At 52.2% G+C, this 130,724-nt stretch overlaps 1 protein-coding gene and 2 long non-coding RNA genes across 10 annotated transcripts; 2 read left to right on the forward strand and 1 right to left on the reverse strand.

Annotated features, from left to right (window-relative positions):
* Positions 1-877: 877 nt before the first annotated feature.
* Positions 878-104,535, reverse strand: Shisal1 (shisa like 1). 8 transcript variants are annotated; one of them, NM_001347543.2, is made up of 6 exons: positions 68,037-68,249; positions 56,820-56,957; positions 41,812-41,907; positions 38,775-38,988; positions 28,121-28,438; positions 878-6,067 (listed from the first exon to the last, which is right to left on the reverse strand). In NM_001347543.2, coding segments are annotated over exons 2-6 (660 nt in total). In that variant the 5' UTR covers positions 56,851-56,957; positions 68,037-68,249; the 3' UTR covers positions 878-6,066. The 8 variants fall into 8 exon arrangements, with proteins under 8 accessions (NP_001334472.1, XP_030104648.1, NP_001361092.1 ...); XM_030248788.1 differs by lacking the exon at positions 68,037-68,249 and adding an exon at positions 65,913-66,002; NM_001374163.1 differs by lacking the exons at positions 56,820-56,957; positions 68,037-68,249 and adding an exon at positions 104,434-104,535.
* On the forward strand, positions 52,491-63,485 carry Gm46527. The gene is made up of 3 exons (XR_001781727.2): positions 52,491-52,692; positions 52,812-52,933; positions 61,515-63,485. It is a non-coding gene; the product is annotated as a predicted gene, 46527 (long non-coding RNA).
* On the forward strand, positions 66,950-85,181 carry Gm33830. The gene is made up of 3 exons (XR_384293.3): positions 66,950-67,138; positions 69,426-69,538; positions 84,858-85,181. It is a non-coding gene; the product is annotated as a predicted gene, 33830 (long non-coding RNA).
* Positions 104,536-130,724: the final 26,189 nt, after the last annotated feature.

A 130,724-nucleotide genomic window follows, 5' to 3' on the forward strand; every position in this document is an offset into this window, starting at 1 on the left:
TCCCTTGGGGACTGGGCTGTCACTCACCTCCTCAGGGAGGCACCAAGCCTGTCCCAGGACTCAAGGACCACAAGGAAAGTCAGTGTGTTTGTAGTGTCCACCATCACCATTTGGCTACCAGGAGACCAGGCCTGGCTGTCTTTCCAAGTTCAAGACCCTCTAGATGCCCCAGGGGATAATAGACCTGTGAAGTTGCTCCTATCCCAAGTCTACACCCAGCCTACTTCCTGCCCACGCCCCATGTCACTCAGCTGCATTCCCGGGGTCTGAGGCTTCCAAGGCCAAGAGTGTCCGGTGTCCTCCATGTGAGGGGCCAAAGGAAAGGACAGTGTTTCTTCAGGAAGCCAATGCTTACTGATGACGGCTGCTCTGTCCCCTCATCTGACACACATGGAGCATGGTGTGTTCACCTGTCGGAAAACTGGCGTGGGTGAATAAGGATGTGTTCCTGTATCAGGCCTGTGCCCTGGCTGACTGAGGCAGAGAAGACTCATTGTTTTCTCCTGAGGAGCTCAGCTGTTCTCAGGAAAGGGCCCAGAACAGGAGGACAGCCACACCCACGCTCCCCCAGCAGTGGTACCCAGGCATCAGGACAGCCACACACAGGCTCCCAAGCCTTATCCAGCTGTCGCCCTCCTCCTCCTCCTCCTGCAACTCCGGCTGCACCCACTCAGGACAAGTTCTGCCTGGCCTTGTTTTCGGCCCTTGACCTTAAACATACCTTGAGTTCTTCACAATGGACCTAGTGACTCCCACCACCCCTCGACTGAGCCCCCAGCCTCTCCCTCCTCGGCCCACAGCGACAAGTTACACTGCCCGGGGTTTCCCAGCGTATGTTTTGAAACATCACAACCAGCTTCAACCGGGGGGAAAACAGTTGACTTGATTAATCCTTTATTAAAACTAAGGACGTCGTTATAAAAACCACTCTATAGAAAGACAAACGCAGCAAGACAGCGCAGTGTCACACACACCGTTATTACATCGGATTAGGAAGGGGCAGAATATTGATACCAGTTTCCTTTTTTTGGGGGGTTTTCCTGGTCGTGGGCTCTGAGAGAAGACGCCCCATGCCTTTTCAACATGATCCTGGCATTTCTAGCATAGAGATACCTTCCTGCTCCATCCTGTCTACCTGCTTTGTCCCACGGACTCAGGGAGGAACAAGTCCTTTGCAGGAAGGCCTCCTGCCTCTCTAGAGTGGCCGGACTCTGACCCTGCAGCTTTGTTGGTTATTGCAACTTGCCCATATGTTCATCTGTGGACATCAGACGGGGACATTTCCCCCTCGCTTGAACACAGACAGTGGGGGTGGGGGGAAATGGGAAGAGACTGAATGTGAGAAACTGAGACACAGGCCTAAAAGTTCTCACTAGTCAGGTAACTAGCTGTAACTTAATGGGAGGCCATGGTGGCCCTGTGACTCTAGCTGCTGGCCCCGTGCTTAATTTACAGTTGATGCTAACTGCAAGGGGACTCTGTATGTTTTAGAGGGCAGGTCTAGTTTGTCAAGGGTAAACGGGTTAGGGCTTTGATGTAAAGATAGGAGTGTTAACCACCCGAATGACTGACTCACGGTTTAAATCAAGCATTTCTAGCACCAACTACCTGGCAGGAGTCTGGACTGGAAACAGGGTGGAGTGGGACAGGCAACGCCACCTCCAAGGTCACTTTTGTGGGAGGGACAGAGAAATGTTCTGTGTTTTTTTTTTTTTTTTTTTGGGGGGTGAGAGTGTTTCTGTTAGGCACAGAGTCAGGTCAGCAGTGGTAGACCACCGGCCTGTCAGGGGACTGCTGCTTGTTTTGTGATACAACACCTGTGTCTGCACAGGAGTAACTTCAGGTGAGCGCCCATGACACAGCAGGGGCAGCTGGAGCTGCTCAGCAAGTGTCTGCTGGGCAGATGAGGATTTGAGCAGCGTGGGGGTGGGACTGTGCTGTTAATCATTCCAACCACAGCCATGAAGTACAGGCACGTTGTTGAGGCTGCGGAAGGGGCAGGAAACCATGGTGGTACTGACACACGGTAGGCATGAAGCTGCATTTTTCTAAGGGTACAGAACACCACCTTTGCCCCAGGACATCATTTCTTCACGGTCCTCTGGTCTGACCAGGCAGACACTGGAACACACATGGTGAGCCGTGTGACTCACCCAAGGCTGCCGCTGTCCCAGCAAAGCTCCCTGGCAGACGGTGTGCCGGCTCCACGCCCTTTACACACACAGGAAATGCTCAGGAGGTTGCACAGGTTGTCACCTGTGCCTGAATCCCTAGGGACTCTCATGTTTACCTCCCAAGAAACTCCTGTTAGTGGGAACTGAGCAGCCAGATGGAAAAATTAAAACAAGCCTCTAAGAAATGTCTGGAAGCCCGAGGATCTTCTCACTGTCTCTTGCAGATCATGTATGTGTGTGTTCACATGAGGGTACGTGTGTACGCATGTGAATGTATTTTTGGACATGTGTGAACATGAGCATGTAGTATTCGTGGGTATGCATGTATACTTGAGTGCTTATATCTGTTCTCAGTATACATATGTATGTTCACAAGTGTTCATTACTGAACATGTGCAAATTACACTCACAGGTGTGCGTATATACGTGCACACATGAACAAGTATAAGTTATGTTCACATGTGTGGGTGCATGTATATGTGTGTGTATACATGTGTGTTTCCTGGGTGTACACGTTTGTGTGTGTGTGTGTGTGTGTGTGTGTGTGTGTGCACATGCACTCGCTTCTATTTGGATTAAGGCCTGTTGCGCATGGTCACAGTCACCGTCAGATGCTTGGCCACTCCCACACGGGATGAGCAAGCCATTTCCTTGGTGAGTACAGCCAACCAGGGAGGAGTTCTGAATGGAGGTTCCAGAGCTCACAGATGACAGGGCGTAACACTGATCACGAGGGACATAGAGTTCCCACTGGGAAAAAGCCAGGCAGACAGGAAGACATTCCATGCCCCTCCATGGGCACACCATGTCTGCAGCTTCTCTGCTTCCTGTGGCTACTTGTTGCTGCCAGCATGTACTGTCTGTAGCCTGAGGCTCATGGGAAGAAGAGGACAGACGCAGCTGGAGGAGACAGCAGTGGGGAAGTTTAGCAGCAACACAGCTCAACAACTGTTCGGGACCTTGTCTCTACTCTGTATCCTTTTAGGACATGCTACTCATTGGCATATCTGTTACCCATAGATACCATGGGCAAGGGACAGATTTTCATCATGGCCACCTGGGGTCCTGCAACCCACCCGGGCGCTCATACCCACATGGACACAGCTCTTGCCTCCAGTAATATCTCCGGAGGCAGCATTGGGTAAAACCTTGACCTCTAACCCCTGTTTGCCAACTGAAGAGAGGAGAATCAGAGAGGATGGGTGGTGGGGGAGCCAGGGTCAACCCAGCTGGGAGGGAGCAGGGTCCCCAGGGCCTGCTAAGTCAAAGGCTATGTTGTCCTCTGGGGATGGGGGTACTCCTGTGTCCTGGACAGTGTCTAGATTCTTAGCCTCAGACACACACATGAGAGATGCATCCCAGCAGATCCCAGGCAGAAACTTCATGGGGACCTTCAGCTATTATCCCCTAAGAGGCCTCTGATGGGGACCTCCACCCCCCCACACACACACCCAGTATCCTGCTGTCTGCATGGCCATGACCCTTCCTGTGTCTGAGGAAGGAGGCTTCACAGAGGAAGTAGCTCTGAGCCCTGTGCAAGCAGCTTCGAGAGTGTTACCCAGAGCCACCCCAAACCAGAAGTCTCCTCAACATCTGGTTGGGCTCCTTCCTCTCAGTACTGGGGAAACTGAGGCAGGAGGGCCTGTGATCACTTTGCTCAGGTGCTATCAGAATCTCTATCTTAATAGCCCCCGAATCCTCTTCCCTACAGAAGCTCTCTCTTGAGGCGTTAAGTGTGACCTGATGCAGCCAGTCCACTGCTAAGAACCCTCCAGGGCAATGGCTGCCCCACACCCTAGGATGTGGGAGAGGATCCACACCCATCTTTAATCAAGATGGATGCAGAGGCTCTCCTGGGTGTGTGCAGAACCCAGCAGTGTGTCTGAGAGAAATGGACTGGGTGCAGAGACAGAGGCCAGCAGGCTCAATAGGCCTCTAGAGCCGTCAGAGTGACAGCTTCCGTGCCTACAAATGGGGCCATCCCTCCCTCATGTGGGTTGAAGAATGAAGAACCTGCCAGAGTGGAAAGAGTTTTATGTCCTAGAACCCAGCACTGTCAGTGGTGACACACTGTGTAGACGCCCTTATGGTGACTGCAGAGAATCACTACGGTAACCACAGAGACCCGCAGGTGGATCCATCCCTTCACCTCTGCTGCTCCTGGCCACCCTGGATTGTTTACTTTTAGGAACCTGGCAGGCAGGAACCTCTAGATTGGCTGCAACTTTCCCAGGTTCACTCCTCTTAGCTAGATCCTGTTTAGACCCCGGCTTAAACATCTCTGACCACCCAAGCCCCACTCGGCCTCCATGATAGACCTTTGTGGTCTTCATGAACACCTCCACGCTGGCCCTTCCTTCCTTGCTGCCTTTGCCTATTGTTCTCCGCAGTGTGGGGAGGGAAGACCACCAACCGTGTGGGGACAGCACTGATCAAGGAAGGATGCAGCTTCAGGAAGAATGGGTCACAGGCTGAGGGCAGGGAGGGACAGTTTGGCCTCCTTCATAGGGGTGAGATGGCCCTGTCTACATTGCCAATGTGACCTCTGGAGATTGACAGGGTCACTTCTGGGGGATGTCCTTCCTTTTGGGTGCCACAGGCAGTGGGTTTTGGGGCAGAGATAACCTCTTTGGGCAGATGTTACAGGCACCCAGGCTTACTTGGAAACCCCCATTGTAAGTGGACAGATTCATAGAACCCTCTGTTCTGGGTTTCCATAGGACCCATCGTTGTGGCTGTGTTTCCTCCGTTCGAGGTGTGGCAGCTCCCACCCACCTCTGGACCTTACCACTGCCTGGCCTGGTGCACAGCAGGCCCATGGCCAGAGTGAGCTCAGGCAAAGACAGTGGAGGACCTGAGCTGGGGAGGTGCTGCACTCACTGTGAAAATGTCAGGCACCTGCTCCAGTGACCACACTGGGGGACCTGGGTTATAGAGCCTGTTACACCCTGGGAATCAAAACTTGGGCTTGGGTTCTTGTCACTCTGGGGCCAAACTATGGAGTTGATCACTTCCTGCCATATAAATGTGGCACCCTTCACCAAGCTGCACTCTTTCCAATGACATTAGCACCCCCACCTCCTAGGGGCTGTGATGGTGCACACAACAACACATCCAACCTAGGCCGCACACAGCCAGTTAAGATGCTTCCTCAATACAGCTGCCATGGGAACAGATTCCACCAGAACCACCTGTCACTGGTACGCTCCAGTCCCCCACTGCTTGCGGCATGGACAGGAAGGTTAGGCACTGTGCCTACCGACTCCACTGGTTCACAGTTGTTGGCCACAGCAAGAGGCCTGAGCCTCAAACGAGGACACGGGCAAGACTCCTCAGCCACACAGCAACTTGTGCTCATCGGAGAACCTGCAGCCAGTGGCAATGGGGCTCAATGACAAGCTAACTGACTGAACATATAGAAACACCCTGATCACACACGTGCGCGCACACACTCAAGTTCAATATTCCGACACGGATAGGCCTAAGGGGGCCGCTATTGGAGGGGATGGAGGCAGGGGAAACGTCAGTGTTTTGGACCATGGTACAACTCATGGCCCCAAATCCCTCTGGCTGGGATCAGCCAGAGCAGCTTAGTGTTGGTCACCTCAATCCACACGGAGTCTCTTCTCAGAAGCCACCAGCCCCAGAGAGAACTATTGCTTGCAGACAGGTGGCTCAGAGCCCCTTTCCTGCACCCTGTCCCCGGACCCTGAGTTTGCTCCTAATCTCAGAAGTTCACGGAAGGGGGTTCTGGGCACAGGTGGTACTTCCTCTTTCGTTACCACGCCGCTGCCCCAGCTCTCCCCGGTGTCTTGGTTGAAGCTGCTCTTGGAGGCTGCACCAGGTGCTCTGGGTCTAGCCTCCTCCATCCTGAGGCACAGCAAAAGGGTTTTCTGGAGAGAGTGGAAGAAAGAAGTACCAAGCGTTAGAGTGAGGAAAAAGCCAAGAACGTATGACATTTGTACTTTGGGCACAAGGAAGTCTGTGACACTGCGGTTGTGTGGGATACTCGAGCTCCTGGCCCATGCAGTAACATATGGAGTATCAGGACTTGTATACAGAAACCCAAATCCCAATTAACTGCGTGCAATCTATCTGGGAAATCCAACAGAGCCAGCAGGCTGCTTATTAAAGCAGGGATTGCAAAGATAAATACATTTCTCACTCTTTGAGCCATCCGATCAACTTATAAGGCCAGTGACATTCATCTCCCACAGCTTGACTATATATCTTGGCTTGAAACAGTTCCAGAGAACACCTGTCATTGAACATAATTTTTAAAATACCCTTTAGCCTTCCAAAGTACTCTGATTTGAGTGAAAATATATCTTTGTGTAATGAGCTAACAATTGTTCAAAATGAATACAGATGCCATTCATATGAATTAAAAAAAAATCCCACTGCACCTCTTGGACCCACACTTTTGGACAGGTCTCCATGGCTTTGGGCCAGATCAAGTCATGGAAAAGAACCCAAGGCTTCCCTGGATAAGAGATGAGCCAGAAGACCAGTGTGTAAGAGCGAGGATGTAAGAGAGGCCTGAAGACTGAGGACTGCGGCCGTGACTGGCTGAGCCAGGCTGCAGGCAGGACAACAGGGGGCACAGACAAACTCATCTATGCCTGCATCACACATCACCATGCTAAGGACAACTACCCAAAGCCAGTGAGCTGGCTCAATGATAAGGGTGTTTGTTCCCATGCCTAATAACCCTCACAGTGAAAGGAAGACTCAACTCTCAAAAGTTATTCTCTGACTCTTACACATGACTGCAGTACACACACACACACACACACTCAGAAAGAGAGACAGAGAGAGAGAGACCCACAAAATAATGAAATGAATGTAATTTTAAAACAACCCAAACAATAGCAACAACAACAAAAAAAACCAGCTACCCGATTGCAGATCCCTGTTTTCCCAGAAACCTTTGCAGGTGAGGGTAACCACACGATGGGGTGACTGGAACAGGGAAGTCAAAGTCTACCCAGTTACAAGAGGGCCAAAGTGATTAACTGTTTCCTTGTCCTGTACTTCCAGGGCCTAGAATGGCAACCAGTATACGTAAGACCCAATAAATATCTGTTAAATGCATGAATAAAGCAAGCGATATAGAAGCCGGGCAAGGGGATCATCTTTCAAGCATGAGGTCAGCAGAAAGATTTGCTTGATATGTTTTTAAATCGCTGTCCCCATGAACCCTTGGATAAATCCCTAGCAGACAGGCACAGGCGTGAGAGGGCACACAGGAGGCTCTCACTCTAGGAGCATGTTTGAAAAAGCCCAGGGGTTCTGACAAGAACACAAGAGAACTAGAATGAAAACAGGGAAGTGGTATAAATAACAGATCGTAGGAGGGGCGAGGTGAGGAGGAGGCGGTTTAGATAAACGAGATCTGACTCATTTAGAGTTGGGGGTCTGAAGGATTCTTCAGAAGAATAAGTCAAATCAGAAGTATGAAGGTGCTGAGGACAAAAGTTTGGGAGATAACAGGAGAGGAAGACTAAGTCAGCCAGTACTGACATTGTTCATTGTGGGGAGAAAAGAAACACCATATCAAGAAATAAATGATTAAGCCCATCACATCCCATTATAATTATGGAGGTAACCATGGCACCCAAACACAGCTTTCCGAGTGATCAGAAGACATTTACACGGAAAATAAAACAAAGAAAACCCAGGCCATATGGGGGAAATTGACAGCCCCCACCAAAGCTATAAACGCAAAAATGTATCATAAACCAGGACGACAGAAATGGGACTGAGTGTGTTTGCTGCAGCAGTAGACATTAATGAGCCGTACGAGCTAGCTAAAAAAGAAAAAGACGCTTAGTGGGGATTGCAGAGACATTTCACTTCAGGCCAAGTGACTCAGAAAGGCCCACACTTCAAGCCACTGGAGCCCACGCTTCAGAATGGTCAGGTGGTTAAGTTCTGCTCAGTGTACTCTACCCCATTTCAGAAGATACACAGTTGCAAACCAGGAGGAGCTGAAGGTCATGGTTGGAACAGCAGACAAAGGTGAAGTTGGGTTTAACTGGGCAGAGCCCTGTTGGATGCTTTCACACACACACACACACACACACACACACACACACACACACACACACACACACACAGAACCCTGACACAAGTGTATAAGTGTTGTTGAAGAAGTGTATACATTTCAAAAACCAGAATTAAAACATTATCTGGTCACAATGCCACCAAATTTGAATAAACAACACAAGTCAGGTCTAAGAGGTGTTAGCGGCTCACACTTATAATCTTAGCTTTCAAAACACACTTTGAGGCCAGCCTGGGCTACACAGCAAGACTCACACAAAGAAACAAACAGACAAGCAACTGGGGTTTAGCTGGTGCAGTGCTTGCCATACAAGCATAAGAACCTGAGTTCAGAGCCCCAGCATCCAAGTAAAAAATACTAGGTGCCACGGCACGATCTTGTAGTCCCAGAACTGAGGAGACAGGAAGGAGGACCCCTCGACTTGCTGCCCATCCAGTCTAGCCAAATGGGTGAGCTCCAGGTTCAGTGAGAGACCCTGTCTCAAAGAGTAAGGTGGAAAGCGATTAGGGAAGACACGTGGTGTTATCCCATAGCCTCCACGTGCATGTGCACACACATGCACACATATAGAGGTGAGAACACACTCCAGAGAAAAACAACAAAACAAAATAAAGTCTACTGCCACAAATGTTATAAACTCTTTAAAATAATTCCTGAGTCAAAAAGTGTGAGAGGGGCTGGAGAATGGGCTCAGCAGTTAAGAGCACTGGCTGTTCTTCCAGAGGTCCTGAGTTCAATTCCCAGCACCCACATGGTGGTTCACAACCATATGTAATGGGATCCAATGCCCTTTTCTAGTGTATCTGAAGACAACTACAGTGTACTCATACATAAAATAAATAAATAAATCTTTTTTAAAAAAATGAGCAAGAGAGTGAAGAATAGAAACTGCAAAACACCAGGCAAGGAAAGCGGGAGTTTCAAAAGTGGTCAAAAGTGAAAATAACATCTCCAAATCTGAGTGGTGCAGCCAAAGCTGCACTGAGAGGTGGTTTCATAGCCTTAGATAAACCCTTCAGAAACACGAAAACACAAGTGGATCACTACACTCAAACAGACAGGACAAAAAGCAAACAAAACCAACAAAACCGAGGAAGTCACAGGAAGCTAGAAAGAGATTTAAAAAACATCAGCCCAAAGATGAAGCTCATAAGCAAATCTAGCTGCTGGTTCTTTGGAGAGCAATGAGCCATGTGAACGGCTAGGGATTCCAACACAGCAGAAGTTGGGAGAGACAAAAGGGAACATGGTAGCTGGCAAAGGAGGACCGCATGCTTTCTGTCCAACTCCAATCTCCAACTAGACTGACGCTCCAGAGACTCCCACGCTGCCAAATCTGTGATCATCAATTACCAACTCCGGCACTGGCCTAGTGGTGTCACCTCAGTGATGCCGCCTGCTTTAGGATGCTCCTGACCTTTCTCCTGATTCTTCCTGGTTTCCGAGGATGCTGCTGCCCAGGTCCCTGATGGCAACCTTCCCAGACATCTTCGTCTCAGACTGTATTTCCAGTCACCTTCAGCCTCAGTGTTTTCTAAGGACTTCAAACATAACCTACATGGTACTGTTCTATTTTGTTTTCTGATGCTGTAATAGACACCATGACCAAGACTGACTTGGAGGGGAAAGAGTTTACCCTAGCTTATGGGTTGTAGTTCCTCACGGAGTGAAGCCAAGGCAGGAACTCAAGGCAGGAGCTTGAGGCAGAAACAATGCTGCTTAGTGGTTGCTCCAGTCTCAACTCCAGCTACCCTCCTTACTCAGCCTATGGCCCCTTGCCTAGGGAAGCTATCGCCCACAGTGGGCTGGGCCCTCCTACACCAATATATAACCAAGAAAATGCTTCACAGACATGGCCACAAGTCAATCCAGTGGAGACAATTCTTCAGCCCACCCTCCCCTCTTCCTGGATGTGTCAAGTCAACAAATCAACAACCCTAGGCTAATGTTCTTTTTCCTGTTTCAGTGACTGTGGGAAGTAAAACATGAAAATGGACCATCTTGAACAAGAAATACTGGGCCTGCTAACACCTGTTTATCTACCTTCCCCAGCTAAAAGTTTAGAGAGAAAAAAATTGCTAGCTGCCAAGCTTGCCTAATGACTCAAAGATGCGACTAAGCCGTGCATAGGCTTTGAAATAACCAGGATGTAGGATGTACAGATAAACCCATGCGCCAGCTTTGTGGGTGACTGGTGGTGACAGGTGCCAGTATACCCCTGATTACTCAGCCAGTGAGGAAAGGGGGGAAGGGCATGGGTGCGGGGCTATAGAAATCGTCCTTTGCTGCCCTAATTTACAAAGTCAAAGCAAACTAACCCTCTTTGCTACTCAATCACTTATTGTGAGTGGGGGTGGGGGGGAGTGACTGCATTCCTGAATAGAAGCAACTTAGATCATGGCAGATTTATCTGTGTCTGTGGTTTGAGGGTACGGCCCATCGTGGCGGAGAAGGGCATGACAGATGGAGCAGCTCTGGGCTGCAGCCCGCAGAAGCAGGAAACTTCCGGCTCAGATCTGGAAGGATCTAGAGATTGACAGCAGACAGGAAGTGGAGGCCAACCAGTTACCCACTTCTTTCATGGAGGCTCTGCCTCTCTAAGGAAACTCTGGAGAGGCTAGTGTTTGAATGGGAGATGAGCAAAGAGGGAGGGGCTTGTCACTGTGGCCACTTGTGTCCCTTCCACAGAGGCATGGGGAGGGGCGATCACCTTTGCCGACCATCTCTGGGCTAGGACATTGGTCTCTTGACTTCAGACCCAGCTGGGGTTGACACTCACCCCTTTGTGTGTGTGATGGTTAACACACGTCGTGAACTTCACAGGCTCTCTAATGACCCAGGAGACAAACCTCTGGCCCTGTCTGTGTGGAAGCTTCTAAATGAGCTAACTGAGGTGGGAAGATCTGCCCTAAACGTGAGTGGCACAATTCTGTGGGTGGGGTCCTAGGTAATTAAAAAGCAAAAGGGAGATGAACGGGAGCTACCCTCTCTCTCGTTTTCCTTACTAGACATGGCCTTAACCAGTCACCTTTCACTCCCACCGCCACACCTTTCTCCCTATGATGGAATAATCCCTCCCACTCTCAAGTGGCATTTGTCAGCTGTCTTGTCACCGCATTGAGCAAACTGACACACAACAGTGCCTCTGGTTGCCATGCCCTCACCTGGAACCCTAACTGCCCTGTAGAGGTCCCTAGCTTGCCCAGGGCCTGTCTCAGGGCCTCCTGGTCTCCATGTCATGTGACCTGTCATTCTCAGTCACGATCGACACAGGATACACATGCCATTTCCCAGCATGCTCTGCCCATCCTCCCGCAATGGTACCTGTTGGCTGCCAAGGTTAAACCATCACTCCTCCTTCCCTTGCTCAGCTCAGATTGCTCTCTGTGGCAGCTGCTGACCTGCGGACAGCCCAGGTCATTTACACCGTGTCTCTCCTTAAGGCAGGCTTGGTGTTGGTTTGGCCACACTGAAACCCCCAGGGCCACGATGTTGCCCAGCATACACAGACCACAGATGAAACTGTGTGAACCAACCAACCAACCAACCAACCAACCAACCAACCAGCCAACCAAGAGGGCCAGACCCAAGAGACAGTGTTCTACTCTCCCCAGCTTTATCAGAAAGCCACCAAGGGGGAAATAAGCAAGACCTTGTCAAAGACAAAGACATCTACAGTAGGCGGTGGGTGCATCAGAGCCCAGACTGCTGGGAGAGGCCTATCTCTTCCCAATCCCTCGCTCACTGGACAGGCCAAGTTCAGAGAGGGCGCACGGGATCACACAGCAGGGACACTCAATTTCCGTGGCAGGTGGAAGGGTCTACACCCATGGGACAGATGCCTGTGCCCTGATCCAGATGTCACTCAGTCCCTCCAGTCACCCACAGGGTGAGAAGAGACCTCACCAGGTCGTCTGTGCAGCAACAGGGGTCACAGCTGAAGGCTGTGCCAGCTCAGAGGCACTGACTCTCACACCTAATCTTGGTCTCCTTCCCAGGGGGTTAACAGTGACCTGCACGGCAGTCACACCATGGAGGTCCCAGGCTCCTCTTGGATCTGTCCCCATGGTCCCCAGGCATTTTGCTTTTACCACGTCCTAAACCAAACTCCTACCTATCCTCTAAAGATCGACCTGCTCTTTCCTCCCTCCACACTGGTTTCTCTAATCCCTGAAGCTCCTCCCCCACCCCGCCCCTTCCTGTCATTCATCCCCACGTACAATCCAGTAGCCAGGCCCACTGAACTCACCTTCAAACGAGTTCAAACACACCAGGGCCATCTTATTCTTCAGTGTCTGGGTACCTCTGCCTCAGGGCCTCTGGTCTCTCTACTTAGATTCTGGCCTGGCCATTGATGCAGGTCTCAATTTTCAACAACCTCAGGCCCCAGTATAGACAGCTAGTGCTCTCTCTCTCTCTCTCTCTCTCTCTCTCTCTCTCTCTTTCTCTCTCTCTCCCCTCCCTCCTCTTTTCCCTCTCCCTCTCCCTCATCTCCCCCTCCTCTGTTTCCCTTAAAAAAAAAAAAAAGACAAACTTCTCAGGGATATCAAATGAACAGGGCATGTCAAGTTTCATTAAGACTAGGCACAACCCCTCATATGAAGGCTGGATGAGGCTATCCAATAGGAGGAAAAGGGTCCCAAGAACAGGCAATAGAGTCAGAGACAGCTCTCTGCTCCCACTGTTAGCGGTCTCACAAGAACACCAAACTGCACAACCATAGCATATATGCAGAGGATCTCAATCAGACCCGTCCAGGCTCCCTGATCAGTCTCTTTGTGCCCCTATGAGCCCTGCTGAGTTGATTCTGTGGGTCGTGTTCTCCTGGTGTCCTCAATCCCTCTGGCTCCTACAATCCTTCCTCCCCCTCTTCTGCAGGATTCCCGGAGCTGTGCCTAATGTTTGGCTATGGGTCTTTGTATCTGCCCACCTCGGTGTCTGGATGAAGCCTCTCAGACGGTCATGCTAGGCTCTGGTCTACGGGTATAGCACAGTATCATTGCACACCTGGCTCTTAAACGTGGGTGCTGAGGATGGAACTCAGGCCCTCAAGTTTGAGTGGCAAGCGCTTTATTGACTGAGGTCAGATAACCCCATCCCCCACCACCCAACTGCATTTTAAATAATATCTTGTACACAATGTAATGTTTGAAGAATTAATAAATTTTGGAAGAACCCATTCTATATTGGCTTCCTCAGTGGGTTGAGTCTTGACGTCTGGGCTGGGATCTTAGGAGACTCTCCTTGCTGGACTCTTCCAGGTTTGTGGCCTCCACTCTGAAAGTCCCTCCAGAAATCCCAGGATACTTTCCACACACTAGATATTCCCTCCCTGCGTACACCTGGGGAACGCTTACACATCCATCAAGAACCCTCATTGGGTGTCCCTTACCCAAGCTCCCTGACTCCCACAGGCCTCAGTAACATGTTACCCCATATCCCACATCACAGTTGAGGAGCCTGGGCCTTACTGACTAACAAGTGGTCCTGGGTTCAGAATTGCTATGTGACTCTGGGCAAGTATGTTACTTAATATCTTAGGGCCACAGGCACCCACTAGCTGCCACTCCAGGCCTGGGGGACTTTTTTACAGCAAGTGGTCACAGTGACATGCCTGGGCCGGCCATTAGCCACAGCAGAGACCATCTGTGTTAAGATGCCTGGCCTTGCCCTAACTTTCTGGAAGGAACGGTTGGCTCTCATAGTGACCACAGCTGGTCATATAGAAGCCAGGATGAAGAGACTATTCCTGACTGGTTGCTGGCTCCTGGCCAGTGGCAGCCATACTCCTTCACTTGGGGCAGATGCCACTGCCGCCCATGTGACTTGTGGATACCTGTCTTAACGGTGTCTTCTGTAGCCTGTTTGAGCTGGTGCTGGAATCATGGGACTAAGTCACAGATCACTGCATCCCTCCAGGACTCTGAGCTGAGACAGAATACAAGAACCCCCAAACAGGATCAGGGAATTCTCTGCTATGTGTGGCAGCATTGAAAATTGGCTCCTGGGAGACCTGACCTGGTCCTCAGCTCAGTGGGGCCTGAGCGGGAAGTTGGTTGGTGCTGGGGAATTGGTGACTGGGGGACATCCAGAAAGCCATAGCAGATCAAGTAAGAGAGACAATAGCTACTACAGACCTTGACTCTAGATGAAGGTCCTTGGACCCCATCCCATGGCCCTGGGATTCTAGAAAATTCTGTGAAAGGCAAGTTAGGGCTGGGCTAGGCCTTCTCAGAGTGCTTTCACCTCTGCTCTCCATCTTCAAGAGCCCACTTTCAAATTTTACTAGGAAAGGACTTGGACTCTGAGGAGACAGGTGATTTGCCCAGGATCAATGTCCAGCCAGTGCTAGGGTTTGCAGTCTGGCCTGTGCCACTAACCATTGAGCAACACTGCCTCCAGTCTACACCTGAGCCAGGCCGGGGTGGGGAGACAGTAGAGGAGGAGTTGTGCAGCTGGCAGGCAGGCAGGCAGGCTAGGCCAGCGTCTGCAGCCTGTTTGAGATGAGATAGAGCACCTGGCAATTTGAATAGTAATGAATGCTTCCAGAATGCCAGGCAAGTCTGGAACAATAACAGCAAAGGAGAGATGAAAGCCTTCTGCCTAACTGCAGGTGAAGTGTGGACACGGCTCCTGGGATGACAATGGCTCATAGCCACTTAGCGCCGGCTGGATGCCGGGCCGGGGCAGGACCGTGACACATTTCCTGGGGTGTTCTCCCAGCAACCCTGTGGTTGGGACAGCATTAAGCACATTTTACAAGGGAGCAAAAGACAGGGATGCTGAGAGAACCATGGGGTGGTGGTGGTGGCAGATGCAGTCCCCTGGCATAGTGGCAGCCTGGGCAGCAGATGTGGTCCCTGCAAGTAGAAGGTATCCAGTAGGAGGCGCTATTCCTGCCATGATGCAAACCGCATTCAGATGCCACTGGCTCTCAATGGAGCTGGATGAGGATGTGAGCAGACTAATCAACACCCACCCTTAAGCTGCAGGAGAGCTGAGCACGCACCCACCCTGAGTAGACAGATGCCTGCCAGGTCTCTAAGCAGGTCCCCTGCCCCCACCCCTGGGAACTGTGCTTCCTTCCGCCTTGCAAGTCAGGGAGCTTGCTGCTGGGATTCTGTTCCAGATCCTAACAAGGGGCGTGGTCTGTCGAACACAACCAGGTTAGTGTTAGGGACAAAAGGTCTCAGAAGCAGTTAAGGGCGCTGGCTGCTCTTGCAGAGGACCAAGATTTGATTCCCAGTGCCTACATGGGAGTTCACAATTGCCTGTAACTCCGAGTCCAGGGCAACTCCCTCTTCTGACCTGAACAGGAAATAGCCATGCAAGTGGTACACAGACTTAGGCTAAGCACCCCAAAGGAAACAGAAACAGATCAGACAGCAGCTGCCCTGGGTAGGGCTGCGGGCCAGTGAGGGTGGGTGCCTCAAGATGTCCCCTCACAGCCCCCTGAAGGAGTAGAAGTGCCAACTTGATATTAGGGTCAGACGTGCCATGGCTCTGGGGTCGCTCAGCTCAGAAGTCCCTAGATTCCAGGGTCCCATGACTCTGGCATCTCTGGGCTCCAGAGTCCCTTGGCTCTGGTTTCCCTCAGCTCTGTCCCTTACTTTAGGAGTCTGTAGTTTGCCTCTGCACCCAGGCTCCCTGCACCTCAGTGTTATGTCCCTTCTTTGTCTTGAGTGAGTCTTGGGTGGTCAACAAGGACTGACTTGGCCACTAGCAGTGTGGACCAGGTCCTGGTTAGCCCCCAGGACAAGCCATCGCCTCCCTGACTAGCTATTGTCACCTGCTTCCACGAGCCTCCTCTCTCAGATCTGCTCAGCAGGGCTTGGCGTGGATACTATGTAAGTTGGGAGAGTCTCTGAAGGACAGACAGGAGAGACTTTAAGAAGCCAGTGGCTGGTGCCACCTTCACTCAAAGGGTCCCAAGTCATTGGCCACAAAGCTCCAGCTCCTGGAGCAAGGAGGCTTCCAGGTCCAAGTTCAAGCAGCAAGAGGTAGGCTAGCCCATTGGTTCCAACACAGGCTCCAGAGGGGAACAGATGTGTGTGTGTGTGTGTGTGTGTGTGTGTGTGTGTGTGTGTGTGTGTGTGTGTGTAAAACAGCTGGACAATAGCAAGTGCTTTAATAAGGGTCACTCAGGGTTACCTAACAGGACACCCAACAGGACAGACAGATCTAGCTGTGTCCTCAGTGCAGAAGAGACAAGCAATGAGGGTGGTATGTAGGAGAGACTCTGGCTTGCATGCATCTGTGCTGGGGACATGGCGGCCTCTTGGGGCCAACTTCTCCTTGGCTGTTTGACCTTGGCTGTGCTCATGACCTTCAGAACCGCAGTAGCATTAAATGGAAGGAGGGACTCCCACCTGAGAGGCCAGTAAGGTGGCATCCCTTTCCTTCCCTTCACTCAGGCTCTGGCTCCCTTTCATGCCCCACTTTGTCTCCCACGGGGTGGCCTCACAAAGGATGATGCTGTCGGCAGAGGGGGTCCAGTCCCTCTGCTTGAGGACGCTGTGCCACTGTGAAGAATTTAGTGTGTGAGATGAAGGTGTGGGTCGGTGGGTGGAGGGCTAGCCTAGCATGCATGGAGGCCCGTGGTCCATGCCCAGAAAGTGGGTATGGGAAGGTAGGAGGATCAGAAGTCCAGGGCCAGCCTGGATACATGAAACTCTATTTCAGAATAAAGACTTTTAACATGATCCCTGTCCTTTCCATCAGAAGGAAGCTGTCTGGAAGCTGATGGGATGTCCTTGTCTTATTGGCTGGGGAGCTGGAGGATGGGCCAGGTGGTTCTTTGGCACAGGGTAGTGGGCAGCACAGCTTGGGAGTGGGGCTACAGGTGGGCTGTGCGCTTTAGAGCTCTCTTATTCTAGTCTTATTCTGCTACCCTTCTCCCTGTCGCCTTTCTCATTCAGCCGTGGGAGGCTCGTGCCTTTTAACACACACATCCTGGCTGTTAATTTTTAATGTTATGCTGGTCAATAATTGATGGAGCCGCTTTAACAGGAAACCCGTGTTCCACATCAGCTGTCTCACAGGGCCGCCCTTCCCTCGAAGGCCTCTGTCTGGAACTGCCCACCTCCTGCCCCACGGGGAATCAAGACTCCTTCATCTCCTGCATCAAAGGTTTCGAACCACTTACCCACTCTTGTCCCATTAGCATCTCCAGCAGCCCCAGAAGGTCAGGAGCCTCAGTGGAAAGGTGGAGCCAAGACACGGAGGCTCACGGCTGCTCACAGTCAAACAGCAAGAAGGGGTAGAGAGTAGAATAGGGTGCCCACTCCTGCCCAGGACTCTGCCCTGGCCCTGTGAACTCTGATGATTCAAGTATGCCCTATTCTCCTGGGCAGGGAGCAGCCCAAGTGGTTAGGGCTCTTACTGCAGTGGACACAGGGAGAGAGGTCCGCGGAAGTATCACCCCATCAAAGAAATGGTCTCAGCAAGGTTCTGAGGGATGAAGAGGAATTTGTTATGGCCCAGGAGCAGTACTAAATGCTGGGATCAGGTCTACTGCGCATCCTCAGCCCTGACCTGCAGCCCAGTCTTCAGCCTATGTCTTGTGAATCGTGTGGAACACATCTACGGCCCCTAGGGTGTCATCCTCGTCCCTTATTAGCCATGGCTGTCTATCCCTCTGGTCCCACTTGCCTCCTTTTAAGCCTGGATGCAGACTGGGATCTGTTTCTGCTTTCTGCAATCTAACCTGTTAGTCACCCAGGCCCAGCCCAGACTCTGTCACGGTTAGCTTTAGCCGTCAACTTCACACAAATGTGGAGTTGTCTGAGAAGGAGGGCTCGCAGCTGAAGAAATGCCCAGATCAGAGCAGCCTGTGCGCATGTACATTGGGCATTTTCTTGACTGCTAATTGTTGTGGGCCCAGCCCACAGTGGTTGGTGGCATCTCTAGGCAGGTAAGCCACTAAGGAACATTCTCTGGTAGCCTCTGCTTCAACCTTCTGCCTCGAGCTCCTGCTTTGGCTTCCCTCTATGGAGCCTGTAAGCCAAATAAACTCTGTCCTCCTCAAGTTGCTTCTGGTCAGTGTTTTATCACAGTGACAAAAAACAAACTAGGACACCTCCCCTACCACCCTCTCACAGGGGTGGGGTATGGAGAGAAGCTCCATCCAGGGTCAAAGCCAAGCACAGCGTGTGAACGTTCACTTCCTGCATGGTACACACGGATATACTAGATCACACGAATCCCATAGCACACCCACGTCCTGGTTCACACTCAATCATAAATCAGAGAACACACACAGACACACAGACACAGAGACACAGAACACACATACATACAGATACACACACATACACAGAGGCACATACACATAGACACACAGACAGAGAAAACACACACACAGACACACAGACATACACAGACACACACAGACATACACAGACACACATACACAGAGACACAGAACACACAGACACACACACAGACATACACAGACACACATACACAGACACAGAACACACATATACACAGACACACACAGATATACACAGACACACATACACAGAGACACAGAACACACAGACACACACACACAGACATACATAGACACACAGACACAGAACATACATGTATAGACACATAGACAGGCACGCGCAGAAAGACAGACAGACACACAGATACAAAACACACACTTATAGACACACACAGACACATAGACACAGAACACACATAGACAGACACACATACACACAAACACACATAGACAGACAGACAGACAGACAGACACACACACACACACACACACACACACACACACACACACACACGCACGCACACACACACCACCCCTTATCCTTGTTCACTACTGCCAAAACAGCCAGAGACAAGCCATCTTTCATGGGTGGTAACCTACCCAGCATCCCTGCTGGGCCTCCGTGCCTGAGGGAGACCCACCTGTCCTTTGGACATCTCATTCCTCTTTTTCACCTGTGGCCTGTCCTGGCAACTTAGGATCCACCCCATCCTTCTCTTCTCTCCTGAGACCCAGAGTGCCCAGTCTTCAGTACACTGGCCTGCCATGCCATACCCGAGTCTCTCTGGCTGTGCTCTCTGCCTGCCCTGCACCCATACCTTTCAGGTCCCATCCACTCCAGAGCAGCCCTTGCAGCCCCCACCTGGCCTGGGCATGGCCACCGTTCCCCTTGGCGCCACCTGCCCACTGTGGTACTTGGTCTCCCCAAACCCCACCCGGAGGCTCCGATTCTCCAGACTAATGGACTCTGGGCTCTAGTCTCCAGGCACCACAAAGAGCTCTGCCCCTCCTCCTGCTGTCAGCTGGGAGACACACTATTGCCATCGACTGACTAATGGCTTTTAGGAAGACAGAGTATTGGTCTATTACATGCGTGTATCGATCGGGACCCATCTGGACTGGTGCTCTGCGAGGCAGCAAAGATGCGAATTCTTGGAAACATAGAAGCGGCACAGTAGAGGCCGGGACACAGTGATTACAAGAGGGAGACTTGGAAGCGTTTCTCTGGCCCAGTGTCAACAAGCCCTCTGTATACCCTCTGACCTCTGACCCCATCCTATGGAATTAGGTGTCTTATAAGGGAGTCGGCTCCCTCACTGTGAGGGCACTGGTCAGAAAATGTCTAGAAAGGCCATTGGGCAGCTCAGGTCAGTAGATCATAGGAGAAGGGGGTTGGGAGGGGCAGTGGAAGCAAGACCTATCCCCCTGTTAAGTAGCAGCCAAGGGTCCCTGGGTTGGAGGAGACTCTTGTCTCCATAAGTCTCCGGTAGAGTATCAGGGGATCACTTGGCTGGGTTAGGGGTGTGTTGAAGAATGGAGGCTGAGGGTCCAGCATAGCTATGCTCTTGCCACCCAGACTCACAACACCTAGCTCCAGCTGCTGAATCTTTCTGAACTCCAGCCAGTGGCAGCATTGGAAGGAAGTAGTTGCCGGGGTACAAAGATCCAGGGACCGAGCATATAGCAGCAAATTCAACCCCAGGTCCCTTCTCTTATGTGGCCGAAGGAGCAAAGACATAAGCTGTCCTCTATCTCTAGCTGGGGTGGGGCATGGGGTGTTGTCCCTTCACAGGCAGGTGTGGGCTTTCTTGGGGTCCTTCTCATGAGTAGGTTGCTGCAGCTCAGAGGGTGATAATAGGGATGCTGCCATGGATGTGGAAGGATGGGGGGCTCATCCCTGGCCTTTACGAAATGCCTCTTTGTCAATGACTCATAGGTCTGGCATCTCTATACACAATGTCTGTGTTAGGACACTCTGATGAAAGTTCCATGCAAGTGTGTGGGCTGGGTAACATTGGTCCCCACACCGGGGCACAGGCCTGTGTGAGGGAGACCGGCTGGGAACCGGATGCCCTGTTGCTATACTCCCAAGCCCCCAGCACACCTGTCTGCACTCTCTCAAAGCTCCTGCTTCCCCCAGGTGGACAAGTAGAGGCTTACTCAAAGACCCAGGAATCCAGACAGAAAGCTGCCCTCTCCGCAGCCTGCTGAGAGGCTCCTGGTCTTTCAGACCTACAGTCTGCTGGGAACTGAGGCTGGAAGAGGTACCTGTGACCTCAATGCTCCGTCAAGGTCACCCTGGAATGGCTTCCCATGTGTCTGCCCATGTGTCTGCCCTTGAAGGAAGGCATTGATTTTTTCCAAGCAAAGCAGGCGGAGGTCAGTGTGGACCTTCTCTGAAACAGCGGTGGCTTTTGAAGGCTCTGAGCTCTGCCTTCTTTGTCCCTTGACTCCTAATGCTCAGTACAGGGCATAGACCCTGTAGGTGGCCTCCAAAAAACACTGGTTGTCTAAGTGATGTCTGTGAAACCCTTGGTGCCACTCCAAGGCTGGGGCTGGGGCTGGGAAGCTGGTAAAGAGAAGCCTATGATGGCCCCACTCGGGACAAAAGACCAGGCAGTACCGAACCAGTGGCCAGTCCTGTTTTCTACTCTCCCCTGTTCCCTGTGTCCTGGGATGGCCTGGAGCTGATGCACTGTCTTTCTAGAACAACAGTCGCCCTATATGCTGCCCATCAGCTGCCTGTCTGGGGGTGACCCCTGCAGACAAGTTATTTTTTTTTTAACATGAACAGAAGAGATGCATTTGTCCCCAGAGAGGTCACAGGCTAAAGGGCAGGTGAGGCTATTTGAGGTGACAACATTCCAGCACTGGAATCCGAATGCCTAGTGACAAGGAAGGAGTCAGCCCGCACTGGGCATCATATCCTCAGGGGCCAACAGAACCCCCCCTACACTGGCCGAATCCCAGCATCCAGAGCGGTCACATACTGCCTGCTTTTGAGGCAAAAACACCCCACTCAGCTCATCATCACCAAATGCAGAAGGGATGCTCTAGGCCAGCCCATCCTGCAGATATCTCCTAGGCAGACAAGATGGACCAGCACGTACATTCCCCATCCCCAAAGCACAGACACAGTCAACACGGGAGCATAACAGGAAATGTGGAGTTTTGAAGGGCTACCCTCTCCCCGTTCATTACAGTATTATTTAATCACCAGCTCACACACTGTGTGTGTGTGTGTGTGTGTGTGTGTGTGTGGCCATTTAACAAGAGGCTCCCAAATTCCCACTATCTTCTTGGCCACTTTTGGCATGGGACAGGGACCCCCATCACATGTGGGACACACATAGGAAACACTGAGTTGCGCCATTCCGGGCAAGCCTTGTTTTTTGTTTTTTGTTTTTTTTCCCAGAAAAGCAACTTGACTGAAAGTTAATTAAAAATGTATTCAGTAAACAGTAAGAGGGGGTGGAGGAGAACCCCAAGGAAGCAAGGTTTGAGACAGATAAATGCTGCTTTATGGAAACAGAGAAAATTATCAACGGTCTTAGAGGCACAGTAAACTAGACGGGAGGCTCACGGAGAGAGGAGACAAAATGGATTAATAATAACACCATGACAATTAAAGAGATGGCACCCCAGAGTTGCATCCTGAGCCCATCTGTAGTGCCACCAGACCCTGCAGCTGTGCTTGGGAAGGTCCCACTGTGATCCCAGGCTCAGGTTTCTTCCTGCCAGGAGTCCACCTGGAGGAAGTAACTCACTTCAGGGAGAGGCCAGAGCCAGTGAGGTGTCAGTGCACCCCGTGTTTCACGGCCTTGCCGCTGCCACTTTTAGTTGTCACAGCAAAAGAAAAAAAGAAAAGTGTGAGCCGTCTTAAATGTCGCTCTGTGGGGGAACCAAGTTAATGCCAGCGCAAGGGAACTTCACAACTGAGTAGATGCTAAAATGATGTTTAGAGACATTAAGGAAATTCGCATGATAATGGCCAATTTACTGTGAATAAAACTGGAATGTAGAATCCCACACAGCCTTTCAGGGAGGGCAAAAAAGCAGGCCCAGGGGACAGCAGGAAACAAAACATCTGCCAGGTGGGGCACGGTGGCCTTCCCCCTCACCTTCAGTTACTAATTAAATAACAGCCATAATAATAGCTCCTGTTCACTGAGAAACTGGCCATACCTGGACCATTTGGAATCCTTGCTAGGAGTCCACGTGGTGATCTCGTTTATACCCATTTCACCTATGAAAACACAGAGATTCCAAGAAGCGAAACAACTGGCCTGAGGTTCTCCATTGGCCCCATGAGGTCGGTGGGTGTGGACCCAGGTACAGTTCTGAGACAGCAGCTTTCAGCCCTGCAAGTTTGCTGGAGTCTGACCAGGAGGTAGGTGTGTGTGTGTGTGTGTGTGTGTGTGTGTGTGTGTGTGTGTGTGCTTGGGGATGAGGGATTAAATTAACTGCAAATAAGCATGCGTGCTGCATGACTGCATTGCCTGGCCCCCTGTGGTGGGGAGGGGCTAGTGGGAAGACAGACAGACCATGGGGCCGTGAGGGGCAGGTGGTTGGCTGGTTGGGTGGACTATCAGGAGGGTGTGCAGATGAGTGGGTAAGTGTGTGGGTAGGTAGGTAGTTGGGTGGGCAGGTAGGTGAGTATTGGGTGAGCAGGTAAGTGGGCTGGCAAGTAGGCAGGCCAATGGCTACTTCTGCTGGGACCTTGAATGCTAGGAACAACCTTGGTGCTGCTATCAGAGAAAGGACAGAGACCTTAAACCTAGCATGTACCAGGACAATCCATCATGTCTCTTCAGCCTTCAAGAAAGGACTGGGATAGCAGGAACCCAGGCCGAGTTCAGATCACTGCTGCCCCAAGCCACAGAGAGCTTTTGTATGAGGTTACTTGGAACCCTAGACTACCTGTTGGTTTAGGGGACTGTTGGAGTCCCTCCAGGAATGGATGAGGCCAGGAAGCCACACTCTCCAGCTGGTGACACACCCAACCTGAGCCAGGTATCTCAGGAATCTCAGGAGGCAGATGTCCCAGTTGGGAAGGGACCTAAATTTCCAGGCCCTGGGTTCAGACATCAGCCACGCTGAATTCTGCTGTCATTCTCCCTGGACCTCGGTTTCTTGGATTGGCCTGAGGGCACTCACTGTGGGGCTGCTGGAGAGAGTCAGCAACCCTGTCCATCGGAGCCATGAAGCTCTGCTGCCTCAGCCTGCTGTGCACTCTGTGTGGTTCATTCACTGAGCTGACCTTCCCTGGGGGGAGGGGGAGCTTCAATACCCTACCCCCCCACCCCCAAGACACAGGCCATCCACTCAGAGTGTGCCTACCACGAGCTAGGTGTTTGTTCTCAGTGCCGGAGCTCTGTAGAGTCCAGCTTTGCAGGGTTCCCTTTCAGGGAGACAGACGGACAGACAGACAACAAACAGGGAAGCAGACATAGTGCCAGGTGGCGATAACACCTCAAAGGGACCAAAAGTGCATGCAGGGAGTTCTGTGTGATGGTGTCAGGGTACAGAGGAGATGGAGGGGAGGGGTAAGGACAGTCTGTCTGGGAGGAGCCTCTGCGCTCAGATCCTTCCTTCCTTCCTTAGGAAGGGAGCTAGCCCCATAGGTTACTTGGATGAAGTGCTTTGTTAGGTTGGGAGCAAGCGGCAGCTGAGGCCCTGGGGCAGCAAGGCTGTGTGAGCAAGTGAAGAAGGTCTTGATTCCATTACCTGGTTTTGGTTCTGTTTTCAAAGGGCCACTCTGCTGCCAGGCACAAAGAACAGGGACAGGAAGACAGGCAAGAACAGGGACAGGAAGACAGGCAGGAGGTTCTTGCCTCAGTGTGGTCAAGATGGAGATGGCCAGACAGCCAAGCATTCTTCCAGTCTGGCTAGAGTCAATCCACCTGCCTTCAAGTGCTGACTGCCGACTTGCAGGCTGACTCAGGGCCGGTTACCAAACTGCTATGTGCCTCAGTTTCCCTGTCTACAGACATAAGTGGCAGAGTGTTGGGTAGGGAACTCAGTAGAAATGGCCGTGCAGATCTTTGGAACACCCTCTCCTGGAGGAAGGGGAGGTAACAGAAAAGTCACAAGACCAGGAGGTGACAGAACAGTGACTGTCTTGTTGCTGGGGAGAGGACAGTCTTCGGTACAGCTGACTGGGAGGTGCCCAGAGGAGTCCAGGAAGCTTTGGGAGCCACCACACATATAGGAGTGGGCTTTTTGTTGCGGCTCCCTGAGCACCCCGGGCTTCAGCTCTGCCACTGGCACGTGGCCCGAGCCTCAGTTTCCCCATCCATGAAGTGAGGACAACTTAACCTTTGGGACCTAGTGATAGATATCAAGCCTAGTGATGCTGGTAAGAGTGTAATGTGTGTGTGCATGCGCGCATGCATATCACCCCCTACATATGTGCCAATGACTACTAAGACAAGGATGGGGTGGCCAACATGACAACTGACCCCTCTCCACCTGTCACAGGACAGGCAGGATGCAGAGGCAGATAAGCTGAGTTTCATGAAGGGCACCAGCAGCTCCCTCCAGATGCCCCTGGGGACCTGGGCTGGAGGTGACCATGCTCAGCCAGATCCTGCACTGCACCTGCGCACTGGCTGACCGGCTGCATCGTCAGAGCATAGCCACTGAGCATCTGCTAGGAGCCAAAGGCAGCCCTGACATGGGCTGAGAGCCTGGTACCACCAGAAACCACGGGCAAACAAGCTGCTGGGACCATCAGCAGGGGACAGGGCCGGAGAGGAAGCCTGGGGAGGGGGCTGGTCTGGGGACAGTGGCCACTGTCATCTGCAGCCAAGGAGGAGGCTGGAGCACTTCTGCCTGAGGAAGGCAGGGCCTGGGGAGGGTAAATAAAGAGAGATTCAAGATGTGGAGGGCACCGAGGCTGCAGGGAACAGAGAAGTCTCAGTCATCTGAACAGAAATGGGGTCTGAGAATCTGAACAAAAGTTCCTCTGTAAACTCAATGAAGGGCATCGAGGCTCCAACTCACCCGGGCTCCACCACCCCCTAACTCAGTTAGAGATACAGAGCTGGCTGAAGCTTCCTAGGCCTGGTGGCTTAATTTGGCACCTGGTTTTGCCTTCAGCCAGACAGTCATATTGCTTAAGAGGGAGATGGATGGAGTAATGAACAGAGAGACTGTTCACAGGACCTGAGGGGCCGAGGCTGTGCCACAGCCCCTGGGGTCTTCAGTATTGATGCAGAAGTAGTAACTTAGGGGCCACTCAGGGCGCTCGTCACTTATCAAGCCCCAGCTGATGGTATAGCTTTCCTGTTTCCCCTATAGCAGGGCAGGGGTACCCTAGAGCCTGGGCAGCCAAGACCTCCCATAGCTGCCTGGATCCTCATCTTGCAGGAGCCTTTGACCTACCCTGCTCAGCTGGTCATGTGACCTTGAGCCTCCCAAAGTGACAACACCCGAGCCTGCCACCATCACTCTCTTGGTGACCTGGCTCTTCTGCTAGAGGTCGTGTGCCCTAGAAGCCAGAGAGTCAGACAGCCAAGATGAAGAGTCAGGATGAAGAGGGGAGAAGCCACAGGCTGAACTCAGAAGACGGCCTCCAAAGTCCTGCATCCTGCCGCTCTAGTCTCCCAGGGGACCCTGGGGTGGCAAAGGAGGAGGTCCCATGTGGCTGCCCAACCCTCTCCCCTTGTTTCTCCTCTGATGAAAAAAAAACCTGAAGCCTCAGGCAAAGTCACAGCATATCCAAGGACAGAAAGTGACTGGAAGGTGGTGTGTGAATGTGGCCAGTGGCTAGAACATTCCCTCCACACGTGGAACTCTGAGCTATGGTTTGAATGGGCAAGCGGGTGGCCTCAGGCACAACTTCCCAAGTCTGAAGAGGAAACCATGAGGACAGGGATGGCTGAGCTCCACAGTATGTGTGCCCCACGCGTCCAGACAGACACCTGCTCTCAGACTCCATAAACTCTAGCTTTTGTACAGTTCCAAGCTTTGGGCACGCCCCTGCCACCTTCTCTACGCCTGTATCCCAGGGGTGCAGCATGGCACCTGGCATACAGTAGGTGCATAATCTGTCCATGTTGGTGAAAACCAGTGTGGGGGAGGGGGAACACTGAGACAGACACAGAGATCCTAGCTGGTAACCCCGGATATCGGGAGCAGAGGTGAGGTCTTAGCACATCTCCTGGCACTGTGGGCCTCCAGACAGGTGCACACTCCAGCTGTGAGTATAGAACACTGATAACCTTCAACGCCCTCCTGGGCAGTAGGCAGGGACCCCAAAGGAAAGGACGGAGGAGGCCCATTGCAACTAAAACCAGGGTGCCCTTAGGCACCCCACCAGACCCTCTTGGCCAGTGGGCTCTGGGTATTCTCTGACACAGACATGCGATGTATACTTTGGGGACCCTCACCATTAGGTACAGTAAACAGACTGCTCACTCTCCAGCTTTCCTTGGGTCTGGGTCTTGCTCTCCACCTGAATGGTGGCTCTCCTCACCCTCACCTCCCACCACAGTAGTCAGCCTAGAGCTCATCTGAGCTCAACCAAGGAAAGACAGACAGTGGCTGTCTCCTGCATGATAGACAGGCAGTTCCTCGTTCGGTAAGTGCATCTGATTAATTATTCACGCCATTCATTATTGAAAAGGTCGATACCTGGGAGATGCTCTGGCAGTGGCTAACAAGCTCGCCAGTGCCTCCCAGGAGAAGCAGCAAAGGTGCACTGTGTGCCTACTATGCGCTGGACGGTCCCAGAATAACCCAAGGACAGTACACCGCCCTGGTTTCTCACAGGGATTGGAAGGTCTAAGGGTGATATAACAAAACTCTGTTATATCAGCATGTGCTGGCCAGTCCCCTGCAGAGCCTAGTGGTCACTGTGCTAGAAGGGTGCAAGTCACCAGCAAGAGGGCTCAAGATGACCTTGCAGGACTCTGGGCTGTGACCACCCCCCAGTGATGTTGTGTTCAGAATCTGAGTACTACAGCTATCACCCAGGCCCCAGGCCCTGACCACCCATGACCCCAAGCCAAAGCCATGCTTATCTCTGTTGTGGGGCTAGCTGACCTCATGAGACACCTGCTCTGAAAGTCCTCAGGCCTGGGCAGCAGTGCTGCCACACCCCACCGCCAACATCCTACCGGAGTAGGGCAGAGATGACAGCTGCTCAGCTGGGACCAGACCCGGCCACCCCCAAAGCCAAGCCTTTGTTATGTCACCTCCCTTGCCACCATCCTTCTCTCTCCTGATGGGACAGCCTGCCTGAGTCACCTCCAGGTATGTAAGACAAAGGAACTAAAGGATAGATTTAGATTCATTTCCTGACCTCAGGCTGAAAGCTCTTCTCCCCATCACCGATAAGCTTTCTTTCCTTTGACCAGACCACAGAAACTTGAAAAGCCATCCAACTTTCCCCTTTTGCCTTGGCCACTAGGAAACTCAAGCGACGACCTGTCTTTTCTGGCTTCTCCTCTAGACACATATGTGCTACCACACGCCATATGTGGCTTTTAAGTCCTCCTTGGCGAACAGGAAGGACAGCAAATAGCCAGGTCACCAGTGGTCGGACCGCAGCAGCAGTGATAAAGAGTACAGTCCACCCAGGCTGCTCTCGCAAACACTTACCAGGCGGATGAGCTCTGGAAGGTCATCAGGGGTGGGCTGTGCGTGTCTCCCCGCAGTGTGTGCACAGCCTGGGGGGCTTGCGGCAGGGTACCAGGGGGAGGCTGCGGCTGTGGGGCCGGCTGTCCTGGCCGAGGGGCTCGAGCAGGGTTCCCCCACCGCCGGGGGTCCTGTTTCATCCACCGTCCCTGGATCCCCCACCGAGTGAGGTAAACCTTGCAAATATCGTAGTTCATGGCGGAATAATAGAGCAGATCCAGGACCAGCAGCGTGAGCACGAAGAAGCCGTAAATCCACACTCCCAGAAGCGCCGTGTAGTTGCTGGGGAAAGAGAAGCTGAGACTGAGCCACACTCCCAGAAGCCCCAGCCCTGTCTACCAGCATCCATCACAAGCTAGCAAACACATACTTCCAGCACTAGGCTCCACTCCTACCTGCCCTGTCCCTTGCATCCCATTGGCCGCTGCCCTGGACCTGCCCTGTGCTCTAGGCTAGACTCTCTGGATCCTTCCCTAACAGGCACTCTGCAAGAGCTCTGACTTTTCTAAACTGACTATTGGGGCCCTACCTCACCCCACCTTTCCTTGTATTTGCCAGGCTCCCTGCTGGCTTTGTGCTTACCGCTACTGCCCCTGGGACACTCCTGTGCCATCCCTCCTGGCCTCACTCCTAAGGGCAGATGCCACAGACCTGTCATGGCTTTGAGGGAACAGAAAACCAAGTCACACCCCACATGCCTCAGAACCCCGTGGCACCCCTGCAGGGGCGCAACACCTTCAGAGCCTCTGCAGAATTCCCTACCCAGTTATCCCTGACTCCCACCTCAGCTCAGTCCCTGCCCTCACTGAAGTCTTTTCCTTCTGACCACAGAGAAATCTTAATCTCTGTAACTTTTTATTTATTATTTATTTTTTTAAACATAAGGCCTTATGTTGCCCAGGCTGGCCTCTAGCTTGCTATGTAAGCCAAAGATAACCTTGAATTTCTGGTTCTCCTGCCTCCACTTCCAGAGCGTTGGGGTGACAAGTGCTTGGTTTGTAAGTGATGGGAATAGAGCTTGGGGCTTTGTGTGTGCTGGGAAATCACCCTACAAGCCACAGCTGCATCCCTGGCCATTCCATCACCCCTCTGCTCCCCGCACAGAGGCTGCAGTCTCCTGGCAGAGGTGGCAAGAGTCCTTAGGATTTAATACTTCAAGCGCTCCCAACCCACAGCAAGCTTGGTTCTTTCTTTACATGTTGCTGGGCACTGAAGCACACAACTGGCCACCCCCTGTCCAGTGCCTACGCACAGACCAAACCCTCTGCCAGGTAGCCTTTCCCATGTCCCCACCTCCTTCCCCTCTGTCCCACTGTTTGGGGTACCCTCATTTGAGACTGCTCCAATCCCCCAACTCTTCATGAAGCCTAGCCTCTCCGTTGGCCTCTATCACTTGGCATATCTGTGCCCCTGATGTTCCCACCCCAGATTGGGGTCTTAGTCCCCTAGGGTGGGCTGCCTCTAGGTTTGACACCACAGCTGGGTTGCTGCCTGGAACTTGCCAGGGCCTGGGCCGTTTCAAGGGACTAGTTTATTAACTGCTCAAGTGACACCCACTTCAGTCTGTTCCCTGCCATGGGCATCTGCTTGAGTGGGCATGGGCCAGCCAGGGTGTTGAGAAGAGGCTGCTGACCAGCCTAGAAGAGGCAGGCAGGAAACCCTCCACTCCAGAAGGCCCTGGAGCTCCCTCCTGCTTATCTGTGCTGGGAATGGAGCTTGGCCTGATCTCCTGGGTCTGCTTCCCTGCGTGGTCTATGGGAAGCCCCGTCCATCTCCAGGTCTTAAGTCTCTCCTCGACTTCCAAGGCTGGCCAGGGCAGAAGCAGAGTCAATAAGCCCACTTCCTCTTTCTATTCAGGAGAATGTGTCTCAGCTGGCCAATTTCTTGGACGGAAGACTTCTCTTGGGAGTCGGGGCAGTGGGAGTTTGCGGAGGAATGGCTCTTGGTAAGGCTCTGCCGTGCTGTGCACACGGAGCTTGACAGCCTCAAGAGAGGTGCTTAGAACTCAGTACCAGTCAGTACTTGGGCTCAGTACCCAGCAAATCCTAAACAGAGAAGTCTCAGCTTCTTTCTGCAACTCCATCTCTTTGCCAACTACTGCCACACAAAGGTGTGAATGACTGACAGCCAAGCACTGAGCCTTTTATTAATGGACACTAGCTTTGCCTGGAAGTGTCAGGGCACAGCAGAGAATTCATGCCAGAGGAAAAAGGCCAAGAGCCCAACTCACTTACAGGCTGAAGTCTCATGGGAGACAGATGTCTAGGTGGGCTCTGGTCCCAGGCACCCATCTCTCCCCAGATTTCTCTCTCTCTTGCAGCCCCCATGTCAGGGCTCTGAGAACCAGGCTGTTCCTGGTGGTTCCCATGGCAGCAGCCTGGGGGCTGAGGAGGCGGGGAGGGAGCAGGGCCGCTCTCTCCAGATGCTGTTTGGCATCCAGAGCAGGAGGGGTGGTGGCCCTGCCTGGAGCTAGAAACACTCCAAAAAGCCAGCGCAGGACAAGGGGCAGCTAAAGGTCCCCTCTGCTCTGCACAGTGCTAAGATGGAAGGAAACAGACCTGTGGTGTCTAAGGTGGAAATTGGGCAGAGAGAGGGACCTCTGAGGGACCAAAGTCTTCTCTAAGATTCCCCAGCCATGACAGCAGTATGGGGATTTGAATTCCTCAGAGCGCCTTGGCCAAGCGCAATATAAGCAGTTCCAAGGGGTACCACATAAGACTTAGAGACCTAGCCCCACGCGGTGATGCACCCCTGCTGAGCCAACTCCCTGCCTCCTGTGCACCAGGCACAGGAAGCCTTCTTGAACTTCATATGGGTCACAATGTCACTGGGTCCCTGAGATCACCCTGTGGCCCATTTTCATTTGCAAGACTCTAGGTAGCCCCATGAGACTGTGGACTCCCCCAAGGCAGTTTGGGATCCACCTTGTCCTTGCATGTCAAACACACCCGTGTGGTACTGTCCCAGTGAGAACCGGGGATTGGCGGGACACAGGTGCTGTGATACCAACCAGCACTGACCGGGTGTTAAAGTTGTGTGACTAGCGCACTAGTGATGAACAGGGACACTTTCAGTTCTGACCCTGTGCCGCACACTCTGGGCTCAGAGTGGCAACCCCACTTCACAGATGAGCCCCATATGGGCAGCCACAGGGTGTCACTCACAGTGACTAAGCCATCCCTATTTCACAGATTTGGAAACTGAGGCTCATCTCCCTAAGACTATGGAAAATGAATTTTTGAAAATGAATTTGGTAGCTAGCCTGGGCTACCACCTGCTTGGCCGGCATCTCCGTTGTCATGCTGACAAGGCCGCTTCCACAGTATGGTCTGTGATTCCCGCTTTGTGAATGAAGTCTGCACAGAGCTGTTCCCATTTCCACCAGTCCAACTCAACTGGCAAGGCAGTACTGCTTCAGCCAGGGTCTCCCTGCTCTAACTGATGGGCTGGACCAATGCTCCCATGACTTCCCGGTAGGGGGATGGGGACTTCCATTCCAGGCCAGGAGTTTGGAGCTAGGTCCCTACAACCTCAGAGTGTGCTAAGTCCTGGGAAATCCCAAGGTCAAATCTAAAACAGACACTAGAGAGGCGTCCCCAGCTTCTCTACTGTCATTCTGGCTCCACCAGGAGGCCAGGACTACAGACCTCTCCATGACAGCTTGCAGCCCCTCAGGCCACACTCTCCAAGGTCTGCCAGCTGTAAGGATTTGAGGTTTTAATTTTTAAAATGCCATTTAAAATATGCAATCTGGAAATTAACTGCACCCAGATGCCGGGCCTTGGCCATGCCTGTGTGGAGGGCGAAGATAAAAGACAGATGCTGCGGTGGAGCTTCTGTGACCAGCCCAGTCTCAGACAGTGGCAGGCGCCATGTGCAGGTCTGCGTGAGTTAGCTTCCTTGAGATTTCCAAAGCGACAATAGAACCTTCCCACTGGAAGACTCGAAATGTGTCTGCAGAGCAGAGAAGCCATTAGCAGACAGCTGCAGCCTGGCCTGGCCTGGGATGGAAATCCCGGGAAGTCATGGGAGCAGTGGTCCAGCCCAGCAGTCAGAGCAGGAAGACCCTGGCTGCTTAAGTCCTGCCCTGCTGGTTGGGTTGGGCTGGTGGAAATGGGAACAGCCCAGTGCAGACCCTGTCAGCCTGACAATGGAGACTCGGGCTCAGCAGGTGAAAGCCACTGGAACCTAAATTCAGCTCTTTAAAATTCACTTTCCATTCGTCTTAGGGAGATGAGCCTCAGTTTCTGTCTTGAAGTAGGAGTGAGTACAAGACTCACTTTAGGGGTGTAATTGTGTGTGAGGCTTTGAAAACTGGCAAGAAGTCCAGAAAAGAGGGGGAGGGGCAGGGACTGCAGTTCAGCTTGTAGAGGTTTTGTTTGTTTGCTTTGTTTTGTTTTTTGTTTGTTTTCTGGTTCATGAAGCCCTAGGTTTTATCCACAGTACTGCATAAAAGATGGTGACACATGCCTCTAATCTCAGCTTTTGGAAGGTAGAGGCAGGACGATTAGGCCTTCAAAGTCATCCTTGGCCACATAGAGAGTTGGTAGCTAGCCTGGGCTACATGGGACTCCGTCACAAACAAAACAGAACAGATGAGAAGAAACCAATGAGGGCAGGCTCGTGTGAAGCACAGAGGAAGCCAGGTGTGGTGGTGCACACCTGTGATCACAGAGGAAGCCAGGTGTGGTGGTGCATACCTGTGATCACAGAGGAAGCCAGGTGTGGTGGTGCACACCTGTGATCACAGAGGAAGCCAGGTGTGGTGGTGCACACCTGTGATCACAGAGGAAGCCAGGTGTGGTGGTGCACACCTGTGATCACAGAGGAAGCCAGGTGTGGTGGTGCACACCTGTGATCCCCAGCACTCGGGAGACTAAGGAACAAGAATCTTGAGTTCATGGCTAGCCTGGGCTACAGAATGAGACCCTGTATCTAAACAATCACAAATAAAAATCACTGAGGACATCCTCAATAGGTCTAGGCACGGACAAGCAGGAAACCATGCCTAAAGTTACACTTCCAGGAAGAGGTCGGCTGGTGCAGTCATAGGTGGCACAGGTCTTGTGTTTAGTAACCTGGGAGGTGGAGCTCACTTGTATAAAAAACAATGTTATTTTCCTTGTCAAGGGATGTTCCAGTGGGGTGAGCTGCTGTCTCTTTGGGCCTAGCTGCTAATAGGCTTAACCAAAGAGCAGGACCACAGGGTCAAGAGGCAGCGTGTTGAACACAGACCCAGTTCGACCTAGTGGTCCGCCCAGATTCAGGCCCAGGAGAGCCAACTGCTCTGTTTTTTCTGGAGACCAATCTCCACACCTGCAGGCCCTCTTTCCTAGCCATCGCCTGGCATCCTGCCTCGGGAGAGAGAGAAAGAAAGAGAGAGACAGAGAGACACACAGAGAGAGCATACAGGTAGGCACAAGAGAGAGACAGAGAGACAGACAGAGTGAGTGAGACAGAGAGAGAGAGAGAGAGAGAGAGAGAGAGCATGCATGCAAGCACAAGAGAGACAGAGAGACAGAGAAACAGAAACAGAGTGAGACAGAGAGAGCATACATGCAAGCACAAGAGAGATAGAGAGACAGAGAAACAGAGATAGAGTGAGACAGAGAGAGAGAGAGCATGCATGCAAGCACAAGAGAGATAGAGAGACAGAGAAACAGAGACAGGGTGAGACAGAGAGACAGAGAGAGAGCATGCATGCAAGCACAAGAGAGATAGAGAGACAGAGAAACAGAGATAGAGTGAGACAGAGAGACAGAGAGAGCATGCATGCAAGCACAAGAGAGACAGAGAGACACAGAGAGACAGAGAGACACACAGAGAAAGCTGATTGCTTTCTCCTGTGGCTCTGAGCAAAGGTTCCCCCCTGACTTGTCAGGGACAAGACCAGTCTAGGAGGGGTGTAGGGTGCCTGGCTGGCCCTCCTTTGGCCCCTGGCTGCCTGCTGGGCTGGAAGCAGGCATCTTGCTGCGGTGGTGGAATTGGCAAAGCAGCCTCCTTTTCGCGTTCAGTGGCTTGCCTTCTTGCCAGGCAGCTGGAATCACCACACAACACTCTGTTCATCCAAAACACACAAATAAATAAGACCAGGTCACCAGCCCACCTCCTGCTGACTCACTGCGGTGGAGGAGGAGGAGCCTCTTGGGGGGCGGGGTGTCACACTGGCTTGAACCATTGGGCGGGGCCTGAGATTCTGGATCTCCAGCCTCAGGAGATGGGGCAACTTCCCTGGCTTCAGACAAGGCCCAGCCTCCTGCCCTGTGGCTGAATGACAGATCAAGGGTGTCTGTGTCCCCAGCCTCAACCCTTGCCAACTTGCTGGGGTCCAGGACAAGGGAACCTCATCCACATGTTTTTGGTCCCTCTCTTCTCCCTCCCAGAGAGTCTGAGGCTGAGTGAGTCAGGGTGGCTGTGACTTTGGTATGGCAAAGGTCCTAAATGGTAGTGAATCCACAAGTTGTCTCCATACGGTGAGTCTACCCTACAGTAACAGTGACTTTCTTTGGCCACATTTCAGGCTGTCATCCCGACTTCTGACTCCCAAAGATTCACCTCTTGTCACCTCTCTATAACTGAGTCCACCTGGAAGCCAACCCCTGCTATAGGTCCCTGGGCCTGGGTTCTCTCCACAAAGCCCCTGAGCCTGGAAACTGGACAGAAGGCTCCCACTGCCCCTCTGTGTGGCTTGATTCCCTCCCAAGCCACATTCTGGCTTTTGTGGACTGATCAGGTCCCCAGGGTCCTCGTCCCAATAGCTTGCTCTATGATACAAATGCCGCTTACAGCTTTCAGGATAGAATTCCTATCCCAACCAATTGGGAGTTCCTGCCTCTGGCTGGGAAGCCCCGCCCCTGGCTGAGAAGCCTTGCCCCTGGCTGGGAGGCCCCGCCCTTGGTTGAGAACCCCCCACACCACCCCACCCCCTGACCTTGTCTAGGAAGCCCTGTCCCACCTGGGAGGCCAGGCCTAACCCAGTCTCATCCATGTCCACTCCTCCTCTGCAAGGAGTCTGCCCAGAGTTACTCATTCCGACTTCACTTCTAGGTCTGGCTGCCTCGGCTCCCTTAGAAGGAGTGCTGGCTTGGTGGTGAGACAGCAGGGCCCAGCTGTATCACCCTACGGAGAGGGAGTATCAGGAAGATGGCTAGACGCTTGCTTACAAAGGAAGATGCCCTAGGTCAGCAGGCCCCACATCTGTCAAGGGACACTGGTGTCAGCGGGGTGGGTGTGGGTTGGTCCTTACATCTGACAGGTAGAGGCTGGAATAGTCCCGCCCAGGCCCAGGTGATCTCACAGTGAAGGAGGACCAGACCCTAACATCAGAGTGCCTTCCTGAGCCTCCCTCTAAGGTCTGCCTCTGCCAGAAGACTCTCCAGAGTTCCTAAGGTGGGGTCTCCAGAGCCCTAGGATGTCTGAGATTCCCCACTGTTCTCCTGTGTCAAACCAGCTAGCTGTGGCTGTGAGTCCCTGTGACCAGCACGGCAGGATAGACAGCACAGAGACTCACAGATGCCTTGTCCCGCCTGGAGTGCTTCCGAAAGCCAAGGATTAAAAACTCAACGAAGCTTCAGAGCATCACCATTCCCACTCCCTCTGGGGGAAGGCCCTGGGTATTGGCAGCCAGCAGCAACAGCCAGGCCCCTGTGCCTGCTTTGTGGGAAACCCTGTGGGAGCAGATTATAGAAACCTGTGGGCTTCTAAGGGAGGCTCCCAGACCCCAGGTGCCAGACCTCGAGGAAGTCTATTTGTGGGGGGCCCAGCCTCTGCCTGGCTTTTCCAGGGCACCTGTAGCACGCTGAGTCTCAACCCCAGTCCTGGCACTACCCTTCCCCCATCATGGAAACAGCCCCTGGTCTCACAAAAGGCTTAGGCCAAATTCCAGGCTTGGTTCCAGCCCCTGCTATGATGGACGGGGCTTGCTGAGCCACTTCACACACAGGATTATTCAGAGGCCCAAGCAGATGGCAGGATATTCAGGGGAAGCTCCGTGCAGCTGAGAAAGGAGCTCTCAGGAGCTGGCCGGGGTGGGAGGAGGAGAGGCTTGGATGATAGTCAGAGAGTCTGCATCTCCTGCCCACCCAAAGGAAAGAGGCACCTTCTCCAGAGGGAACGGAGTCTGGTAGCAAAGTCTCAAACTCCAGAGGCAGACGGAGCTAGAGGCTCAGTTCCTCAGCCCTGTTGCTCCCGGCACTGCCATAATCCTTATCAAGAGCCACTCCATAATATTCCCTTTCAGTCCATTGTTCCTACCATGGGAAATCCTTCAATCCCCAGGGCAAGAGGTGAAGCCTCCCATAATGTAGGGATAATAAGAATGCCTGACTGTTGGCATGTTTTAGAAACACTAGCCTATGCAGTTGGAAAAGGAAAACCAACCAACCAACCAACCAACCAACCAACCAACCAACCAAAAGCAAACAGAACCAAGAACAACAAAAAGCTAGGGAAGCAGGGGCACGTGGATCTCTGTGAGTTCAAGACCAGCCTGGCCTACAGAGAGAGTTCCAGGACAGCCAAGGCTGCTCAGAGAAAACCCCAACTGGAAAAACCAAACCAACCAATAACCGAACAAAAGCCAGAAACTGTGAAAGTAAGGCTGGCATCAGGACTCAGGAGGCTGTGTGCAAGTGCGCAAGTTCAGGGCCACCCTATGAGCTCCTGCCTCACGAGCAAGGAAGGGGGATATGGGGCTATTTCTCCCCAGTGGCATAACTGGAAACAAGAGAGAATCGATCAAAAAGGTGTTACAAAAACTGAGGACAGAATTCATGAATAAAGACTCCTAATTTTTGATCATCCATAGTCAGAAGGGTAAAAGGAAGAGAGGCTATTTCTGAGAGCAGCGTTGAAAAGAGCAAGCTAGAAACAAACGCGGACGTCACCCACGTCTTCCCTACATAGAAAACCAAAAGCATTACAAAAGAAAACCCGAAGGGCTGGGGATAGCTCAGTGGTGGAACACTTGCCTAGAAAATTTGAATCAAATGAATAAACAGGCTGTGTGTGTGTTCTTGGGTGGAAACAGTCAACACCAAAAACTGAAAAAGAAACGATATCACCAAAAGTTGATCCTTATGTGAAGCTAGCTGCAGTAGAGGATACCAGTCAGACTAATTGGTTTTGTTCTGATAGGGCCCGCAGAGCAGGAGGATCACATAAGCAGGTTCTAAAACTCAGGGTCTAAAGAGCCTGGGACAATTAAACCCCAGAAACACGAAGTCAGCCTGGGAGTCAGCAACTCACACAGTGTAACACTAGCGTATGACATGGCCTTCCAGCAAAGGCCAGAGAGCTATGACACTCTACCCTGGGGTTCACGTGTGGCACATTATAGCACAGGGTGAGCGTGAGTGTCACGCCAGTAGACAGAAAGAAGGCAGACAGTTCGGCAGGAACAAGGGGCTTTGTTGGTCTTGGTCTTTGAAGGTGGAATGTTGCTCACAGGCTCCAGTGCTTGGACACTGGCCTCCAGATAGTAGCGCTGTTAGGGAAGGCTCTGTGTAACCATTAGGACAGGGAGCCTTGCTGGAAGAAGTGAGTCACCAGGGGCTGGCCTTGAGTCCTTATAACCTGGACCCCATTCCTCTTCATTCCCTGCTTCCCAGGTACAATGTGGCCAACCAGCTTCCTTCTCTTCCTGACAGACTTTCCCTGCCTGCTGCCTTGTTGACTCTGTCATGATGGACTGTGTTCCCAGGAACCGTGAGCCATATAAGTAAGCCCTTCTCCCTTAGATTTCTCTAGTTAGGGGATCTTATCTGAGCAATGGGAAAAGAAACTAAGACATTCTTTGTATGCAAAAGACAATACAACCCAGTTCTTGTTGGAATATTTACATTAAAATAAGTCTGACCCAAACAACAGATAAGAGACTGGGAAGCCAAATTGGAAACATGAAATAGAAGACAGGAGAATTCTTCAATGCTCTCAGAAGGAAAAGCCTTTCTCAAAAGGTCAAACATTAGATGCCATAAAAAATAAATGGTTATCTTGTGATCACAAGACTGCTGAGCGTGCGTAAAAAGCACTGGAAAATATTTGTATAGTGATTCCTTCATATATAAAGATTTCTTGCTAAAAATAAGAAAAACACCAAAATGTAGTAGGAAAAGAAATTGGCAAAACCACATCAACAGCCAGCACACAAGAAATGCAATGACCCTCCCCGCCCCTGACCCCCAACACAGTAAAGGATGGTCAACTCCGTTCAAATAGAAGTGTGTACCGCTTTGACCCACCATGCCCCTAGCAGTACAGCCTCTGCTTCTGTGCCAGCAAATTCCTCTTGGAGACCTGATCTCGATGCTTTTTCACTACCTCCAAAGGATCCATCTCAGCACTGATGCTATTGCCAATATTATTGAACGAAACAATCCAGACATGACCCCACTCAACCTCTGCAGCAGGCCCCTCCAGGTAGGCACCCTATACCCATTTCTTAGATGGGAACTGTAAAAGCTCAGAGAGCAGTCAGGCCAGGAACCCAGGTTGCCTCAAGTCTTTGCAAAGCTCATTCTAGGATTACCTCCTTGCATGTGCTGTCTGGAGCATGCCCAGGGCAGGGGTGGGCAGTGGTCAGAGCAGTAGGGAGGTGGGTGGGGGGGTTGGTACTCACTTGTGCATGTAGCCCTCGGGGCCGGCCGTGAGGTTTGCCTGCATGACCGCCTGGAACTCCGTCTCGTTGCAGCAGTATTTGAAGACAGTGTTGTTATGGTGACAGCAGAGGACGAAGGTTTTGTTGTCCGAGAGCCGGGGGCAGTGGAAGCCAAAGTGGTAGCGGCCTTTGTGATCCGTGTAAGGCTCACAGACCCGGAAATGTGCGGACAGGACTGGAATACAGAGACACAAGGTTTGCTGGGGTCCCCTTGGCAGCTCACAGGTGCTGAGCAGGAGCGACTGGCAGCTCCAGGGTCCTACAGGCCCCTCCCTCCCCTAGGAATTCTTCAGGGTCCAGAAAGAGCCTCACTTCTGCCCCAAAGCCTCCTGGACCTCTGTGATCCCCAGCTCTTACACAATGGCCCTGATAGCTCAGGATGAATGATCCTTGGGGCTCCTTGAAGCTCACCTGTAGGTGGGTCATCGCCAGCATTTTAGCCTGTAGTGACTAGGGACCTATTCTGTGGTTGGGGGGGGGTCCTCACTAAATCCACATGATCACCCTAGCAGGCTTGTGATATCACTTTGAAGGTGGAGAAACTGAACCTGGGAGGTGTTCAGTTAAGGACCTGCCAGGAGCCAGTCAGTGGTGATGGCACCTGACTTAAAGCCAGCTCCTGCAAGCTCTCTCTCTCTCTCTCTCTCTCTCTGACACAGAGCAGGTTGGTTGTGAGTCAGGCTTTCCTGGGTGTCAGGCCACAAAGGAGCGCATGGCCTGGGTAGGCTCCACCTATATTGAAAGTAGTAACTCCATTATAGAAGCTGGTGTCCTAGACCTGAGCAAGGTCTCCTCTGGGCCACACATACAGTGAGACGGCTGTGCTGGCCGGAGATCCTCTCTCCTCTCTCCCTGGCCCACAGACGGAGGCCCCTATTCAGCCTCCTCTGACGCCGGCAAAGCAGGGATGAGCTGATAGCGAATTCGAACAAAGCAACAATGGAAAAGCAGAGCGGCTGTCTCGGGCTTAATTAGTATCTTCATAAAGGGCTCGCTGTATCTAATTTGTATCACTGAAAAGGGGCTTCTTGGCACAGGCAAATCGCAGGCACAAAGGCCCTGGCTTCTTAGAGCTCCCACAAGAAGCTCTGTCGGCTGAGAGGTTATTAGATTGCAGCCCACACAGCACCACCACAGGGGACCCCAGCAGGCCAGCTGGCGGGGGGGGGGGGGAACAGGGGACGGGAACACCCTGAGAGCTGGTGCTTAGGCTGGTTCCAAAGGCTCTTCCCTGAAGGACAGTTCCTCCTTCTGTGGACACAGTGGGGAGGTAGTGGCTCTCTAGCTTCCAGTGCACCCTTGATCTTGAGAAGAACCTATCCAGGGACACAGAGACCACTTGGTGTGGTGCCCTAGGGAGACGTACCACGGAGTCCCATCTACTCCTATCATACAGAAGAGATAAGGGAGGCTCAGAGTCTTGACCCACCAAGCATGCTAGTCAGAATGGAAGCCCTACATAGCTCAAAGCTCTAGGGTAGGGAACATGGAACATGTTCTATTCTGGTAAACCCATGCCCTGGGGCTTGGGCTGGGGAACCACTGCCGCAAAGCAACTGCACACCTCTGAGAGGCAGAGGACAGCAGTCACGTCCCATGACGCTTGCATGACTTGAAGCCCTACTGTGGCTCTGTGTACTCAGCATGGGCACCTAAGAACGATGGACACACCTCGAGTGCTATCAGAAAGACCAAGCCTGGCTCTGGGACTGGCCTCTTGCCTATGAAACACAGTCAATAGCAGGGGGCCATCAGGCCTTGGCAGAGGCAATTGTGGACATAGGGGTGAGACTGGCAGGTCCTTCCCAGGACCTAATTCACAACCCCATAGCTGTCCCTGGATGCTCTAGCCTTAGTCATGAGCCAGTGACCGGGAGACCCTGCTGCTTCTCCAGGGACAGAGGAGCCCTGAGCTGGGGACCCCTTTTTGGAGAAGGGTTAGAATCCCTGTGGTGGGGCTTCAAGGAGCTCCGAAAACCGGTGGGTGCAGGTTCACTGTCTCCAGCTCTTGGGAGTCCCAGCACTCCAGCACTTAGTGAACCCCAGCTCTGGTGGCCCAGACAGAGTCAGCTCTTTTTTCAGCTGTGTGACCACCACTCACGTGCCTCCTCTGAGTCCCCGTCCCCAGTGGTAATAAGAGATGACTGGGTCCTCACACCCAGAATAATGAGAACCTGGGCCCTCTACCACATGGGGAAGAGCTAGAAAGACACAGCATATAGCAGGGGGCTGCCTTCACATGGGAATGAGCTGGGGAGGTGAGGACCAGGGTCCCCATCACATGGGAAGAACCGGGGAGGTGATGGCCCTAGACTTTTGTCTCAGCATGGTCTTTACTCTGCTCTCCTGGGAGTCCTATTGCAATCTCCCTCCAAACTACATCTCAAGCAAAGGACAAGGGGAGGAAGTCACCAGTTCTGAGCAGTGGCTTGGTCACCGTGTGGGGAAGGGCAGAGAGGAGAGACAGAGCCACACACAACAGACAGAAAGAGACAGAGACATGTTGAGACATATGGAAGAGATATATGAAAAACAGAGGGAGCACATAAGAGAGATGCACAGAGATGGGAAAAATATACAAAGTAGCAGAAAGATACGGAGATGGAGGAGTGAGACAGACAGATAGTGCCACGAGAGCCTTTGTGAAGGGCCAGGCTCTGACTGGGTCCTGGCTGGCCATGCTGGGCTGTCTCTGGTCTTGGCTCAGCTCTAGTTTGGAGGCCTGGAGGATTTGGTTTCTGTGAGTCCAAGCTTGCATGCAGGGTCAGCCCAAGTACCAGGAGCTTGTGGCTGAGAACTAGAGGAGCAAACGTGAACTGCAGGCTCCTGGGAGCCCCACTGCCCCCCCCCCCCCCCCCCGCAGTATCCAAAGGACCTCAGCTCATCTCAGGGCTGGAAAACATCATCTGACCCTTGCCCTGTTGGCGTGCTGCTATCCCGGAAGGGACAACCCCCCCTTCACTCTCCCGCAAGCCCCCGAGCCCCACAGAAGTTTTACCTGCAGGAAACAACAGGGAGAATACTGCGAGCACGTTCCGGGACCGCTGGCCACAACTGGTCATCATCCGGCTGGCATTGACCCGTCCGGCGCTGCCTGTGTAAGACAGAGAGTCTCGGCAACTGTCTCCCCACACTTGCTTTGTTACCCTCAGAGGAGGGACAGCAGACAGGCAGCAGCCAGCAGGAGCTTGCGGAGCTGGGGCGGGAGAATGGAGGATAACAAACACCTCCATCCAATTTCCTCTCTGGAATGAGTGACCTTCCCCCGGCAGCCCCGGCACCTCCTTCGCTTTTCACGGCAAAATGAGACTTAATCAAAGGATGCCGGTGGCTCAGGTGGTGAAATCACCATCCATCCAAAAGTGTCCAGGAGGAGGGGGGTGACAAGTCCTCTACCTCTGCCATTTCAGGGCTAGGGAGCCTGCCTCCCTGCTCTGTCTCTAAGGGTGACTTCCATTTACCTTTCTGCAAGTACACACTGGCCTAGCTACCCTTCTAGGCACCAGGGACAGCAGCCAATGAAATAGAAAGCAAGCAGTGGAGAAGGAAGCCTTTCCTGATGGTGTGTCCCAGAGCAGAAGCCACAACACTTACAGGACCGCACCACAGCAGAGGCTCCACCATGTACCCACAGCCCCATAACCACAGCTTTTTTGTTTACAGCAGCTAAAATAACCCAAGTCTCCACAGACAAGAGGGGATAAACAGACCACATGTATACACACAGTGGAATACTACTCAGCCTTAAAAAGGAAAGCAATGAGCTGGGGATGTAGCTGAGTGGTAGAGTGCTTGGCTGGCATGGGAAAGGTCCTGGGTTCGGTGCTCAGTACTGCATAAGTAACAGAAAGGGGGACTCTGAAACCATCTACCCTATGGAAGAATCTGTCAGCCATCGTGTTTGTGGAAATACGACAGACCCAGAAATATAAACATGAGTGACCTAGCTCACTGTCACTCATGAAAAGTGCCCAGAACAGTCACATCTATAGAAATAGAGACCCAGAACTTGGTGACCACAGCCTACATGATGCATAGGTAGGAGACTTTGTGCCTCTCCCCAGCTTGGCTGTATTATGTCCCCCCTCCCCCCAGGTCCCTGCTACCTTCGGGTCAGACCATAGCCCCTTCTCAGGGTTCCGGTGTCTCCACAGCAAGGACAGTCTGGGACAATGCCCAGGTCCACTTCCCATAAAACAGTTCAGCATGGGAAGGGCCATGGCCAGGCAACAGAGAAGTGCCCCTCTCTCAGCTCTCACAGTTCCAGACCCTAGCTCAGCCTTATACAACGAGCTTGCCCACACAGACACTCTCCACCTGGTCACAGAGGGGACACCTGGTCACCAAGGGAGCACTGTACTCTGCTTCCATCAGCATCAGAGAGCCAGGGTTGGCTGATGGCCATTGGGAGGATCCGGAGGTTGACAACTCGCTCCACGCCAGGCATAGATGTGATGTGACGAGCCCCACTTCTCTTAGTAGCCTGAACCTTGAGGTGTGTGGGCGTGCGTGCGCACGCACATGTGTATGTCCCTCTAGGGACAGGTGCTGATCTTGGGCAGTTTAATTTGTCCAAGGGAGAGGACAAGCTTGACTATCACACAAATGTCACCAAAGCTCACCACTGAGTCCTGATGGTGGCACAGCTACTATAGCCCCAGGGAGGACTCCTCTAGCCCCGGGGAGGACTCCTCTGTACCCTACTTGCCTTTCCATTTCCTCCAGAGCCCTAAGCTGCTTAATTGCTCTGCGCTTGGCCTCCCGCCCCTGGCCCTCCTGGGAGGAAGAACGGAGATTAAGGCTTTTGAGAACATTTAGGAAAGGATTTCCATGTGGAAACCCACAGGGTCAGCTCTGAAAAATGCACTGCGAGGAAAAAGCGCCTCTGAGATGCCCACATCCCTCAGGGCTCCTTACCCTATAGACTCAGGCAGGGAAGGGGAGGCCTCCAGAGGCTGTCTGGGTCTCCAGATGCCCAGCCCCTCCTCCGGGCTTGAGAGGCCCTGTGAGGCGGGGGCTGCCCCACTTCTTTCTCTGTATGGAGAGGGGGGTGAGAGGGCGCTGAATCTAAGAGTTGCTGGGCTTGAGCAAGAAGTATCGGCCTCAGCTCTCTGGTCAGTTTCCAGCCCCTGCAAAGTCCCAGTTTATTGGCTGATGTTGAGGCTGTTGTTCACACTGGCGGGAATCTAGATCCTGCTATCTTGGGCTAACAGAAGGACAGCCCTCTCCAGGAAGTCTGCCCTTATTTCAACTTGCCCTTCAATCCAGACCCATGAGACCCCATCTTTTTCTGACACCAATTACTCCCCTGCTAGGCTTTCCTCCCTCTGCTGACCATTGAGACAGGAGGCAAAATGGACTTAGACCACACTCTCCCTCCCATAGAGAAACAGCATTCTCAGCCTGTGAGGCCTTCTGTAGAGTGCATGCCACTGGCTGCCTCTGAGACTTACACTCGTGTATCCCAGTACTTTGAAGATAGACCAGACCCTGGGTTTGGCACTGAGCACACTGAGGTGGAAGTCACTGTCCAACGGGTGTGGGTGGGAGGTTCCTGGAGTCCAAAGGGCTCATTTCTGGATTCTTCGGCCAGGCCAGAAGGGACCTGGGCTAGGGCCTGACTGCAGGGCCCAAACAGGGGGCTTAGCTTAGGGGTTCCCAGGCCCTGTGAGAGTTCCAGCCCTACAGGATCCCAGCCTCAGATCCTCAGGCATCTCTGGGATAGTGGCATGATGCCATCCTCAGGGCCAGCTGTGTACACGTTAGCCTGTGGCCCATCAGGTCCTGCCCATAGTAAGTGACCCTGTGGCCAGGTCTGACTGTGAGCCAGCCTTCAAAGGTCTCAATGGTTTTTCAGCTCCATGGTTCAACTGAGTGCTCACCCTTCATCTGGGTGTGGCTTCAGAGAACTGACCAGGATTGTCATTCATCCCTGGTCGGGAGAGAGCACCGCAGTTAGATGCCCCGATCTGGGACATGCAGAAAGTGACATCTGCTGGGTTTCACTGCACTGGAGAGGGATAGGGACTGAAAGAGGTCTGTCCTGCTTCTGGGGACTGTGACAAGCCTAGAGGTGGCTGCCTTACGATGGCTGGGTCATCACGGGACATGCTATACTCTACATACAACTATATTACCTTGGCTAATGTCCACACTAACTCAAGACACACAGACCAGTTCATCAGAGAGGAAGCAAAGGCTCAGAGAGATAGTGTGAACTGCTTAATCTCACACAGCCACACAGCCCTGAGACAAGAGGCAAAGAGCATTCTACCTCCAAGCATCAAAACAGCATGGAGCCTGGAGAGGCCCCCTGGGGAGCACAAGGCATAGGCTCATCTGAGATTTCTCCCTGTGTGTTCTGGCACTTTGAAAAAAAAAAAAAGGTCAACTGCCTAAGATGGTAGCTCTGCCACCAACAGTAAGACCTGAGTATTTGAGAGTGACTGAGGTTTGACAGGGTTCAGGACCGTGGTCGGCACGCACTGCCACGGCCCACCCTCTCTGTGGGTCAGCCGGGGACTGCTGCTCTAAGAACTCAGGGTTATTTTTAAACATTGAATTTTGGCGAGGCTGGGAAGGGAGGAAGAAGGGCATATGAAGAGAAACAGACCTTGGTGAGACAGATGAGACCCCATCGCCAAGAATGGATCTGCTTTCCCATCCGCAGGGCTCGGCAGGGCAAGGGCACACTGAGCAAGGGACAGTGGGATCAGAGGGAGATACTGGAGGGCCTCATCAATGGCCTGGACACTCAGCAACTTCAGTGGCTCCCTGTTGCCTGTCATTAGTCCTGGTGCCAGCCTGCAGGGCAGGAGCAGGATATCTTGATGGCCTAGAGGGTCAGGGTCAGACTTACGGGTAGAGTCCTCAAGGCCAGCCACTCTGCCTAGAGCTACTTTCTGACTCTGCCGTCTCTTGTAACCACATCTCTGGTGACTGGGAGAGCCACCTTCTGTCTTAGGTGCCCTAGAGCAAAGATAGAAACTGTGCAAACTCACAGGATTACTGTGCTGCCTCGGGTCTCTTCCTGTAGCATCAAGCCCTCACACGGCCACAGCCACTGTCCTCGCCTTTAGTTCTCTGTATGAGTGCCACCCACCAACACAGCTCCCAGGCTGCCATGGTCCCCATTCCACAGAGCACACCGGACCACTCACCCACTTGAGAAATCAAGGCCTTGCTCCATCCTGGGGCCTTGGCTCCGCCTAACCACCCATACCACCTGCTGCTTAGATTTCTGCCTTCAGGGCCTGTGGCTCCCCTGAACCTTTACAGTTGCTGCCCCCAGCCCCAGGCCACCCTGCAGCCAGGACTAGAGACTCAAAGGCTGGAGCTCACTTGCAGCTTTCCTTCCTGATTCTCACCCCTCCAGGGCCTCCCCAAACGGTGCCCACCGTAAGTGTCCAGATGCTTAGTCTGGGCAGGGGCTGGTGCAGCTCACGTGGTTTGGGTTCTGTCTTGTGGGACCGTGAAAGGTAGCCTGTTTTCTGGTTTGAGCTAGGCTTAAACCCCGGAGACCCAGCAGATTAATCTGCAAGGGACAGAAAGTTCCTTTGCCATGCTCCCAGACATAGGCTCCAACCACGAGGTTCCAGCTCCATCGTTCTGTGGCCATCAGTCACGTAGGCTGTCCAGACTCCACCCCCACAGTTACCTGGCAATAGCCAGGTGTGCTCTTCCCCACAGTTACCTGGCAACAACAAGGTAGCCCAGCCTACTATAAGAGGGGCTGTTTGGCCCCTCCTCTCTCTCTCAACCTCTTGTTCTCTTACTCTCACCTGTCACTCTCCTTCTCCCTTTCCCTTCTCTCTCCAAATGGCCATGGCCGGCCTCTACTTCTCTACTTTCTCTCCCTCTCTCTGTTTTCTACAATAAAACTCTAACACCATGGACTGCCTTCTTTTATCTAGACTTGCCATGCTGGAGCAATGGAATAGGCCTTCCCCTAATGAGCCGCGTCTAATCTCCTGAAGGAAGACATTCCATCATTTCCAGCTGCAAGACCGTACCAAGGACTCTTGCCCATGTGTGTGGAAACTACTCAGCACCTTCCCCCACCCCTCTTTTTTACTTTTGGCCTGGGGCCACTGCCACCCCAGGGCCCCCACCCATTCTCAGCTCTTCCTCGGGGTCCAGTGACGTCCTGTGATGCCCAAGAGCTAGAACCTCGTCCTTGGACTCTGTGAGACCCAAGGATCCCAGACTGCTCCCTCTCCACCCCTGCAGACTGACGCCCGACGTCATGGAGAGAGTGCAGCAGTCCACCGAGTCCACCGGCCCAGTCTCTCTGAGCTCTGGTGGGACACAGGTCATCTCTCTCACCCCTTTTATTTCCCCATGTCTGGCACCTGACACTGTCTTGAGAGTGAAGTGAGGAGTCAGGAGCTTGCTTCTCTGCAGACAGGTGCCACAAGGACAAGTCCCCGGTCAATTCCAGTCCCCAAAGCACACGAAGAAGCCAGGAGCTATGGGGAGGATGGACTGCTCTGCGTACCCTCAGGGAGGTCTAGAGTCTTGCCTGTGTCCTAGCCTGCCATGCCCAGGCACTCTCCTCTGAACCATCTGGGACGTCCCTATCAGATCTGCCTATGTGGCACAGGCCAATGTCATCTTGCCTCTGAAACAGCCATGGTATCCTATGAATATCTGATGAGCTGCCATAGGGACTCAAGAAAACCTGGTAGACAAAGTCCCATGGCCATGGATGAAGGGCCTGGTGGGGACAGGCATTAAAGCAGTCATGAGATGAGCTAGCGTTTGAACTTGGGCCAAACTAATAGCGGTGGTGACATTAGCGTTCATATAAATAATTCCACCAGGCCAAGGCCCTCCAAGGTCTCCCTGCGGATAGCAGTGCTACGGCCAGGCATAAACAAGGGAACAAACAGGGGATCAGAGGTGGCAGCTGACTGGATCCATCTGTGTTAGGACAGTGCTCAGCATCTTCCCCTCTCACCTTGGCTCACCATCCTTGTCTGTGCCAGAGCCTGTGTACACGTGGAGGGACTAACAGACCAGGAGATAAGTGTCAAGCCTGGGTCTGTATGCCAGAAACTGGGGCGTGAGGCTGCAGAGCCAGCTGATAGGATCAGGTCCACATGCATTCAGACACACACATCAAGAAAATGCATATGCCCTCATGACTGCTTGAGATATATATACATATATATATATCCCACTCATGCATGCACCTGTCCACCCACAACCCAGAGGCGTGTGTATGTGTACCCCATGCCCAATAGCCTGCTCACAGTCTTGTGTATATGTGTCACCAGGGGCAGTTGTCACTCAAATTCTCAGCCGTCAGCTTGATGTCGAGGGTGTGAGCTTTGGTTTTTAGGACACCATGTATCTGGGACTTGGGACACGTCACTGAGTGTTTGAAGGCAGATCAAAGAAAAACGGTGCATTCCCTCACAGTGTTAACCAGAGTATGGATGGGAAAGAGCCAGGAGAGGTGACCTACCCAGCTGCCACAGGATACATGATCCGCAGTGGCAGGGGCAGGCCAGCCCCCCATACTCTAGGACAGCTACTGGGTGTCTATCCCTGTTGGTGCCAGCCCAGCTCATCTTGTTCAGATCACTTTGCATCGACTCTTTGTCTTGTGGGGCAGTGAGTGTGGTTCATAGTAGGCATCTTATAAACTCGTGGCAAGCTGGCTAAGGTCATCATCTCCTCCCCTAACCCTAGACAGGGTTTCTCTGTGTAGCCCTGGCTGTCCTGGAACTCACTCTGTAGACCAGGCTAGCGTTGAACTTGCAGAGATTGCCGCCTCTGCCTCTCTGCCTCTCTGCCTCTCTGCCTCTCTGCCTCTCTGCCTCTCTGCCTCTCTGCCTCTCTGCCTCTCTGCCTCTCTGCCTCTCTGCCTCTCTGCCTCTGCCTCTCTGCCTCTCTGCCTCTCTGCCTCTCTGCCTCTCTGCCTCTCTGCCTCTCTGCCTCTGCCTCTGCCTCTCTGCCTCTGCCTCCCAAGTGCTGGGATGAAGGATGTGCACCGCCATCTGGCCCAATCTCCTTCTGTGAGACCCACAATTCAGAGCTCAGAGAGGCCTAGGGATGTGCCAGAGCTGTAGGGTGGTGCATCATAAAAGCTGATCTGAGACTGTTCGGCCCCCACGACAGAGGGACTCACACTGGAGTCGGCGTGTGGTCTCTCTGCACCAGTACGGATACTTTGGCACTGAACTAGCTACGTGAGGTGGTGCATCGTTGCTTCACCGGTCTGTTTCCTGGCGTGTGACTGGACCCATGCCACCCACCTTGAGGACCACCGTGAGGCTAGACAGAAGGGCTCTAGATAGCAGGGCAGTGGATGCATCAGGCACGGCTCTGAGCTCATGGGTGGTATGGCTCCCCGAGGCAAAGATTAGGTCCTGAGAGGTTCCTTGCCCTTTAACAAACGTGTGCTGGTCATGCCGGATGACCCTCCAGCTCTCCCTGCCCGGCTCTGCTCAGCCTCTCCTCAACCCCCCGTTACGTTTCACTCTGCTAGCTGGTGATGAGCTTCTCCCAGGCTGGCAGCCTCAGGCACTCCCGCAGAGTAGGAACCCTACTGACGCTCTGCTTGGACATTGGCAACACTTGAGAAACTTCTACATAGGAAGAAGAGAGGCCAAACAGGCATGGTGAGAATGGCTATCTCCTTCTGCAGAGCCACTTGGCTTGGAGTGATGGACCGGGCATAGGGCCCAGAACCCCAGTGTGTATGAAGCCATCTTCTCCAGGAGCCGCTGTCAGGTGAGGGAGAGGAGAAGGCTCTGAACACTTGGTCTAACTGGGGAAGAATGCAGTGTTACCGCCTCTGGTCTCCCTAGGCCCTCCCTTCCAGAGAAGAGTTTATCCCCATTTAAGGCTCCCCACCGCACAGCCAACCAGGCTCCAGAGGGTACAAGTTCTGAACCCAAGCAGGGCTGCCCCTTCCAGAGGCTCCCCACGTTCCACCCGTCAGCGGTTCTGTGCATGCCGCTTGCTAGATGTTTAAGGCAGGTCCCCACTGACATCCCATTTAATAGGAGAGGCAACTAAGGCCTGAGGAAGTAGGCAGTGTAGCAACAGGTAACTGTGGCTTTCCAGGCCTGCTGAAGGCCCCTGGTGTTCTTCTCTTTTGGGGACCACCATCAGCTCCCCATTGTGCCTCGGGATCCCTCTGCTCCAGGTAAAAGAAGATTCTGAGTGAGATGACCCTTGGTCTTTTCAGTATGGTCAGCCTCTGCCTCAGGCCTCCCAGCAACCAGCTGCTTAGAGGAAGGGAACCAGCATTAGAAACCCCAGGATCTTGGGAAGAGCTGTGACTTGAGGGATGTTCTTTATAGAGATGGGCAGGAGGAAAGGTGGGCACACCCACTGCCTATCGGAGCGTGGTCTGGTTTCTCTCCCAAGACCTCCTCGGTGTCAGGGGCCTTCACCACGGAGAGGAGCTATGGCCCTGAGCCTGTTTCTTCTCATAATGGGGCAGCCAACCCATCCTAAGGGTCTAAGGAGAAGATGAGGCAATGATTGACTCATTCATTCATTCATTCATTCATTCATTCGCTCCTTCACACAGCGTTTCAGAGTAGTCTGGGAACCACAGATCTACAGGGGGGCTAAACAGGAATCTTAATGGCAGAGGGAGGGCCCAGACTGGTCTAGGTAGAAATCCCTAGAAGTTGAGGTCTGGTAGGTAAAGCAGGCCAGAATCAGACCAGAAATGACTGAGTCTGTATGCTAGGGCACACTGCCACCAGTGAGTCCAGTCATACAAAGGTCCTGAGGTAGGTATGATCCACTGCCCCCTGGAGACATGATTTGCTCCCACTGTGTTAGCCTACTGGGTGGGCATAGAGGGACAGAAAGCCCTCCTGGACACTGGGTAGGAAGGGGAACACATGGAACAGTGCACGTGCCTAATGACAGTTGTCATCAGGGTCAGGGCTTCTAAAGGTGGTCAAGAGATTGAAGACGTGGTAAGGTCTGGGTCAGAACTCGATTGCCCCACCCTCACTCCCGCCCCCGCACCATCACCATCTTGGGCTGGTCCACAAAACATCCAACTTACCCCACCTCTGACCTGTGGCTTTCAGCACACACCAGGCCCTGGTCTCTCACCTGGCTCTCTCTTCCCAGCCACTCCTCCCTCCCCACCCCCCACCCCCCACCCCCACCCCCCATTGCTAGGCTCTTGCTACTAAGGCATTGAGGCAGAGAGAGGGTCAGCAGAAGCTCAAAGTCACAAAGCAAGGTGTGGCAGAACTAGGATATAGGCAGGCCACGAGCTATCTGTGCTCCCTTAGGGCTTCTATCCCTGAGCACCCAGGCTCCCACTAATGACCCCCCCCCATCTGTCTTTACCACCTTCTGGAAACTTCCATAAGGTGTCTATTTGCAGAGTTCTGTAAGGCAGGGTCCAGAAACACCTGCATATACTGGCTGCCACCCCCTGCAGCTGCTGCAGTCACCATCAGCCCTAAACCCCATCAAAGGCAAGTGACTGGGTCAGGCCTTGTATAGGCAAAAGAGGCTTCCAGTAGTCCAGCCTGCTACCCCGCCCACCTCGTGTGTGCTGGAAGGACTCCATCTGCTCCCAGAGATGCAGAGGCTAGGAACATGTCACCGGTGACCCCTTACCATACTCTACATAGGCCAGACTCTGGGCTCACTGTCCCACAGGGCCTGATCAGCTTCCAGTGAGTCAGTTCTTAGATGAGAAGCCCAGGGAAACGTCCCAGCTGTGCCGGGGCTCAGCACACATCTGCCCCTGGGTCTTGGCTTCGAGAAGACAGATAGGCATTAGGGTACCATTGTGCGGACACCTCCTGTACCCTCACTATCCTGAGGCATGCAGGAAAAAAAAACATAAGTTCAGCATCAGCAACAAGGACAAATGTCTCCAGAGCCCAGAGATGTCAGGGACTCTAGGCAGTCGGTCAACACTGGTTGACTCCATATTGGCTTGGCCCCTCCCTGTCCTGATTCCATAATGACTGCCATCTCTCACCCTCCAGCCCATTGCCCCGGGTAAAGGCCATGTCCTGCTGGTTCACGGAGCATTCAACCTACCTCCACCTCAGGCCTGTAGCTGTAGCATGCACCAGGTTCTGGTCTCTCACCTAGCTCTCTCTTCCTATCACCTTCCATTCTAGACCCTTGCTATAAGGACATTGAGGCACAGAAAAGGTCAGCACAAGCCCAAAGTCACACAGCAAGGACATGGCCAGGCCTGAGGGGCTTATGTATGTCCTGTCTGCAGGGAGAGCCACGCTTCCCTGCTCTTTGAGATACTTCAGGTTGGGCACAACCCTGGACCCTGCCTGTCTCTCCTCACAACATCTCCCACACCGGATCTGTGTGGCTCAGCCCCCTGCCTGCCCTGGGCTGGCATTCCTACAGCAGCCTGCACTGCAGCTTCTGGGTGGCATTAAGAGCCAGGCCATAAAGGAGGCCAGCTCCCTGCACTCCCGCCCGCTGCCCCTGGAATCCACCCTCCTGAGCCAGGCCGGAGATAAACCTTTTTTATCCATTCTGGCAGGCAGCACACTTGGGTCTGTGTGCCCTTATCTAGCCATAATCCAGATGGACCGTGGCAGCCCAGAGGACTGGGTGCCATGTAGGGCACCCATGTGGCAGCCTTGTGGTAGGGACTGGAAGGTTACATCATCCTTAAGGCTAGGGGTGCTGCACTGATTATCAGTGTACAAGAGGGAGCACAGGGTGTATGTGTGCGTGTGTGTGTGTGTGTGTGTGTGTGTGTGTGTGTGTGTGTGTGTGCCCAGTTAGCTTGTGACAAAGCTGAGACTACAACCTAAGCAGCTGACATGGTGCAGGAAGGGCTCTGAGCTCAGAGTCTGAACACAGGTTCAAGTTTCAGCTCTGCCACTTCTTAGCTCTGCTGCTCTGGGTTAGTCCCTTTGCCTTTCTGAACTTGGGCCACCTGAATGCTTTTGTCACTGTCCTTTGAGGACCATGGTGGTACAAAGTTGATAACCTCATTAGGATCTTCTTCTTCCCCCTCGACAGATTCGGAGCCACACAGAAACCAGTCGCATGCCAGCCGCTCAAAGAGCCCCAGGAGGAGCCAGTCAGGGAGGCTCGCCGTATTACACCCTGGGTCCTTCCCCCTCTACCCACCCAGACACCAGGTATGGCTAACACCCTTCTTGGCTGAGCAGAGGCCCCACTGGTTCAGGGGTACCAGGTTCTAGGATGGTGTCACAGTGGCACTGTTTGAAAGAAAGAGACCTGGAAATAGACCAAAGGTCAAAAGATCAAACTGTGTCTAATGATGGCCAAAAGCAGGCGACCCCTCAAGGCAAAGAGTGGTTGCACTGAATCTCACAGGCCACCCCAGCCATGCAAAGCCAGAGGAGATGCTTATATTCCCCAAGCTGAATTCAGATTGACACTCTTTTACAAGGCTGGAGAGAGCTCTAAAATGCATAGCTACTAGATGTATCTGAATACATCAGGCTGTGACAAAGCCCTCGGGGGAGAATGGGGGACTCTGTGGGACATGCAGCAGCTGGCAGATGGCCCTGGTGAAGACAGACAGGGATATTTGTGCTATCACTGACCAACAACAAATGGGTACCTATCAAAGCCACCACACGGATTTAGGTAGCAAAAAGCTAGAAGCCAGGGACAGCAATAGATCTAATTCCATGGTCTAGGTCCCTCAAATAAAACATAGAGCAAGAGAGAAAATCCCTACATGAAAACCAAAAGGAGGTTTTGGGGAGACAGCTCAGTGGGTAAAGTGCTTTGTCACGCACATGAGCACAAGGACACAATTTTGGATCCCCAGCACCCGTGTAAAAAGCCAAGTGCAGTAGCGGGTGCCTGTCACCCCGATGCTGAGGAGGGAGAGATGGGGGGACCCCTGGAGCTCAGCAGACAGTGCAGCTGAATGGTAAGCACCAGACTGAGTTAGCAAATGACACCCCAACCATCACCCCAAACTCAAACGTAAGATGGAAAATACCAATGTGGAACTCTGGCCTACACAGACATATGCACGCGCGCGCGTGCACACACACACACACACACATGCACACACACACACACACGCACACGCACACGCACACACATGTTGTACACTCAAGCTTAAAAATAAAATATAAATGACCATGCCTCCTCAGGCAGGCACATGGGACACTGGATCCTTCTCACTGAGGTCATGCTTCCTGGGGGCCGGGCTCAGATGTTCTTACCCCAAGAAGGACTTGTTTCCTAGTGACTTTCAGCCTCCTTCAAGGGAGCCCCAGAACCCTGTCCTCTGGGAGACTCTTTGGTCAGAGACCCCATGTCTGGGTTTCCTCACCCATTAACCAGGGCCAACAGTAACAAATGTAACAGTAACTTCATATCTCAGTGCTTTGGTCTAACACGAGGGGTTCCACTCTCAGAGCCCAGGTCACCTCTTATGCAGCCCCACCGAATGGCCAAGGAATACTTGGTCTCTTGGGAGCTCACTCCTTCCTCTGTAAATAGTTCTTCTCAGCTCAGGGGAAGGGAGAAGCCTGTGTTCCAGTCTTCTTCTTGGCCTTCCAAGAATTCACAGCTCATGGGGGTGGATACCTGGACAGACGCTGGGAGCAGAAATCCAGTTCTGCAGATTGTTAGAAGGAGGGGAAAAAATAGCCCTTATTGGTGCCGGATCACATGCCTTGCCCACATCCCTAGAAGGACCATATAGGTAATTCTAATACCTGCCTGAAGGGGACACTATTCCTAGCAGAGGACTTTGTTGGATCCAGACTGGCAAGAGATGGGAGTGGCCGGCCAGCAGGCTGGCTGGTGCTCTGGGGCAAGAGAAGTGTGCTGTGGATGCTAACGAGCATGGCTTACCAGCTTGGGACCTTGGGCACATGAGGAGCCTCTGTGTTCCCATCTGTCTAATGGGATGGTACTCAGGTCCCACAGTTTAATATCCATGCACTGAAGATTTTTCTCTTGCTTGGCACTATTGGGAGGTGGAAGTTAGTTAAGAGGTAGGGCCTAGTGAGGACATTTGTAAAAGGGCTGCTGAGACTCCAGCCCTTCTTCTTACTGTCTTTTGTTCCAGCCAGAAGGTTCCCCTACCATACATTCCTACCATGATGCTCTGCCTTACTAGAGGCCCAAAGCAAAAAGGTCACTGACCATGGGCTGCTGGTCCAAAATGATAAGCCCAAACAACCTTTCCTTGTTTTAAGTTGATTGTCTCAGGTGTTTTGTTGCAGTATGGACAGCAGATCCCCAGACAGCAGTGTGGCTGTTGCAGATAATGAGGGATGGGTCAGGAAGGCAATATCACTGTTCCTAGACCTGCTCTAGCTCTAACAGGAATGTTCTAATCAGAGGCTGGGCGACTTCCTGTAGAGGGTTGGTCACCTAGGTCTCTGTCAGTGCTGTAGTCAAGAAGTGGCCATAGACAGAGCTAGGGAAAGGCAGATGCTGTGTTCAATGTAGCTTTATTATCACAAACCATCAGCCCAAGTTTGCAAGTCCCCAGGCTACCCCTGGCCCGGCAAGCCTTCCTCTCCTGGGAGCTGGTTAAAGTGCAGGCTCTGGATTGGTCCACTCTGCCTACCTGGCTACTTGCTAACCGTTCCCAGTATCTGCAGGGTTAAACTGTCCTAGGCTGGAGTACCCATGGGAGACCACACTGAATCCAGAGAGAGACCGGGAGGGGATGTGGGAAGGAACGACAATGCCAACCATAACAAACCAAGTCACCAAGGCAGCTAATTGACAGTGGCTGCTGTTCCAACCAGAAGCTTGTCATCTATGATAAAGTGAAGTTGCCTCTAGGCCAATCAACTTCAAATTTATGCAAATAGGACCGCCGCCATAGAGACGGCAGAGCCCCTCTCTCTAACAGTCACAGTCAGTCTCTTAGCTGGCCTGGATGACTGTGGCCACTCACACTTCTGCCCCCCCCCAACCTGGTCGGTGACTGGAATTAATGAACCCCACGCACGCTCCCCAAAATTGGCACCCAAACAGCCACCATGAGCCAGGCAAGGCTTGAATGCTCTTCTCAATGGTGGCAGTGGCTCCAGGCCTGACCTATGACATAGCCACAGGCTTTAGTGGGACAGGCCTACCTGTCCTCATTAACTATCATCCAGGATGGCTTTCAGAGGCATGGCTGAGCTCGGAGAGGACCAGGCACTCCCAAGGGCTGCAGAGAGTGGCTCTTGAGCCCCTTGGTGAGCACGTGTAAGCTCTTACCAGCCCAGATCTAAGCAGGCAAAAGTCTCTCCCTGCTGGCTTGCAACCTTGCAATCCCTGGAACCCCAAATGAGTCAAAGACCCCAAAATTATTCCTCACCAGTCCAACCCCCCAAACTCCTCTATCTTGGACTGCTACCTCCCTGATCTGCCTGTCACCCCAAGATGAGTCACTGGGCTGAGGGGAGTGGGGGCTGTAAAGTAGGTAAAGGACTCTTCCAGTTATGGCCCCCCAAAGAAACACCAGCTAAGACCCAAGTGTCCTGTCTGACCCTACCACATAGGGCCCTCATGTCTCCTTACCCAGGCATGGCTGGAGTCACTGGTTCTAGTTGAGAGCCTCCCTCCGGATCAGACCAAACCTCTGATTGTCTTGCCTAGAAGTGGAAGATCCGTGGCTCCCAAGAGCTATCTTCTACCTGTGCCTCCTCCTAGGTCAGATCCTAGCACCCCTGCCCCGTGAGTTCCCTCTCCTGCGCCCTCACACCAGCTATGAACTCCTCCTTCACTGTCTTCTCAGCCCCAACCCTGCACCACCAATGGAGAGGAGAGATCTAATCGCACTGGCACAAGAACGTCAATACAGCATCCCCCTGAGGGCACTGGGCCTGCCCCTCCCACCACTGCCCAAGATGCCAGGAGGGGATGATGGGACATTCAGCAACCCACACATCCTTAGGGCACGCACCTTGAGAAGAGCTCACCTTGGGGGAATAGCTGGTGAGTTTATTTGGAGAGGGGACTCACCTTAGGGAAACATCTTAGAGGCCACGCCTGTTAGATTTTCATCAACTCCACACAAGCCAGAGTTACCTGGGAATATCAGCTGAGAGAAGGCTTCCATCAGAGTGGCCTGTGGGCATGTCTGTGGTAAATTTTCTGGAATGGTGATTGATGTGGGAGGGCCCAGCTCACAGTGTGCAATACCTCTCCTGGGCAGGTGGTCTTAGGCTGTATAAGAAAGCAGGATGAAGGCTTAGCAGTTAAGAGCACTGACTGCTCTTCCAAAGGTCCTGAGTTCAATTCCCAGCAACCACATGGTGGCTCACAACCACCTATAATGGGATCTGATGCCCTCTTGTGGTGTGTCTGAAGACAGCAACAGTGTATTCATATACATTAAATGAATAAATACATGTTTTAAAAAAGAAAGAAAGCAGGATGAGCAAGTCGTGAGGAATAACCCAATAAGCAGAGTTCCTACATGGCCTCTGCTTCTGTTCCTGTTTCCAGGTTCCTGCCTTGAGCCCTGCCCTGACCTCCTTCAGGAGTGTGACTTGGGGTGTGTCACACACACACACACACACACACACACACACACACACACACACACACACAGACACACACAGACACACACACACACCCCAGAAAAAAAAAAAAAAAGCGTTTCTTCATCATGTTGGTTCAGCTTCATGGATTTTTTTTGTTTTGGTTTGGTTTTTTTGATTTTTTGGGTTTTTGGTTTTTTTGATTTTTTGGGTTTTTGGTTTTTTTAAGACAGAGTTTCTCTGTGTAGCCCTGGCTGTCCGGGAACTAACTTTGTAGACAAAGCTGGCCTCGAACTCAGAAATCTGCCTGCCTCTGCTTCCCGAGTGCTGGGATTAAAGGCGTGCGCCACCACGCCTGGCTTCAGCTTTATGTTTTATCACAGCAATAGAAAGCAAACTAAGATAGAAGCTCACCTTGGAGGCTTATCCTGGGCGGGGACCTGGGGGACAGAGCCCCCGTCATGCACACTCAGAGGGAAATGTCTCTCCCTGGCCCACCCTAGGAAGTCTGCCCTTTCCCAGCTGGAAAATGTCTGGTTATGGAGAGGAAATTGCCATGTCTTGTGGTCTCAGTTGATGTTTGTGTAAACACAAGCGTTTTGGGGGTCTAATTAGCACTGCTTTCGGGAGGACTCTGGGCTCAGAGCTTCCTCCACTGGGGAGGTAAGATCAGAGGCTTTTGTGAAAGAGCTTAGTCTGAAAAAAAAAAAAAACCCAAGGAGAATCAGCAACGGGAGGGGATTTGGGGTGGGATGGGGGCATGCCTGCAGAGGGTGGCCACAGACAGCTACAGTCACTGAGGACAAAGCCAAATCCATCTGGGAGGAAGGACCCTACACACATGACTTTGTCTTTACATAGGGTGCCAATTCTGGCCTGATGGGGGAGGCTTGATGGCCTGATGGGGGAGGCTTGAGGGTGTGTTTTGACCTCGGAGTTGTCCCTCTCCCTGCCGGCCTCTGTGTGTGCTCAAGGAAAGCGAGGAGTGGCCAGGGCCACTCGTGAGCCTCAGAGGAGGCCACAGGCCTGATCTGAGACAGTGACACTTTCAGGACTCTGTGGCAGATCCCCTGTGGCAGACAGGAACTGGAGCCACATCTCAGACTCTGGGCACAGGGTGTCTCTATACTGACCCCAGCAAGTCCAGCAAATCCAAGCGACACCTGAGTGGCTCAGGGTGGGAACTCAGATACTGGAGGCCCAAAGGCTTCCTGTGCTCGGACATTGATCTTATGGCCTTCTGGGGAAACGTTTATCTCCTTGTCTCAGAGACTAGAATCCTTAGAATCAGGCAGAGGTTTAACGACTTCCAGTGGGACCAGTTAACAGTGGAACCAAGAGGGAAAGACTGCCCTGAGCACCTACTGTGTACCCAGCTCCAAAAGCCTTGGCCCATTAAATATTCTCAGTTTTCAGAAGAGAAAACTAAGCCCAGAGAGACAGCCCTGCTTGCCTAAGATCACACAGCAGTCAAGCTCCTGGGACTTACACCTAAGCTTGTCTGATCTCCACAGTTCAGAATATTTCTGAGCTTTGGCTCTTGGCTTGGGGCTTTAGAGGGAAAATGGGGTCTAGGGGAGATTAACTTAACCCCTGTGTCCCAAAACCAACCAGCTTTGGTCACCAGGAATCCCCTCCCATCCCTACGACCAAAGAAAGAGCGGAAACATTTGAACTAGTGTTCCCAATGCCCAGAGGTGCCTATAGACACCTGCAGACACCGGCTCTCTATAGCCCTTGAGACCTCTTGGGGGGTGTGGGGGACCACTCAGGCCACCAAGGAAGTGTCAACTTTCTGGCTCTTTATTTGGTCACTTTAATTAGCTTGTGGCTCAGATCAGATGCCAACTATGGGGTAATTGAGAATGGGATGCCCCATGTGCCCCAGAAAAAGTAGTCATAGACACAGAGGCTCTAAACCCTCAAGGCCTGCCTCCTGGCCCCAGAGATGAGGCACTGGAGGCTCACCTGGCTTCAGTGCCACCCCGTGCCAGGAACAGTGTGACCAGAAGCAGACCCTTGAATCAAAGCTTCCTTTTTTGTCTTTCCTTCCCTCCCCTTGTCCTTCCATTCACCATTCAGCTTAGAACCATTTACTGAACAGCTACTACATATGACCCCAGCACAGGGCCTGGGGAAGCATGCCAGACTAGTCTTGGAGATCGCGTGCCATCCTGAGGCCCTGGTGTACAGGGCCTTGGGTCAATGGAGGGCCAGGGGATGTACATGCTTTTTTTGTTAGCTACCCCCACCAGGTGACTGAGGAACACAAAGCCTATGGCTGTCTCTACGGCTATGACTTCCCGAGGCTGAAGCAGGCTGATGTCACTCAGAGAGCCCCCCAGGTGTCCAGCTGGAATTGGGTGTAGAGGAGGCAGCTGTGGGCAGGGAGGGCATGAGTGAGCTACAGGGAGGGGAGAGGCCTGGCTAGCCTTGGCCAGGTTACAAATAAACTCCAGCCCAGCCGCTTCCCAGCCGTGCCGGAGGGAGAGAAAATAGCTTTCACACTGTATTTGCTGATTTTTTTTTTCACTCTGCTGCTTCTAAATCGATCCCGAACAGATTGTCCGATTGTTTGGATTTCAGGAGAGAAGTCGCACGCCTTTGGCTGGTCTCTCTCCTGGTGACATTCTCTCCCCTCCGCTTTTAGCCAGGGTTTAGACCAACACCCAAGGCTGTCTGGGATCATCCTGGGACCTGGGACCTGTAGGTGACAGGTGAGGGACCAGCTCCAGAAGGGAAGGTTCTACATTCCACAGGGGCACCCTTGCCTAGGGACCCATAACAACATGATGTCCCTGACTGACTATTTCTGTTGCCCAAGGAAGGACAGGACGCTCTAGGCCTCGGGCCGTGGAGCCACACCCTCCAACTCCCTTGTCCAGGAGAGCACTGTAAGTGTGGGGCTGAGCTACAGACACGAAGGACCATGGCAGCGCTGTGGTCCCAGTGCCCACAGCAGGCAGGGTAGCTATGTGCCCTCTTAGGGATTAACAAGACCATATTGCACAGAAGCCTGGGTTACCTGTCCTGCCAGTTTGGATTGATTAGTAATGTCTGCTCTGGGCACAGCAGCGGGTGCTGGGGGTGTTTGAGTCATTCTAAGTCTCCAGGGTGAAACTAGAGCTCTGTGATGCAAAGCTGGGGTAGGAGTTTTATGCCCGCCCCCCCCACCTCCATTCACCTTTCCATGGATGCTCAGGGATAGCCAGGTCACAATGTAGAGAGAGTCTCCTACTCATTCCTCAATGCTTTACTGTTGTTCCATTTGCCTCTCTAGTCTCACCAGCAACCTGGGTTGCAACCTCTTCCAGGCAGGCCTCCTTGATGCCCCCACCACTGCTAGACAGAGTTGCTCCGTGTCTGTCATGCCCAGCATTTGAGAGTTTCCTCACAAAGCAGTCACATCCCAGGACAGAGAAGGTGACTGTCCCATCTGCACCAGAGGCTCTGACTCCATGGGGCAAGCCCAAGAGATCAGTCAGATCAGAAGAACTCATGACACGTGGGACAACTGGCCCTCCCAGTCCTACTTCCCTGTCTTGCCTCTAGCCATTGAAACCAGGCTTCAGTGTTACAGCCGTTCCTCAGTTGTCATACACTCCAGAAAAGTCAGACTCCCCTCCCCTCCAGAGCAGGGTTCCATACCTCTCATACAGACCCGTCCTTCCTCTGGGCTGGTTACCTTCTCTTGCTGTCCCAGGCATTTAGATAACAGGAGGTAATGAATGGACCTGTGCCTTCAGCAATCTAATGTGGACCCATTTTACAGAGAAGGGAACTGAGGTAGAGAGGTGAAAGAACACTGAGTGAGGCCAGCATGCTGAGGGCTGGGCCCAGGGCAGAGACCATTCTCCTTCTTCACTAGCTGACCAAGGCATCCTCCTGCAGGTGGGAGAGGGAAACTGGCTGGGCTCAGTGAGTCCTGCTTTAGAAAGCCTCTTTGCTGGGACCTACTGTTTTCAGAATGGCAGAATAGGGCTGTGGTTAGGAAGAAGTTCTCCCAACCACTGGGGCCCAGGGCAGCTGGCTAGGCTGTCCAGCCCTGTGGATGCCTTTCAGCATCCCTGATTTCAGCCATCCTGTCTTTATTCTGCCCCCTGGGCTCTTGAGACAGAACCAGCATTAAGGGCTGTGTGGCCTTCATAGCTGTGTTATGCGTTGATGCTCCTGAGCCTCCCCTGCCCCCATCACTGCAGCTCTGAGCCCAGGCTCCTCCTCTGATTTTGTTCCCTTGCAGGCGGCACCTGCCCTTCGAACACACTGTTTCTGCTCCCAGGGCTCTGAGCAGACAGCACGAGGCGGCCTCTTGCGTGATGGGGAGAAGAGAGTCAGAGCCACTCCAAGGCAACGGGGAGGCAGGAAGTTCAAGTTGAGTGTGGCGCTGCCCAGCTGCAGGACTAAACTCTGGAATGCCAAGGGACCTGGCCCCAAGCTGGACCACCAACCCAGTGAACAAATCATGACAGGGAGAAACACAGTGGGTATTGCTTCTCTGCACTAGCTGTTTGAAGTTTCCCTGGGATGCCCTGACATGAAGCTGTAGTGCTTCTCCTGCCAGGATCCATTCATTCATTCATCCACCATTCATTCACTTTGCCATTTCTATCTCCCTTCAGTCAGAGCAAACTTGTCCAACCTGCTGTGTCTAAGCAGAAGCAGAAGGCTTCTCCATCTAGAATAGAGAAGGCTAGCCCTGTCCTGGCTTCTGTGGTATTTATGTCATCCTATGACAGTGTGTAATGAGCCACCTAAATCCCACCAGAACCCCGGAAATTGAAGGCCAGAGACAGTCAGAGGTGGGGTGGGATGGAGGAGCCATGGAAGGAACTGGTGGGGGACTCAGAATGCTACAGCCCCCGCCTCCACCCTCTCTGCATGCATGTGACAGTTGTCACTGTGCTCATACGGATCCACCAGAATTTGAAGACACTGGAGCTCAGAAGAAAGCGCAAGGTCCCTGGCTGGCTGGCAGGGGTGGGGTTGGAACAGAGCCCCAGTCCCTCACTGCCTCTTCATCCCCCTGCTGGGCAGTCGCCATTGTGCTGTGACAGGAATGACTCTGGGCTTCAATATCCTTCTGCAGACATTCTAGTTACCATTGTGAATACCCCCTGCTGCAGGGGTCCACAATGCTGTTTCTCCAGGTCTCCTCAATGTCCAGGCAGCCATGACAACAGAGTAACCAGTTTACATCACAGAGTAGGGCTTCTGAAAGCTCTGGCTTGGGCATTTAAGGCAACAACCAATGCATTCTAAACAGTCACCCATTTTTCAGGAGAAGAAACTGAGGCTGCAGGGCCACATAACTTACCCAAGGTCCCCCAATGAGCAAGCATGCAGAAGAGACACTTGTCCAGAATGGAGCCCAGTACAGCCTCTGTGACTCCCAGGGCTCGTTGCCTTGGTGACAGGCCCCAGCACAGCAGCTGGGCTCAGTCCCAAAAGGGCTCCAATTCCAGGCAGTTACACCCAGGAATGTCACATCCCGGACCTGCTCCCAGAAGCCTGAACCATCTAAACACCACAGTGGAACAAACAAGGTGATGCTGTGGGGGCTTCCTGCTGTGCTGACAGGGGCCATCGAGGATGCCAGCCTGCCTGCTGGATTCACAAAGCCTCCATCAGCCTGTTTCCAGGTGTGCAGAGAGTAGGACTCAGGCAGCCTCAGGCCCCACATCCTTGAAGACCCAGGCCCTGCCACAGCCCAGGAAGGAGGGACCCAGAGCCAGTGTCTGGAGCTTTTCAGTTTAGTAATGAGTTTCAACAACAGCCTGTATGCTGCCCCCAACCCTTACAGAGCCACTCAGTCCAGGGTCATGCTAGATCTGACTATAACTAGCCACCTTCCCTCTTGCTTTCTGAATTCAGCTTTCCTTAGAGAATCAGAGATCTGCTTCAGGCTGTCTGAAGGTGACAGGTGACAATGGGCACAGAGGTCTAAGAAACAGACATGTGTCAGGCTAGATTGTGACAAAGGAATGTATTCAAGCCTGAAGGTGTCACTTTGGGGCCAGGTCTCTGTGGGACACACAGCATTCCTTCCAGAAATGTCCTTTGCCTCCTCTGCCGGGCATCCCTTCTGCACACCCTTCAAGATGCCAGCTAGTCAGCTAAAGCTCCCTTTCCCAACAGCCCTCCCGGCCCCCTCAGGTACCTCTGTTCTCCTGCCTCCAGTCTACGCAGCACACAGCCAGGCAAGTGGGTCAAATTCTCTCTGCCGCTCTGAGCCTGGCTCTGAGCGAGCGGCTTGCAAGGTGCTCTGGGAGCTGGGAGTGAATGGACGCTAACTATGCTTGTGTTCTCAGCTGGGTTCCAGCTGCAGGTTTCCCACAAGCCTCTGTAAAGCAGTCCCCATCCACCGCTGAAGCACGCCTGGTAGCGTGGACGAGATGCTGGAAGGGATCTGCCTTTAATTTGTGCTGATGTCTAAGAAAATGACATTTTATCCTGAGCCCCTCGTTCATCCAGGAGCTTCGGAACCTGGCACAGGAGTTGAACTTTCCCAGGCCCACGCTCAGAGCAGGGCTCTCAGCCAGGGCAGCTATGTCCCTCCTCCAACCTTCCCTCTCCCTGTTCCTAAGAGGCTGCCAGGCAGGAATAAGCAGATTAGGGAGCTGGCTTTTAAGAGACCACGATTGGTCTTGTTTTCCATGGAAGTGTGAACAACAAAAATAATTTTTTTTTTCTCTCCCAGGCTCATAGAACTTAATTCACTGTTAAACAGGTGTCATTTGAAACATGTAAGGACTCTTTCTCTCTTCTCCAAGGTGTGTGTGCCCATATCTGCTGAGGTCTGCCGTGCAGAGAGCTGTGAGGTGCTCAGCGCCCCTCCCCGAAGGTGAAAACAGGGTGCTGCACACGTGGTGACCTGTGTGCCCTATTCATTGAGGCTTACTAGGCTTACTTTAAAGTACAGATATATGGATGAGTGTTCCCGTGGACAAAAAAAGGGATCCCAGAGGTGACTCTCAGGAGTTGGCCTGGGGGAGGCTCGCAGAGAAAGTTCATACTTTATGAAGCATCTGCACCCTGTCTTCCAGGCTCTGAGTGGTACCCACCATCTCCGGCTAGATAACCTTGGCCTCAAGGACCTCCAGGGGACATTTCCTGTCTGCTCAGAGTTCCAGTGTCCACATCTACCTATCTCCAATATAGGCTCTGGAGGGCAGGGGTCACCAGCTTCAGTTGTCAGTGTCTCCAACACTTACCAAGGCAAGGTGTCTCCAACCTGCCTGGGACAGGCTAAGTCAAGCCACCCAGAGAAGGTCCCTGAATATCCTCAAAGGAAGGGAATGGGCTGATGAGTGTGTCTATGGAGGTAACATCAGCAGGACTGGGGCAGCTGGCACAGCCAGGGCCCAGTTAGAGATGGTCTGTTCAGACAGCCAATGCTGAATGAGAACCTGACCCTGTTTCTAGATGGAGCTTCCTAGGAGGTAACTCTGAGCAGGTTCCTGCTACTATCCCATGGGGGTCTCGTCTAAAAGCGGCCCCAGCAATGGGATGTGATGAGCTTGCTAGAAGGAGAGAAGGGCAGAAAAGGAGGAGAAAGAGACAGGACCTCATCCACCAGCCCTATGAGCAGCCCCTACAGGGCAAGGAGCATACAACGCACCAGGGAAGTGTGACCCAGCACAGGCAGGACGACCTCCTCACTCACCCCAGCCCCTGAGCTTCTAGAACCCACTGTATAGGACAGCGGCTGAGAAATAAGGTTCCACTATGCCTAGGGATTGCCATAGCAATGGAGGATGAGTTAACAGAGGTCAAGTACAGGAAGATAATATCTTCCAGCACAAGAAGAGTCATATTCTGAGACCATCCTGAGTTAAGCCAAGAGATTATTACCGGCAAGAAGATGACAACGACGCCCCCACGCCTCAGTGGTCACACAGGGTCTGCAAAGCCAACTCCTTTCTCTCCCAGAGGGTCAAAGGCTGAGTTCCGGACAATGTGGCCTGGTCCTCAGTAGCAGGGTCACACTGAGCTTTCATTAGCTGCCTCTCCTACAACAGGTCCCTCCATGTGTACATAAGAACCAGCAAATGTACCCTTGGGGGCTCGTGTGTATGAGAGTCGGTAGGACTCCAGGCACAAGGCTGGGAGCTCTGCTCTGAACAATGGTCCTGTGTGCAGCCTCACGGAATCCCATCGCTGCAGGCACAGCCTAGAGTCTGTGTCAGCGAAGTCCCTTCCTGCAGGCACCAGCAGCTGACACGGACAGGCCTAGAGTCCACCTGCCGCCTTCCCCCAGAAGCCAGGCCCCAGGCAGCGGGCAGCAGGAGTGGGGCTGGCCAAGGGTTACATTTGTGCTAGAGGGGCACATTCCTTCCTCCGGGCGCCTCTCCTCTGTGCTCCACTGTGGGAGCTTTGAGCATTAGCAAGCTTTCTTTTCTCACTGACCACCCCCTACATCTATCTTCATCTCCATCCCTAGACTTAAGATACAGTGGTTGTCGGTTGTTAGGGCCCTCCTGGGTCACCTCCTGATGCTGTCCTGTAGCCTCCCAGCCCTGCCTGGCCAAGGAGGGGCTGCCCCCTCCTCACTGCCTGCAACTTTGCTGTGGAGAGTTAGTTTATCTCCCTTTAAACTGACCCACAGCTCTTGCGACCCTACCCTCTACAGTGTGCCCACCTCTTGTGCCCCAGCAGGCTCAGCAGGGCCTCTCCTCAGCTGCTTCCTCCAGAGCGACCAAGGCCCAGGCACTGCCCCCGGGGCCACTAAAGAAGGGCAGGGCGAGAGCAGTGGATGGACAGATGGATGACAGGTGATGGGGGAGTGGCCTTCAGCTGCTTTCCTTTTGGACAGGTCCCAGCCGCTTTCTTTTTCTCTCTCGCCTCCATAAAAGGCTGAGCAAGCAGAAATGCTCCCAACCCCAACCATGCCCCTCCTTCCTGCCCAGTTGTCCCAACAAGCTCCAAGCTGGATGGCCCAGGACAGCGGGGTTGCTGCTCCCAGAAACATTCCCCCCTCTCACTCCTAGTCTGCCAGTTTTGTGTCCACCTTGACAGAAACCTGAGTCAGCACAGGAACCCAGAGTGACTGTGAAGTCAACGCTATCATTCCCCCACCCCCACCCCACCCCCACCCACCCTGGCTGGCCAGCAGTGGTGGCTCCTGTCTGTAATCCCAGCCCTTTTGAGGCTGAAGCAGGAGGATCACAGTGAATTTAAAGCTCTTCTGAGCTACATCATGAGTTCTAGGCCATCCTGTCTTACAATGTGAAATCATTGTTTCAATAAAACAAAACAAAACAAAAACTAAACTAAAACAAATTTTAAAAAGGAAATCCTGATCTGATGCTTTTGGCTTAGCTTGAGCCTAGAGGCTCCGGGGCTGCTGGGTAACAAAACTTTCTAGCCAGCCCTGTTCCAGATTCCACCTCTACCAGGATGGGCCCAGGAGGAAAGAAAAGATCTTTTTAGGGAGGTCTTAGCATTAGGGGAAAACCTAGGCTCTGGGCAGCCCTGACCAGCCTGAGTTGATACCAGGGACCAAAGTCTGGTTTCAGAGTCTGGTTCCAAAGGACATTTCCAATTAGCCCCTTCAGCGGTCAGGGGTAGACAATCTCAAAGGTTCCCAGGCACCTTTGGGCGGTTGGGATCAAGCAAGAGAACAAAGGGATGGAAAGGGGGGTGGGGGGAAGTTCTGGGTTGGCTGGCTCTGGGAGGAGCCCAACGTGAAGTCACAGTCTCAGAGTGTCAGTGGCCAAGGCATCTTAGAAAGCATCCTGAGACTCGGGTCCAGAGGCCCGCCTGGGGTCACACAGCCCATAGCAACTTGATCGGGCTTGGCTTCTCGCTTCGCCCTGGGTTACAGCAGCCTCTGCTGATGGGAACCAACCCCCTTCTATCTTAGAGGTGAGGAGACCGGTTCAGAGGAGTTGAGAGCCCTGCTCAAGGTCACACAGCCTCAAGAGAGGTCCCTCTAGTTTCCCACGCAAAGCACTTTTCTCTTCCTATGCCAGGCTGGGGTTCCCTGGCAGGAGCACCCACTAAATCCAGGGCACCAGAAAACAGAAAAGTCGTGTGTGTGTGTGTGGGGGGGGGGGGGTTAAGGATGCTTAAATGTAAATACTCTCGGGACAAATTATGTAAGTCCGGTTCCCGGTCCCTCCATGGCCCCAGGGGTACAACTGGGGCAGTAAATACCCACTTCAGCACCTACCCGGGGACCCTAGCCTGGGGGACCCCGTCAAGAATCAGACTCTGCTTGGCCCATCAGGCAGTCGGCGCTGCTCCTTCCAAGGAGAACAGTTGGAGGCGCCAGGATGCGCTGCCCCCCTTTCGTCTTTTCCCCCTCTGGCTGGATAAGAAATACTAATACTAATAATGATAATAATAATTAGAATAAATAGAACCCTAAGACGCTGGGGTCTCGTTGCTATGACAACAGTAGGCACTAATGAGCTTTTCGGAGGCCGCTGCCGGGCCACCCAGCCCCGGGCGCGGGATTACTATGGATCGGGCCCTGGGAGGCGGCGGCAGCGGAGCCTCGGGGTTCCCGATGTCGCCGAACAGGAACCCAGGGCATCCAAGCGTCTCCCAGCGCGGCTCCAGAGCCCTGCCCCACGCGCACTGGCTCCCCAGCCGTCCGCGCTCCGCAGCGACTCCCAGCCTGGTCCCGCTGCTGTCCCCCGCTGTCGCCCGGTCCTGGCGACCACCACCTCGCCCCGTTCCGGCTCCCCCGACGCCGTCCTGCCCGCGATCCTCAGCACTGCGTGGACCCAGCAGCCCCGCAGCCCCGCGCCCCGCTCACCTCGTGCCCGCGCCGGTCGCTCCTCGCTATGTAGCCCGGAGCCGGCGCCCGCGGGAGCCGCCTGCAGGGGCGCGGGGCTGCCCACGCGCGCCGCCGCAACAGTTGTCCGCCAGGCTGCGGGCGCGTGGGGCTCCGGGGCTCCGGCCGCGCTCCGCCCGCTGCGCCCCACGCGCGTCCCGCGCCGCGTTCAGCTCGGCCGCCGCGCCCTCTGCTGCCCCGCGCCGGTTCGGCCTGCGCTTCTCTCTCTCTCTTCTCTCTCTCTTCTCTCTCTCTCTCTCTCTCTCTCTCTCTCTCTCTCTCTCTCTCTCTCTCCCTTCCCCCCTCCCCGCGCGTCCCAGTCGCTTCTCTTCTCCACCTTGCTTTTGCTCCGCCTTTGTTTTTTCTCCATCTCTTTCTCTCCTGCCTTTCTCCTCACCCTCCGTTTTCTTTCCTCTCATCCTTCACTTTCTTCTTGGCTTTTTACTTTTCTCTTCCCCACTCCGTCTCCCCCACCTCCTTTTCCAGTTTTTTTCTTCTCCCTTCCCTCCTCGCGCCCCCCCCACCCCCACCCCCACCCCCCCCCCCGCTTCCCAACCTCCACCAGAGGGTTCTCCTCAATCTCCCCCATCTCCTTTCCACCTGCTCCCCAGCTTGGTACCTGCTCCGAAGGACGCCAGGCACCAGCAACTGCCTGCAGGGATGCAGCCTCTCCTTACGGGTGGACAGATCCCTGCCCCGTGCAGCCCGCGACACTCTGCCCCACCCACCCTGTGCATCTCCCCAGCTCTGGCTGGGAGATCTATTCTGCTAGCCACCCCTGAGGCAGGCAGTCAAGGGCAGGGACAGACTTGGTTTGCGTTTTCCCAGCCTGCTAGACCTGGGTTTAAACCTTCACCCCATGTCTCATTCTCCCCATCACACCCCTAGTTCTGACTTCACCCCCATTTCATGGCTGACCTGCGGGTACCTGACTCCATCCTCACACTTGTGGGTCTACATTTCCCCATTGCTTGGACAACCTCGGAAAGTCCTGTGGGAGCATGTGGCAACCCAGCATTCCTCCCAGGGGACAGTCAGGATGGAGCTTCTTCACTGAATAGAGAATACCCTTGAGTATCCGGAAAAGCAGACCCCTCCCCCAAGAGCCACCCCTCCAGGCCCAACTGCTGCCACCCACATTTTGGGGTCACCTTTGACTTCTGAGACCTCAATGGAACCTCAAGGAAAAGGGAGCCGAGCACTCGATACTCTGAACTTAACTTCTTGCCATGGCACTGAGTGGTTCCTTTGGACTCTGCTGACAGACAACCAGGCTCAGAGATGTTGAGAAAGCACCTCAGGGGCATACAGCTGACAAGAGGCAGAGTCAAAGCTCACACTGAAGCCCAAGCATCTCTGTCTCCTCCACAGGTGCCTCGTTGACACGGAGGGATTCTGCCAGAACAGACTTCTTCCTCTTTCACTGCAGGCTCTTGAACCCCATGGGATGCTGGAACCTGCCTGGCTCTTTGCTGCTTTCGAGGGTAAGGGGCTCAGGGAGGCACCAGCTGGGGAGAACCAGTGTTTTCTCTCACCCAAGCCTGTGCAGGTAAGGGGTTCTGGTTCCCACATCACAGCATCCAGGCTCTGGTTCCCTTCATGGACATAGCCTGGGCTAACCTACTGGGCCCACCTGAGACTGGGGATGCCCATGGGAACTACTTCAGCCAATGGCCAGGGCACCAAAGCTGCCAAGATAGGTAAGGCCAGGCTCTGGAGAGGGCCAGAGGGTAGGCAGAGCCTGCTTGGTAATTGGGGGAGGGCAAGAAGTGTGTGTGTGTGTGTGTGTGTGTGTGTGTGTGTGTGTGTGTGGTGTGATTCCTCAGCACTCAGGGTCATGGACACAAACCAAAGCAGTTCTGTGTTCCTTCTTGCTGATGCAAACCTTCCAAAGAGGAAGTTGAGGAAGACCCTACTTCAGCTGAGGTCAAAGACAGAGACAGGGTGCTCCTCTGAGTCCTCTGTCTCACGCCATGTCAGTGTGGGGGACCACACAAATCGAAGCAACTTCAGGTCTTGGTAGGAGCAGGGTTAGGTGAGCTGGGTTCTCTGGCTCCCATTGAGACCCTGGTCCCAAGATCTCTGCAGTGAAGGCCAGTCCAGAGACACTCTAGTGTGGACAGCAAGGAAGCAGGTCAGGCTGGGAGAAGTGGGGTGTAGTGTGGGATACCCTGTGTGACATCTGATACGTGTGTGTTAGGCATGGGTATTGTGCAGTAGATGTTGTGTGTGTTGTGTCTGTGTTATATGCTATGCGTGTGTCTCATCTGTATATGTGTTGTATGGCATGGTCTGGAGTGTTTGCATGTGTTAGGTGTCATGGGACATGTGTATGGTGTGTGTGGTGTGTGCAGGGAGCCGAATGTAGCCTGCTTTGTATGTGTGTGTGCTGTGGCTGTGGGTAGCATGTTTTCTGTGTGTACATGGGTGGTGTGAATTGGATGAATGTCATGGTGTAGATCACGGTATCTGGGGGGATGCATCAACAGATATTCAGACACAAAGGGTGTATGGGATGTATGGATGTCTCACTTTGCCTGGCATTCCCACGTGGCCTCCATGCATGGCGTGTCTGTGTGCATCCCCACACGTGAGGAAGGCTGTCTTGGCGAGAGGGATCTGTGTATGGTGGCTTCTGGGAGGAGTTCCCTCCATCCCTCCAACACTGATGCTAAGCAGTCTCATGTTGTAATGAGTGTGTGCACCTGAGGACATGGTGGCTAGTGACCACTGATGCCCTGCCTCTGGCCAGCCCAATTCCGCAGGACACAGCCCAAGCCCCTGTCTCCTCCCTTGACTACTTCCTCTGCAGGCAGCCTGTGCCACCCACACTGAGGCCAGCATGGGCACATAAGGTCCCTCATACCTCCCTACACATGTACTTTCTCCACAATTACAGGGCCCGATTCTGCTTGCATCCCATTGCCCAGGTATCCCTCCTCTAAGGTACAAAATTCTTTAGCATCAGTTTCCTCATTTGTAAAGTAGGATGACCACCAGGACCAGCAAGAAGATCAATGGCAGACCGTATCATTAGGCCAACAAGCAAGTGCTGGTTTAGTGGGTCCTTGGTCCTGCCAATGCCTTCTTGTCCTCTAGGGGGAAGGAGGTCCTATCATTTGTGTAGCCCCACTCCATTTCCCTTCTTCTTGCCACTGCATCCCAGTGCCCTGTGGTTGTTTTAACAATGACCACGCTAGGAAGCCTATTCCACTCCCCACAGTTCTGAAGTTATATTTCCCTGGATCAAGGTGTGTCTGAGGCCATATTTCCCTGAGGGCTCAATGAGACGGCCCTTGCTACAGCTTCAGTCCAGCTGACCCCAGTATCCTTCAGTGGTGGCTATACTGCTGCAGCTGTATTGCTGTACCAGGGGCCACCCCAACTATCCCTGTTAACTCCCATCTCAGTACCTTAAACTTCAATGCCACTCCAAGATATTTCCTCTCTCTCTCTCTCTCCCTCTCTCTCTCTCTCTCTCCCTCCCTCCCTCCTTCTCTCTCTTTCTTTCTTTCTTTCTTTCTTTCTTTCTTTCTTTCTTTCTTTCTTTCTTTCTTTCTTTCTTATTACTTATGATAGGATCTTAAGTAGCCCTGGTTGGCTCAGACTCCCGAAAATGACCTTGAATTTTCCCGATCCTCCTGCCTCTATTCCCTAAGAGCTAGGATTATAGGCATGCACCACCATGCACAGTTTATGTGTTGGTGGGGACAGAATCTAAATATGTATGTTGGGCACACACTCTTCTAATTGAGCCACACTCCAGCCTCCCTTTCCCCCCTTTTAAATGACATTCTACTTGTTTATTTTGTATGTGCATACGTCTATGTGCACACATACCTGAATGCCATGGTGGACATGTGGAGGTCAGAAGACAACTTTCAGGAATCAGTTCTCTCCTACCACTCACTATATGGGTCCCAGGGAATAAACTCGGGTCTGTCTGGCTTGGCAGGAAGGCCTTTACCCACTGAGCAATCTTGCCAGCCCTCGAGGGACCCACCCCAAGCTCAGGAATGGGGCTGAAATGCCAAGGGGGGAAGGAGAGTGTTTCTCAGCTTCCTTCTCCCTTGCATATGCAGAGAGAGAGACAGGCTGCCAGAGCAGGGAGGACCAAGTGAAGCAGGCAGCTCGGGGTCACGCGTAGAGCCCCTCCCCCACCCAGAGTCGAGCTGGGAGGTGGGCTGGGTTCCTTCACAGCTGACCAAGCAGCTGCTCTCACCCCATCACGGCAGCACCTGCAGTGGGGAGCCCTGCTCTGCACCCCAGCACCACCCTCATCCTCCGGCCTTATTTACTACATCTCTGCCTTCGGGAGGCCTGCTCCCCCGCAAAAGCAACTGCTCACCGGGCAGGCGAGCGAGCGGCAGGCGGGCCGGCCTGGCGATGACTCATGCTCTCTCCGCGGAGTGCAGCCTTTTCAAAGGGCTGGCTGGGGAGGAAGCTAAATTTAAAGCCAGGCTTCCCGAGAAGATCACCTGCCACGTCAAAATCGCTGCCATTTAATTAGAAGTTGGGGGCATAAGGCTTCCACCCTGCTCTCTCTGGAATCCTCCTGGGGAAGGCTGAGGGGGAGGCAAAGCCCCAGGGGGCAAGAGCCAGCTGGCTCCCCAGCTGTGACACGTCCCTTTGTTCCTTCCCCCAGACTTCCTTCAGGGAGTGGTCCCCACCTTCCAGGGACCATCAGTCTCTTCCTTCCTCCTCTTCAAGGGTTCTAACCCTGGGCATGTAGAACAGGGCTCAAGAGGTCTAGAGGTCCCTGTTCCCCCAAGAAAGGATAAGGCTGTATCAGGCCTCAGCTCTGTCCTCAGACAAATGCTGGACCAGGGGACTTTCCATGGGACTTTCTGATCTTTTCATGGAGGGGGTAGGGGCACCTGTTGCCTTGTTTATCCACAGAGAGTGAGAGATCTTTGCTGGAACAAGTACTTGGAGGAGCCCTGGAAGGCTTCCTGGTGGAAGGTAGAGACTCTGAGGTGAAAGCTACCCAGATAAAGCCTATTGACCTTCCACTTTGGACAGCTAACTGCATGTTTGTTTCCCAGTCTCTTCTGGAGCCACGCAGATCACAGCACAGCCCTGGCTTCTCTGTGCTGTAGGAACAGAGCTGCCAAAGTCAGGCTGCCCAGAGACTTGGGAAGCCACGTAGAGCATCAGCTCTCCACTGATGCTTCGGGGGGGGGGGTGGTCGGGGTTGGGGTCGTCGGGGGTGGGAGGAGGCACACATTCCCTCACTTCGCTTATCCGGGGGTGGGGGGAACACGCAACTGGCTGACCGGGTCAGGTACACAGAAATGAGCAAGCTACAGATGCCACAGCCATCTTGGGGACTTGGGAGCTCAGACTTAGAGAACTGACCTGGGGATCCAGAAAGCTTCCCAATCCACAGGCCCTAAAGAATGGTCAAAGACCTGGCTGCCTATACCAGGACTAAACGAAGATGCCCAGTTCTCTGTTCTCTCCTCTCCTGCTCCCTTCTGACTGCAGCTGTGACAACCATGCTAGCCCTGAAGGAGGTGAGGCAGGACAGCTCCCAGTCCTCACAGCTAAGGCCCACCCAGGTCCAAGATGGATCTAGGATCTTCCTCTCTCCACAGACCTGGGGCTATGTGCCAAGGAAGAAGGAGGAGGGAGGGTGCAGACATTACTAAGGATATTGATCTGTTGCATGCAAGATGAGGAGGCTATGGGGTTTGAAGATTGTGCCCTATGAGCCCTTAGAAGCGGAGGCTATCCCCAATATCCCAGTGTGGGAGGGGCTGGGTATGAGATAGACAGGTGCTGTTGAGGTTCTCCAGGCAAGAAGGGGAGGGGCTGTGGATACTCTGGTCCCAGCAGGGAGGCAGGTCCCTGATTCCATCTGAGGATACCACTTTCTCTGACAGCCTGTGTAGCCAGAAAGGGGACCCCAGAAGCCAGTTGGATATCTACCTGCTGACCATAAGGCCACAAAGGAATGCTGATGGTATGCTCAGTGTAACTTTCTAACCAGCATACTCATGCCTGTGGCTTCTACAGAGATCCTGCCTGGTAGTTCATCTTTCCTGCTACAACAGGATAGTAGCAGCACAGATCTGACTTATCTATCTCCCCTTGCTATACAGACCTGTGGTCTAGCCTGCTGAATGGAGTGGGCCCTGCTCTGGGAAACAAAGGCCCTGGCCCTGCCAGTTCAGATGCAAGGGTCCCCAAGCTCCCAGTTTACTGTGGTGACTAAGTCAGGCCCTGCTATGTGGGACATAAAGCTACCAAGGTATATCTTCCTCTAGGGTCAGTGGGGAGCCAAGGGACAGGCCACCCTCTTCATTACCCCAAACTGAAAAGCAAGAGCCCCTAGGGGTTAGTGTCATGCCTCAGTTTCCCTATCTGTGCCATCACTGATAGTTCTCTGTCCTCCCCCACCCCAACATATACCCAGGAAGTGCCAGGTTCCATTCTCAGGATAGAAAGCACATCAATTTGCGACAAGCCCAGGGAAGGTGTTGTTACAGCCTGTCTTCACAAATAACTTCCCAGGTGACAAGTTGACAATAGGGACAAGCCAAGGTGTGGGGTTGGTTCCATGAAGGCTTTGGTGACACTCTGAACTCTGGGCCTGAGCCATAGCTCAACTTGTGCATGCTAGGGTCTCCTAAAGCCCCGCTTCTCTGTACTTATTCCCGACAGGGACCTGTGCTGACAGAGGGGAGGCCAGCCCAGGCCTTGGGGATGTCAGTTTGTATCAGCAATGGTAACCTCCTTCATTTGGTCCACATGGGTTTGGATTCTCCACAGCTGGTGGCTCTCACAGCTCATCTTCCCAGAGAACCAGCACAGATCCAAAGCAGAGACCATACAAGTGAATAGGGTATTCATCAGCTGGCTTGACAGAACCTGACCTTCCCGCAGCCATGACTCTCCTCGGCAGACCCAGAATTCCTGTGCCAGCATAAGGCTAATCACAGCCCTGGCACAAGCAGAAACCTTCCCAGCTCACCAAGTGTCCTTGAGAAGTACAGGGACCAGGGCCAGGGACAACCTGGTTCTTAGACTGTAGGAAGGGGGCTCAGAGAAATGGTATAATAGGCCCCAGGCCACACAGCTCAGATGCTGGGCAAGAGGGGCATTCTGAGGATTCCCAATGGCCTGGGATATCACTTCTAGGCATTGGGGGTTCTGTCTTAGAAGATTAGCAAGGGTCCTTGCTCTCCAAGCCAGTTGTCCATTCTGTATGGGCTGAGTAAGGCGTTACTGACCAGAACAGGGGTCTGGGCTTGACTGTGTGACCTCATATCACAAGATGATGCTCTGCCTCCCTCTCTGACCTGTTTGTTGGGGCAGGAAATTGTCCTCTAGGGTTAGGTGAGAGGGTGGGCTCAAGACCACATCCATTTAACTGAAGCCAGGTAGGGCGATATGGTTCCCCGCCCCCTGCAACACCACACTCAGATGCTCCCCACAAATCTGTCATGGAAGCCACTTCTGAGTTTCTGTAAGAGAACAGAGCAAGCTCAGAGAGGCTAATTGCATAGAGCCACAGAGTTGGGACCACAATTCCCACTCCAGGCTGTTACCCTTGACAGAGCAGAAGGCCCTTGAATGGGGCCATGTCTGCCTCTGCCTTCCAAACCTCAGTTTCCCAGATTGTTCCATGCTTACTTGCCAACCAACAGTGCAAGGTTCTGGCAGGCTCACTTTTGATGGCTTCTGGACAGCTCTGCCCAGGCACGGGGATGCAGGATACAGGCCATCCAGGGTTCAGTGGCACAAGTCCTGGGGTCCTACAGGGTTCCAAGTCCCTTTAACGTGCTAAACTGTTGGCTGGGCCTCCTCAGACACCTTCATCACTGAAAAATTGTGTTAACACACAGCCTAGGGAGTGAATGGCCCAGGGAGCCAAGGGCTTGGGTTCTATTCTGGGGAGGCTCCTGGTAGAGAGCCAGCCATGAGCCGGGCAGCAGGGCAGAGTCACGGTCCAGGCCAACTGACCACTGGCCAGCCATAGTAGCTTACATACGTGAAGATTCTCAACTTACAAAAGATCTGATAGGGTGTGAAGTAGGAGGCTGAGGGAGGGTGTGTCATGGGCAAGGGTTTAGGGACGCCTACAGGTCACATCAGAGGGTTTTCCTAGCTGACCCACCAGCTCAACCTTCGGAACAGGAGAATGAAAGGAAATGTAGCCGTTCAGAGCCTGGGTCCGTGCACCTCACCCAGGCCTTGCCTCTGCACAGGTTTCCTCATGAATCCCACTGGCTCACCAAAACAATATATTATCTATGCATACAAAGAATAGGGAGGACTAGGAAGGTTAAGTATCTCTGAAGGTCTCATAGCTGGTGATCAGAAGATGGCAACCTGCGCTGTATTAAATCACAGCAGCATCCTTTGTGTAGAGAAAAGTGGAGCCCTACCCTGGAGACCTAGGGATGCCCTGACCTAGCCCTCCCCACCTAACCTTTGCACCTTGGGGCCAGAGCTATGTGGACAGACTCATTCACGGTTGGCGCCCAGTCTCCGTTGACTTCTGAATTCCAGGCTAAAGAAGACAGACTGATTCCTGCCCCAAAGCACTATGGGAGCATCCTGGAACCACCTGCCAAGATGGAACCAAGAGTCAGAGCCCACCAGCGAGGCTGAGACTCTAACTACAGATGAGGAAGTTGAGAAAGAGTACTTAGGGGTTTGCCCTTCTTTGAGGTGTCATGCATCCTTCATGTCCTTTCCAGATGTAACAGCTACTAAGTAAGTCCAGGCCTCTGGGTCTGCCACTTCCCAGGAACATGTCACTCGGGACAAGTCGCTTTCCTCAGTAAGCTCATCTTGGAAGCAGACTCATCATCGTTTCTTCTTCCCAGAGACCCTGAGATGTGGCTGTATCTACCAGGGCCTTGGCAAGATGCAGGGATGCTGCTGCCCATCACCATCTCCAGCTATGTAGAGGCTCATGCCCAGAGCTTGTCTCTTCACTTGCTTCAGCTTCCCTGTTTGGAGGGCTACCAGTTATGCGACAACATTACCATCGATGACAATATGGTCACTTGATGACAGGGATGCTGCTAAGAATAAGGGCACTAGGGGGCATGTCACAGGACAAGCGATGGCATCAAGAGATGGCAAGGCTGTCGCTGGCCCCTATCAACTTCCCCTTCTTGAGCAGAGAGTGCACGATCCACAAGAATAGTGTCAAGTCAGGCAGCACTAGTTACACAGGCACTCAAAGCCACCACCCAGGGCCTGGAGCCCATCGATGCACTGGCCACATGCTCACTACTCCCAGCACTACAGATTCATGGGAACCTTACTGCCTGCTGTGTCACTAGGTGATAAGAGCTTTTCACTGTCTTAATCCTATGCGGCAGACATCCGAACAAGATGTCTTCACTTTATTTGTGACCGTAGCCAAAGCTGCTGTTTGGGCCATGTATTGGGTACCACTCAAGCAGAAGCCAGATGTCACCAGCACAACCGTGAGGTGGCCTCCTTCATTGCCACTTCCTCCTCACAAGCGAGCCAAGGCTGAGACACAGTGTGTTTTGGGCTATGACCCGGCACCCTTTCTTGTTCTATGACCAGGGCCCAATGAAAGCAACTTACGGAAGGGTTTGACTTGGCTCACAGTTTAGGGTCCAGTCCATCAAGGTCACAAAGGCATGGAGATCAGGAATGTGAGACAGATGCTCATTCTGTTCCCATGGGAAGTTGAGAGTGATAACATGCTGGTCTTCAGCCTGCCCTTTTCATTCAGCCCAGAACCCCAGCCCAGGGAATGGTATTGCTCACACTCAGGATGAGCCTTCCCTCCTCAGTGAAACCTCTCTGGAAACACTCCAAGAGACAAACTCAGGGGTGCATCTCCATGGTGATTCTAAATCCAGTCAAGTTGACGGTGGAGAGATGAGTCGTTGCACCTCACCCCTCACATACTTGACACAAACACATCACTGTAAACCACAGCATCCCTCCCTGGCCCATAAGGCCTCCCTTCCACCACAAAATGGAAGATGCATTTTGTCCATCTCTGAGAGTCCCCATAAGCTTTACAAGTTTAAAACACTGCTTGAAAGCACAAAGTACTTCTGAGACCCAGGCAATCTCCTACCCGTGAACCCCTACAAAAAACAAAAAATAGTCACATATCTCTAATAGTGTTATAGAACGAATGTTCTCATTCCAAAGGGGCGGAAGGGGAACCCAGCAAGGAAGGCCAGACGCAAGCAAGACTCGGATCCACTGAGCCACGCTCTGCAGATCCATATCTGGCATCTGGGACTCAGGATGGAATTCTCTGCATACCAACACCCTTGGGCCACCTCTGCCCCTCTAGTTCTGCTGCCTAGCACATCTGACCCCTCTGCTGGGCCAGCTTCACTCTGTGCCTGTAGCTTTTCTCAGTGGATAGCCCATGATCTTAGCATCTCCACTCTCCATGAATCTTCATGGCAATTTAGACTTCATCTTCACAGTTTCATGCAATGGCCTCTCAGGCCCTTCTTGCAAGGACCCTGACCCTAATCTAAGTGGCCTTCTGCAATCTCCATGGAAGTCATTGTAAGACCTTTACTTTTGTATTGTTTATGCCTGTAAAAACATCTGGGCCATGCTGCCAGCTCGAGACATAGTCCAGCCCTTTTAGACCACAGATAATCTACACACATCTTCAAGGCTGACTCTGGAGTGGGGATCCCTGTGGGGGCCACCTCAGCTCAGTCACTCTCCTTTCAAATTAATTTGCATTTCTACTGGACCCTTTAATGGGTGGAGCCTTGACCTCAGGGGCCTCTTTCCCAGGAGTCCCAGTGGAGATGGGAGCTGCTTCCTCTGAGCCTTCTTGTCTGCACTGTCAGCTCTCTCTTTTTCTCCTCTTTGACAAATTGCAGGTGTCCCCATTCTTTCTCATGCCCAGGTTACTTTCTGTTACTGTAGACCTGGATAGAAGCATTGAGCAGTTACCACGTCAAGCCCTGGCACTTTGCTGTCTCAAAATTCCGCCACCTAACAAATCCACCCTTTATTTTTGAGTCCAGTCTCATCCAAGTTCTCAGGACTCAGGCAGAATGAAGCTGGATTCTTTGCCTAATATGTGGGCTCTAGCGCAGTTCCTGATAGAGTCCCGCTGGCCCTCCAAAACTGCCTGATCCCACCAGGCTCAGCTTACAGCTCTCTCTAGGGCTCCTCAGCCTATAGCTCCAGACTGCTCCACACGCCTCCCACAAACCATCCCCAAACCCTGAAAACCTCACGCTCAGGTTTATCAAAGCCCTACTTCTTAGCAACAATTTTCTATTTTTGGCACTTTTTTTTTGTGGCTCTGACCAAATACTCGAAAGGAATCAGGTAAAGAAGGGACGGAGGGAAAGAGAGTGGGAGGGAGACTCATGGATTAAGAAAGGACAGATTCTGTGATAGTGGGGAAGGCAGCAGGAGTGTGGGTCAGCGGGTCACATGGCATCTGCAGTCCGGAAGTGGATTGGCGGGAGGAAATGCTGGTGCTCAGCTCACATCTCCTATTCATTCATTCATTCATTCATTCATTCATTCAGGGACTCAAGACCATGAGATGGTGCCTCCCACATCCAGGGTGAGCTTTCTCAGTGAAACCCTTGGAAAACCCTCGCGGACACACCCAGGGTTGTGCTTCTGTGTCTTTCCGATCTAGTCAAGTTGACAGTGAAGGTTTTATTATTTATTTACTTATTTATTTATTTGATGAATGAATGTGTGGGAGTACACTGTTGCTGTCTTCAGAAGAGGACCTCCAATTCCCATTACAGATGGTTGTCAGCCACCATGTGGTTGCTGGGCATTGAACTCAGGACCTCTGGAAGAGCACTCAGCACTCTTAACCACTGAGCCATCTTTCCAGCCCAACAAAAAGATTAGCTTTCATATTTGTAGAGCTAAGATCCTTCCATCCCTATGAGAGACAACCTTGGCCAATGTGGGGGCTCCGCAGCCGAACCTGGCATAGCAGGAGAGACAGCAGAAGCAATAGGAAAGGTAGGGGAAAGGGTGAGGATGCCCAGGATCTCCCCAGTGGGTGTCAGAAAGGCCTGAGGAGCCTCCCCAAGGTCCCTTCCCAAAACTGGAGTTGGGACTTAAAGCAGGAGGTTTGTGCAGTGGCACGGGGGGTTGGTCTGAGAATGACAAGAGGGACCCACCCTTGCCACTTCAGGTTTGCTCCCTATCACCAGCATGTTGGCCTGACGGAGCAAAGATCATCTTCTCTGTCTTCCAACTCTCATCTCTTAGCTACGACTTTCATACGCTCCCCTTGACCCTGTGGTAGTCGGCAAGTCTTACCCCAACTCCAGTCTCTGGCCCCTGAGTCATCAATTAAATATAGCCTGAAGATGAATATGAAACTCTGCTCCAAAGCGCCACTCTCCTGCTCACAACCCTTCCTTAGCTCCCCTCTGCCCTCAATTAAGGCCTACAGTGTACCCGCTGATCTACAACCAGAAGGTATTCTCCTAGCCTTGTGAAGATGGGTCCTCCAGGGCACAGGACCCAGCACTGTGTTCTTTGCTAAGACTCTTCTCAAGTCCCTGTTAGTCTTGGGTTGCTTCAGCCCTTTGATTCCTGTGAACTCCATCCAGGGCACCTGCATCATTTAGGCCATCTGCCTGTCCCAGCCCTAAGCATGGAGTCTGTCTATGCTTATAGGTCGCCAACAGGAGGACTCAGTGCCCCCAGTTTGCTGGTGTCACAGGGATCTGTGTGTGCCAGGCTCCAGAGTACCCTTGCAGGCCCAGGCTCAGTGACTCTTTCCAGAAGAAGGAGCATGTGGCAACCCTCAAAGCTCCCAGGCTGTCCTGTCCAGCCCAGCCATTGTGCAACTTGATGCTGGTGGTTCATTAGCGAGCACACTTGCCGCTGGCCTCAGACCTTTGTCCTCTCCCTTTGAATGTATCCCCAAGCTCAATTACTTTTTCCTATACCCCGAATGCTGAGACTCTTCCCCTCGGCAGATGGGAAGTCTTTTTTTTTTTTTTTTTTTTGTAAAATAGATGTAATGAACGTTACATGATATTAGGATTCTCTCTCTTCAGATTTGTGGCTTCCCCACTAACCCACAGGTGGGCTGGGGGAATTCATCAGGGTTGTCAGCACGCCATGCTGTTGTTATAAATCCACAAACAAGATCACTGCCTCCACATCTCTGCAGTGTCACTAGAAAGATAACAAAATAACTGAAACAGAGTTCCTGCAAGTTACTGGATCTGCTCAGGGGACAATGGAAACTCAAAACTTCCCTCCTCCAGGAAGCCTACCAGGCCTGGCCAGTCCACTCGGTGTGGCCTCATATTTTGCTCCTTCCTTCTGTCTGTAGAGCGGGTAGGCCTGGCTTCCATGAAGAGAAGAGAGGCCTCACTATGGATTCAGATTTCTGTGTCTGTACATCCATGGAAATGATGACAAGGTTATGTGTTTGAGTAGGGGAATGCAGGAATGAGTAAATGGTAGTTAGGGAGATGGATATGAGGGTGAATAGATGAATAGGTGTGTGGGTGGATACAAAGGGGTGTGTGTGTGTGTGTGTGTGTGTGTGTGTGTGTGTGTATTGGTAGATAGGTGGGTGAATAGATGGATGGAAAGTTGAGTGGATAGATGGATAGAATGGGTGAATGGATAAATGGAAATATGGGTGAATGAAAGGATGAATGGGTGGAGAGATAAAAGGATGATGGATGGATAGGTGGTTGGATGGATAGATGGATGGATGGGTGAATGGATAGATGGATGGAATGGGTGAATGAATGAATGGAAAGATGGGTGGAAAGGTAGGTGGGTGAATGGATGGATGGATGGATGGATGGATGGATGGATGGATGGATGGATAGGTGAATGGAAAGATTGGTGAATGAATGGATGGACGGGCGGATAGATAGATGGATGATAAATGGATGGATAAAGGTGAAGTAGAAACTTAAGGGTTCTTTAGGTTAGATGATGTTTGCTGGGGCAAACACATTTAGAAACATTTCACTGAAGTAGACACTGGCAAAAAGCTAAGGCAGACTCATGAAGGAATCTTTAGCTGAAGCAGACACAGGAGAAAGGATGTTCTGCTAAAGTAAGCACGTGAAAGGACACGTGATGAAGGATTCTTCAATAACAACACATGATTGGTCCACCTTACATTGTGCAGTTGGGCTGCATTTGTTGGGACTCCATAAAGAGAAACTCACCAAAAACAAAACAAAACAAAACAAAACAAAACAAAACAAAACAAACAAACAAAAAACCTGGTGATGTGCTGCAGTGTCTTGCCCCTCCATCTCCGGCATAGCCATCATCTCCATTTAAAATCAGCACAACCTCTCCAGGGCCTATGGCCAGCACCTGGTAGTGATCTTAGCTTCTTCTGTGGCTTAAAAACCTGCCCCAGCCACACAGGAGGATGGGAGTAATGCCAGTTTGTGCTGTGTCCTGTGGACTAACCAAGAGAGGCGGCGGTCTACACTTTTGTTACTATTATCACAGAACTGGGACCCAAAGCCAGGGTCTCACACATGCTAAGAAAGTGCTCCACTGTGAACCACAACCCCAGCCTTGATTTTAATTTTTATTTAGAGACAGGATCTCACTAAATTCCTCAGATTGTCCCTCCACTCTCTGTGTATCCCAGGATGGCCTGAAACTTGCCCGTCTCTGTCTCAACCTCTTGCTTGGGTAGCTGACATTATAGACCTGCACCATCCACCATCCACCATCCACATTGGGCTGTAATATGGCTGCCTTCCCCACCAAATGGTGGGCTTCTGGAAAATAAGACCCCAGCCTCCTTGCTTCCTCAGGGATGCATGGTTACATCTGACAAGTATCCATGGGGTGCCTGAGGGATGGACACCCCAGTGAGTATGAACTATCCTAAGACATAGTCCAGGCCACACTAGCTATTGAAGAATGGTGACCAAATAGTGAGATCATGGATCATGTCTAAATGATGGCAAATGGGACAAGGCACAGGGCCAAGTGCGCCCCACTCTCACCTGGCTGTTCACCTATGCCAGTTGCTAAGCCTTGAGTATCCTCCCCTTCTGGAGCAGGGCAAACCCACTGCCTAAGTCTTCCATCAGAGTATCCCAACCAAAGTCAACTGCCTCCCAGGAGTAGAAGGTGACATTGTTCTACAGCTCAATGATCTGAAGCTGGCCTCGGACACAGCAGTCCCATAACCCACCCCTGCTGTGTGTCATGTCTCCCCACAGTGTAGACAGCTGCTGCTGGAGGCTCTGAGCACATGGCTAAGCCCTGCCAGCTGTTGAGAGACAGGAGAGGCCACTTTCAAATGTGCTGAGTCAGCACCTGGTTGTTATTCCTATTCTGAAGTCTCTAGGATAAGGACACCCTTCTGCCACTTACGAAGGGGTGACCTTAAGCCTGTTGCCCAGAAGAACCTGGCCTTGCCTGGCTTCAGGGTGTGACTCCTTACTAACCTTGATTCTGTTCCCATTGAGTGACCTGAGGATGGGAGCCCCCACTCAGCCTCCATGCAGACCTGCAGCTATCCAGCCTTGCTAGCTGCATGATTGACCTCTCATATCCACTTGCAGAAACAGGAAGGGCTACCAGCTGAGGGCTTCCCCAAGCCCCAGGCCTGGAGAAAAGCTCAGGTCAGACAGTCCTGGAGCTGGTGACTTTGGAGGAGTCCCTGCACCTCTCTCAGACTCCTGTCCTGCATCAAATGGGACAGTTGCTTTGGTGATGGTGTTTGGAGAATGGAAAGTGGCCCTTGCTCACTGTGTCTGAGAACAGGGGAACCCTGGGGATGTTCCAGAACAAGAGACCAACAATTACTTTCTGAGCTGGAGAAGACAGTCTGCATTAGCTGCCACTCCTGGTAGGATGCTTCCCCCTCCTAGAGGCTGCCAAACATCCTCTGGAGCTCTGCTTGGGGACATGTGTGAGTCCGGGACTGTCCTAGGATTTCAACACCTTGCAGGTGGTGTAGCCCCACGAGTGACAAATTCAGACAAAACAGACCCTCCAGCCCTACCTCAGTCCCTGATGGAGCTCTGTGTCTGGAACTTGTCTAGAGGCTGTGCAGCAAGTGACAAAGGTTTGCCCTTCAGAAGAGTCTGTGGCCGAAACAGAGAAAAGAACATCCTAAATGGAAATAGGAAGAGGTCTTTCTTCACGCTAGCCCCAAGGGATAATGCACTGACTGTACCTTTTCTGATACAGAAACTGGCCCCGTTACATCAGTCTGCATCAGAAATGCCCCAGAGGCTTCTAGGAATGAGGAGGTCCAGGGATGCCGATGGGGAAAACATGGAGGTGAAATGGAAACGTCAGGTTTCTTTGAAAATTCAGTTGTGTCAGAGGGGGCTTTGCTGGGACAAACATGTTGAAGGAGTGTTTTCCTGAAGCAGACACAGGTGAAAGGATGTTTTGCTAAAGCAAGCATGTGAAAGGACTCTCGATGGAAGAACTCTTCGCTAACAACATGCATGTAATGGTCCACCTTACATTGAGTAGTTGAGCTGCATTTGTCAGGACTCCATAGAGAGAAACGCACCAAAAAACTTCTGGTGGTGTGCTGCCGGCTTCTTGCCACTTCCGTGGTCTCAGGCTGATTGGCAGAGTGGTGTCAGCTGATACAGACTCACCTGAGTTTTGCTAAGACAGACTCACGTGGTGAGGCAAGACCTGGGGAGGACACGTGATGTTTGGAGGGAGTATAAATAGGACTCGGCAGACAGTGACGGAGGGTTGCTGGCGTAGCTAGCTTTGCAAAGCTTTGTTGGTCCTAGTCTTTGCTGATCTTCACTTCATTGAGAGAAGCACAGCAGAGAACTTCTCCTGGTGTCCCTGCAGGTCTCATTCGCTCCTGTTGGCTGACTCCTGCCAGTTCGGCAGAGGCCTGGCTGTTTCTGCTAGGTCACATCGCTGCTGCTGATTCATGTTTGCTATCCCGACACTACTGAACTGGGCTGCTGGTATATTCGTGAAGTGTCTGTGAGTGGATCGAGCTGCCGCTGCTGATTCCTGTGAACTGAACTGCCAATTTCCCGACAATGCAGACAGGATTTGCTCCACAGAACCATTTCTAAGCAAGCCCACTTCCCCTGTATCCTGATGACCTTTCTTTCCCACTACCTCTGATGGGTGGTAGGCTAAAAGGGGAGATTAAAGCATTTAAGAGCCATTATTAAAAGTAGGGACTGAGCCAGGAGATGGTGGCACACGCCTTTAATCCCAGCACTTGGGAGGCAGAGGCAGGCGGATCTCTGAGTTCGAGGCCAGCCTGGTCTACAGAGTGAGTTCCACGACAGCCAGGGCTATACAGAGAAACCCTGTCTCGAAAAAAGAAAAACAAAAACAACAACAACAAAAAAATAGGGTCTGAAAAATCTAAAGCTTACATGGAGGACCCTACAGGTGGGCTACCTGGAAGCCTGCATTGATGATGGCAGGTCACAGCCAGCAGAGGCCTCGGGGTAAGGGACTTCTGCAGCCAACTGTTTCTAACTGGCCACTGACTGAGCAGATTGGGGGAATCCAAGGACAGGGTATTAGAGCAATGGTATACCTGACTACTCAGCCCTCCATGTTCCCTGTATGGCACCAAGCCAGTCCACAGGCTCCTTCTTTCTAAAACAGAAAAAAAAAAAGTTCCAACCTAGGGCTAACTGGATTGGCTCATAGGAGCCTTCCCAAGATGCTGGTGTCTCATCAAGACCCAACCCGGATGTCTTCCCTTCTGTACTTTTCCTCTTGTCATCAGTTGCTTAGCCCAGTGGCCTCCTCCCAGCCCCTGGGCAACTTGCTTTTTATCCTTGTTACAAAGTTACCCTTTGATCTAGGTTTGATCTTCAGAGTGGGTAGTCACTGGTGAGTCTATGTGGGCCTCCCATAAGCCTTAGGGACAAGGCAGCAGATGGATACACCCCCAGGGACCACTTTGAGGGCAGCAATTGCCCGGGGCTCTGGAACCTGGGTGGAACCCACGGCAGGTGGCTCTCAGTCAGGCACTGAAATTCTCTCTTTTCATTTATCAGCACCTGGGAATCTAATCACAGAGTCACTGGTTAGCAGGAGAGGGCTGCTTGGTGGTAATTAAGGTGAGGTCAGAGGACACAAAGGAAGTCTGCAGATTCCTTTGTGGTTTCTCTAGAGAGGGGATCTGATTCCCACGCAGCTGTGGGCTTTGTTTCATTATTTCTGGGACTTTCTTCAGCTCTCTGCCCACGGGTTACATGATATTATTACATAAAGTGATCTCAATAATGAAACTCAAGAGATTCAGTTCTTGCTGGTGTAGGCCAGGCTCAGAGTGTACAGACAACGGCCGCTAGGGCTAGCACGGGACCCAGGATTGAGATTTGAAGCAGGGAGCAGAAGGAATTAGGCCCTGAAGAAACCAAGTCCTGGACTGGGCTGGGATGTGGTCTCTGCTGCCTCAGGACCTCTGCGCTAACCACTCTCCTCCAGTCAGGAGAGCATCCCTGACATACCTACATCCCACGTGTTACTCCCTTCCTTCTCAGTCACTGTACCCTCCCCATCCTCACCCCGACTCACACACTTACTGAGAGTGAGCGGCTGGATTCCAGAGTTCTTTAGAAGATATGGAAGCAGAGGCAGAAGGACTTAGGAATGAGGTGTGCTCCCCTAGTTTCTGGTTTGAGAGATAAGGTGTAGGGGAAGGCGTTTATGAAGGTATTCTGAGACAGTACTTGCCTGGCAAGCTCAGGTTTCCCATGTGCCCCAGTGGCCTCAGTGACCCAAGACCTCCCTCCCCTGCACCTGGGCTATAGCTAGTGACACATAGTAACTATGTGTAACTTAACACAGGGCCCCAGACCTTAGCACAACCGACTCCATGATGGAAGCACCATCCAGGCTGTAAAACTCAACACGTAGACAGAACTACCTGCCAGAACTAAAACAGACCTAATCATCAAAGTCCATAGTTCTGGGAAAGTCTCTATATGTACTAACCTTGATTTTTGGCGTCTGTAGTTCTGCTTCTGGCTGTTTTTGCTAACTGAAGTATGTCAGCCCAGGATATGGATTTGTGCTTAAAAGATCACCCTGGGAAAGGTTGGGGGCTACTCTGGGATGGGTTTAAACCCATGGCGGAGTAATCTTCTCTGGTGTATATCTCATGACACTAGCAGGCTTCCCAGGTCTGCAGCAGGTTTCCTGCAACACTTGCAGGCTGTTGCCTGAAGTGAAACTGTTTCTAGATTCCCCTGCAGAGGCCAAGCCCTGGCCCTTAGAATGCAGCTTTGTGTAGACAAAGCTCCTGCCCTGTAACAGATTGAGGAGAGCATCCCAGCTACTCCTTAGCCAGTCAGACTCAGGGTCTCACAAAGCTCAGTTTGGACACAGGAGCTAAGAAAACCATGCACAATGTGAAGACAGGGCTGTGTGTCTATAGGACCAGGAGGGCAAGGGTAGATAATGTAGGCTGCTCTCTCTGTGGGTCACAAAAGGAACTTCATCTGCCCTTACTTTATCATTGATTGTGAGTGTTGTATTGCATAGCCCTCTGTCAGTGGTACCCGTGAAGACAGCCTCAGGAAGCTAATGGTGTCACCGTGCTGAACTGGGCTGTACCCAGTCATCAACTTTCCAGGCAACTTTCTGTGTGCTTCCGACTTGTGTGGGAAGCCCAGGAGGCCTGAGTGGATGTGTAAAGAACAGACGAAGTCTCGAGTGAATGTGTTTTGTTGACAGCCATGTCAACAACCAAATGCATCAGACCCACGGGGATGACGAAGCCTTCCCCCTGGGTCAGGCTCAGAGGGATGGCAAAGCTTTCCTCTGATCCAAGCGCAAATGTTGACTGCGTGCAAAAGCTAGCAACCACAGCTGAGGAGGAGATGTCTAGGAATAATCCGGGTCCTACGTGAACGCAACCCGAGGCTCCTTGCCCTCAGAGACCTCCTCCAGAGCCCCTCCCCCATGCTATACCTAATAAATGTGCTGAGGTACCCAGAGTTGTGTTCATACTACGCTCTCAGTGTGTGCACAACCCACTGGGCACCAGCTTTTCTGCATGTATGTCTGTGTGTCTGTCCTTTCTCCATTTCCTACCTTCCCAGTGGGGTCAAGTCTAAAGCCATGTAGGACATACAGACATCAGCATCCACATCTTGACTGTCCTAATACCAGCTCATTGACACCAGCCTCCGAGGAGGGAGTCATGTCCAAAGGCAGCTCAGACGATCAGGGCTTTGAGGATATGACTTCAAGGGGCTTTGAAGGCCCAGGGGAACCAGGCACAGTCTAAGAGAGGCCAGGCTATTCAAGGAAGTGTCACAGAACGGCCAGTCTTGAATGTTGCACAACAGATTTAAAAACCGGAACCCCACCCCAACCCCAAGCCACCAAGTTCTGGGAAAGACGCAGAGAACGAACACTGGTTGAGCCTTAGTGGTCCTAGGTCCTGTCCTTAAAGTCAACCCACATAAGGATACTTACTAGTCACCTGCAGGACAGACACTCAGACAAGGTTAGACCAGCTATGCTGACTTCAGAGTCAGAGCCGGGAGCTGTGTGCCTGAGGATAATAAAAGGCCCCCTGACCAGCTGCTGAACATTCCCTAACAAAACACAGAGCTGGTCTAGAGGAAGACCTGTGCCCAGTGCACTGCCGCTGCTGCAGCTGCTGCCAACAGCCTCCCGCTCTGATGAACAAGGCTGGCCACCCACCGGTCCTTTTGTTGGCTGAAAGGGAAGGCTAAATGGGGAAGCTGGCAGATGTGGCCAGCTCTGAGAGATGCCACCTGGGATTTTGCTTTCCCCATTGAAGACAGAATCCCCCAGCGACACACAGTCTCTCTTTGCTGGCAGGTTTAAGGCTTTGTGTAAACAGGAGCTAGGGAAAGAAAAAGAAACAAGCTTGCCAAGGCCCGATCCTAGCCAGGCTCTGGGCTGTGGACTCTGCGTGTGGTTTCTTCATTCCAGCACAGTTTTAAAGACAATGAAGGAACAGGAGCTGAGCCCACTCAAGAGGGTCTCAGCCTGGATGTGGATGGAGTGTGTGTCCCATGAGGTTGAGGTGTCCAGAGGTTGGTCTCTAAAACGGATGGGTGTGTAAGAGGTGAGGGGACCTTTAAGAGGTGGGGCTTAGTGGGAGGGTGTTGGGTCTCAAGGATTAGGGAGCTTGTCCTTACCCCATTAAAGTCATTTTTATGGGATCTCTCAACCCTGGCCACACTGGTTTTATATCTCTCCCCCTATACACACACCCACCATCTGCCTCATAACCTTTACTAGACATATAGCCTTATGCTGTTTGGACTTTCAGCCTCCAAAACAGTAACCTAAATAAACAAACCTTTGGGCTTTTCTTTGTAAAACAATCTGCCTTGAGTATTTTACTCTAGTAACAGAAAACAGATTAAGACAGGGTGTGAGGGAGAGGATAAAGCTATCCCTCTGAATGTCAGGCCCCAGCTAGTCACAGACCAGTTTCAGGGACTTTTAATGAAATCTCCAGGCTGCTGGGGACTCAGGGTTTGTCTAAAGAAGAGAAATTGCACCCAGTGCTGGTTAAAGAGGTTAGAGGATCGGGAGTTCAAGGTCAGCCTCAGGGACATAGCAAGTAGGTCCAGGATTGGGTTGGGGGTGGGGGGTGGGGAGGGGAGTTGTCCTTCAAGGAATCCTGCTGAGCGGCTGAGGGCTGAGCGGGCAAGGTGGGGAAACAAGGAAGCGGACCTGAAAATGGGAATCCCCACAGCTAATCTGGTAAGGCTCTAAGTGGCTGGGAGCAGCCTCCTAGAGAGCTCAGGGCAGCTGCTGGAGCTTGGGGTCGGGCACAGGGGAGAGAGGAGGGGGTTTGCTTAACCAGAGATCTGACTATCACCAGCCAAGACCTCCACAACTTGGCAAGGCTCAGTGTATCCTAGATATGGTGAAGGGGGAAAATGGGTGTCCAAGACCAGGAGAAAGATGATTAGGGTCACTCTGAGGGACCCAGCACTTTGGGGGCCTCTGTGGGTCCTGAGAAGGCTGAGGTTTCCAGTCATGGTTGTGAGAGGGTTGGGGGTGGGGACGATGACTTAGCCAGGGTGAGTTGGCAAGGGGAAGGCAGTAGACTCAGGGTTGGGTATGGGCAATCCTGTGGCATCAGAGGGATGCTCTTTCCTACAGCTGTGAGCACTTCTCAGGGGGCTAGGGGGGCAGGGCCAATCACCCCCCAGGCAGCTATTTCTCCTTTTCTGCTAACAGAATGCAAATTTTGGTCAATATGCCTGGTCCCATAGGGAGGATCCAGGACAAGTGATCTGTCGGGGGTGAGGGTGGGAATGGCCCCTACCTGCTACCTCAGGTTCCCTAGAAAGGCCAAAAGTCAGGGTCCTTGTGACTACAGAGGCCCATCCATCTTGGCCCTGTTTAGGCAGGGGAACATAACTTTAGCCCAGGTCCTGCAAACAGATAATCAGGGCACCTGCTCCCTGGGAATCCATATAAATCATGAGGTTTACATGTCCTTAGCCTGGCCCAGATAGTGACTTCACAATACTGAAGAATTAGCTTATGTCACAGGCTTTCAGGGTGGGCAAGCCTGGCTCATGTCTTAAGTCCCTCTTCTGTGGGGCTGTAGAGTAGCTTGCACAGAGGGCTAGGGGAAGCTGGTGGTGATGTTCTTTGACACTTTCTTTCAGAAAACCGTTCCCTCCTAGTTTGTATCCACCTTCCCTGGTAGGATGATGCTCACTAGCCTCTAGCCTGTGATTGTCCTCTGGAGGAAGAAACTGAGCAGGTGCAGGAAGGTGGCTGCCCAAGCTACCTATGAAGGACACTGGGCTTTAGGACCTAAGAGGGGCTTCCCTGTCCTCAGCAGGGGCTGATGTGGGCTAAGAGAGAGAGCAACTCAGACCAAGAAGGAAGAAGCTGCAGAGAAACGGCATCCAATTCTCCAATCACCCTCCACATGTTAAAGTGCCCCTGACAAAACCCCACTCTTTCCCTTCCTGCGACAGAGCCTGGGCTATTGAGTGGACCCTCTGACACAGGATTTTGACAACCCAAGTGGGTGGCTACAAGCACCTTGTACACACAAAAGAGACTCGGCCGTTTGTCCCCTGCTGGTCCTCTTCTGCCCGGCACCTCCAGGGGTTTTGCAAATTGACTGTTCACAGAGCAGGTCCACCACATGCAATTCAATCTGGGGAGAAAGTTCTCAGTGGGAGGCAGGCACACATTCCTCACTGCCTCGGCTTCATGCCCTGCAGTGGCTTGGGCTGATGACAGCTGGCAGGGCCTGGGGACCAAAGTGGAGGAATTCAGGGCTGGGGCTAGCACGGTGTGTCCTCCCAGCCAAGACATTTCCCTGCCGCATATTTCTGGTGGTGTGTCAAGTGGCTCCATCCGGCTGGTGAGGAGGGGGCAGAGAGAGCAAATGGGGGCCAGATTTCCATGAGGAAGGCGCCATCTTCTTGGTGACTCAGTGAGAGCTTTGGGAAGAGCCTTTATGGGACCAGACTAGACTCTGACTCTGGCTCTCAGGCATCCTTAGTGTCCAGCGTAGACACAACCTGCCACAAGGACTGTGTGCACCTCTTGAGGCCGGAAACCAGCACTGAGTTACCCACAGATTCAGCCGACAGCTTCCAGGCAGCAGCTGGTGCTGAGTTAAGTGGGCCAGGTTTCCTCCTCATCCTACCTGCAACCTGTGCATCCCTGTCATGGCCACTACAGGTGGCTTGGGAAACTGTGGCACTAGGTAGAAAGATGATAGTCTTTGGGTCCAGTTGAGCTTCAGTGTCCGATGAGACGGCAAGCCCAATGGTACAGTTATGGATCTTACCGAGAGCCACTGTTGAGCTCTGAATAATTGAAACTCCATAAGCTCTGGAATCCTGATAAGTCCTGTGGCTAGGGCTGCACTGTGTGCCTCCCTCAATGAGATTCAGCCCCCAGCTCCTGAGAAGGCGATGATGTTAGAGACAAGGTCTTAGGGAAGAGAGGAGTCAGAAAGAGGTAGTTAAATAGATCAGGTCCTTTATAGGAAGGGGTCAGGACACCAACCAATACAACCTTATGAGGACAGGACGAGGTGGTCTCTACTGTAAGGAATGGGGCTCCTGGCCATGCCTAGATCTTGAAGTTGGGGACTGCAGAGTAAGGCAGTAGAATCTGTCATTTAACCATGCACGCAGACTCAGGTGTTTATGGTGGCGCCAGATAACTGAGTACCGTGGTAGTGAGGGGGAGGAGATCGGTCTGGCCATCAGAGCCTCTGGCGATTACCATGGGTCTCAATGACATCAGTCAGGTCCCCTCCCTCCTTGAGCTTCCAGATGGGATGCTACTGAGCAGTGGAAGCCTGTCCAATGTGTGTGAGGCCCTGGGGTCCATTCCCAGCAATGTGAAACCCAGCAGCTTGAGGCCTAGGCTTGTTCATGGTGACATTGTCCTGCTCACAAAACCACTGGGGAGATGGGGTACATGGATACAGTTTGCACCAGCTCAAATCAGAAGGACCTACAAATTACACTTGGGGGTGAGAGGGTACTTCCTGCATAGACTCCCAAGTGGCTGCTGATCTCCAATTCACCCTTTATCTCATGTGTTTTAAACACTTGAGGATGGTGAATATATATATATATATATATATATATATATATATGTGTGTGTGTGTGTGTGTGTGTGTGTGTGTGTGTGTATTTTGGCTTTACTTTCCAGGCAGAAAAATACATGCAGCAATAAGCCCCAGGACTGGGGTTAATTCACCGCCGACCCAGGGGAACAGGTTTAATCCAGGCACAGGGGAAGCAGTGTGAACCTCACAGCAGCATCCTGGGGAGGAGAGGGTGTGGTAGGATTTTTTTTGCAAAGGGGAGGGGGAAGCTTTCTTTCTCAAACACCACCATAACAGACACAACAAGAGTGTTCAATAGATTGTCTCCTCGAAACCACTCCCATCCTGGCTCACACTGTCTTCTGTCTGCCAGTATCATGGGCATCATGAAGGCAGGAACAGTGACTCTCTCCCCATCCCATGTCCCTGCCTTCTACACAAGGCTCGATGGCAGAAAGCAACTGGGAAGCAAACATTGGGCAATACCCTACTATGTGCTAACTCATATTCAGTGCACAGTGTGGCTAGGCTCATTGTATAGATTCACAGATGGAGTCCAGAGGGACAAGTAACCCCCTCAAGGCAATCACTCAGAACAGTCAGAATGTGTGTGTGTGTGTGAATCCATTGATTTCTGGCTCTCAGTACCTGCCTGCTGAGGGACTGGGTATGAAGCTATGATCCTGAATAACTCTGGGGCCTGTGCAAGTCCCTTAACCTCACCTGCTAATTGGGCCTCTGTCTGTCCCCACCAGAGCTTCCTCAGGGCACTGTAGGGGAAATCTGACAGGAATTGGTGACACCCGGACAAGATGTCCAATTGTACGAGTGGCAGACTTTGAAGCAGAGAGGGTGGTGGCCATGAAAGTCCATCAGTGACTTGGGAGCTGGGAACACACCATATGAATGACAAAAGCGGGCTCAGACTTCCAAACATGATGGCTTTCGGCTCCTTTGGTTCCCTCTGCAGTCCCAGAGTTGGCTCGAGGGATCCCCAATGGGGCCATATACATATTAGCAAGCCCGAGGGCCCCGAGGGCCAGTCAGGCTCATTTCCAAGCTGTGAAGTTATGGTGACTATACCCTGTCCCTCTGCCCAGGAGAGTCCTGGCCTTGATGGCTTCCAGTTCTCCAGAAGGAAAGAGCCTCTCTCCCTGGATCTCGGATGCTGGTGGGTGATGGATTCCCTGTGAGTGAGAGAGATTCCATTTGGCTGATGATGTGGCCTGGGTGGTGCCCAGAGCCTTCCCAGGGCTTTCCAGGAATCCCACCCTGGCACTCCCAGTCTGACGAGGCTGGAGTCAGGACTGGAACCAGCTAGCTCTGCGTTGACCCATAGAGAGTACCGGAAAAGGCCATAGTGCTGAAGGCAAACCTCCCATTTCACAGATGTAAAGGTCAAGGCCTTGGGCCTGCCTCCTGTCCATTATCCCCATCCTTTCTCCTCTTGTCATATGTAAGATTGGACCACTTGTACCCTACCTCCTGATACTGGCGACTCACTTGGCCCCGAGAACAGGAACTTTGGGTGTGGGGAAAGGGCCCTGAAAGGTCAGCATAGGAAGCCAAAGGTGAGGGTCCATAGCAGAGGCAAGGATGCTCTCAGGATACTGAGCCACACTGGGCCTGGTCCTCTTTCCCAGGGAGTTTTGGCTGACACACACTAGCTGAAGCCTTCAGTTGTCTATGAACCCTTCATCACTGGTCCAGGTCCTGCCCAGGAAGGTTTCTTTGTCCTTATACCTTGTGTGGCAGTGTGACTATCTCTCAGCACCACGGGAAGGTCACAGTGTGACCAGGCAAGCTAGGGTGGGGAGTTTGAGTTCATTCAGAGAAGAAATCCTGTAGGACTGGCCCTTCCAAGTTCTCTGCCTGCTATGACCCCAGCAGAAGCCACAGCCAGTAGGCTACCTAGGATAGTCAGCAGTGGCCATGGGCTGTGATAGGGGCTGGGTTCAGCCTCCTGTCCAGCTAAACCACGGTGAGGCTAGAGGAAAGGCCTGGTTGTGTTTGTCCACATCTAAAGCAAGTTCTGGGAGCCATGTAAGAGGGTGGGGGCAGCAAGCTACTCAAATGCCCTGGTGGCCAGGAGCTATGCTGTGCTAGAAGCCACTAGACAAAGAGACTCTGTCCAGTCTTTAACTGGTGTAGATTTGGAAAGTCAGCAAATCCTGGATAAGGGGGACATTGGTCACCAGCGGCCAGTAGAGGAGGTCACCAGGGAAAAAAGGGTGGAAGAGAAGCAAGCCACACCCAGTTCTTGTTGCCTCCCTGAGCCCATGATGGAGGTTCCAGGGAAAGACGGTCTCTGGGAGAGAGAGGGCAGGCAGAGTGTCTGGGATATCGAAGTTCACCTATGGTGGCCCTCACCCCCCTGGGCTGCTATGAGGAAGGTGACCAGGTGGAAGCAGAATCTTAAGGGTTCTTTGGAAAGTCAGCTGTGTCGGATGGCGTTTTGCTAAAGCAGATTCGTGAAGGGACTGAAGCACAGACTCAGGATGTGCTGCTGATGCAAGCACGTGAAAGGACACGTGATGACGAATTCTTCGCTAACAACACGCATGTATTGGTCCACCTTACATTGCATAGTTGAGCTCCATTTGTCATGACTCCATAGAGAGAAACGCACCAAAAAAAAAAAAAAACCTTCTGGCGGTGTGCTGCTGCTTCTTGCTGCTTCTGCAGACTTGGGTTGATTGGCAGAGTGATGTCAGTTGAGACAGACACACGTGGAGTTTGGCTAGGCCAGACTCATGGGCTGAGGCAGGACACATGGTGAGGCAAGACCCTCGGAGGACACGTGGTGTTTGGAGGGAGTGTAAATAGGACTCAAGGGACTGTGAGAGGGGCTTGCTGGGAGAGCTAGCTCTGCGAGGCTTCTTGTTCTTGCATCTTTGCTGATCTTCCCTTTGTTGAGAGAGGCACAGCAGAGAACTTTCTCCTGGTGTCCAAATCCCTCCTGCTGACTTGTGCCAATTTGGCTGAGGCCTGGCTATTCCTGCTAGGTTGTACCACTGCTGCTGCTATCCCGACCCTACTGAACTGGACTGCTGGTACATCTGTGAAGTATTTCTGAGTGGATCGAGCTGCCACTGCTGACCTGTGAACTGCTGATTTCCTGACAACGCAGATGGGACTTGCTCCAAAGAACAATTTCTAAACAGGTCTACCTCCCCCGTATCCTTTTTCCCCCACTACCTCTGGTGGATGGTGAGCTAGAAGGGAGGTTAAAGCATTTAAGAACCCTCATTAAAAGTAGGCTTTGAAAACAATTAAAGTTACACTAGGTTGTGGGGTAGAGCCTTTTGAGGATTGGGTCCCCCAGCATAAGAAGATAGCAGGGGAATGAGCTGGTGACCTTCTGTGAGCTGGCAATGTGTCCTCCTACCCACTGCCACAGCCTGGAGCACAGAGGGGCTATGCCAGTCAGGTTTGGGGAGTGGGGACCCACCCCAGATCCCCAAAAAGGCAGCCAAGACAGAGCCAGCCCTTGTCCCAGGAGACCCAGAGCCCACATTAACCATGGGGCTGGCTCTCAGGGTCAGCTGTGGTTGGCAGTGCCACCCCAGCATAGAGTGACTCTTCCTTACCACCTGAGTGTCACGCACTTCTGGAAGCTGTGCCTTTATAAAAGGCCTTTCCATCTTAGCCAGGGACATTGAAAAGAGGCTCTGGTCTTCAAAAGCTTTTTGAAGCAAATACATCTTTTCATAACATGAATGACAGTTTGAAGAAGCCAAATCTGGGCTGCAGCTCTGATCTATCCTTAGGTTCCTTACACAAGGGAGGAAATGGCTATTCACACACACACACACACACACACACACACGCACACGCACACGCACACGCACACACGTGCACACACGTGCACACACGTGCACACACATATACACACACGTACATATATCCAAGCACACATGTACAATATGCTCACATGTGCACACATGCACACAGACACAAATATGTTCAAAACCACACTCATTCACGCATAAACATGCCTGTGCATGTGCACACACACATACATATATACATATACATATATACATATGTGCCACATATGCTCATACACTTGCACATACATTGACATGTACACAGAAACACATGTATGTACATGTGCACACAAACATGTTCACACGCAGATATCCACACGCGTACTAATGCTTATCTGAGTCGCATGGTTACCACTAGTAACAAATTGACTATTAACTGAAGCACAGTATTGGGAGAACAGCACATAGTGACCTGCACCAGCCCAAGCAGAGAGTCTTAGAGCTGAGACCCAGAGGGTGATCCCAAAGGGACCAGCTGGTTGGTGGTAGGAATGGCCTTGGGAAAGCCTGTGCAAAGGCCCTGAGGCAGGATCTTGGGATGTAACTGAAACAGAGAAAGACCCAGGGTGACCCAAACTAGACTGGGAGGGTTTTCTGAATTCCATTGAGATGTTTGGTTTTTCCTGAGAGTCAGGATCCCTTGAAGATTTCTTGTAGGGATGTCACCAGGCTCCTGAGCTCTCAATTACCATCGCCCTGGTATCTGGAAGCATTTGGAGCCTTCCTCCAGCACCATCCAAACCAGATGCCTTGGGCAGCATTAACGAAGTGTTGATGCTTGAACATCAGGAACCAGTTTCCTGCTTGAGAGAGGGAATGGATTGCAGCTGTCCCTGCCTCCTGTGAGTATAGGACCCTGCAAGGTAGCCTTGGGGAAAGTGACATGGCTCTGATTCTGGGAGAAATGGCTAGAGCTGGGGTTCCAGTGCAGGACCCTATGGGGAAAGGTGTGACCGTTCCTTGGTGGTTACATGTGACAGCACACTTCCTCTGGCGCACTTGTGAATAACAACCAGGCTCTTGTATGAGGTGACCAGTGTTCCAAGATCATCTGGGAGTTCAGCATGAGAGCGTGCTTGGTGTCTCCATTTCCTGTCTGCTGCTGTGACAAACGCTATAGCCAAAACTACTTAGGGGAGAAGATGGCTCACGCGGTTTTCATTTCCAAGCCACTGTCCATCATTGAAGGAAGTCAAAGCAGGAGCTCAAGGCAGTCCTGCTTGCTACCCACACACCTCCAACCAATGGACTCACTTGATAGCCAAAGTAGTGTGGTGGGAACCACGGAGGAGCTGCTGGCTAGGTTTCTTATATAGCGCAGAATCACCTGTCTAGGGAATGTTGCTACCCATAGTAGGCTGTGCCCTCCTTTGTCAGTTAGCATTTGAGACAATCCTCCACAGACAGGCCCACAGGCTAGTCTGATCTGGACTACCTCTCAACTGTGACTCCCTTCTCAGTGACTTTAGGTTGTGTTACACTGACAGTTGCATAGCTAATGAAGGGACAGGTAGAGAATGGAGCAACACAGGGCCATTGCAGCTGCTAGGCTCTAAAAGGAATTGGAGGATTTCTCCCTGGCTCCTTTGGAGGGAATCAACTCTGCTGATACCTTGATCTTGATTTTTGTGTCCAACACCATGTGACATTGAAAATTTGTTATTTCTAGCCTCGGGTTTGAGGTCATCTGTGCCCAATGCCTGCATTATTCTGACAAGAGACCTCCACCTGGAGGACTCCAGCTGTCTGCCAGATGACTGGGCCACAGCTCGTGAGCTCCCACCTGCCTCAGGGAGCCCACCATCTTATGCCTTTTCTACTTGAAATGTCTCATCGAGATGGTGATCATGTGACCAGCTTAGCCAATCAGAGGCTCACCAGAGCTTTGCCTGGAGGTGAAGAAACAGGAGCCATGGGTCCTGGAGGAGATGCTGCCATCAGTGGGCAGTGCCCAAAAGGCTTTCATGGGCCCAATAGCCAGATATGCCTAGGTCCTAGGCCACCAGGAGCCACCACATGGTTTCTGTTCCCTTCCTGCTTCCTAAGTGTGTTGGGGCTGGAGAGATGGATCACTGGTTTAAATCACTGATTGTTCTTGCAGAGGTTCAATTCCTAGCACCCATATCATGGCTCATAACCATCTATAATAACTCCAGTTCCAAGGGATCTAATATACTCTTAGACCCTCTACAGCAACAAGCATACACATGATACACAGACATGTATACAGGCAGACACTTACACATAAAATAAAATAAACTTTTTTTAAAAAAAAGAGATAAAGATATAACATTTTTTAAAGGCTAAAAAAATATGGTTTTATCTGTAAGCATCCCCTGATGCTGCCCTTACCTGGGCTTTGTCCACCCATGATAGATACAGAGGTCTGTATATGACCTATTTTGTGTACCTTGCAGTCCCCAGAAAGTGTACCATTGCCACCACCAGAGGAGGGGGACTGAGGAGACCCACCCAGGGTGTGTATCCCAGGCGTTGTTGGGTGGATCCAGTCCCTGATGATGGCTGCCCCCTTCCCCTGTTGCCTCCAGCCTGCCTCCTCCTTCTATACCCTTCAGGAACAGAAGTTCTGAGCATGACCATTGTGAGGACTGGGGGTGCCATGGAGATGGAACAAAGATGGGATAGGATGGAGATGTGATGAAGATGGGTGGGATGAGATGAAGATGATAGAGATGGGATGGGGATGATGGAGATGGGATGGGGATGATGGAGATGGGATGGGGATGATGGAGATGGGATAGGGATGATGGAGATGGAATGAGGATGATGGAGATGGAATGGGATGATGGAGATGGAATGGGGATGATGGAGATGGAATGGGGATGATAGAGATGGGATGGAGATGATGGAGATGGGATGGGGATGATGAAGATGGGTGGAGATGATAGAGATGGGATGGAGATGATGGAGATAGGATGGAGATGGGATGGGGATGATGGAGATGGGATGGGGATGGATGATGGAGATGGGATGGGATGATGGAGATGAGATGGGATGGGGATGATGGAGATGAATGGGATGATGGAGATGGAATGGGGATGATGGAGATGGAATGGGGATGATAGAGATGGGATGGAGATGATGGAGATGGGATGGGGATGATGAAGATGGGTGGAGATGATAGAGATGGGATGGAGATGATGGAGATAGGATGGAGATGGGATGGGGATGATGGAGATGGGATGGGGATGGATGATGGAGATGGGATGGGATGATGGAGATGAGATGGGATGGGGATGATGGAGATGAAATGAAGATGGGATGGGGTGATGGAGATGAGATGGTGTACTGGCTGGTTTTGTGTGTCAACTTGACACAAGCTGGAGTTATCACAGAGAAAGGAGTTTCAGTTGGGGAAGTGCTTCCATGAGATCCAGCTGTGGGGCATTTTCTCAATTAGTGATCAAGGGGGAAGGGGCCCTTGTGGGACCATCCCTGTGCTGGTGGTCTTGAGTTCAATAAGAGAGCAGGCTGAGCAAGCCAGGGAAGCAAGCCAGTAAAGAACATCCCTCCATGGCCTCTGCATCAGCTCCTGCTTCCTGACCTGCTTGAGTTCCAGTCCTGACTTCCTTTGGTGATAAACAGCAATGTGGAAGTGTAAGCTGAATAAACCCTTTCCTCTCCAACTGCTTCTTGGTCATGATGTTTTCGCAGGAATAGAAACCCTGACTAAGACAGATGGAGATGGTAGGGGGATGATGGAGATGAGATGGAGATGATGGAGATGGGATGGGGATGATGGAGATGATGGAGATAAGATGGAGATGATGGAGGTGGGATAGGGATGATGGAGATGGGATGGGGATGATGAAGATGATGGAGATGGGATGGAGATGATGGAGATGGGATGGAGATGGGATGGGGATGATGGAGACAGCCATTCTTCTGGGCCCACCTACAAACCCATCACAGATCCTCAGAAAGTCTCTGTATAATACCTGTGAGTGGGTCCTGGTAAGGTGGTCTTCAGAAGGTGGCCTTGTATGTCCTGCTCCCTCCGGCCATGTGGACCCTGTGCTACTTCTGCCCCTTTGTCCTTGTTCATCTGTTCTGCTGGGGTCCAGTCCACAGGTGGCTATAATTCTCCCCACATATGTCACAGATATTTCCCCGGCTTTCAGCTTTCCCAGGCTGCTGTGAACATAGGCTCCTCTCAGTTGCTCCAACCTGAAAGTGGGAGGAGGAGGCTTGGCCCAGAGTGCTTGGAGGCTGAGGGCAGCCGGGAACCAAGGGAGTAGCAGAATAATAGGCTTGGGACTCAGTGGCCCAGTTAGAGCTGGGTCCAGGCATGCCAGCTGCCTAGGGGACAGATGGTATGGGATCTGGGGATCATCCAGCTTAACCATGCCAACTCAAGCCTGGGTAGGGTGCAGAGCAGGGGTTTCCAGGACCCTTGGGTCTCACCACAGCTCAGTTCATCAAATCCTTGTATCTTTAAGCACTCCATTCCTTTATGGTGACTGAGTCTGGCTCATTGTTTGGAACATTTGTGTGTGTGTGTGTGGGGGGGGAGTTAAACCAAGCTCCCTGCAGCAGGCAAGGAGACAGACAAGGACACACATCGTGAACACATGGAATGGATGAAGATGTGTAGGGAACTCGAAGAGGAGGCTAGGAGCTCTGCTGATCTGGGGTGGGCACTTGCTATCAACCTTTATCTCACAGGGATAGAGGACATACTTTCAGCATGGATCCCTTCTTTTCATGGTACAAATCCCCAGAGACAGAGTTGCCCCTCTCTTTCTCCCTCCCCCTCTCTCCCTCTCTTCCCCCCTCTTTCCCTCTCACTAGTAGACAAAATTTTAAAATTCAAATTTCTTACAATAGCATCAGAAATGCAGTGCACCCAAGAATGCATCTAAAGAAAGCTGTGTGTGATCCAACCAGAAGCATCAGAAAGATACCAAGAAAAGGAAGCAAGGTTTCATAATAACAGAGATCCCCCCACACACACTTGGGAGAAAACAGCCCTGTGACCATCCCTATCCCACCCATAGTGACCTATAAGTGTGACACTCTCCCAATGCCAGCAGGCTTTGGAGTATGCATTTATAAATTGATAAATGGCTCCTAAAAGTTGCAGAGAAGCAAAGTATCCTGTCATATCCAAAACAGCAAAGATGGATGTCACGATGCTGGATCGGAGACATCCTAGTGAGCCCATAGCTTTGAACATGGAGGACCGGGTGAAGAAGGCACTTAGGGGTGCAGAGACTGCACCTGGTAAGGGCAGGTAAAGGGAGGGTGATGAAGACGTCTGCTGTCTGGGACACCAGGACACACTTTGTAAACTTATGCATGAGCATACTGAGTCATCTGTAGGCCCTTTTGGTCTCCCATTTCATAGATACGTAAACTGAGGGTGAATACTACTCACCTCAAGTCACCCAGGATTGGGATTTTCACAGATCTAATGCAATAGTCTAGGCCTGGACCAGAGAGGAATGTCAAGAGTGATCAGGGAACAGCCACACAGATGGGACAACATCCTTTCTTAGAGGCGGGACCCTCTTGAGAGGTAGGTATAGTGTGTCTGGGCTGTCTCCACTGCTTTCCTCCTATCAGAATTTTGTGGGCTCCTTTGGCCCCAGTAGCTGGGTGGCACACAGCCCAGGTGGCTCCTGTCTACATCTCCTAGGTCTGGGAGGGAGGTGAGCTGTGAGAAGCTGTGAAGGAGAAGAAGAGAAGAAGGAGAAGAAGAAGGGGAAGAAGAAGAAGAAGAAGAAGAAGAAGAAGAAGAAGAAGAAGAAGAAGAAGAAGAAGAAGAAGAAGAAGAAGAAGAAGAAGAAGAAAGAGGAGGAGGAGGAGAAGTAGAGGAGGAGGAAGAGGAAGAAGGGGAGGAGGAGGAGTACAAGGTAGAGGAGGAGGAGCAGCCTCAGAGCTGATGAGCAAGGCATGAATGGGTCCCTTGCTGTGCAACCGAGCTCAGCCCCAGCTGGGGTGGTTGGTCAGCCACACCCTGGTCGCCAAGACAAGCCCTTCACCTGTTCCCCAAGCACAGGAAAGCAGAGCCATGAATTTACCTAGAACAACTCCAGTGCCTGCAGCTCCTGCATGTGCATTTATTGCTGCTCTCATTAGGGTTTGTCCCAAGAAAGGGTGCAAAGGACTAGCCAGGGGTGCCAGGGCCGGGAAGGCTTGTGACTCTACAGTAAGGAGCCATCTAACCAGGTGTCTCCAGGTGCCCTTATCCTTACCCTCTGTGGACATGGTGAGAAGGACCCAGGAAAAAGGAGTCCACGGGATGACTAGAACTGTGAAAAATGTGTGGCCCAATCCATCAAAGCCTCTGGGACCAGGTGTGGAGCAAAGGATGCAACAGAGGCAGAGATGGGAGAGACCCGGCCAGGTGTAATGCCTCCCCACCCCCCACCATGGTCAGACCACCTGGATTACTAGGACAGCAGAGATTTGGAGTGAGCATTCCATTAATTAGGGTGCACAAGCACAGGCTGGGCATGTGGGAGGTGCCTCTGATTTTCTACTTACACATGGGATGATACTTAATAGGCAACGCCCCCCAGTTTATGGGATTGCCGTGAATTCAGAGTACACCCTCATATGCAAAGATGAGGCAGACTGCTGGTGGGGGTGGGGGAGGAGAGGCTGGCTGGGACCACCATCCCGTGCTTGTGGGCTGTAGGTAGATGGCAAGCCAACCTGCTGCCAGGCTCCTCAAGACGTTAAAGCGCTGGGTGGGGGTAGGCGGCTCGACTCGCCTCAGCCCTCAGAGCATTCGTCTTGATCCCAGATCTCAATTAGCGTTGCTAGACCGCAGGGCGGCTTTATGGAGTGGAAAAAATCCATTAAGGATTTTAAAGCAAAGCTCAGGACATAATCACCTCATTGCTGGGACTTCCACATGGGATGCAGTCTCTGCCAGCTCTCAGGAGGCCCTCGGCCTCCACCCACCTGGTTCAGGTGTGGGTTGTGCCTTGGGGACTAAATGAGCCAGGCACCTAGCAGCAGCCCCCACAGCCTGGGCCATGCTCACAAGGGCAATGTGTCTTTGGACCTGTTCCCTGTATAGGAATTCAGCCAGCCAGCTCCCTTCCCCACCACTGAAGCAGCCTGGGACAGTTCAGACCTGATGCTGTCTTTCCCTTGCCTGGCTGGGACATTGCTGTAGCCAGTTCTGCCAGCTACTAGTGGCCATCCAGACTCTCTGGACCTCCAGACTCCTGCCTGTGTCAGGGTAGGGAGAGAGGAACTGCCCAGAGGGGGTTGCTAAGGATACGGGTGAGGTGACAGTTCAGTGGACAGCATGGTGACAGGCTTCCTCTGCCTCTACCTTTCTCATGCATTAGTTGTGTCTCTGCCAAGACTCTTCTCCATCGCAGGCCTGGCTGCTGTGCAGGCTCAGTCAGTCTTTGCCTCCAGGAAGCTCTCCCTGGTTACCTAGAGCAGCCTGGCAGTACAGAGCACACAGGAGGGATGGCGGGGATTGATTTCCAATGACCAGCCTTTTATAAGGCAAGGCCCAGGTTGAGGCACCATCCCAGAAGGTTTCCCAGGGATTCCAGAAGCTTCTGATATAGCCCTGAGTCCGGCCAAGCCCTCCCTCTCTTTGTCCCTTTGCTGTGGGTTCACAAGCCTCAGCCTTCTCCCGTTTCCTATTTAGACTCTGTCCACATCCTTGAACTGCCATCTTTTACTCAGACTAGCCTGTCTCCTACCCACTCCTCCTACCCTGGCTTTCTATCTAGGTGTATGGAGTTCAAGTCCACCTGCTACAGAAAGCTCCCAGATCTCATCATGTTAAAGCAGGGTCATGCATGCACACGCGCATGCGCGTGCATACACACACACACACTCTCTCTCTCTCTCTCTCTCTCTCTCTCTCTCTCTCTCTCTCTCTCTGCTGGTCCTAGACATAGGCACTTTGCTCCGAGAGCAACAATGAACCAGAGGGGTCTCCCAGAACTCATCCAGACAACACCATGTCCGCAGCGTGCCCAAGCTTGTTCAGGAATCACACAGTAGGCGTACAACGTGAACTCACCCAGCTCAGCCCGGTCTACTTCCACACTCAGACCCTTCCTCCAGCTCCCACTGCCCACGGTGCTGAGTCCCTGGTGCCATGGCTCATTGTGCTAGGCCAAGTGGGGAGAGGAGCTTGCGGGGGCCCTAGAGAGAGCTGAAGTGCACTTGCCTGGAATTAATGGGGGTGGGGGGAAGCAGAGAGCTTCTCCCTAATTGCCCTCCTTTCCAGTGTTTACAAGCCCTGATTTCCCCTGGCTCCAGGCTGCCCATCAGTGGGGCCAAGAATGCAAAACCACCAAGTTCTTTTGAGAGATCCTGGGCTTGAGTGCTCTCAGGTGTGCCGTGGGCAGAAGGATGAGAACCGGCTGCCTTGAAGAGAGCCTGGGGGTGCCTTCCAGGACCTTCTGGACTTGAAGAAGAGCTAGGCATCCCAGTGGCTTGGTCCTAGCTAGAGGTGTGGGGCAGGAGGAGGGGATGATGGGAGTGAGAGACAGGAATATGAGAAGGCTTCTTATGCTGGGCTCCTGTGCCTCTTCTCTAACGGCCAGAGGACTGTGATTCTAACGGTCAGGTCTAACTCAGAGGCAGTGTGTGCAGATCTGTCTTACACACTGGAAAGTGCCGATCCCTGCCGCGAGTGAATCCAGAGGCCTCTCATAGTACAGGCGAGGATGTCTGGTCAGCTCCCAGACACCGAGGGTCAACTTCACGGGGCAGTAACTATTAGGGCGCTTTACTACCTGTGCACACTGTAAAGTGGTTTTCCGTGGTATCTGCAGTTGGATCCCCGGAAGCGGTGAATGTGACCCTCCCACAGCAAAGGGGGCCACCTTCCAGAGGTGTTCTTTCTCTTTTCCCCACTAGGATGCAAGACCCTGGTCAGCAGGGACTCACCCAGTCCTCAGACTGCATGTTACCATAACATGGCCTGGGGGACCTGTGACTGCCTTCTTTGTGACAAAGGGACTCTCCAACTGGATCTCAGGGGGAGCTTCTTGGTGGAAAACTGGGCCTTGTTGTCTGCCGAGGCTGAGTTAATTATTGTCCCTAGAGCAGGGACCAGGAAGGAAGGTCAAGTGGGCGGACCTGATCTCCAGCACTGGCCAGGACACTGTGGAGGAGGTTGTGAGCTGGGGAGCACGGACTCCTTCTGGAAGCTGAGAAGAGCTCTCCGCCTTCATCCAGCAAGGACACGGGGTACCCAATCCTCCACCTCAAGAAGCAGATGGCCCCCAAACCCCCAAGTTTCCAGAAACTTCACAGAGGAGCACAGCTACTCATCCCTTGATTTCAGCCAGGGAAGGCAACCAGGATTCTTCATAGACAGCTGGGAGAAAGTAGATCAGGGGCTGAGCCTGTTTGTTTGTTCAGGGTGGCACAGGTAATGGAGCCTGGGGCCTCACACACATTAGGCAAGTGTTCTGTCTTCGAACCATACTCCAGCAGGAAGTGCTGTTTAACCCTCTGCGTTTGTAGTTGTTGGAGACACAGCAAAAGGAAAACAAGCCACCATCAAATCCCTCCAGAAAGACACTGCCCTGGAGCTTGGGGTGGGCCTCACTGGCCGCTGGCAGACCCTGAGGTGCACACATCCTCAGGGCAAAGAGCCAAGGAGCTGTTGGAGAGGCTGGCAGAGCCCAGGCAGTTAGTGAAGATGTGCCGGGCTCATTTTGCCAGGCTTATCCTAATCCCTATGGTAGGTGGTTTCAGAGGCTTAGGAGCTGAAAGGGAGGCAGGGACCGTGACGCTCTCCTCTGCCTGCTGCTTGAGTGTTGCTGAAGACAGGTGGTCCTGGCACCAGTGGGTGGCTACATGGCTGACAGCCAGGGGGTGCTTTGGGTTGTCACTGGAGATAGGGCTGTCTGAGCAGAGAAGATGCAGGAAGGTGGGCTGAACCCAGAACTCTGGACAGCCAAGGCATATAAGCCGACCCCCACTTCTTTTCCCTCCCCCTTTAACTTGGGGTCTTGTGGATATTGTCACCAGGCATTCCTGGAGGACAGTGATGTACTGGTGCCCATGTGTCTCCTATCCCATGCAATGCAACAAGCACCCACCATAGGCCAGGCCCTGGGATGCAAGAGTTGTGAGTCAGGAGTCTCTCTCCAGGAGTGCTCAGGCCTGGATGGTGATGATGGAGAGATGTAAGTATCAGCTGGTATGGTGAGCAGAGCAGCTGTGGGGATGTCGGGGACCCACAAGCAGCTGATGGGGTGTGCAGAAATGGTGATGGTTCTGCAGTGTGAGAAGGGAGAAACAGGGACTCCCAGTGGAAACTGAGGGAGTGTTGAAGACATGGAGGGGATAAGCCAGGGAGGAAAGGGGATGTCCCAGGTATCAGGTCAGTGGAGGGTGGGAGATGAGCTGCAGAGGTGGGGGGGAGGTACAGGAGCAGATCCCAGGCCCTCAAAGGAATTGAGATGTTGGTGTGTGGATAGATGGGAGATAAAGAAAAAGCTCTAGGAAGAGGGGTCTGGGCAGCCTTATGTCTTAAGAAACTGGCACCAGCCACTGTTAAAACTCCCTGGGCAGCCCTGTTGTAAGGAGGGATTTGGGGAAGGGGTAGGCCCTGGGCTCCATCAGAGCAGGAAGTCCAAACAGGCCCAGCTCCCTCCCGGGCTGCCTGCTGCATCTCCCTGACAAGTTGTCTAAAACCGTTCTTGATTAAAAACAGAACACGGAACGACAGAATTCAAACAGCCTGTCAGTCCATCTCTTCGCAGGATTAGCTGGTGGGAACTAATGATTTTTATTAATGCTGTTGGTTGTCACAAGTCTGATTACAATGGCCACAGCCCACAGTCTCTCCTGAGGGCTTGAAGGAACATTAATCACACCAGATGACTACTTCTGAATGCTGATGGAGCTGAGCTCAGAGCCCACGGCCAAAGGCAGCGACTAGCAGGATAGCCAGACGCCTTCTTTCAGGCTTGGATGGTGGTGGATGAATACCAATTCGGCCACAAATGAGCTGCCTCTCCTTGGGATCTGGACTCATTTCACCTTTTGGACCCACATCACCGCTTCTGCTAGAGAGAATATTGTGTTCTCTGGTGTGTGCAAGAGCTGTGGTTTCAGAGAGGTTGTGTGGCTTCCTGAAGGTCACACAGCAATGTTGGTGCTCAGTTTGTATAGTCAAAGTCTGGAAACCCTGGATGTGGTGGTTGGAATATACTTGGCCCACAAGGAGTGGCATATCAAGAGGTGTGGCCTTGGAGGAGGTGTGGCCTTGTGAGAGGAAGTGTGTCACTGTGGGGGTGGGCTTTGAAACCCTCCTCCTAGATGCCTGGAATGCCAATCCTCTCCTGGTTGCTTTCAGATAAAGATGTAGAACTCTCAGCTCCTTCTCCAGCCTCATGCCTGCCTGGATGCCGCCATGTTTCCTGCCATGTTAGTGGACTAAACCTCTCTGAACCTGTAAGCCAGCCCCAGTTAAATGTTGTCCTTAAGAGTTGCCTTGGTCATGGTGTCTCTTCACAGTAAATAAAACTGAAACTAAGACACTGGGTCATAGCTCATCTTCCTCTGGGCCGATGCAGCCAGAATTTTGGTTTCTTTGAAGCCCAGTTATGTTATGTGACTATGTTTTTACTTTAATTCCAAGTGTGGGATATGGGGCCGCTTCAGATTGTCCACAGCTGCTGACTGTGATTGTGTCGTGTTCTAGGAGGGGCGTGATTTTTGTCAGCTGCAGATAGTTTAGGTTTGGAGGGCTGAGGACTCTTGAGAGGATATAAATTTGAGTGCCCCAAGAGAGCCTGTGGTGGTTGCTCCCTCTGCTGCTGCTGCTGATCCTGCTGCTGGTCTTTGCTGCTGCTGCTGGGTTTGCTATGCTAGCCAGCAAGCAGCATTCCTGCATAGTCTCTGCTTCAGTTCCTGCACTGAGCCCCTTCCCTAGCTTCCCTCCATGATGGACCTTAACCTGTAGGCTGCTCCCAAGTTGCTTTAGCTCATGGTGTTTCTCACAGCGACAGAAGGCAAACTAGGACAGGCTGGTAGCAGCCTGAGGGACTCAAGGAACTGAGGCAGAGGCATTGCTGCTTGGTGGACCAGACACAAGGTAAGCGGAGGCTTGGAGAGGGGAGGTGTCAGAGTGGAGTGAATACAGCATCTTTCCCAGGCGCAGATCAGCTGGACACTGGACCTTGGACAGATGGTACCCAGCCTTGACCAGAGGTGCTGTTGAAGGGTGCTGGGAAGTTTGAAGCAGGGGACAGCCCTGATGTCACCAGCTGTTGTCTGATGGGAGACACAGAGACAGGAGGATGACAGAACTGGGGGTGATGGTTAGAATCAGGCAGTCTTAAGTGGCGTAGGTTTGAAATCTTGGAGCCAATTAGACTCTGTAAGGGGGGAAAAAAACACCGCAAAGGGGGGATGGGCAGGAGATAGAGGAGGATTGGGCCACGGAGAGAGCCACACTACAGAGCAGGGGACCCAGGTGTGCTGCCGAGCTAGCTAGTAAGATGTGTGGGAGTGTGCTGTTAAAGGTAGAAAGAGGACAGACAGGATTCAAAGCCCAAACTGAGAACAGCCTTCAGCTGAGGGGAGGGAGGTTGGGTGGGGGATGGGAGCAGGTGGGGGAGGCTGGCACACTCTGCTTTATACTCTCTGGGAGATTTGCATGTGTAATCTGGGTGGCCAAGCTCCTGTGTAACTTTTTTTTTTTTTTTTAATTCAAAAGGAGGGAGTTGAGAAGCTAAGAAGACATAGCCAGCGCCTCCTTCCAGAAGAATCAAGAATCATCACTCAGGCTAACTCCACGAAGACAGTGTTAGCAGTGTGACCTTGAGACACACTCTGTGTCCTTGAAGCAGATGGGAAGAGTTAATCCGTTCAGGAAGCCAGGAGCCTAAAGGGTGTGGAAGTGCTGGTTGGTGAATCTTGGGGAGGTGGAAGCTGTGGGGTCCAGAGGAGCTTCGAGGATGTGGAGGACTGCCATGAGAGGCAAGTGGGGAGATAGGGAGGAGAAGGCTCTGGCCTGAGTTTGGAAGGCATCCTTAAACTTGGAGCTGTTTGGTGACAAGCTTGCCACCACAAGTAACTCATGGCTGTATCTGACAGTCACTGTGGGCAGATGCTCTCTGTGTCATGCCCGCACCAAACACAGGACACGGGCAACCTCTTGACTCTTTGAAATGGGTACAGTTGTGCCCACTATGTGGATAACAAAACTGACAACCAGGCTCTGAGGGGCACATTAGCTCACCCAGAGTCAGAGGACATGCCAACAGTTGATGTAGGATTTGAACCCAGAGATCTAGGCTACTGGCTCTCCATGGGCAGTCCCTGTTGCTTCCACCAAGGGCCAAGGCCACCTCTTGCAGTCCCTACCTGCAGACAGGTGACAAAGGCAGAGACAGAAGCCTAGCCCAGCCCAGCCCAGCCCAGCCCAGCCCAGCCCAGCCCAGCCCAGCCCAGCCACAAAGCTGTGGCAGGGGCACCAGCCATGTCCAGGACTCTCCAGAAAACAAAATTTAGTTCAAATTGTAAATATAGCCGCAGAATTGTAAATCAAAACAGCAGCAGAAGCCTTGGGCCTGTGGAGACCCCAGAGCACAGAGGTAGGAGGCTGCAATCAGCCCTGCTTTGCTGACCAATGCCCCATATCTCAGCTTAAGTGTCCCTGGCTCTCTAAGCTGAAGTGCTCCTTGTTCCCACTTACATAATGACATAGCTCTTTCTCATGCTGTCCTCTGCTTCTCAGATGTTCAGCTCCTGTCTCCAGACCCTATGCTAGTGAAAGAACCTAGTGGGGAAACCCCCACTCAACTCCCGATTTGGCGTGCACCCAAGAATCATGAACAAACAGACCGTCTTGATGTAAAAACATGAGGTGGTTTAATGGCAGAGCTCTGGGTTGAAACGTATCTCACGCAGGAGACAGTGGATTCGACCACGAGGCTTGGAAGCTAGGGGTTTTTATAGAAAAGGGTCTGGTGCTGGGGAAGGAATTGGCGTGGTTTCACGTGATTGGTTCATTTAAACATCAGCAGGGAGGAATTGGCGTGGTTTCACATGATTGGTCCATTTAAACATCAACAGACTACATGCAGATAACATTTAACTTAGATCAGAAGGGCAGGAGATAGGGAGGCGCCAGGCCAGTCCGGACATCTTTATCTTTATGGCCAAGCAGCCTCAGGAATGTCTTAACGATGGGCCTGCCCGGGCATGTCCTGGCCTACTCTGCTATGTTCTCAGCCCCAGGTTTACATGAATCACAGGTCTCAAGTTTTATTTTCTTTCACTAGCTATAAGGACACATGAAGGGACAAGACCCAGACCTTGCCCTGAAGAAGTCTGAGACAAGAGCAGAGCCCTGGACCTAGACTTTGAACAGGACATTGGAGTCACACAGGAGGGCTAATGGAAGGCAGAGTCAGGGTTCAACAGACATGGAAAGGCATTTCAGGTAAAGGGGACAGCCTTGCAGAGAGAGGCACAGGGGCATCAGACTACCAGTTGCATACAGTCTCCCATGGCAGTTTGTGGTGTCTGTATACACTATGACAATGAGTCTAGATGTAATCTTTGCAAGGTCAGGCTAAAGCAGAAGGTAGTATCTTGAGAGCCTCCAGTGTTCAGGCTGCACCATGGATCATGGGAAAGTGTCCCAGAATGACTCTCGAGGCCCAGCTCCTCTTGGTTTCAGGCTAAAACCCTCATCAAGGGAGAGAGGTGTCTGATACCAGTTCCAGGTTGCCTGCTCCTGAGCTCACTCTTGGAGTGCATGGCTTCTAAGTCCCATTTCCAGGATGCTGAATAGTGAGGCTCACAATACATGGGCAGGGACTGCCAGGGGAGAGACTGAGTGTGTACGAGCTGATTGGACGTGGTGGGGTCCCAAAGGAAGCAGAGTCAAAGCTGAGGCAGAACAGGGCAGGGGCAGAAGCCAGGAGGAGCCACGGAGGTGAGAAAGGGCAAGGATGTGGGAGGGCCTTCATGGTGGGAGGTGAGGGCAGCTGATGGACCAGAAAGGCAGGCTACAGAGCGTGGGCTGTACCAGAGAGAAAGGCCAAGGAGGCACTACCCAGTCCTGTGCTATGCCGTGCAATGCTGGGTTCGGTGAAATGATGAACCTCCTTATAGGCATGGTACTTCCGGGTCACAGATCACACAGTCTGTCCAGGAGGTACCAAGGCAATGTTCCTTCAGAACACAGAATGGTACCTCCCAGGACAGACCACAGAGCTCCACACAGAAAACAACAGGAAGCCTGCCCAATGCCCTGGCTACACCTGCTTATTAGCACACATGGGTTCTAGTAACTTCCTTTGCTGTCTATGCAGTGCCACTGATAGCAAAGCATCCGGCTGTTTTAATCACATGAGATCCAGACAACAGCCCGACAAGGTACAGCTTATTCTGTTTCCCAAATGAGAGGCAGGACCTGCCCAGGTACATGAGGAGCCAGAGTTACCTGTGCCTGTCACCTTGCTGCTTACTAAGAGCTGTCACCACCAACTTTGTTGGCCCTTCAGACCTTGCTGTCCATCTCACCAGTGAGTGAAAAAGGCCAGGGCCAGCATTTTGCAGCTCCCGTTCTGTTTCATTACAATGCTAGGATTGCAGGCATGTGGTACCACTCACAGCTTCTGCAACTCTGATCACAGGTCCAAGAAGGTTCTGGAGCCTCAGTCACTTACCAAGGTCACAGGGCAACAAATAGGAGATGAGCCCACTCATGCCCTAGTCCCAGACTTCCCTCGGCACCCTGCTATTCACAAGAGGCCAGATTTGACAGCAGGGTGAGGCTAGCCCCTTTGGGTCCCCTTGGCCCTGCCCACCCTCGGAGCTCTAACCTCAGACCCAGGACATCAAGAGTCCTGACAGTGCTCAGAACCTTCAGTGAAATGGCTGTTCTGAGGAGAAGAGAAGAGAACCAGGTGGTGCAGTGACCCTAATTGCTTCTAGGCTTTTATTGTGTGCTGTGTTCTCTCCGCACATCTATAGGGCTAATTGGCAGGCGAGTGGAGCTTGCCAGGAGCAGCTCTTCCCTCTAAGTGACTGATCTCGAGGAGATCAGAAAACTGCCGTCCTCTGAAGACACACTGAGCAGGCTTGGTGGCAGGACTACGTGGTGCTGGGGGGCTTGCTGCAGGATGACTGCATGGGACTCTGGCACCGAGGTGGCAAAGGGATGTAAGGCTTGGGGCTACCAGCTGAGGCGCTGGAGGCTTGACTCTGAGGTAAGTTGCCCAGGTCAAGAGGGATTGAGTCCTGACTCTAAAGTGGCACAGTAAAGGTTAATAGCCTCTAGGCATAGGAATTTCTGAGTCTTTGCTATGTAACCTAACCCCAGAGATTCACCAGCCCCATGCCCACATTCTGCACTGGGCCCCAGTCAAGGAAATGGCAAATGACCAGGAGTGGGCCACAGAAGATTCTGTCCTTGGGTTCATGTTCTCAAAGGACAGAAAAGAGAACCCAAATTTCTCCCTTCCCAGAACCCCTCATGTTCTTCCCAGACCCTGCAGACAGAGATAGATGTATTCATACACAATGCATACATACACCCCCACACATACATGTACACATACATAATACATGCACGTATACATAATACATGCATAAACGCATGCTATCCACTTCTAGCAGCTCTCTCAGGCCCTCTTGCATATCTCTGTCTCTTTTGCATGTAATTTGAATACCGTCCTCTGTCCCCTTCAGTTGGTTTCTAGCTTTCTCTCTGCTTCAATGACTACCAACTGCTGTAGAGAATAGCCACAGTGAAGAGGGCTCCAGGATGGACCCAGCTCCAGGATTGGTTCAGTCCTGTTACCCACAGCTCATCCTCAAATTCTGCATCTCAGAGATGCAGGGACCAGCTGTCCTCAGGACTGTGTGTTGACAGACCCCTGCCTAGGAGACAGTACATGGTCGGGGCTCTTGTGCCATAGGCATTGTGCTGCTCGGGTTCCTGGGAGCTCAGGCTCCTCCCTCATCAGGTTCCATGCGGCAGGCCCAATCAGCCTTCTAGCAACAGATGAGTGGAGACTTAACTATTTACCAGAAAGATGGGTGCCCTTGGAACAAGGAAAATAACAGGGGCCAAGGAACAGTAGAGGGAGATAAGACAGTCTTTATAGTAGCCAGGTATGGGTTATTCTTTCTGGGTCTGTACAACACATGCTGGGTCTCTTTAGCTACTGCCACTAGCTAAGTGGCCAGCAAGGTCCTTTCCACCTTGGTCCTCATCTGGAGAAAGGACTGTTGGAGCATTTTATAAGGAAGAGGCTAGGTAAGAGGTTAGCCAGTTGGATCCCCACACTGGACAGAGTCCCCTGTGTCTGAGACCCTGCCAATCATTCTGCTCCAGTGTTCCAAGGCAGGGCTCCACAGGACAGAGGAGAGGGGAGGTCTGTGTTACAGAGGCTGAGCTATGAGTCTCTGGAAAGGGTAATGAGGCTAAGCATTGTGTGTCCCTCATCATCATCACAAGCACTGCCATCCCCGGATGACAAGGAGAGACCCGGGCAGGCCTTTTGGACCCAACAGGGCAGGTTCCCAGCATTAAGTACCTCTAGCTGAGGAGGATTAGAATGAATGACGGAAGGCCAGAGGCCTCTCGGGGAGGGCTGGAGGACGGCTCAATTAGCTCAGGCGAGTGGCGCTTATTGCACATTTGTGAGACGGGAGAAGAGAAAATGCCCCACTCATCCACATTTCAAATCAAGAAGGGAAAACATGCCCTGCATTTGAATTGCTGAAGAGGCCTGTTGGGATTCGAGAAGGTGAAGAGGAAGAGGGGTCAGAGCAGAAGGCGGCAGGCAACCCACACAGGGGCCGTCTGTGGCCATCTCCAGGAACTCAGAGGTACATCAAGAGGACCCCAGGTGACCTATCTGCCCACACAAGTCAGGTGGTGGCTCCTGTCACCTATCCTGCCCCCTTGACATAGCTGGGGGAGGGGGCGGGGGGGTTCCAGGGCCGAGCCCAGGAAAGGCTGAAAAGGGAGGAAGGAGACCCAGGAAGGAAGGCCCTGAGTTCTTTGTCCCCCTCCAATTATCTGTTGCCCCAGAGTCAGATGTATTTCCTGGAAGAGATAGTCTCAGCCAGGAGTTGTCATACTGTCTCTAACCAAGAGTTCAGTGGGTGACACCCACGTGGAGAGGCTGGCCCCATGCCATCCCACAAGCAGGCCATTCATTTAGAAGAGATGGTGTTCGAAAACCTATCAAAGGGACTCGCAGTCTCCTCACACTGCTGTCCACTGGACCCAAAGTCAAGGTCTATCCACCCAACCAAGGTCCTGAGGCTGGCTTCCCACAGCAGCTGAGAGAGCTTTGTTGCCTAGGACAAGGGAAGGTTTCCGGAGTGCCAAAGAAAACACTTGGTTGGTGTTGAGACAAGACCTCATGTAGCCCAGGCTGGCCTTAGATTTACTTTGTAGCTGAAGATGACCTTGAACTTCTCCTGTCTCTACCTCTAGAGCACTGGGATCGAGCCTAGGGCTTCACACATACCAGGCAAACACACTCCCAACTGATCTACAACTCCTGTTCTGCAAGTTCATGGTGGAGTTGGGGGCGGGGGATGGATGGATGCTGGGCACTGCTTCAGTGAGGGCTGTAAGAGGAAGAGTGGCCACTAAACTCTCAAGTTAACAAGTGGTAGTCTGGGGCTGCACCTGACTTGACTCCAGAGCCCCTCACTTCCTGAGCACACAATTGCTACAGATGTGAAATGACCAAGTCCCTGTCCCTTCTCCTCCTGTGCCCACAAGGAACACCTTCCATATCCCACCCCTCACCCAGCCTCATTCCCACTGACCCTGTTCCCTACATCTTCACTCCCAGAGCCTCTGCCTCTTAATTCTCTCTGCCCTTAGAGGATGGTCCCAAGCAGAGGGCATCAGCCCATTCCACATATGGATAAACCAAGGCTCAAAGGGGCTATCGATATGCCAAGGAAACATTCCCAAGGGACATAAGGACCCTGGGCTTCCTACCTCCTGGGACTCGACAGAAGGCTTGTGTGAGGAGGAGGCACCTCACCCAAATGTCTTTGTCTCAAATTCATGTCCAGAGTGTCTGCACTCTGCCCAAAGCCTGGAGGTCTTGGGGGACCGGGGAGTATTTAGCCAGGAAAAATAACTCCAGTTTTCTCAGCCGTCTGCATAGGCTGGCATTAAACACCTTCGCCGATTAAGGGCACTGAGCCATAGGTTCTTCATGTTGTAGATGAATGTAAGGCTGTGCTGGGAAGTGACCTTTAAGCCACGGCCCTCTCTTTACTCAGTCGGCTGGCCAGCTCTCCAGAGCCCAGCCGCTGTCTCCGAGGCTGCACTGGCATGAATGATTTAAGAGTGGGCAATTCCATTTCTAGGATCGGGATCACGGGGTCCTGCCACTGAATCCAGGGCAGGAACCAGAGGGCTCACAGGAGTTCTGAGGGAGCAAGACAGGTGAGAGGTACAACATTCGATAAGGGTCCTAGAGTGGTCCCTCTGCAGTGTCCACACTGGAGAGAGATGGCCTTGCTCAGCACGAGACAGCAATCGGCCAGAGTACAGATCACCTTCTAGCTCATCCCAGTCCGCTAGTCTGCCTGTGAGACCCGGGCATCTGGCCATTTTGGACCTCCCTGGGAAGAGACTTCTATCTTCTCCGAGGTTTTCAGAGGCTTGCTGGTCTCCATAGCTCATCTTGGACATTGTGTACTGGGGTGGGGATGTGTGGGGGATGCTTCTACCTGTTGGTGACTCCGAACTTGACTTGGCTCATTACAAAGGAAGGAATCATTATTATTACTTGGGTCCCAGTTCTAGAACACGGTCCATCCTGCTGGTGAAGACATGGTGACAAGTGCCTGAGGCAGCTGGTCACACCGCGTCCACAGTCAGAACCAGAGAGAGATGGACACTGACGCTCAGCTGTCCAGGACCCCAGCCCATGCCACGGCATTGCCTATTGTTTAGGTGGGTCTTTCTTCCTTAGTTAATGTAATCTAGAAACTGCCTCCCAGGCATGCCCAGGCTTGTAGTCTCCTAGGTGAATCTAGACCCTGTTAAGTTGTTATTACCCATCACACTTGCTGACCTCTGCATCCACTCCTAAGACACCTCTATTAAGATAAAGTGTCAGAAACGTCCCCTCGGAGGCTCAGGGCCAAGGTGTGCTGGCAAGAGAGCACTTCAATAGATCTGATGCAAGAGGTTTATTGGATGAAGGGGAAGAGCGAGAGGCTAGCTCAGAGTGGGAATGAGGGGACAGAGACAGGGACAGAGAGAGAGAGAGGTACAGAGAGGAACAGTCTGGGAAACAAACGAGGCAGAGACCTGGGGTGTCAGGGACCTTTCAAAGGGAACATGTGTTGTTGGACAACTTGATGCACCTGGAGGAGGTGGGTGGGCCTCTTGGAAAGACAGCCTGGCAGAACTGTGACCTGAGGTTTGGCCTGTGCTTGAGTACTGTGAGCCTTCAATGGGCCCTAATGGCATTTGCTTTAGCCTGCCATGACCAAGAGACACATAGGCCCCAGCCTGGCTGATAGGCCAGCATCCCTAACCACCACAGCCATGCCACAGCTAGAAATTGAGAAGAAACTGTGCATGTTTCTGTGAGTCACGAGGCTGCTTATTACACAGTCCTGCTGCTTCCAGAGCCGATCAGTGTAGCCGAGATGCCTGTGGACCAAAGGAAGGGTCCTTCCTTCCCGGTGGGCAGTTAATGTTAACAAATGGTACGGTGGTAAACTAGGGCACACCCTTGGGCAGAATTCACCCTCCGCACCACCAGCCAGGCAGGCGGGCGATGCCCTGATCCAAGGCCTCTTTGAAGACAGCACTCACAGCAGCATTTTGGATCTGGTGTGCTCACATTGGAGTGTGAGTGGAATCAAATTCTTTTTCAGTGAGAATGGCCAGCGAAATGTCCTCTCGCTCTGTAAGGGACAAGCAGGCTGTCATTTCTACTCTAGGGCCTGGCTTTGGATTTCAGGTGTCCTTTACAAAGCCTGCCTGGCCATGGCCTGGTCCCCTCTGATGCCATGGCATCTTTGACTCCTCAGCCTCCATAGGTAACTGTGGACATAGCACTCAACCCAGCACCATGGGTATATATGAACAGCCTTAGGGAACAGGCTAGACTAAGAGGCACTAAAGAAAAGGACATGACCCCGAACCAAATGGCCAACATAAAGCCATTGTTACCAGAATAGAGAACCAGTAGTTCCTGAGCAGTCAGTGGCTTCTGAACTGAGCAGGGCTCCAGATCCACCCTCAACATGAAACTTTCTCCCATAGAATGGAGTTGTGTAAGGCTGTGGGCCAGCCTCTGTCTACAGTACTGACTGGACTCTGAGGGCAGAAGCAGCATCAGGGGGAGAAACTGCTTCCAGGGCATCGTCCTGACCAGGTGGGGTTGGAGTGAAAGTTGGAACCAAGGAGAAGAGGCTCAAGGAAGAATCGTTGCTGGCCAACAAGCCTGCGTGTGACTGTGCGTGCGTGTGACTGCGCGTGTACGTGTGCTGTGAGCATGCGAATGTTCATGTTCACCAGGTTTTGTTGTAGATCTACGGTGTGCTAAGAAATGCTGGCCCTGGAGGCACAGGATTCAATCAGCAGACGGGAGCCATCATGGCAGAAGCTGAGGCAAGAGGACAACCATGAGTTCAAAGTCAACCTGAGCTACATCACACATTCTAGTACAGCCTGGGTTACAGAGTCAGACTGCAGCTAAAATAAAAATTCCATAGAATAGAAGACTGCCAGGTAGAAGGTATGTCCCTGGATGCAACCTGAGGATAATGTACAAAGCACACTGGGCGTGGCCCCATGCTGCCCCCCCCCCCCCGCCCGCCCCCAGTACCCGAGCTGCTGCTAATCCTCTGGGTCCTTGATGACAACATGAGAGCCTTGTTCCATTTTTATTCATGAGAAGATGGAGTCGCAGAGGGACCAAGGGCTTTGTCAAGTTCACAGAGCAAAGGCATGCTGGCTGCAGGAGCAAGCCCGTGCTGGAATTTTAGCTAAGTTGGTAATCGCCTGGTCTTAGTCACACACGTCACATATGAAGATTGGACATTGTGTAGGAGTGTGGAATCGGGCCATAGAGTTGGGGTAGGTGGACTGGAGCGATTAGGGGGCTGGACCCCTGATGTGTAGAACCAGCCAGAGAGAGCAGGGCCATCCCTTAGATGATGGTAAGCAGGCAGTAAAGGAGGCATGGGTGGGGCATGGGCATCTTGGGGACTTCTAGCAGCAACTATGTTCCCAGCTCTGTCCTCAGGCCCAGTTCCAGCATTGCCTGCCTGACATTGCTCAACGGACCAATGGAATGCCTCCCTCCCAGGCCCAGGCCCCGGCCCCTTCTTACAGCCACATGCCTGAGTCAAACACTCCTGAAAAACCCCTGCATGTCCTTTCTGTCCCAACAGCCTGACTGGGCCCAGCTGTAGAAATTGCCAGCTCTTCCACAACAAGGAAAACCAATCACAGCTTGTTTCTCCCTCTGAGTTCCACGGAGTATCATCCCAGGCCCCTCAGGCCTGCCCACAGCGCCGGTACCCACACCCACAAAACCCATCAGCACTAATGGCCTCATCGTTGGGGGAAGATGCTGTGTGTCCAGGGACACGGCACAGAAAGCCAGGGAGGCAGAAAGCCCAAGCTGACAGCCCGTCGGAGCTCCCAATGCATGATGGGTCATGTGCTTTTACGTCAGTCCCCTTGGACCCGGCTTAGCACCCAGTGCAGATCCCACTAAAACAGTCTCCTGGTGAGCATTGAAAGTTGCTAGAGTAAGAAAACTGGAGACTCGGGCCCAGACCAGACTCTGTCACTTTAGGGATTAGTAGCTGTCTCTCCCCACCCCTCCCCCGAAACAGAGCAGACCCTCAACCAAACTTGTCCCACTCACCCTTCAGAACAGGAAGGAACTACACTTCTCTTCCCAAAGGCCCCGGCTTCTTGCCACTCAGTCGAACATCTCTTCTGAAATTGCACTGCCGCCTCAGCAACACATCTGCAGAAGGACACAGGACCGTGATGCTGGGTTGTGGCTAGGAGTCGTGAAAGACAGGACATTAAGCAGGCACAGACATTGGGCCCTTCCCCGGGAGCTGGGTCCTTGTACTTGGCTTCCTAACTAAGGTAGGATAGACATAAGAACCAGGTGAGGCCCCCCCATACCCACACTGAGTTCCTCTCATCCCTGTGCCACAGGCAACCGCTTCCTTCCCCAGGGAGCAATCCCTCACTCCTTACCTGTACAAGAATGGTGGTCGCTGTCCAGCAGAAAGGGAAGGCTGCCTCTCTAAGCTAGTCCTGGCATTCCAGGGTCAGGCCACCTTCCCAAGGCATGCACATCTCATGCTGGGACACATATGTGCAGATGCTTGTGTATGGGGGTTCAAACCCCAGGTCAGATATTCCTAGAGGTCACTGGCCACCAGCCCAACCAAGGGGTCAATTCCCCAGAGCAGGTCTCCACAGCCAGGAGGGACCACTGTCATCTGTGGAAGTGTCAGGCACTGTGCTCAGACTCCAGCTACGCTGGCCGCTCTCTGGCTGAGGCTGGGTTTATTTTTAGAGCCCGGCCCTTCCCCAGACTCCAGAATCCCAGCTGAGATTTCCAGCCACTCAAACTAGCCCATTATGGGCAGAGCTGTCCCTGATTTGGGAATGTTCTAGAAGACAGAAGAGACCTTAGAAGATGTGGTCCTAGGTGTCCTCATATCAAAATTGAGGGCTGGACCTGAGTCCCAGGGATCTTGGGAGGATAGGGGTTCTTCTGATGATAGGTTAGCAAAGCCTGGGGTAAACTGAGGCAGGGGGCTTCCTTCCAGAGACTGCCTCAGTTTCTTCAGAATTCCTCAAAGGTGAAGCAGACTGGACCCATCTGTCTGGAGCAGGTCTAGGTTGGAGTCACCAGAAATTCCTATTCCGTACTTTGCCCTAGTGGGAGGTCACCCAGGGGCTCCACCACAGCCCCTCTTGCACACATCACAGAAAGTGCTGGGTTATCTTTAGTAAAGCAAGAGATAGGTTTCCTCTCCTGCACACTAACTTCAGTCTCCTCCTATCTTATGCTCCGGAAAGGCATACATCTGACCAATGGAATCCAAGGGCTGGAAGGACAAGGAACCTGTCCGGGGCCCCACCAGATGGTGGTAGCTTGGGGCTCTCAATGAGAGAAACTTAGTAATCTCTGTAAACTGGACTCTGCATGCTCTGGTCTCGCTGCAGTAGCAAAGTGTACTGACTGCAGGCACCTGACCCTGAGCTGAGAAAGCTGGGTCTTTCCGGCCTGCCCACCACCCTCTTGGGCAGGTATTGCTCCAGAGTTTAGGAAGCCTCTCGTCTTCCTTTCCTACTTAGAGGATGCCCCCAGAGTCTCTAGGCTGATACCGCTGTCTTCGTACTTTGAGACTACCTTGTGTTCTCAGAGCCCCAGATGGCTGGAGTCAGGAATTCTTGAACCCTGCCCTCTTGGGAAAGTGAAGCTTGATGGACCAGATGCTCTAGTGGAGCAGCTGGGGATACAGGCAGAGATGGATCTGCTCCCAGCACGGAGATGTCAGCCTATCCCAGCCTTGCAGCAGGAAATGGGGAGCCCCTTCATCCTCCCCCAATCCTCAACCACGCTGTGCATTCCAGGATGGCTCACCAGGCTCAGCCAAAGGACTATTCCTGGCCTGTCTTAGAGAAATACCTGGGGAGGGACTGACCTGTCCCCCTCACTCTGGAGGAGCCAGGAGAAGCAGGCCAGTGCCCACCCAACCTGTCCTGCAGGGGTTGCTGTCCTGACTTGACCCACACTGCTCCTCACAACAGGGGACCAGTCCCCAAGGCAGGAACACAGCCTCAAAGGGCCCCAAAGGTCTATAATTCTTGTTTAAAAACAGGGTCTCTCAAATGAGGGGGCACAGAATGGTGGACTCCCCATGACGTCATCCTCCCAGGACCATTTCAAATTGTTTTCTTAAAAAGTATTTAATATCCTGGGGAATGTGGTGAGGGAGTAAAGTAGATTACAGGCTGTAAATATAGAATGATTTCAATTTTGTCTGAGACGTGTATTTATAGTTGATACGGGGAAAGGAAGAGGCAGCTCCCAGCACCAGCCTGGTGGGAGTGCTGTGCCAGGATACTTTCCTTTTCCTCTTGAAGTTTCGTGTGTCTTCCTTATTTTACACCCTGAGGAGGGCCTGTTCAAGGATTCATAAAAGGACACCCGACACACTCTAAAGGGACCTTCTCTGTACTGTGGTCCCTAAGTAACCATCCCACCCCTAGTCTCTGTCAGGAGCTCTTGGTGGTTGACAGGAATGGTAGCCATGGCAACCACAGTGACCTCTGACCTCTGGAAGACTTGGCTCCCAGGGTCACCCCTTAGTCACCTGCTTCATCCAGGCAAGAAGTGGCTCCTGATACCTCTGCCTCTGCCCCCAGGATACAGGCACAAGTCTTCTTCCCTGACCCAGTGTGACCTCAGAAAAGTGACAGCCAGGCCTCACTGTAACTGGTGAAGAAGGGGTAGCCTTGGGAAACCCCTGGAGACAAATGGGAGGGCTGGGCACTGGGAACCAGGGTCTTCAGGGGACCGATTTGGTTCTGTCACACTGAATGTGTGCTGTGAGGAAACCGGTGTCTCTGAGGCCACTCAGATTGGCTCTAGAGGGAGGTGGGTGGGGCAGTGCCTTAACAGATAGACATCCAAAGAATGAGGAAAGGCAGGACCAGCTATGGCAAGTGGAAACTGGCTCTGAAGATAGGTGTGCCTAATAGAGTATGTCACAAACAGGTAACTGTCCTCTCTGGCATTTCCCCATCTGTTCAGTGAGAGGTTCAGACTGCAGGACCTCTAAGGTCGTGTACCGCTGACTGTATGAGGCAGGCTAGGGCTTCACTGGCAAGTGTGCACACCAGCCCTGGCAGGAAGTTAGGAGGAGGGCTTCGTACTTGCCTGCTTGGCACCAGTCCTTCACCTGCCTGGCATCTATTCTCTGCCGGTTCTTCAGGGGACAGGGTGGGCCGGTATTGTGAGTGCTGTTAGCACATGCTTGCATCTTTCCACAGAGTCAGAATGTATTCAGTCACATTTCACATGGTTCAGCATTTTCAACGGCAACAATGTGGCTAATGTTCCCATCCTCCTTGATGGTGAAGAGAGTTCAGGATTTTGCATTGAGCTTAATTAATTACTAACAAGGCAAGGTGTTCCGAAGGGTCCTGCGAGGCCAATGCTGAGAAATGGACAAGATGCAAGAGTCTCGATACTGATAACAAAACCTACTGAGCTGGAGAAACTGCAGGCCATTGGGTCAGGCTCCAGAATCAGAGCTAAGTACAGGACCAGGTCCAGACGAGCAGGCAGAATGGATGGACATCAGGTCCTGGTGATGAACATGAAAATGGACAGGTGGCAGTTTGAGGAGGCCATGTGAACAACAGGGACAGAGCCAAGCTGAAGGCCCAGGAAAGTCAGTTCTCCGCCCTCCAGTCCCTTGATACAATCAGTGGGTGGTCAGGGGAGAGGATGGTGGGGACATCGCCACTGCAATGATAGATGTCTATGGGTCCAGGTGAGAGCTTTTCTTTGGCCTAGCATGTCTGGTAAGCATGGGGGAGCCAGGTACTACTTTGGGTCATACTTCAGGGGCTGCTTGTAGGTGTTTGTAGATACAGGGCTGGTAATCTTTTAACTCTCTGTCCTGGGTGGAGCTGCAGGGAGGCGTGGCTTGAGCTCTTCAGGGTGTGGGTGTTGGCTTTGGGGACATGCCTGAATTCTAGCACTCCTCAGAGGGGTGGCCTGGCCATACCGTACTTCTCTTTGTGTATGTCTGTGGGGCTCCCATATTCCTACCATACTGCTTGGTTCCTACCTCTGGTTGTCATGACTTCCTGGAGCACTGGTGTCCTCTGGCTGGGAGGTGACAGTGACTGATGGTAACGGACCATACTGTGCGTTCCCGCTGAGCATTTCTCAGGCCCATTCATCTTTCTTTTAAAGAAAGTATTTGTTTTGTTTTGTTTTCAAGACAGGGTCTCTCTCTATAATCCTGGCTGTCCCGGAACTCATTCTAGAGACCAGGCTGGCCTTGAACTCAATGTTTATTTGTTTGTATGTTCATTTATTTATTTTAACACGGACAAGTTGGCAGTCAGAGAGAGACAGACAGACAAAGAGAGAGAGAGAGAGAGAGAGAGAGAGAGAGAGAGAGAGAGAGAGTTATTTCTTTACATTTTGTGTGTATGGGTGTTTTATGTAACACATGACTATGCACTATGTGTGTGCCTGGTGCCCTCAGAGGTCAGGAGAGGTATTGGCTCCCCTGGAATAGGAGTCACAGGCAGTTGTGAGCCACCATGTGGGTGCTGGGAACTGAACCCAGGTTCTCTGGAAGAGCAGCCAGTCTCTTATCCACTGAGCCATCTCCAGATCCAGCTCTTGGTTTTGTACAGTACTTTTGGTGAGTGTATAATTCCAGCCTGATAGAATTTTGTTTTTCAAGGCTCTCTGCGTGTCACGCTGCTGGTGTTTTCGTTCTCATTGCTTCTGCTGAGAAGTCTCCCACATGCATGTTCACCGTGCTTCCCGAATGCCATGTGACTTGCTTTCTCTCTCCTCCTCCTCTTCTTCTTCCTCCTCCTCCTCTTCCTCTTCCCCCTCCTCTTCTTCCTCCTCCTCCTCCTCCTTTTTCTTCCTTTTCTTCTGATGTGACTTGCTTTCTCTGGCTTCTTTTTCTTTTCCTTTCTTCTTTTCATAAAAAAAAAAACCAGATTTATTCACTTTTATTTTATGTGTGTGGATGTTTTACATATACACATGTATATTCACCATGTATTTGTCTGGTGAGAGGATGGTATTGAATGTCCCAGAGTCATAGATGGTTGTAAGCTGCCTTGTGGGGCTGGGAATCAAACTGGCGCTCGAGGTACTGTGCCATCTCTCCAGCTCCTCAGATGCCATCTTTACATTCAGTTTTGACAGCTTCAACATGACACAGTGTGTGTGTGTGTGTGTGTGTGTGTGTATGTGTGTGTATGTGTATTTGTGTATGTGTGTGTGTATGTGTGTCTGTACGTGTGTCTGGTTGCGTGTATGTGTGTGTGTATGTGTGTTTGGTTGTGTATGTGTATATGTGTGTCTTACGTGTGTGTGTCTTAATGTGTGTGTGTATGTGTGTGTATGTGTATATATGTGTGTGTGTGTGTGTGTGTGTGTGTGTATGTGTGTGTGTATATGCAGCTTGGTTTTACACACTCATCAGTGGTTTGTTTTTCCATTCTTAATCAAATTAATGTTCAGTCTTACTTCTTCAAGAGTTGTCTTCTGCAATCCAAGTCTTTACCAACTGCATGCAGATTATCTGATGTTGTTCTCTCTCTCTCTCTCTCTCTCTCTCTCTCTCTGTGTGTGTGTAAATAAATAAATAAATAAATAAATAAAGATACCCCTGTAGTCAATACCTGAGATTGACTACATTCCTTGCATAGTTGTGTACACATGTGTGGAAGCCAGTGACCATTCATATCTGTGCACTTATTTACGTGAAACAGGATGCCTTGCTGCATTGGGGCTCAGTGATCCAGTTAGGCTAAGATGGCTAGGGAACCCCAAGGGTGCTCAGCAAGCACGTTACCCACTGAAGTCCTCCCTCCATCCAGGTCTCTGCCTTTCAGTATTTATTCCTGGCAGTTCTGCATTGGCAGGTTTTTTATAGAACCAGGATTCTTGTGCACCTCGGGCTGCTTCTCTGTGGTCACTCATCTTGTCACATGGGGAATGGCTCACTGTGAGAGAACATATATTACATGATTGTCAAACAGTGCAGACACTTTATGCATGTTTCCTAGTCTTTACTGCCCCAGGATCCTGACAGGAGGCCACTTTACAGCCTCTTGTCCTTTCTTTGTTTGTTTCTTTCTTTCATGGCTTCTAAGTGACCCCAACGTTGTTTCTGATGCCCTTATGGTGTTAAGGCTTAGTGTGCAGATATTTCATAGACTGATCTTTAACTGAAGACAGTTTTTCTTATGGTTAAACTGAGGGTACAGGTTTGGAGGAGAAGCAGGAGGAGGGGGAGGAGGAGAACCATGAGGGGGAGGTGACCACATACCATCAGTGGGACATTTTTCTATTGCTGCAGGCTATGTGACTTGATCGTGTAATTGATAAAGCAGCTGTCTGTCCCTGTCCCCAGCAAGTTCACGCCTCTCACCTTCCACCCTGTAGTCTTTAGGGGAGACTCATCGTGTGCCTCACCCACTTCTGGAGGAAAGAGCTCCCCAGACCCTTTTAGTGTGGAACAGCTACGTGGTTATCTTGGAAACCCTCAGCCTGGGAAATTTGAATTCTCTCCCCATTTACTTGTGGCTTGTGTAGCTGTGGGCACATGGGCACTGTGTAGCTGTGGGCACTCGGGCACTTGGCTCCTGCTTGCCTACCACCCACGGGCATCAGTACTTTACCTTATGGCTCATGCCAGTCCATCATCCTTGGCAGCTCTTTCATTGGCTGTGTGTTCTGCATCCTCTCTTCCTGACCCATGGATGTTCGAGGCTCATCTTGTGTTTCCTGACTCAGTTCTGGAGTTGGTCAAGGTGTCCTGAGAAGATAGAAGGTCAGAGTTTGGTACTTGGTCCGTGGGCTTCTCCAGTATGTTACTGCCTTTAGGTGGTTGTAGCTGGCAAAGTGAAGCACATATGTGTGCTTATGCATGGACATACAAGTGTGTGTGTATGTGTGTGTGTAGATACATGTGGATGTGCATGCATGTGTGCACACACATTAGTGGAAACCAGAAGTCAACATTAGGTGCCCTTCATCACTCTCTTCCTTACTTCTTGAGACAAAGACTCTCACTGATCCCGGAGTTTGCTGATTTGGCATCGAGTTCCCCGGATCTTCCTGTCTCCACCTCCAGCTTTAGGATTATAGATGTACATGACCACACTGGCTTTTAACATGAGTTCTGGTAATCCTAACTCGGATCCTCATGCTAGCTGGACAAGCAGTTTACCCACCGAGCCGCCTCTCCAAACTCCCCATCCCCCAGCTTCTACTGACTATCACAATAGCACAGGGAATAGTTTCACAGACAAAGAAGTCTCCTGTTCTTCACCTCTTCAGTCTCCATCCTTCCACCCAGTCTCATAGCAAAGACCGCTTGGTCTAAGGTTCTGTCCCTTTCCTGTCTGCAGCACACCTTACTCTAGTAAGCATGCTAGCTCATAAGTAGTCAGCCTCCTGCACCGGCAGCGATGAGCATGCCTGGTGCCTCACGCTTCCTCCTGACAGCTCATCCCTCTTTATGGCCGAATGATACTCGGCTGTAAGGACTTGCTACAGTTTAGCCATCCTCCTACCGGCCAGTGTCTGACAACTGTGAATAATGGCTCTATAAATAGCTGCTGAGGGTTTTTGTATGGGCATGAGTTTTCAAGTCAGTTAGGTGGATACCAGGAGAGCAGTTGCTGGATTGTCAAGCACGCCAGCATCTGGCTTTGAAAGAAACTGTCAAGCTGAGTTGTCAGGTGGCCAGGCCAGTTTCCATTCTCCCCAGGCAGGAACACAGAACAGAGCCTGGAGTTTCTTTGCTGTGCACTGGGGCCAGATGCTGTAAGGAAGCTTAGCCCAAGTCTCAGGGCAGGATTATTTTCCTCACTCTTTTTTGACAAGTTTTATATTTTCCTATTTCGCATTTCGGTCCCAGATCTGCCCCTCCCCGACTCTTTTTTTCTTTCGTGCATCTGAACATATTGCGTATGTCGCATGCAGGTGGCACCTACTGTTGTTGCCATATGCAGGTGGTGCCTACTGTTGTAACACCATTGGTGCAAAGGCTGTTTTCTGCCTTGTTCACTTCTTGCTTTTTCCCTCTCTGTTCTTAGGTTTGAGTGACTTCTGTTGACATTTCCCTTGTCGTTTCTGGTCTGTTGCAGGCCCACCCCGTGAGGTTATCATTGTCCTTATTATATATTTTTTTACATTTGCATTTTAGTTTTTTTTTTGTGGGGGTGGTGGTTGGGCTGATGAGATGGCTAAGGGGTTAAAAAGCCTGCTGCTAAGTCTGAGCTCAATCTCTGAGTTACACACAGTGGAAGGTGAAAGCTGACTCCTGCAAGTCCCCACGCGTTCTATGGTACACGCGTGTGCGTGCACACACACGCGCACACAAATGAGTAGATTGTAAAAGAGGCCATCTAGATGACCGACCAGACCACTAAGGTGTAGTGTGCTCTGTGACATTCCCACAAGAAGAAACGGCACAATGACACAATTCTCAGAGTATGTCCCCATTGGTAAGGGAGGCACACTGTATCTTGATGAGTTTCTCCCTCCCCACCCCCACCCCCACCCCTGCACCTCCCGCTTAGCTCTGCCTTGCATTCTTACTATTTCCCGTTCCTCGACAGAGCTGTGGCAAGCCCTCCTGCGTCCCTTTGCCATCTGCTGCGCCGAGCCTTCCATCAGCACCCCGCCCCCACGAACACACATTCTCATTCATTCTCCTGCAACAGAACCAAGTAGACACACCACCCTGGTGGAGCCAAGTCTATCGGAAGCCTCCATCACACTCCCACGCCTAGGCCCAGAACAGAGAAAGCATAGCAGGAAGTCCCTGAAACACAGGATGTGAAGAGCAGGAAGCAGGGCTCACACTGGGGGCTGGGTTCTGAATCCTCTATCTTGGGGAGAGGTGCAGAGCCCCAAGGTAGCAGCCACATGGGCCCTGAGTCACTAAGGCACGTGACCCGGTGCCCTTAGAGACTCTGAGAGTTGAGAGCAGGTGGATCTGGCATCTTCAATACACGTTAGTGCTCATCGCTCCTGGCAGAATGGGGCGTCACAGAAGGGCTTTAAAACTATGTTGACTGGCCTGGCTAGATGGCTCAGCAGGTAAATGAACTTTCTCTACAAGCCCGATGGCCTAGGTTTGATCCCCAGAACCCATAAAAAGGTGGAAGGGGAAAACCAAGTTCAAAGCTATCCTCTGACTTCCATGCACATGCCAAGACAAGCATCCTCCCCACACACATCATTCATGAGCAGACCCAAAGAATTTCAAACCCTGCCTGCTGCTAACGTCTGTCCTCACCAGGACCACACACCTGAGTGAGTTGGCATTACCAACCAGAGTAGCAGGGAGATTGGGAATGGCCACCATTAAGAGTCAGAACTAAGCCTCACACCCTTGTGCCCCCAGGTGGAGAGGCTGAGTTACCTGAGAACCTCAGGGAGCCATTGCCTCTGTTCTGCCGAACTCTCCCGTAGTCCCTGGCCCAGCAGGCACCAGGGCCCAGGGCCCATGAGATGGCTCATGTGTGGCTGTGGGAGCTGCCCTCCTTGCAGGCTTAATGAGCTATTTGTAAATTCAGTGGCAAGTGGTGGTCAGAGTTTATCCAACGGGCAATTCTGTAGTCATTGGTGTTTGTTTTCCTCTGTTCCCAGAAGACATAAGGAATGGTAACTGTTGCTAAGTCTTATCTAAGCATTAGACTTGGGTAGGTGACATGGGGGATGAGTGACCTCCTGTACCACAGCTCCTTCTCTTCTGTGGCCCCAGCCAGGCAGAGGTGAAGCCTGAATTCTTGGGCAGCCAGTGCCAACCACAAAGCACATCCTTAGAAAGTGTACCAGAGCTTCGTGAAAACCAAATGTGTCTCCTGAAACCAGATTCTAGAATGTTCTATAGGGTTGGCACTGGTGTAATAGATACTTCCAGGGCCCTTCTCTTGGAGGGGTTGGAGAGAGTAGACAGCACATAGGATGGGAGACTGTGGGTCCCAGATTCGTTTCTGCTTATGCCACACAAAGCCATTTGCACTGTGAGACTTGATTTCTCCTCACTGTGATGTGGGGGTGGGGGTGGGGAATGGGAGGAGCTGCAGGGAGGGTACTTTTACCTTTGCTACCCAAGGGTGGGCCCTTGTCAGTTCTGCTGTCCCTCACTTACCTGGGCTCCTTCCCTACCTGGGTACGACATTCGTTCTCCACATTTCTCCTAACAGCTCTTGTGCAAGGTGACTTTTATCGGCTGTGCAATATTCTTTTTTTTTTTTTTTTTTTTTTTTTTGGTTTTTCGAGACAGGGTTTCTCTGTGTAGTCCTGGCTGCCCTGAAACTCACTCTGTAGACCAGGCTGGCCTTGAACTCAGAAATCCTCCTGCCTCTGCCTCCCAAGTGCTGGGATTAAAGGCGTGTGTCACCACTGCCCGGCTGCAATATTCTTTTGCACACGCCTGCTTGAAACTTTTCTGAGCAAATGTTTCTACCCAGTGGTGTAGGCTGCTTTCAATGCCCCATTTAGACCGAATTGCCTTCTTCTGCCCCTCTGAACACATCGCCGGATGATTCTTCAACATAAAGCCCCCCTAGGGGAATTTCCGGAAAGAAATAATCAGATTTTTTCAAAGCTTATCTCTGGTGTTTCTATTGATTTTACAGTTAGGAGCTATTACCCCTGCTTTGCAGCCGCCAAGTGGTTTCTCTCCGACCATCTGGAAAAGACTCCCTGCCCACCCTTGCCCTCAGCCCCCACTACCTGTCTCCAGGCTTCCTTCCAGCCCGAGATATTCCAACCCTGAGGGGTTCCCTAGGCTCTGCAGTGCACATTCTGAGACTGGGGTGTTTGGGGAGGCGGGTTGTCTCCCTTCACTACTGAGATTTACATGTGTTTATTCTGGTCCATGAGCAGCATCCAGGCAATTGTCTCCCCCCTCCCCCCACCCCACAGTACCTGGACCCTCTTTATCTCCCTCTGGAGCTCCCTCTCCAGCTGATCGGCTGACCCTCCAATCACCAGGCTGTGAATTAATTACTCACAGTACCTGTCAAAGAACTCAGGAAAAAAAAAAAACAAAGATTTTAGAAAAAGCCTTTTTTTTTTTTTTTTCTCGCCTGGTGGCTTTTGTTGGTGGGGACAAGGGGTGGTTATGAATTACATCAGAGCTATTCTGGGCTATGGGGGCAGGGCAAGAGTCCCAGTTCTTACTCTTTGAGCAGGCACTGGGTTTCTGGGTACCAGGACTAATGCCCTAACGTCATCCCAGCAGGAACAAGAGCATCCCCCTGAGCTGCTCAGGATCTGATTGCCGATTTACCTCGGCATGGAGGAGGGCTGCCCTGGGGGGTCGGGGGCGGGAACAGGATGCTCCTGATTCCTAAACAGCATCCAAAGTGAGCTTTTCATGAAGGAACTGGGGGCCCTCAGGAAGAGAAAGAGTATTCTACATTACAGACTGACAGTGGCCTGAGCTTTGTCCCCTTCACCAGGTGACCCTTAGTTTATAGGGAAAGGCATCATCTCAAGTTGGTTTCCCTGGAAACAGAGATTCTGTCACAGAAAGCAGTGGTTG

Source organism: Mus musculus, chromosome 15, assembly GCF_000001635.26.
Source record: "Mus musculus strain C57BL/6J chromosome 15, GRCm38.p6 C57BL/6J".
In the NCBI taxonomy this organism is placed as follows: domain Eukaryota; kingdom Metazoa; phylum Chordata; class Mammalia; order Rodentia; family Muridae; genus Mus; species Mus musculus.

Excerpts from the sequence above, each read along its gene's own strand:
- Shisal1 (NM_001347543.2), bottom strand. The coding sequence starts at position 56,850 with ATGGAAGCCTTCTCTCAGCTGATATTCCCAG. Across the intron at positions 38,989-41,811 it reads CTCCCTGTTGTTTCCTGCAG|TCCTGTCCGCACATTTCCGG; the intron begins GTAAAACTTCTG and ends TCTGTATTCCAG. Across the intron at positions 28,439-38,774 it reads CCCGAGGGCTACATGCACAA|CAACTACACGGCGCTTCTGG; the intron begins GTGAGTACCAAC and ends CTCTTTCCCCAG.